The following is a 139,963-nucleotide window of genomic DNA, read 5'->3' on the forward strand; positions in this document are numbered from 1 at the left end:
ACCGCCTTCTGTGTCTGAAGAGGGTTTTATGGATTTGCTACTGATGGTCCCAATGAAATGCCAGAATACTTTGCAGATTAAAAAATACTAGCTACCACCCACCAAGGCAATAAGAGATTGCAGAGACAGAGAGCTAAAACTGTTTCCCTATCACACACAGCTGAATCTTCACCTCTTGAGCACCACGGCGAGATGGTTTTAACAACATAGACTGCTGTGTTTGATATCACAGCTCCAGATGAAAAAGCAACTACTGCTTAGTGAACCAGACCACGTGGCTTTGAAACAAATACTTCAAGTTTTCTTTTTTGAAAAGGTTACTTAGAAAGAGACGGCACCTGCCAAGAACAGAGAAGTAGCTATCACATATGTGCAGTAATGGTAAATGTTTAGTAAGGGAGAGGAAAATGCTGTTCAACCAGAAGACTGCGCTTGTGATACTGGCTGGCTCGTGGCTTGTTTCTTCCGTGCCACAGCTGTGCGCAAGGCCTGAAGAATCATGTTCTCGTTGTTCATGATGTTGTAATTAGTCAGCTTCAGGAGCTTGTTGAAATCTTCTGCTTTCAGCGAGACCTCCCTTGTTGAGTACGGAGAGCAGAAACTGGAGATATCAACCTTGCCCAGTTCCATTTCAGCAGCACTTCGTGACATGCCTGTCAAGGGGAAAAAAGGAGGGTGTTTCTGTAGTCCCAGGGAACTGCAGTACTCTTGGTAGACTATGTCAAGAATAATTTAGAGAGATCACAGGTGCAACTGCTGCGAAGGCAACTGCAGTGTTATGATCTCTGAAAAATCTGCTTCTGAACAAAACCTACTGGAATTAAAAAACAAAAAATAAAAGTGTCGCTAAGCATCATTCCATTGCAACCAGCACCTTCTACTGGCCAGATCATGGCACATCATTTTATGTGGTCACAGGTGCTCAAACCTTACCCTGCAGGTTCTTGAGTAGAATACATACTACAGGTAAAAGGAATAAAGAGATATATAGAACAGGAGGAAGCAGAATATTAGCATCCTCGGAAATCATCATAAAAAAAAAGCCCGCATCTCAAATACTAGCCCAAAAGAACACAGCGACTGTATTGGTATATGTGCTATAGCTTTGATTTTCCAACATATACAACAAACACACTAAACAGCCTGAAGAGAAAGCACAGTGGCCCTCCATAGAACCAGTCTATACTGTACAGGTATTTCTCCCCTAGATCTGACTGTCATAAAAATACATAATCTGAAAAATATGCTTTGTTCTACATGCTAAATACTGCAAGAAGAAATTAGTTCCCGTTCCTCTACTTGAGGAATACGTTTCTTCTTTCCCTGAATTGCACCAAGACTCATACTAAAATTTTGCACAATATTTCACCTGATTTTGCAAACAGTTTGTGTCGTCCCATTTTGCAATATATTCGCTGTAGGAGCAGGCAAACAAAAGATGTTTGTATTGGGATGAGGAAAAAGCACCGAGGGAGTGAGAAAGTTCACTGGGTCAATAAAATTAACCGGGTACTGTTAACTTACCAGGTGCTACATATCTTTGGAAGGTGTCATTCACTAACGGGAAGTAAAGCAACAGAGGAGCTCCCGGGGTGTCTGCACCATCAAACATGTAGCACTCCTTCAGGTTCTTCTCATCATCCTTCAGCCCAATGCTGGGAAATGGAATTCCCTGCTCCGAGAAGTATCTGCAGGCCTGCTCCAGGGGCTGGTCGTGGCCCAACAGCAGCAGTGTAAGGAGTGGAAAAGATACCCGAGATTAGGCTGCTGCTGAAGCCCAGCAATTCATGCCAAGTTGCATAAAATAGCCTGAAAGCACTGGAGAGCCGGCAGTAACGTGAGCAACTGAAGCCCCAGGGACTGTTTTTCTCTTTCCCAAGGAGCATTTGGAACTGGTCTTACAGGAAAACACCTAACATCAAGATGATAAAGAGGCACGTCTCCAAAATAGGAATGTGATTTAGGAACAGAGCAGATTAATCCAAAGCATCTTCTAGTGTGTCATTAATTAAAGGGGAACTAAGTCAGAAAAATACAGTTCTGAGCAAAACTAAATTTGCAGTATAAGACAGTAAGATTCACAGTCACATTATCTGTTTACATAGCAGTATAACTCGTGAGTTGACCTCAGTTGACTTTAGCAGGGTTTTGACACCAACTTACCCATTTCTATACCTTTGAATTTTAGAAATAATATGAGGTTTCAAGCTGACATATTTTAGACTTCAAAATATAGCACTAAAAGCATTTATGAGAGACCTCATTTGTGATGACCAACTGTAATTATCTAACGAAACGCTGAAGAACCACCTCAGTTTGTTTGAATTAAATATTTCCAAAAGACTTCAGAGTACAAGAAAGAAGCATAGTGCAAATTATTACATGGGATCTTTTTCAGCTGCAGTAGAGACAAACATTTTTCATGTGCCATCACAGTGTAAAAGCAGCACTGAAGTATCTTCCACTTGAAAAAATGTCAGAACCTTAACCAGTGAACTTTGTGTTTTCTGTGGTGCCCTTCAGGGACTGGTTTACAATTACAAGTCTATATTTGGAAGTCTAAATCTGTCTTCTTATGTGGTGAATACCACTTTCAAAATCTACATAACCATTTTAACCAAGTCAAATTTCTGCTAACATAGTAAATGCATTTGATATCTTGCTTCAAGCCCACTATTTAAGAAAAAAAATTGTATTTATTAAAAGAGATAAAAATAAAGACAAAGCAATTATTCACTCACTGGGTTGTTCTTGGACAGCTAGAAAACATATTAAAGTAAAAAGACAAATAAAATCTTGCACTTTTAAGGCAAATGCAGATTAAATTCAGCATCTGAACCACAGACAAACTTTTCCCAGCTATATTTATGCTATTAAATCTTACATATAATTGTAATAGAAGTTGCAGCTCAACCATCATAACATCACCGAGCCACTCTGTATTTCGCTGGTGAAGTACTTAGAGCTATTTCAAAATCAGCGTGAGCAAAGTAGAGATATTTTCCCCTCTGGGAATTTCCATTCTTCTTCTAAGGTTTGGAAACATCATGTTACTAAATTCCACTGAGTTCCTTGTTTTAGAGACACCTGTCTGAAAGTTGTGGAAAGTAAAGGAAAAGCTGTTACTAAACAAAGACAGTTTTGAGACTTCTCACCAAGGTCTGTGATCCACCAGTGTAATTTAAGTGTATGATGACGTCCACTTTCCGCTCCGGTCTCATAAGGGGTGGGCAGCTGGTTTCAAAGAAGAAAGCTGCATCCACCAACTCCAGGTGCTCTGAGTTGCCTCTCAGGTCATTAGGAGAGGCGTCTAGCAAAGTGTCTATAGAGTAAAAGATTCAAAGCTATTAGCAAACTGCAGAAAGATACCTGTCACAAGTTAGAAAGCAAAAGGAAGGAGAGATTCCCTCCCATCCAGGATTTTCCCTTTGCTTTAGGATATCATGCAGCAATCCTAAAGCTCCCTTCAGCCTCTCCACTCGTTTTGTTGGTGTTTCCAAACCCATGAACTGCACTGAAACCTAGGCAGGTGTTCCATATGTGCAGAGCCCTACCTCAGCAATTTTCATCCCAGTGAGGACTTTCAGTACCAAAAATTGAACAGTTGTGTTACCAGAAGTGAAAGATGTGAGGGGTTACTTTGTTCTCCCTCCTCTCCTCTCAGCAAGCACTAACAACTAACCACAAAGGCCACTCAGTTCTCTTCAGGACGTACAAACACCCCTCGTCAAATCCCAGCCCCTGTGCCCACCCCGATGACTGTTGAGGCACGTAGGCAGGAGTGTTGCCCACACCTTTCCATTTTGTGAAATGCTCCTGCTGGATGTACTCGTTGTGCATCTGGAAGCCCCTCAGGAAGTTGTGGTACTTGGAGACGGCAGGGCGGTCTGTGAGGATATCCCGGAGAGCCGTGGAGAGACCGCTTGTAGGAGTGAACATGCATGTAGCCATCTCATATGGCTTCTCGGGCAAGTCCGGTTGTTCCTCTAGAGACACATGGCATACCAGACATGCAATTGAATTATAACCACAATTAAGAGGAAGGTAGGCGCAAAGAGGAGAAAGGGTCAGCAACTCTTCTGTACCAATAGTAATCATGTGTTCACAGCCCTCAGCATTGTGTTGTTTTTCCCTATGGTCTGCTATGAGTTCTGGTTAATTTCTTGACAAAAATATAAACTTACTTTTGTTTTCTAAACCCGAGTTGGTTACATCTGACTAAAGGAGCATTTTTCTCATAAAACAACACGTTTCATTGCACATTAAAGTAATTCACTTCTCTGAGCAAACATAAAACAGGGAAAATAGTTTTCTTTATACATTTGAGACAATTACTGCTTTTAGATTCCATGTAGGTTAAATATGAAATTCAGAGCTTATTTTGAAAAGAATAGAAAAATTTGAATATTTTCTTTTTAAACCAATTATTTTTTACTTTAAAAAAAATAGTTTATTCCATTTGGTTTGGGTTTGGGCAGCTGAATTCAGCACAAGCTTGCAAATTATTTATGTAAACCTGAACACATAAGTTTAGGGGGTTTTCCCAAAAATACAGCCCACAGAAATGTGATCCAAGTCTGTTCACTGCAAAAACACTTGTTTTGTTTGAATTTTAGCAGGAAGATGCTCATGAGTATTTTCAAGGAATGGTCTTTCAGTACGGAGCTGCCTCTCTCAGCTGGTGAAACACAGCTCTGGTACATCAACTTCCTTTGACCTGTAATAAACCTTTCAGTTCGGTCAGATTTTGAGGGAAGGACGCGCTGTGCAGGGTGAATGGATATCGGAAAGGAAACACCCAAGCTTCTCTCTGGCTAAAAAATAGTTGACATGAGGCTTTGACAAGAGTTCTTTCCAAACCTTTTAAATACAACACTTCAGGGACCACCTTATGTGTCCATTCCTTTCTCCGTTCCATCAATGTCCGTCTGATGGTGCCTTTCCTTCTAATAATTATCTCGCTACTTAAGCAAAGCACTGGCTAGTCAGTAAAATAAAATCACTTGATTTTCCTGGTGCCTCCCATACCCCAAGGATGAGAGCACCAGAATGACAGAAAAACTGAAAAAATGAGGAACACGAGCGCAGTTACCCTATCAGAGGGGCCTGGAGGAGAGAGGCCATAAGTCAACAGGTACTTGACATTTACCTATTTCGGTCACTTTGTCTTGGGTCCACCTGTGCCAGAAGTCCTCTGAATTGTCAGCTGCGTGCCAGGCGTCCAAGAGGTTTTTAGAGAAGATACTACTCCACATTCCTAGGAAGTGGGAGAGGTATAATAAGTAGTGCTGAGGTAAACACAAGGAACTTCTTTTTAAAACTGCCTTCTGCTCCTTACCCACCTCTTCTCTATCTTTTTTCTATTTCTATACAACTTTTGCATAAGTCCAGACACCTGTTTCAGTGGTAGAGCTGAATAACAAGGTAAACTTATTTCAGAAGAAATTTCAAAGTATTTTCCCTTCTGTCATATTTTACTTGGAACGTTTTTTTTTTTTTTGAGAAGTTTTACATTGTAATTTTCCTACTTTCATTTCCTTTTACCTTTGATAAAGAAATATTTTCAGACAGCTCCTTCCCTGATTCCCCTTTTCTTGCCCTATTTATTTCTTCTCGACATTTCCTTCAGCATCCACAAAGTCTCTTAGATTTCCAGTTTTCAAAATTACAATCTATGGGAAACGGTGATGCTTCAAAAGAACTCACAAAGGTAGATAACAACTTATTTGTCATTTTAGTTTCATTTTAACTTTGTGAGAATGATAAAACCACCTTTGCTAGCAGGGGCAGTTGAGGAAGTCTCAGGAGACATGCTGAATTTCAGCTGACTGACCCAGTACCTCTGCTGCCACGTGCTGAACAACAGGTTTCTGGGGACTAATTTCCAGAATCATTAGTGTGTGTATTAAAATCTTGTCACTCCCCCTGGCTGGCGCGTCACCTTGCATGAAGCAGATCCGGGACTCGGGGAGCTTCTTCATCAGGCGACCCATGAAGAACTCGCTGCCAAAATCCTCCGCGCGAATGAAGGCGCCGTACTTCAGGAAGCCCACCTCGTAGGGCGTGAACTCCACCCACTCTGCCAACACACACGCACCAATGATGTCAGCTCCACTAGTAAAACCAGTCAAGTCACCGGACGTGGAATAAACCTTGCACGTGTCAGCACTCGCAGGCAAGCTGGCTTAGCACGTGCCCCGAGCAAACCCTGCTGACAGCCGCCGCTGAACCGGCTAGCACACTGTCTGCAGGTTTGTGAAAGAACAATGTCAAGGCTCAGGGAAAATTTAAATTCTTCTTTCTTTTTGTCTCGCAAGTGGGAAGTTTTCTCATGGAAGGTGGACTAGAACACGGATTGACCTCTATTGTTTTTACTGCCTTTAGGCAACCATGAAAAACATACATTAAGCAAACTTAAAGCTTCTTTCTTTAAGAATTCATAGCATTTCTGAGACAGTCTCACAGATCTATGTTGTGTTATTAGTCTGAAGTTAATGTCTGAATAAACACATTTACATGCCAGGAGATCTGACAAAATACTGAACAGTTGCTGTCTATCCTTTGGCTGCCCAGTTACTCTTTACACCTCTGAACAGGACTTCTCCTGGCTCGGAGTGAGAATTTAAAACAATTCATCATTATTTACAGTATCCCCATGATGTGTCTCCTCAGGTTAAAACATAGCTCTTTTCCAGAACTGAAACATTACCTCTAAAATCTTTGGTGGCAACTTTGTCCTTCACATTGAGGGCAAGGTAGATGGGCAGCGGGTTCTGACCCTGATTCACGGCCCGACGTTGATCAGAAAGTCTGTGGTGGCATTTCTGGATTAGGAAAAAAGAAACCAAACTGTTAGCTGATAATCAGTTCCTTAAAGACATCAGTTTATAAAGTCTGAATATGGGATATCATTTTCCTGAATTTCCTCCTAAATTTACACCCATGTGCTTGAATAATAGAGGACAAGAAAATAGTGGGAACAGGAATAATTGTTGTTAAGATAACTAGCTATGTTCTACATTCAGTATATAATGGCAGCAATGAGTTGCTTCACATGCTATTCTAACTTTGCATAGCTAAATGTAAGTGAAAAAGTAGGGCAGATATGGGGAATTCAGTTATTATCACATACTTCATCTGTTAAACATGTGAGTTGAAGGCTGCATGTTAATGACCCTTCTAGTCATGATTTTTTTTTTTAAAACCATATTGAAAGTTAACAGCCCCAGAGGAAAAATCCTTGAGCTGTCCAATACTAACAACTTATCTTGGGCATGAAATGGAGATTTTGAGTGTACTTCAGCCAAATTAAATTCTAGCATATTTTGCAATGAGGCCAGAAATGCAATGTGAAATATGATATGAAATGAGAGTATTTCATTTTATCTGTTTCACCTAGACAAAATATAAAGCGTATTTACAGGATTTTAAAATAAAATATCTTTTTCCCAGCTATCATCAGTCTGCTAGTTTACATAGCAAGTTTTGCTTGCGTCATTACAACAAAATTAGGTCCTAAGACATCAAGTCCAAAGTAGCTGAAAGGCACCTCCAAAATCACAGTTTCTGTAGCTAAGATGTCTCAGGATCTATACACTGTCTAGTAGCTATATATAGGGTACATCTGTAGTACAATCAAGGTATGACTGCAGCTTGGGTAAATATTGCAGCAGTGGAGACATAAAAGCATGGTGCCCTAAAAAAAAAAAACACCTAAGAACTTCACAAATTTCTTGGACAGCTACAACATTAATTAGCGTGCTGCTTACTTTAGAGCTAGTCTGAGCTATGTTATGTTCAATCACACTGCAGGCTCCAGTGTAGACATACGCTATGTCTCCAAATTATTAATGTAAACAAGCGGTGTTCTGCCTATATACCAAGTACACTGTTATTGGCCAGGTGTCTCTTCCTAGCGTTTTAATTTCTCGTAATGGTCATAAAGATCAAGTCACCAACTTTATGAGAAGAAACATTACCCCATCATTTAACATGGATTCAATCATGAGCCCCCACAGATCAATAAAAGATGTTTTATGTCCTGCTTGGGTCCTTTGGCTCAGCTCTCTGTAATAATTTCTCAGACTTCTCATGCAAAAAGCCCCCATCTTGCACTTGGCTGCTTGCTTCCGAGCTTCAATAATTATTTCTCCAAGATCCTTACGTGACCAGTCAGCGTCTTCATACAGTTTTGTCATGGTCCTGCAGGCAGGAAACATGATGGAAAGCAGAAAGAAATCAAGAAGGTGTTTTTGAAACTGAGAAGATGTACTCTGCAGACCTTCGGGCACTTACTGTTTTATCCTTATGTTATTTTCCTCTTTGAACTTACTTTGAGCAGAAATGCAAGTCTAAAGGCAATCTGTCGAAAATCACTTGATCTGGGATCAGCAAGGAGCTACACCAGCTGTCTGTGCTCTTTCTGTCCAGTAAATGACCTTAAAGTATCTTTTTGCATAAGATGAAGGATATTTGTAGACAGTAAATTATTCATGGCCCAGCAATGTGCCCTTGTTGCCAAAAAGGCCAATGGAATCCTGGGCTGCATAGGGAAGAGTGGGGCCAGGAGGTCGAGGGAGGTCATTCTCCCCCTCTACTCTGCACTGGTGAGGCCACAACTGGAATACTGTGTCCAGTTTTGGGCTCCCCAGTTCAAGAGGGACAGGGAACTGCTGGAGCAAGTCCAGCGAAGGGCAACTAAGATGATTAAGGGCTTGGAGCATCTGCCTTATGAGGAAAGGCTGAGAGAGCTGGGACTCTTTAGCCTGGAGAAGAGAAGGCTGAGGGGAGACCTTATTATGGCGTACAAGTATATAAAGGGTGGTTGAAGGAGGATGGAGCCAGGCTCTTTTCAATGGTTCCAAGTGACAGGACGAGGGGCAATGGGCACAAGTTAGAACACAGGAAGTTCCGTTCAAATACACGGAAAAACTGCTTTACGGTCAGGGTGACAGAGCACTGGCACAGGCTGCCCAGGGAGGTGGTGGAGTCCCCTTCCCTGGAGATTTTCAAGACCTGCCTGGATGCAGTCCTGAGTAATGTGCTCTAGGCAATCCTGCTTTAGCAGGGGAGTTGGACTAGATGATCTCTAGAGGTCCCTTCCAACTCTGAAAATTCTGTGATTCTGTGATTTGCCGTTCCAATAAAGTCTCCTTTTTTGGTTAGGGATAAGTTACTTCAATGACACCAAATGTATGACGTACAATAGGCCTTTCATGGGTAACCTGAGCACTCATAGACCAAAGATGGAAGCAATAACTCAATAAACCCCTTCTACACTCGCAGAGATCTAAAACCCTAGACAAAGCATGGGTTTTGCTTAACACAACAGGGTACAAACAACAGTATCAAAATACCTCCTCACCATGTTGTGCCAGATGAGCCACTGATATATGAAACACAATCCAAAACACGGAGCTTTTGAAGACCCAAAATACTGCCATACATGGCAGTGAGTGCTCTTATTCCACATCCTGCTGTGGTCACAGCCACTACAGGCACCTGTTCAACACAAAACGGGCAGAAAGCATAGGTGGAAGAGTGGCAGTAAGGCACATCCATGTCAAAAGATGACAGACGTGCAAAAGCAACATCCAGACGCTAGTAAAAGAAAACACGTGGATTAGAGACAAAACAGCATTGCTCTGCGAGTTGTAAATAATACAAGTTGCTGGACATCTCTGTGGGGTATACTAGAAGATCTTGGCACTTCAGGAAGGATTTTTAAGAAACACAGACCAAACTTATTGGTTTGAAGTTCCTTCCAATGATTCACTTGATAACCAAGTGGAAATAGAGGCTTTGCTCATCCAGACTGTTGAGTTCTCCAGCTGAGATCACCCTGGTTGCAAAGTGCCCTGAAGGGGGAGCTGCTGACAGAGGTCCTCAGTCCTCAGTCCTCATCCAGATGGAGGTGAGAAATCACACCTCATCTCCAGGCTTGAGGGAAAGGAGAGTGAAAAATTCCCCAGCAGTGCTTTTCCTGGTTACCTCATGGTCTTGCAGATCCTCCTCCAGATGAAGAACATCCTTCAGTGCAGCAGCAACAACCTTCCTCCGGTTTTGCAGGAAATTCTGTTCGTCAGTGCACAGGTCAAACCCCAGGCGGGCATCTAGGTTTCTTGGCCTGAAACACAGACCCTGGGTCCTGAGACCAGGGCACAAATATTATTATATTATTAATCACTGCAGTCAACTCCAGCTATGCTCGTGTGTGTTTACAGACCAGTTTGTGGACGGTATAACGCAATGAATGAGAAAGAACACCACCACAGACAGGCCTCTGCTAATTGCTGTAGCTGCTAACAGCAATGCAAATGGGAAGGCAGAGCAGAACATGACATACTGTTCTGGCACGGTAACAAGGTTTCTATAACACACTTCAGGTTTTATTTGCTCATATAATTAATTTTTCATGTTTCAGTAGCGCCTGCCGTATGTGCTTGCAACTAGGTAACCGCTGTCAGCAGGCACTGCAGTTGATTAGGGAAACAGCCACCATGCCTTGGTGTCATTCCATTTGTGTAATACAGAAATATGATTTCTTTGTGGAGCTGCTCTCTCCTTCTGTGGGCATAACAGTGCACACGAATTGAGATCTCCTTACCGAGCTGCACTAGCAGCTTGGAAACTTGGAGGAAAGGGGACCCATGATTTAATTCTCCAACGCTGAAAAAGGAGAACCTGGCAAACAAAAACCTGAAACCCAAAGAGGAATACACCTCTGCTTACAACTGAGCCTGTATGGACCCCTGCGGATTTCAAATGCGCTGTGTGTAGTTGCAAATGTCTCCCAGTTACAGGACCAGCTCTTGCTGGAGACTCACTTACCATTCATTTGCCTTTGTGTACAAGTCAATTGTCCTGTCCTGAAAATCGCAATACAAACAGTGTAAGCACGCTCAGGTCATCAATCCTGCGCCTTCCTCCCCCACGCCATCTATGGGCTGAGTTGCACTATCTTTGCAGTCAGCAACGCAGCTGCAGAACCTGGCCAGCAATGGTCGGGGTTGTGAGAGATACAACGAGCTCCAGTATAGTCTGGGTTGAATAGAAGTGGGCCGTTCACCCAAGCCGGGTGGGCTTAGGGCCCCTCAGCTTTTCATAGCTGAACACCTAGTTTAACCTTCGTTTTCTGGGAAGGTCATTGAAAGCTGCGCATCTGAAACACAGGCATATGGATGTTCTCTGTTCTATCTTCTGCTTCAGGCTTTCCCTTTGCAAATATAAATCTTAATTGTCATATCCATTACTGTTAGCTCGCATACTATGTTGATGAATGTATTAGATTAGTCCTGAGGAAATTAGTTTAAACTCAGAACAGGGTTGAACAGCATGCCTGAAACCACACGCAGAACAAAAAAAAAAAAAATATATTTCATAGTTGCAGAATGACTGTCATTCACACCTTACACTGCAGCATGTGTCATTTCTGACAGGAACTGAATCATCCCCCACCAAACTGAATGTGTGTTGGGCTGTTTTTTATCAAGAAAGACTTGTTCTCACCTCTGCTATTGTTATTTTCTCTTGTATAGGAAGCGAGTTCAAAGCTAGAGTCACGGACTCATTCATATCCCTTTCATTTTGGCTTGATATAGACTGGAAAAAAGAGTGAAAAGGAATGACAGTTAACCATTATAGAAAAAGGGGGAAAAAAGAGGTAAAATCCATCTCTCCTGCCTCACTTACATACATGCACTTACCAATTCCCTGCATACACAGACCTGCACACACACTTGGGTCTTAGAGGTCCCCAAAGAAATAGAATCATAGAATGGTTTAGGTTGGAAGGGACCTCAAAAATCATCGAGTTCCAACCCCCCTGCCCTGGGCAGGGACACCTCCCACGAGACAGTAGACAGTAAATTATCCATGGCCCAGCAATGTGCCCTTGTTGCCAAAAAGGCCAATGGAATCCTGGGCTGCATAGGGAAGAGTGGGGCCAGGAGGTCGAGGGAGGTCATTCTCCCCCTCTACTCTGCACTGGTGAGGCCACAACTGGAATACTGTGTCCAGTTTTGGGCTCCCCAGTTCAAGAGGGACAGGGAACTGCTGGAGCAAGTCCAGCGAAGGGCAACTAAGATGATTAAGGGCTTGGAGCATCTGCCTTATGAGGAAAGGCTGAGAGAGCTGGGACTCTTTAGCCTGGAGAAGAGAAGGCTGAGGGGAGACCTTATTATGGCGTACAAGTATATAAAGGGTGGTTGAAGGAGGATGGAGCCAGGCTCTTTTCAATGGTTCCAAGTGACAGGACGAGGGGCAATGGGCACAAGTTAGAACACAGGAAGTTCCGTTCAAATACACGGAAAAACTGCTTTACGGTCAGGGTGACAGAGCACTGGAACAGGCTGCCCAGGGAGGTTGTGGAGTCCCCTTCTCTGGAGATTTTCAAGACCTGCCTGGATGCAGTCCTGAGTGATGTGCTCTAGGCAATCCTGCTTTAGCAGGGGAGTTGGACTAGATGATCTCTAGAGGTCCCTTCCAACTCTGAAAATTCTGTGATTCTGTGAGACCAGGTTGCTCAAAGCTTCATTCAGCCTGGCCGTAAACACTTCCAGGGATGAGGCATCCACAACTTCCCCGGGCAACCCATGCCAGTGCCTCACCACCCTCAAAGTGAAAAATTTCTTCCTGATATCCAATCCAAATCTACCTTCTTCCAGTTTGAAGCTGTTCCCCCTTGTCCTATCGAGGACAATAGATGGCAAAGAGCCAGCTAGGCGTTAGCGGTGATCACGTACCCTGCTGAGCCGCCTCCGCCGAGGTAGAGCCACAGTGAGCGCCGACTGATTATACTTGATGTAGTGGAACCTGGCCGGGGAGGTCGCGCAGAGGCAGGAGCTCAGCGTGTGGGTCTGCGTTCCTTCGTATGACCCATCCACAGTTAGCGCAAACTTTCTCTCTGAAGCAAAGGAGTTTCAAACTTAAGTTTTTCAAAAAATGTGAATAATTTGTTTGTGCAGTAATGTAATACATGTTTTTTCTTAAGTAATGACCTCATTTTGATACCCAAATTATAGGATAAATATACTCACTTGTCTAAGCCTTTGGGTTTCAGCTTCAGAGCTCATGTACAGAACGTGCCATATAGTAATTGTTAGTAGCACTGCATTTGCATGTATACTGTGATTGCTGAGACTACAGCTCTATTCATTAGATAATGATTCACAGCTGATAACAGTTTTGGTGGAAAAAAGCACTCTCTCCTGAAAGTTTGAATTTTTCAAAGTACCTCAGCAATGAGACAGTGTGTGGTAGTAAAATATTATTCTGGTATTATAATAATGTATTTTGAAAATTTCCGACTTTGGGGAGAAACTGTTGTGTTTTTTTTCTAAGAGAGCGCAGTTCTTTTTGGAACCAGTAAAATCTCAATCCCTCTTTCATATTTCCCTTTACTTCAACCTGTAACATTTCTTTTGAAATAATTTCTAACACTTACAAAAATAATGTCTGGTGGGTTTTGGCCTTCATATAATAAGCCTCAGATATGTCTCTTCAAGTAATTGAAAAATGGTCTTTATATAGAGTGGAATCAACCCAGGTTCAAGGTGAAATATACTCTGTAAATCCACATGCTCAAAGGTATATAATCAGCCTTCAAAAGAATTATCCCACTCAAGCATTTTCAGCCACATCTAGCAAACTTCTTCACGATGACAACTGAGCTCAACTGGATCATCCATGTGCATAAGCAGTTTGCTGGATTGGGGCCATCAGGACATGTCAGATTGAGATGTTTTAAAAATTGCATAGGAGATACACAGGTCCGCAAGCATGGACTCGACATGGTAATGATGCACTGCTTAAAATGTGCAACAAATGTCTTTGGTAATATACTGTGTCTTGTGTTTCACCTAGTGGCGTGTTTTATATTGTTTTGCCTAAAGAAATTTAAAAAGCTAAACTGATAGAAGAGGCCCATTCCTCTTTCTGCCTCTTTTCTTTGTCTGAGTCCAGAAACAACAGGAATTAACTCCGGTTTAGGACTCAAAAATATTCATGTCCCTGCACAAATACTTTGGAAAATTATAGGTACCTCACAAGATGTTATTATAGAGGAAAGTATTTTGTGGGGAAAACAGACCACACACTACATTCTGGAATAATCTGTATATTTTTGACCAACTACAGACCGTTCCACAGGCCACTGGCATCAGTGAGATTTTGCTTTGCACCTTAAGTAACTTTAAACCAGGGTGTTCAAGTGTAAAACACTGAGCGATTTTGCCATAAAGTGGCATCCAGATTTACTCCATAAGTCAGCAAAAGGCTCACCCGTACTGTCCTTCCTCAGCCGCCCGCCGTTCACCTGCACCTCCAAACAGGAAACTTCACGGGACTGTAAGAGACAACCGGGGAAAGAGAAAAAGGTGTTCTCTGCCAGCAGAGCTCTGCCTCAGCCGGTCCCTCGCGTATGTGGGGGAGCGGGGGGCTCGGGGCATGCGCCTCAGGGGAGAGATGGTACCAGCCTGTAACCCCCTACCCGGTCTAGGGAGGTGGCATTGGGCTTCCACATGAGAAATAACAGGTTGTGTAGAGATGAGGAAAGAGAAGGGATCTGCTCGCTCCTGCTTGAAGGAGAGGCCCCGCAAGGACCTGAGGGATGACCGGCCGCAGGGGAAGGCTCCCTGGGCAGGGTGCTCGGCCCAGCTCTCCCCAGGCAGATGGAGAGATGTCGTCTGCCTGAGCCCAGCTTGGTTTGGGCAGAGGCGAGTGCTGGTGGCAGCTCACAGCTTTCACAGCTGAAGCCTCTCCCAGTGTGAATCACTAGTGGCGAGCGTGTGGGAAAGCCAATGCTGACACCCACTTTAGGTTGCCTCTCAGCTCATGCCTTCATGCCACCGTATGGAGCAACTCCCCGGTACCTATAATACTAGGTTTGCAATAAGCATTGCTATATGGCAGGGAAAAGATTATGAAATAAAAATTACCACTAAAACTCCATTAGTAACAATGTTTTCAGGAGGATCCGGGCTAAAAGACAAAATGGAAAACAATCAATTCAAAACCAGCACTCTCTTTTTTTTCCTGTTTGTTTGTTGTTTGTTTGTTTTTAAACTCTTCTTTAATGATGATTACACTACCTTTATCTTTAAAAGTCCATCTTTGGACAGGCAGCCTGGGCAAAGAGGATCAGAAATTCTAGCTGGACATTCAATCCAGTTTGCCTCTCACAGGCTTGAGTCTGAACTTCAAACTATTTATGGAGATGTACTGAACGGAGGAGGTCCTCACGGTATCAAACAGGATCATTTTCTGACACACTGAAGCAGATTTACACAAGGGTGGCATAATTGCACTATTGCCCCATATTACTCAGTTCAAACCTGGGGGATCAGACCTGAAAAGCTGGCAAATTCATCCAATGTGCCATAACAAAAAAGGAGAAAAATATTACCATTTACCTTAAAAATCAACAGCAGCACTAGGACTGATTTACATGCCCATTCTCTCCATTAAGTACACAGTCAGCACAGAAACACAGTGAAAAAAGTTTCTAATCTATTCATACAACTAAAACAAATTCTAAGTATCATTTTCCCACATTCTTATGACAAAGCAAACATCTGGAATCCCACAGTAAGGAGCAAGAGGGGTTTGAAACTTAAAACTTCCTCCAGTGCAGAATGTCCCTTGCAGCCTGGTGAGTAGCAGCCATCAGGGACATCTCTATGCTCCCATCAGCATCTGTGCTGACTTCTCCTTGAGTCTGGATGCCTGGTGTAGATGCACACACATCATGCACTGTCATGCATCCCTTCTGCATTAAATGCCCTACACAAGCATTTCCTGACCAGCCAGAGTTCCCCTCTACTTTCTTCACATAGTGACATTATTAGGGGGCTGCAAGTGTAAACTGATGTTTTGTGTCAGTAATGTTTTGCCTCTGGCTTTCATTTCTGTTGATTGCCTATTTGACCTTACGCACCTGCTCTCCATTGTGAATTCAACCTCCAGCTCCTCTTTTCCCTGCAAAAGAGAATGAAGGTAGTCACTGCAGGTTGGTCCTCCTGTGAAGAGAGATAGCCTACAGGAATCTGTGCTCTTCGAAGTTGTCTATAAGCCAGTGTCCACCTTTTGTTACTGCACACGTAGCAAGTTTCATTTTCTTCATGTTGCATCTGTTATACTTCTAATATCACATACTTCTAATGTCATATCCATTGTTTTAGCAGAGTCCTTGCAGGACAAATGGAATACATACTGCAGGGCCTCTTGGTGGTTGCTCCTCCTTCCTGCAGTTACAGGTTCACACCACACACACACACACACAACCCCCCACACACCCCTGTTTCACAAGTCACCTGAGACTCCCCTTTCCCTTCTCTTCCCACAAGCTCTCACAGTCCCCACTGATCCTCAGCATGAGCGAGGCTGGTTTTCTCCAGTGCATCGAAATCATCCTGCTCCTCTCCCGGTCCTGATCAACAGTCTGTTCAGATGGGCCTGGTGGCACATTAACATGGTGGTACACTTGGTCATGTTAAGCCCAGGGTGTTCTGGAGGGTGTATTTTGGTTTGGTGGAGTGTGCACACATAGACTCATTGCATGCTCAAGACGTCATCTTTGTCTTTTGTAATGGCCTCCCCCTGAGATTTCCTTCCTCCTTTGCAAGTTTTGGTGCAACTCCCATTATCTTGCTGCCCTCCTAGTGTGAGCACTAAGGAAAATACAGCATGGAGAGCCAGTCTTTCCAATACAAGTATCAAATGAAATCAACACTCACTCAAGACAAGTATTTCTAGGCCTAAACACTGACCATAAAACTTCAGTATAAAGTTGCCTCAACCATATGAAATCAAGACCTGCTGAAAAACTTGCTTTTTAAAAAAGGGTTCAGCTATGCAAATGTTATATTCATTTTCCAAATAAGCTGAATGTCACATTGGGATTGCAGTTTATGACTGCAGATCACTACTTTTATATTAGCATAACATAATGCACAGCTCAGAACCACCAGCTCCAACCGCAAAGGGACACCCAAAACTACAGGGGTAAACTGTTGATATTTTGGCATCAGGGACAGCAACCAGACAATCAAGTCCAATAACGTTGGCCAACTCTATCAGTAGAAGCAGCACCTAAAATTTGCCGACATTACAGAAGCGACACTGGGCATCAACCCCTGAAACAGATGGACATTCTTAGGTGGCTAAATGGACAGTAAGAAAGGCTTGTACATGGGACACATGAGAGGGGAACTGAGATAAACACATCCCCTTAGCTCTGTCCTCGAATTTTATCCATACCTGTGGATTCAGCTGGAAAGATAGCTGAATGTTTTCTCCAAGCTGGATTTTGGAGACATCAAAGAAAACAGTGAGGAGATGGTCATCTTGAGTTACGTTGTCCTCATCACAAACCTTGAGCTCCAAAATGTTCTGGGATTAAAAAAGAAAAGAAAAAGTTCTATGAAGTTTAACAAACATAACATGCTACAGATATTTCATTTTAGCTATATGAAGGTTTAGCTGTAAGAAGGGCTACGTGGTAGGTTTGATATCTGGTAAGAATACCTGTTGGCAATAGCTGCGTTCCTACCTTAACCTGGCTCTGAATGGTGAAGTGGAAGGTTTCGTTCCATGTTGGGTTCTTGCTGTTCTGGACTGTCTTGGTGCGGAACTGCTGCACTGAAGCTGTCGGCAGGCTCAGGCTCACGTAGCAATCGGACTGAGTTACTGTTGAAGAGAGGGAAAGCGTGAAAGCAATGGACCGAGGAAACATATCGGGTACCCTGTAAGGTGTTGCACTGTATGAATTGTTAAGCTCCGTACACAGGACAGTATGCAGAAGGCAGGCCAGGATGCTAGCCAAAGTACCATCAAGCCAGTGCTAGACAGCCAGTTTGCTTTACACTTATGAAAACTTGGCAGTTTGCTCGTCTTCAGAACTACTCCATTTAGCTGCTGGAAAAACAGTAAACATTCAGAATATACAGTTACATTGCATTCCTTTTCAAAGAGAGACATAGCCAAACTGTCTCTTTATATCAGACTTCAAAGGTTTTAATGCTGCAGAGCCATCCACACACCCGGCAGTCTCACAGGGCTGGGCATCGTGGACGCTTCAGCTGCCTGTTGGGAACACGAAGCAGATGCCATCAGCAGCTGTGACGGGGACTGCCAGACAGACAGAGCCCAGCTCCTGCTTACTAGGCTTCCACAGGTAGGCATGAACATGCCTTACTGTTTCTGGGGCAGCTCTGACTCTAAGTTCCATCTTGTCTACTTTCTGGAGCATCCTTTCTCTTCTCTAGCACACCTGGCTGCCAACACAGCGGAGGCGGTAGCTCATTGCACTGAAGGTTGCCATGAAGCCCCATTGCTGTCACAGAACTGGGGAGTCTTCCACCAAAGCACCTGATCTCACTCTGCTTTCTTCCCTTTTGGAAAATTAAAGAAGTGAACACACACACCCCACACAGAGCTCAACAGCAGAGCTTTTCAAGAAAAAAAAAAAATTAAGGAAAAAATAGTAATTGTCTGTGGAGGTTAACTGCATTTAATCCTCTGTGAAGTGGATTAAAATGAGCACATATAAGAAAAGCATCAAAATGTTGAACAGTTTGATGGTATAACATTTGCTTTGAGAAGCAGCTGCCCTGAGGCAGTTTTCGCCAGCAAAGATGTATAAAAAATATTGCTGAATGTCACTATTTTCACCTGCATCTCTGTGCCTCCGTCAGAGTGGTAAAGGTATTTGCAACACCTGATGTGCAGGTGAAAGCTTGTCTGGGCTTCCCAGCACAGAGCGAGTTGACATTGCTTCTTTGCAGAAGATTGCGTTGCTTTGCTGTTTCAATTAGAGGCGTGCTCAGGTCATAAAGTTCACCTATGAATTTTAATGTTTCCAGATGTAGGGAGGGCAGCTTTAGTGGTTTTATTTTCCTTTCTCAGCTGAAGAGGCCAGTTGTAAAGTTTGATTTCCCACATGAGTTCCATTGTAGGTGAGGGATGTTCATGGCCAAAGCTTCGGTATGATACAGTGGTTAGCAGCAGTCTGCAGTGCTTACATCATCAACAAGCACTTTCATTCTGAGGTCAGAATAATCTGCCTGCAAATACGTTTTGTCATTGTTATTAGGAAATAAAAGGCAAACATGAATCATGAGATTAACAATCCTGTGAACCCAGTCTCAAAAGTCAGGGATGATCACCTTACAGAACACAATCTGTTAGTTAGGGACGACAACCTACACCAGTGCCAAAGATAGCATGGGGGAGTATTGCCCATAAATGCCAATCCCATCATTAGCGTTATACTTCCTCTATTTGTAACACCACCTACTCGAGCATTCCTGCCATTGCATAGCAGGCACACCTTCGTCTGAATAGACTTAAGTCTTGTGCCACTTAGTTTTACCAGTAGACCTGACTTTGGGAAACACACAATAATAGACTTGGCCCTTTATCACACTCCATGTGTGACTGAAGCATTAACAAGGCCAGCTTTTTTTTTCCCCTGACTCCACTGAGACTTAAGTCATCTCTGTTTGAGTACCTCTGAATGAAAAAAAGAGTAACTTTGACTGACGAAGGTAGTTGTGGTATGTACAAAAATTTATAAATTCTAAAAAAATATCAAAACACATAGAAATCACTTGAGCTTCTAACAGTCCAATAGCTCCCCAACTTCTGTGTGCATGAAGGAAATGTCCATATGAAAATCTTTTTTGGCTTTTGGGAAGTCCAGACTGATATTAGCACAGACTGATGTCAGCTCTTGTCCCCAGTAGGAGGAGGATTAGAAAGACCTGAGTCCATAAGTCTGTGAGTGAGCCAAAGTTTATTTCATTGGCTTTTCCCAAATAGCAACACATGCTCTGACTGCGTCTGTTGTGAAGAACAGAGTATTAATTCAAAAGTCCATCAATTATTTTTTTCTGTAGTGGTCACCATCTGCCACTGCACTGTATCATACGCCTTTAAGAAATAACGGCTTGTCAGACAGCAGAGCCCTGACTTCTCCTTTAGATCTCTGACTTTCTCTGGGAGACTTCTGACACAGCCACCAAACAAGCACGCTTTCCTCTTCCCATCTGCAAAATGTGTTTGATGATGCCTTTCTGTACTTCAGAGGGTTCTCTGAAACAAAATTACCTCTTGTTTGGGAAGTATTTTCTGGGTGTTGCGAGGGAGACACTTACAACACCCAGGAACCTTTTGTTATGCACATCTGGAATACCTCAGGCCCATATTCTGCCTGACCAGCTCCAGGCACAAGCGGATGTGAGAAGTGGAACTCCACAGGGTATCCTGTGCCCAAGCCGGCCGGTCATGCCACAATCCCTCATTGCCTTGTATCAAGTGCCTCCACATACATGACTCCCATTGCCAGCCACATGCCAGCAAATCATCATTACCCTGGTACGTAAACCTAACCACCACCTAACTACGGTCATTGCGTTCCCACATGATACACACAGCAGAACTTCATAGCAGCGACCTGTTTTGTCCCTCCCCTTGACCACAACACGTGAGCAGCCGTCAAACGTGCTTGGGGTGGCAGCTGTGGTATCGCTGTGGGGCAATATCCTGCCAAAAGCAGGTGTGGCAGCAGGTGTTTATGACAGCACAGTCTCTTCGTCCAGTTATTACACTAAGTTTCTAATTCTCTTCCAGGATAGCAGCAGGACTGGATCTTGATTGTGTTTTGCCATTAGAAAGCATTACAGCGATACGACCCGTGCTCAGAAACACCATGGCCCCAGCACCACGGTGTATCCCAGACAACAGCAGGGCACAAGCTGTTCTGGTCGGAGCTAAAAATCTCACCTGCCTCACAGACAGCTCAAATTCAAACAGGGCTAACCCAAAAATTTTTAATTTTAATTCTACCTCCATTTTTGATGATATCAGGTGCAACCTCCAGCCCACCTGTAACCTGGGCAGAAATGTGGACATCATCCTCCTCTTGGACTGCCTTTAAGTCCTCACACTGAGGCTATTTCTAGGGGGTAGATTTTTTTCATGACTGTTAGGGTATAGCTTTTCTTATTGTGCTGAAGGGATCGGAACCAAGAATGTGGTCTCACTGTTTGCCCAGATCATCTCTTTGTATCATGTCTCCCCTCACTTGGACCCATCCACGTCACAAAATACAACTGGTCACCACCAGCTGAGAAAAGCATTTTTCTTCTTCCTCCCACACAGTAGAGCTGAGCAGACATCTGGCTGAGGGTGGGTCGACAGGCAAGCATTACTGTTTTCTAGAGTTCAGAATATTAGATAATTTAGATTATTGGAACTTTTTATATTCTTTTGTAAATAAGAATGTGGGTTACTTCTGTGAAAGTAAGCATCTTCCTTCCCAAGGCCCTTCGCAGTCAGACTATCAGAATTCATGCAGTCCTGGGAGATCAGTTCCTGCCTCCAGGGAGCATTCAACATCAATCTCCTAATAGCTAAACTTCACTAAAAAGCTTTCACACTTTCTCCCACCCTGCCCTTCACATTGGGTGGAGCACCCTACAAGCATCCCTAAAACAGCATTACTAGTCTCATTTACGTCCCTCTTTAAAATACCTCTTTGCTGAGGCTTTGCTAAATAACCTAACTTTTTTTTCCCCTGTTTTCTCCCCTGTTGGGCTTTATCAGTCCATGTCCTCTTATTTCATAATGAGATTTCAAGCAGCACCTAGAACAATAGCTGTTGGTAATTGCAACTGCTTAAATGGTGAAGTAAGTAATAAATAACAATGAAACAATAACAACAGTGCAAGAACAAAACACCAGAGGAAGTCTGTGGGTTCCTGCAATAAGTATCACATCAGACCATAGTTCCTCAAACAATAATGTGTTTCACTGGCTATACTTCTTTTCAGGATCAAAAGGGCCTTTCCACGAATTGATCTCATATGTGACAGAATGCCGTAAAATATGTTTTTTGATAGAAATACAAAACATACCTAATAATTTTATAAAACATTGTACCCAAACTAATATAAGCCTTCTATTAAAAAGTCCAAAAAATATCATTTTCTCACTAAAAAATGCTGAAGAATATTTTAAATGCTACACCAGTCAAGGTCAATTCAGCTCAGGGCCCACAGGCCGCGTCCACTGAGGGGTCTTGGATGTTTTCAGGAAGCAGAGAATGATGGCTTAAAATTGCTCAGCTCAGCATCCCCATCCAGTTGCCTACTTTTACCTTTTTGTTTAACCCTTAACACTCTGTTTCCTTTTCTTTTTCATCTGTTAATTCCACTTAATGATTTCGTTTCTCTCCAGTATCTTGTTCTTTAGCCCCTTTGTGATTTGTGGGGAAGGATCTTTGGTCTTGCTAGGGATGGACATCAGTGCCAGAGGAGAATTTAGTGGTGGGTGTCTAAGGAAGAGTATAAGAGGGCAAGCATCATATAATGCTCTATCAGACCTCACAAATTCACTGGATTTTTCTTCTATGAACTTTCCCAGTCTCCACCTGGAACCCACGTAAACTTCTGGCATCCCTGATCTCCTGCCACGGGGAGTTCCGAAACTGAACCACGTGCTGCAAACACATGCCTTTCTGTGTGTTCTGGAGCTATGGTGGTTGTCCAAGGATTCTGAGAGGCTGAGCTTGAAATTTGAAATTTTCTGCAGAGAAAGCCCCAGTTTTAAGGGTGGGTTGGATTGGTGCACATCCAAGTCTCACCCCACTAGGGAGTCAGTATGCAGATGGGACACACACCCAAATCTGGGAACTGGCAAGTGTTCACAAGTCCAGGAATATCAAGAGCCCCAATGAGCCTGACTGGGACGTGGGTGTGCTCAGTGGGAAGGGGGAATGTGGAGAACACAAACAAGGCACTAAATTCACAGGTGGTATCAATTATATCAGCTACGCATCATCACACAAGTGGAAATTAGTGTTATAATTTACACACTGATGGATCAGTGGGAAGAAGAGACCGAATAGCGCTAGGATGCATTAAAAAGATTCAGGGTTTAAAAAGCAGAATGAAACAGCTTAAATTGTCTTAGATAAAATTCTTATGCGTTGAACTTCCGTTAAAGGTCTTGTATTATCTGTTCCATGGGAGATGTTAGTGAGGTTTGGAGGGGCTATTGTTATACACTAATTTTCCCATCTCCGTTGCCTGGAAATTAGAGCAGATAGACCAATAACGAAGTTAACACGTCACACCAGGTTGGGAGACCTTCTAAACAGTAAATGAGTATTAAACAAAGTGATCCAAAAACTCCACAGAAACCTAGTGCAAGAAGGGATCTTGAGAGGAGAAAATAAAATAGGATTCACTTCAGAAACAAAAGGATGGGCACACGTAGCGAGAGATAGAAGGAACTGATTTAAAATGTTAAAAAAATCTATAAGATAATTGAGAAATAGGTGAAACTTGCCAACCTGTTCTATCTACAAAAGTTTGGAGAAAAAGGAAAGTGATAAAAACAGAGCTGGGAAAAGGAAGAATGAGAAAAAAAAATAAATCAGTGTTAGGAAAATGATACTGTAAAGAAGTATACATAGCTGGTGATGGAGGTCCACATGCTTCTGGGTTTCCTAAGGCTGTGTCAAGCTATTCTTTCGGAAACTGTAAAGACGACTGAAATAACTCAACAATATTTCCCCAGTTTTGCACACAAACCAGCAAAATTTTGTACAAGTGCTACATTTTTTATCTTAAGCCTCCCATTTTGCTCCTTCTCAGTGAAAGTCACGTACAGTTACCAACATGCAATTTGCACTAGCTTTTACATTGCCAGGGAGTTTAACCAGAGGTTAAATTAATTTATTAAAACATTTGAAATATAAGTTTCTTTTATATGATAAAGTGTGTGTCAGTGAAATACGTGACTTCGGCAAGTCTGGCCGCATAGAAAACTACATCCTGAAACAATTTGAAAGCAGATCTGTTTGATAAATGCAGCTGACAAGTTTTACTTTCAGCATAATCAAATGTTACTGGAATTAAGCAGCTGTCAATCAAAACCAGATTCAACAATTAAATGTAAGCAAGGCAGTGCCATGACTGGTATGATTTTTCTTTTCCTGCATGACAGAAGTACCTAACAAGCAAAGAATTCACCTTTTGCAAGTATTGTTTTTGGTTTTTTTCATGCAAACTTCCCTCCCCTCAATATTTTGACTGATATTACCCTTTCAAGCAGGTGATAGCTTGGCAGTGTTGGTGGTGAATGTCTGTCGTTCTGTTTTGCAGGCAACATCCAGTATACACTTCACAGTGTAACGCAGAACAGCCTTAGCTTGGAAAGCCCAGGCAGTGGCTTTACTGCTGCTCCAGACCCTGTTCCACACTCTGAAAGCCCCTCTGTCAGTCAAACTGCTCCTTTAAGCAGCTTTACAGACTGGTGGGACATGTCTTGGACTGGAAAGCAGAAATGCCTGAGCATTTCTGTACCTGTCCCTTGTCCTAGAAATTTTCTAGTATTGGGAAGGACAGCACCAAAGCATAGGAAATTCCCTTCAGAATAAAAATAGTTTCGAGACAAAAATATAAAGCATTGATCTAGATGAGAAAAAGGTGGAGAGGAAGTTTGGTAAACTCATTATCATGCAGATGATGCAGATGGTTTAACAGAACATGATTATGTGGGGAGATATCTAAGGGCTGTAGTTTTCCACACCCCGTTCCATCAGTTGAGTGCATGTTTGTACCTTCAGATAGGTTTTAGTGGTAGCACGGGATTTCTCTCCAGCCTATAACTGAGCTTCAAATCTCCTTTCCGCACTTTAGAAGTAGTCCAGTGGGAAGCTTCATACAGACTCCTCTTCCCCATACATTCAGCAACTACAAGGCACCTTATTTCTTTCCAGTAAAAACAGGAGTAGGAATCTTTTCATACACCTTTGGTCTCTCAAGAAACTACAGCAAAACTCAAAGCAAATCACTTTGGAAAGGCCTAAAGAAATGTCTTGTCTTGCATCATTTTAGCTGAATGAATTTAGCTTGATCTGATTCGTATAGAAAGATTCTGGATTCAGATCTTCTTATTTGTATAAATGAATAAGCACAAGACAGTCAGACATCTCCTCAGGTTGGAGGTGATTGTCATTCACGGCTTTTTTTCCTGGTACTTTGCAGTTCAGATATTTATAGAGCATTAATTAACTTTTATGTAACTACCATTCCTGGACATTTTGTAAAAATCAGTAAGAATAGAAAAAGGTAACGGTGTGAGCCCTCAGCTAAGTTTTGAAACATGGTTGTTCCTATGGCTGAATCAAATTTAATAGTCCATGAGTCCAAGCATGCAGCTCAGGGCTCACATAAAACATTCTGTGATAGGCCCAGGGATGCACAGGGTGGACAATATTGTAAGAAGGAATCATAGAAAGAAGTGCCCCATCTAAACTTCTTATTGCAGCCTTAGAATCATAGAATTGCTGAGGTTGGAAGGGACCTTTAAAATCAAGTCCAACCATTAACCTACCCTGACAAAACCACTTCTAAACCATGTCCCTAAGTCCACCACCTCCTTGGGCAGCCTATTCCAATGTTTAATAACCCTTTCAGTGAAAAAATGTTTCCTAATATCCAATCTAAACCTGCCCTGACATAACTTGAACCCATTTCCTCTCATCCTCGGCCTTCCCTGTGAATAAACCTTTCTTCACAGATTCAGATGTAAAACATTTTATGCATTCTGTGCAAACATCTTCTGAACTACAACTGATGGCTAGACTTCAGCATTACATTGGCAAAGACAAAAGAATAAATATCTTCTAACTACGCTGCCTCGTCTTCAGCATACCACACACATCTCTCTTTCTCCTTTTATAAATACGCTGTAGTGTTTGTGACACTTGGTTATATTCCGAGTGGTTTTACAAGCACATAGATGCTCCGAGGGTATAGCGAAGATACTCACACAAGTCTGCTTTCCTGGCATTTTTCATCCGTATGATTTTCACAGTAAGCAAGTTGCATGGAGAGGGTTCTGTCTGTTGAACAGTATACAAAATGTGTGGGATGAGCACGCAGAGAGAAAGAACAGAAGCACAGTCAGAGACAGCATTGGCTTAAGTGTTTCATTTCCAATCATCCAAAACATTTCTGAACTGAGGTTCTTCCTTTTGGATCCAGGTGTGGGCAGAGACCCAAAATGTACATTCAATCACAAACCAAACCTCTGATGTCCTCCATTTTCCATTCTGAAGGAACTTGTGGTAACCCTCAACTTAAAGTGTCTGACGTTTACAACCCAATCACAGAGAAACATACGATAGTGAGCCTCGCTGTGTTATTAATAGAGCTGACACACATCTTGGTCTGTGCAAATTCAAAGGATGTCATATATATCCACTATATTTCACAACAAACAGCAGACAATCTAGAAGGGCAGGAATTAGTAACAATATCATGGTGTAACGATGCTGCTCATCAGCTGGTTTATAGCTATATAACTCCATTGTTATGTTTGACGTAGAGCAGTGCTGGCGCTCAGATAATGAGGACCAGAAAAGTGTCTTCCAGGGACCTATCCCAAACTTCTCAGACGGGGGGGTTGAAAGCAACAACCCTGTAACTATTTCTCTCTGAATAATTCAGCTGATCCAATCTTCCTTTAAGCAAAATTCACAAGAAAGTATCAGTGGAAATCTTATGAAACCACCTAAGTGGTTATCAAAAGACATTTAACAAACCTGCCAGGAAACTGGTTTGATTTTATCATCCTCTCTCATCCTAAGCAAGGATCAAACATGGTACTTAATCAAAAGTATAGGGGCTGAAGGTGAGGTACTTTGTTCCCTAGAAAATTGTCTTTTTTAAAGGAATAATAGGAGGAAAAACTGCACATTCAATGCTCTAAATGACAAAAAACACCAAAAAGCAAACAAAAAAAAAAAGCCAAACCACACAGCAAAACCAATCAAAAAAATCTCAAAACAACCCTTAAAACCACAAACCACAACAACCAAGAGGAGCAAAAAAAGAAAAGAGCAAAACTATGTAGTAATGCAACAAAGACATATAAGAGACAGTTCATGCACACTACCTACAGAGCAGGCAATATCACTGCAATGAATATGTAGATCAATATATAACGATGTGTCACCACTCATTCCCTTATCCTCAAAAACTCCCACAATATTTAAGAGAGCTATATTTAACACCTCACATAGTATTAGTTTCCTGGCTTTCCCCATGCACTCATAGACATTACGAATACCTCCTTATTTTTCCTCAGTGGCTTCTTTTGCCTTGCCCGATTGGATGGAAGCGAAGGTCAACAGCAATGTACAAAAAGATCTCTTTTTGCTTTTTTCTTTCTTTGTGAATTGGGGATTTTCAAAATAGTGAAATTACTGCAGCATTAAAGTCCTTGCACTCCCAAAGGCCAAAACACAAAGTAGGCACAAAACCCCAGCAGAAGCCCCACTTTGCTCACAGCCTTGGTGCTGAAGAAGAAATCTCAGAGCTGAAGATACAGGAGGTGGAACACCACCTCCCACAGCAAGTCCCCTCTTCTACCAAAGGTATCCCCGCACAGCTCATCACAGAGCCTCCTCTTTCCTTTTCTTACCTCGGTCTTACTGTAGAACAGCCCCATCGTGGTCTTTCCTGCCTCTGAGCCAGGTGTGAAACGTGGCAGTGGATGGGTACAGAGGAGTCTCAGCCAGGCAGCTTCTCGTGCTTTAAGCTGCCGGGAGCAGGCAGGCAGGTGTGTTAGTGCCTGACTCAGCGCCGCCTCACCCCGCAACACTACTTAAGCAATCCCCAACTCCTCCTTCTTCTCCTCCTCACTGCCCGGGAGGTGAGTACCTGCTGCACACCTGCACGGAGGCGCAGACACCCAGGCTCCGGCACTGCAGAAGGATGGTCTTTGCAGATGTAGCTAGCGGGACGTCGAGACCTGAAAGGAATTTTGCCGTCACAGCTATGGGTACTAAGCAAATGTTTTATACTTTTAAACATCCCCAACTCTTCTTGAGGAGGCCGCAGTGCTTTTGCGCACTGGAGGGCCGTCAAACTCCAGCTCCTTGTGTGGAGGTGGCTGGTGCCAGCCGGGGTCCACCTGGCTTCCCAGGAATAGGCAACAAGGACTTCTTTGGCCAAGGACATCTGAACAAGTCATTGCGCATAGAAAATACTTTTTGCAGATTTTTATTGCCTATAGGGAATAGGTGGGTCTTTGCTTGAGACACATTGGAAAGAATTTTTTTGTCCCCTTTTCACCTTCCATTTTGCCTGACTCAGGCAGCAAGTTGTCCTTCAGCCAAGCAGTTATTGCAGCACAAATACTGCATGAAACAGTGCCCCAATCACCTGTTGAAATTGTAAAAGTTTCCATTCTAAAGGCAAAGCTTTGAAAGCTCACTCGCTTTCTCAAATTTTTTTACTTTGTGCATCTGAATTAAGGTGCTTAAGTGACTAACCTCAAAGAGGATATATTGGGAGGGTGAAATTAATATTGAATTAATTTTAATTGTTCTTTATATTCTCACCTATTTTTTATGTCCTCACATTTATAAGGCTTCACTCTGCAGGGCACTGCTAGCATCATGTGAGGCTCAGTGAGAGAATACAAAGTGAGTATACAAGCGGTAACAAAAGATGAGATTTTTTAAAAAAACAGCATCCTTGCTATTATGAAATTTAACAGAAAAATCAAACTCAAAATAATCTAATTTCACTTTGCAATGAGTCAAGAACTGATTGATAAAGGTAACTTCACAGACAAGATATAATTTGTATTTCATAAACCGTTTGGCATCGGAAGACACTCTTACTTAAGAAATAGATGCAACAAACGTCATCCAGGTGTTAAACAGATTAAGGACGGACAACTAACAGATCACAAAAAGCAGTAGTCAAAGGAGGGAGTAGTCCCTCAGAAGGAAATATGCCTAAAGAGATTGCAAACAGCTCAGTTTTAAGCCTACTGGGTGTTTTTATCAATGGTCTGGAAATTAAAAAAAAAAAAATTTAAAAGTTGCTTTTGGCTCCCTGTTTCAAACAGAGGATATTGAAATATTGGGAAAGCTGAAGAAAAGAGCCACAGAGTGATCTGAGAGTAGGAGGAATTCCCTCCGAGAGGGAAAGGCAGGTTTCATATCAGCCAGCAGGACACAATGCAGAGATACCCCAGTGCTGACTTGGGCTGCAGCACAGCTATGTCAGTACAGTAATTAGTCATGGTTAGAAGAGGGACTAATTAGCCCTGATGAAAAGCAAGGTTAATCAGGCTCAGGCTGCGTCATGCACCTATCTGGCTTTTTCCCATCCTGTTGTTGAGTAAGTTTCCCCTGTAAAACAGACTGAAACAGCTTCCATCCGTCTCTCATTTTCAGCAAAAAGGTCTAGAAACCATGGGAGTAAACCCAAAGATGTGTCTGGAAAGGACGCAGAGGGATCCCATGAGCTGATATTCTACTGTTCTGGAGCTGAACCACAATTACAGCTGCCTCACACACAGAAAGCTGATAATCTAGGTTTAAATGTGCAATTCTGTACCTGGAAACAGGGTTATACAGTGCCCTTTCCATTGTTTCAGGTGCGTAAACACAATGAACACGCTCACAGGTGAAAAACACTGCCCACTCCTCCTCTTCCACCACCCAAATTGCTCTAGGATGCGTAACCAGCCGTTTATTCCATAGAAGAGAAATCTGTTTCTCCCGTCCATTTCCTAGAACTTTGTTCCATACAAACAAATTTGTCACTTCTGAGCATGATCAAGACCCTGATCTCAACACCAATTCTGCCCTGGCGACTCAGTCTGAAGTTCATTGCAGCAGTAGGAGCCTTTTGTTATCAAAGAGAAGATGATCCCAAGCGTTTGCTGAGCTGCTGTGCCCAACCTCTTGGTGTGTCAGGGCTCCTATTGTGAAAGCCTGTGCTTGCGATCTGCTTGCTGCAGAGCTGCAAGAAGAGAGCCTTTGGCAGCTACCTTTCCCCCCAGAAGACCTCTAGGATTTTTGGTGATGAGAACCACTCTTTCAGGACAACCCCTGCAAAAAGACCGTTTGCAGGAAAGCATTGCGAAAAATATAGCTGGAAGGGAGCTCAGAAGGCCCTCTGGCATTGCCGTACTCCATGCAAACAGCTAGCAGCCACTTCCCATCTTATGAAACGCTGGGAGAAATTGCATGGTAATCTTTCAGGAACAGTCAAGGCAGGTGAAGATGAGTGAGAGAGAACAGTCAGCAGCAACTCCAAGGGAAAACGAAAGGAAAGTTGGGTAACATGGCTACTACTTAGGCTGAATGTAGGTGGTTCTGTGAACAGCAGCTCAGAGGATTTGTTTGACTACATGAAACAAAGGTGACCCAATTCAGGGGTATTTTTTTATTGATAGAACTGTATGGATTTATCCAATAGTGATAGTAACTTCTTATTTTCAAAGACCAGTGAAGAAAGCCAGTTAAAAAACAACCTCATAGCGGACAGGCAAACAAATCAGAGGTGACAGCCTTCAGCGGGTCAATAATTAAGATAAGCAAGACCAACATAATGGATTAGCTATTTACCAGAGAAATTCCAGCTCAAGCGATTGCTCTTCCGCCAAACAGAAAAGAAACATATAAATACTGGTTTGATTCACATTTTAATGTGCTACATATTTCATTATTATCTTACACAACACTATATTAATTTATACAGAATATATATGTCAATTGGTAAAGTAGCAAGGTAACAAAACTAAACACAGATTTGCTGCTTTGAAGTTTGATTTGGATTAAACCACCGGTAAATTCCAAACTGTCTGTCTGAACAGTCACATAAATAGGATGAATCGGAGTCCAGCATGTCCTCAGGATGATGCGTTTTCTACGGCGAGTAACACTGCCAAGTATCAAACATCTCAATCTCACCAGATAACAGACAACTCAAGATTGTTGCATGGTTGCATTGTTGCATGCAAGGTTAAAGATTGTTTAACTCAAGATTGTTGCATGGTTGCATTGTTGCATGCAAGGTTAAAGCCAGCAGGTGGTGACTAATAATTCCGCTGCTTCCTCCGTGCCACTGCCAAGCGCAAGGCCCGAATTATCAATTTCTCGTTGTTCAGGACATTGTAATCAGTCAGATTCACCAATTTGTCAAAATTCTCTTCACTGAAACACACCTCCCTTGTCGTAAATGGGGAGAGGATAGTGGAGACATCAACTTTGCCTTCGGCCATCTCTTCAGGAGTCCTTTCCACACCTGAGGAACAAACCACAAGGAGATGCACCCATCAAGTTTTCTTGCAGTATGTGGCTCATATCAGTCATTTAAGTAATTATAGGTAGAAAAGGGACATTTGGAAGGAAAGATATGATTTGCTGGAGGGATGTAAAAGTAGTCTAGTAGCACCATATTCTTCAGCCTCTGGATCAAGCCTCTGTTCAAAAATGATGTAAAACCAAACAGCTGGGAATGAGAACAACATTGATTAGCAGCAGCAGCAGCACTTGTAGACCACTGATGGGATGACATAAAAGTCTTTGTTACCCAAACTAGAAAAGTGCAAGCAGAAGGAAAACAAAATACTCTGGTATTGGATGAAATAACAACCCTCTCACTCAAAGTCCAGGAGAAATGATGGCACTTGGGCAGAGGACATAGTTCATATTAAAAACATAGAGCTATGTTCACTCAGTCCTCCATCTGGGAGATTTCTTTCAAGTATGTGAACACAACCCAGATGAATGGGCTACTACCAAAACCTCCAGAAGGTTTTGTCTCCATCTCTGTTTGCAAGCAGCAGCGCATAACAAGTGTGTGTTTGTACAGTATAACAGCTTGTGTTGAGGACCTGCCACCCTTGCTGTATGTATTTGGGGAGTTTTAACTTCATACTCTCTCTAGTAAGTCCTTGTGGAGTAAGTGCCTATTTTCATCTCAAAGGTATTAGGAAAGCTTCCAGAGTTCTCACAGTTCAGCCGTACTGACACGGACCAGTTAGTTTTGTCAGTGCTAAGACTGATAATGCCGGCATTGGAAACAAGGTCAGAGAAGATAGTGAGACGTTAGATATGAAATGGAGAGGACACACCAGGCAAGTGACTTTTTATGAAAATTTCTAGCCACAGATGACTCACCAGGAGCTTTATATTTCTTGAAGGTGTCATTTACTAGAGGGAAAAAGAGCACTGTCGGCGCTTGTGGACTGTCAGCATCTTCAAACACATAGCACTCCTTCAAGTTTTCCCTGTCTTCCTCACTTATCTCAATTTTGGGAAATGGGATTCCTTGCCCCGAGATGTACTTTGCAATCTGATCCAGGGGCTGGATGAATGAATAAAATAAATAAAATTAACACAAATAATCAAAACTCAAAAAAATATCCAGAGACCTAGATTTTTTAAACTCCATCAGCTAACATGAATCTTCCTCTGGGAAGATGTTAAGTTTCAGACAGAAACAGCCTTAACCACACCAGGCATTGCAGCTTATCTTATTTTCTGCATTGCTTTAGGCAAAACAAGAGAACAGTCACTATCTTTGAGCTTGTAAATGGAGCCAAAAGCCAGAGCACTGACTTTATAATTCTGATGAAGCAGGTTCAGAACAGGAAGGCAAAGAAACTGAAAGAATAGAGAAGGAACAGATCAGTCCAGATTATTCTGCATCATTGTCTTGACTTCTTCATTATTTACCATTTTCCCAATCTCTCTGTCCTCTGCATGGTTTGTGATTGTTTGATAATGGCTCCCGATTAACAAATACATTTATCAACATACCTCATGACCTCATGAAAAAAAAACTTTAACAGCTATATTTACTACAAGCCTATGTTTATTTTTATATTATTCTCATTATGTATGCAACACTAATTATATTCTTTTTCATTATCAATCAAGTCTGGCATTAGTCAGTACGTTTCCCTAAGACTGATATGAGATAAACAGACCCAGAGACACATAGGCTTTCCTATTTAATCTGTTAAAATATTGTCAGGACTTTCTACTGCCTCTCTAACTTGCTCAGTTCAAGGACAACCAAAATCAGTGTCACAGCTCCAGAGCACTCCTCAGTCAGCTTTTCAAAAGCCTTTAGATCCACTGCAGTGAAGACCTTGATGATTATAAAATGCCTACATCCATCACCGACTTCTAATATCCTTCTTAGTTACCGAGAAATAAATCACCTAATAATCTAAATAATAAATCATATAATAATCATCTAATTCCCATTCCAGTACTGGAAAGTTAGTTGGTTTAACTGATGAGCGCTAGAGACCAAAAGACCACGAAGGAAAAAGATCACAGGTATGACGGCTTTTCTTACCAATGTCTGGGACCCTCCACTGTAATTTAAATGCAGGATGACATCTACTTCCCTCTTCGATCTCAAAAGTGGTGGGTAGCTGGTATTGATGAAAAAACCAGTATCAACCAGGGAGAGCTCATCATCTGCTGTTTCCATCAGTTTATTTGGGAAGGAGTCTATCACTGTGTCTGAAACGCAAACATTTCTCGTTATAACAAATAAAAAACAAGATTGACTGCTCCGCTGCAGAAAGTTAAAGAGGGAAGAATGGAGAATTTTGCCCCCCATTTTCCCTGCCGTCCTTTGACTCACTAGCAGCACTGATTTACAGGGGTAAGTGACAGATGTTTCTTTCCTTCCTTCCTGGACAACTCAAGCAGCTTTGGTGCTAAAGGGGAGATCCCTCCTGCCTCCTCAGGCTGAGCTCACCTTGTCCACTGGAACACAGTTCCCAGACAACCAAATTGAATTTCACTCCTCAACCCCCCTCCCCCCCCCTTCCCCAAATGAAACGCTGTTAAAATCTGGCTTCCACGACTTCCATTTGTGGAAGGGAGAAGTGGAATTTCAGAAGTCAGTCTTGTATCTTCCTCCTCGTTGGAAGTCCTAAATGAATTCCCAAACCTAAACCACCTCAAGATGTTACTGAAAAACGTGCTGCGTTACTGTGCCTTTCCAGGTAGAAAATCCTTCACTCTCCAGGTACTTGTTATGCATCTGGAAACCTCTGATAAAATTGGGATACTGTGCAATGGTTGGGCGTCCTGTTAAGACATCTCGCAGAGCAGAGGAGAGGGCGCTCGAGGGAGTGAACAGACACGTGTCTACCTCATAAGGATTCATGGACAGAAAGGGCTCTTCCGCTGCAAGAAGGAAAGAAGTTGTTCAGAGTTTAGGACAGTTTTCTGAAATTATCAATATTTGTAAAAATGGAGTAACTTATAAGCACATTTGTCACCATCCCCCACTCCGAAGGTAAATCAAACATAGTTATAAGCCTTTAAGGTCTATGCTACCAAACAAAACTCAGCATTACACAGTGAATTAATGACAGCTGCCTGCAGGCAGCAAGCATCACCTCCCGCTCCAGGCTTCCTCAAATGATGCCCACCTCTATTGCTGCATGTGGTGCAGGGGAGAGCCGCGTCCCAAAACAAACAGGGCAACACTGGCCTTTGAACAGGACACCTTCAGAAAGCATGTGAATATCACCCAAGTGCGAACATAAGCTAAGTTAGGAGGCCAGTCGCTCCGGGTTCCCTGTGCAATTAACAGCAAGAGTGAGCTTTCTCCATGGGCAGTTCAGTGGAGAAAACAGCCCTCTGCAAGAGATGTTTTCTCTATTGACAGTATTAGTGGCCAAGGAGGACCGTATCCTAACTTAACAATCTTAAGATATGTCCTTAATACAACGTTATTTTTGCATGTCTGCTGGAGACTGTTTTTGTGACTGTATGTCCTTTAGAAAAAAGCATAGCTTTACCAAAGCTTTGCCAAAGGAGCACAGTTTAGTTCTTCTAAGTCAGGCAGAAAAATTTCTCAGCTGATATCTCTGCTTTGTTTTCCTCATCTCTCTCCCTGAATTTGATAGCATGTCTTTAGGCATCAGACCTCTGCACAGAATATAAGCGATATATACTGATACTGGTGGTAAAAAAAAAAAAAAAACAACACACAAAACATCTCACCAATATCTTTTACTCTGTCTCTGGTCCATCTGCACCAGAAGTCCTCTGAATCAGCAGCCAAATTCCAGACATACATCACATCTATGGAAAATATACTACTCCACATGCCTGTATTGGGAAGAGAGAATAGAAACTGTTTGATGGAGTAGTCTTGGAAGAATTTTAATTGATACATACCTTCAGTCCTTCCCCTTGGATACTTCCTTTCTGTCTGGATGGATATCTTCATGGGCATACTTCCTAAGTATGTCCTTGCTAATGCAAACTCACACCTGTTCGACCTGTTTGCTGGTGTCTTCCCAGGGCTGTCCACCACACACCACATGCTCACTCGCTCCAGTTGCCTCTCGAGTAGGCCACCTTTCCCTCTAGGCAATAATCACCTTGCATGTAGCAGATCCGAGTCTCCGAGAGCCTCTTCACCAGCCTTCCCATAAAGAATTCACTTCCAAAATGTTCTGCGGGAATAGATGCTCCGTATTTCAGGAGACCGACTTCATAGGGAGTGAACTCCAGCCACTCTATGGCGACAGCAGCCAAATCATGAAAAGGCAATAATGTGTTAACTTTTGCTAAACAGAAGAGTACTAGAGAGCAGGAATACATCATGAGAAAGACTCTGGCTAGTTCATAGTATGCTGTTCACCAGCTATAGCAGTACTATTGCCCTGAGAGAATGTACGTCTTTTGATAGAGCAATCTTCAGCAGAAAAGCCCCGGTCCGAATGAAACCATAAGTGTTCTGTGCATTTAATCTTACCCAAAAGCATATATTGCTCAGTTATAACTCGTTCCCTTAAGGGCACCGGTGACAGAGAGCTTAGCGTTCACCTGGTGTCATGTATTCAGCTGCTCATATTAAACAAACACTGTGAAAATTAATACTAGAGAAAATAGTGATTTTCCTGCCACTGGACCCAAAACCTCAAAGTTTTCTCCTTAATTGTTCAAAATAAGACCATGTAAACCATTGTAAGATTTAGGTTTTTTACAAGGTTTTGGGATCAGGATAAATTGTGAGTCTGGCATCTTCTGTGGTATAAATATATTTTTGCTCCTGGCAGCATAGAAAACTCAAATTCTAAAGACTAAACATGTTTGGATTTTCTATTTCTAAGTGTTAGTCACTATTATGTGAAAGGTCTGTTGTATTATTAAAGCCGATTACATGCATTTAGTCTTAGTTCAGATTACATAAATTATAAAAGTGTTAAGAAATCTGGATCATAATCATTACCTCTGAATGCCTGAGCACTATAGGTGGACTTGAGGTTGATGGCCACATAGATGGGCAACGGGTTCTGACCATTATCCACAGCCTGCCGCTGGTCTGACAGTCTATGCTCATCTTTCTGGTTTTGATTAAAAGAGGTTAATGGAATGAAGTGAAAAACAGCTTGCACTTGAAATAGTAAAATGTGAATTATGAGCTTTATCCAGGTTCTCCTTCCCTTTCTCAGCTCACCAGATTGTGCAGAAATATCTGCCATGGGATATTCCAAACTTGGTAAGCATCCCAGAGGCAGCAGCTATACCCTATATGGGTTCTTGGATTTTGAGATATGCAGAGAGGTTGACTGTAGATTCAGCAAGGAAAAAGAAAACATTCCCAGAAAGAAATACGTGGCTAAGTGAAAGGCAAAGTACTTTCCTCGGCTGGATCTCAGGGAACAGAGTTTAGCATATCTAAATATATTTTTCAAGTATATTCATATGCAAGAATGTATTCTTCTGCACATGACAACTTAAAACTTCCTTGTATAAACATAAACTGAAAGGAAATTACTTAAGTTATGCTATTTTTAAAGTACCAAAATTCCTATCACTCTTTCTTAAAACTTGATAACATATTTACAGGATGGTCTTTCCTGCTATTTGAATCGTCTCCATTTGCACTCTGTAATTAAGTCACTTTATAAATGCATATATTCATATATGCTAATGAAGTAAATTATTTCAAATTTTTAAATACCTCCTCTAGTCAGAATATTTCACGCCCAAAGTGTACATTTCAGAACAACTTTTTTCTCAGGATTATTCTTTCTTTAAGAAGAAACAACACCTTTGACTGCAATGCCATGGGTCCTTCAGTTCAATGTCAACCGCACTTTAAAGCAAGAGCAGTGTTTTAATAATGGATCTGAATATACAGAATTTAATCACCCACTAATTATTTGCATTAGTAGTACTGAATGGCATCCCAGGATTTATTTTCTTCTCCTTTATAGCTATAGAAGTTCATCAAGTTTCTGGAAAAGGGGATTAATACCTTATCATGTAGCATGGATTCAATGACAAGCCCCCAAAGGTCTATGAAAGAAGTGTTATGTCCTTCTTTAGTCCTCTCCATCAGGTCATTATAATAGTACTTAAGACAATCCAAAGAAAAGCAGCAGATCTTGGATTTGGTTACGTGCTTGCGAGCTTCCTTGATTGCGTCCTCCAGATATTTTTGTGACCAATTAGCATCTTCGTATAAGTTTGCCATTGTCCTGAAGAAACATTAGAAGAAAATAATGAAAGAGAACTAATGCTGTGGTTTGGCTTCAAAAAACTTTTGTGCAACCTGTTTGCCTGTTTTTCAATTCCTATAGGGTTCATAACTGAAAATTAAACACACCTGAAATACTCTTATTTCAAGAGCAAACAAAACCTCCAAGCTTTCCTGGGTTTGATGATAAAAGTTTATGTGGGCACAAAAATCATCTGAGAAATTCAAGGGGAAAAAATATCTGCCCAAGGCTATTAAATACAAAGACTCCACAAGACCTCAGAAAATTCATTTCTTGGAAGGTGGGAAGTATTCTGGGGAGCTGTCACTACTAGTTTACTCTGGTCTTATACTTCTTGCCAGTACGTGCTACTGGCTCCTACCAGCGAGAGGACTGGACAGCTCTTGGGTCTTGGGCATGTCCTGGTATGACCATTCTTACTTGTCTCCTTGAAATCGTAACACAGACAGGTACACTTGGATCTCCACATACATACAGAGAACTTAAAAGAATTTTGGCAAATACTTAGACAAACCTGCCATTAATGTTTGGACGTATACAAAGGATTGACAGACAATTCAGCGCAAAAAAAAAACCTGTCGCTGTTTCCAACCAGGTATAGAGAAGTGGAGCTACCTGGAACCCACATGATTAAATACTTAAGTTACTTAAAATATGACCTCATCCGTGGTATGGCCAGTGGGAGAAGAGAGAATGCTATAGTGAGCAACCATAGCTGCAGCCTCTCCAAGGTCAGTAACTTGGCATCATTTGTTGGACTGTCTGGGACAGTATTAATTCCACTAGCCCCAAATACACCCTTTACCAGAGGGAGGTGCACTCTAAATCCAAAATGGAAGTGAGAATAACCAGCAAATGGCAGGCATAAATTCTTCTTCCCATCTTTCTTCAATTTCCAGTCTAAAGTCAATTTCGTTGCATTCAGTCTAAGGTATAATTGATAAAATATGAAAAGGTAATAGAGCATTTACATGAAAAAATCAGGCATAGACTGTGTCAGTGCGGTGACAAAGGCAGCTGATGAATGTGACAATCTCTTATTCAGTATGTTTTACTTCTTTGCTCTAGGTGGACACAGAGGAAATTGCGGGGAGAATGGAAATGCTTTTGATTTACTAATGGCGTATAAGCTGATGGTGCTGTACAAATCGTCAATGGGAGTAAGCAAAGAGAGCGCAAACATAAACCTTGTTTGGGTCATTCTCACCATGTGGTACCCGATAAACCACCAATGTAGGAAATGCAGTCTAACAGATTGAGTTTCTGGAGACCCAGCAGGCTGCCATACATCGCTGTCAGTGATCTTGTCCCTCCTCCAGTTGTCGTGATGGCCACCACTGGCACCTGTTCGACACAGCAAGGCAGAAGGAGCGAAAGCCATGCATGTGTTAGAGACAAGCAATCCTCCTTACTGCAGAAATCAGATAAGAGCTTACAGGCATTGATACAAGCAGTGATGTTACTTCCTGCAAAAAGGACGTGATTGTTGCAAGAGGCTTCTGTTGCCACCACCTGACTGATGGGAGAGGGAAGGTTTTTATCTTACCCACTGAGGTCGGGTGGGTGGGAGGCTGTTTACTTAATATATAATTGGAAATCAACCTCATCACCCTGGAATTCTTCTCAAAGTGTATTATTAGAAGCCATCATAGAAAATACAGGATTCACCATGCCGGAACAGATTAGGGATCCATGATTCTGCCTCTAACAATGACCAGTGTCTCAGAAGAACTTACAGCACCCTGTAATCAGCCAAACCGCACAATAGCTGAAGCCTTCCTGGCCTCAGGCCACTAATTACTTTATGTCCTGAAGCACAACCATCAACAGGGCTTCCCCCCCTCCTCTAAGGTCCAAGTGTAATGGAAGAGACAGACTATTCTTCTCTTAATCTTTTCCTGATGAAGTACACCCTTTGCTTCCGTTAGTATCTTGAGTTGTGTGGATGCCTACGTGCCCTATGGAAAATGTACGTTTATACCTTTTAAGTATTAGCTTCAAATTTCATCAAGTGACCTGCTGTTCTAAAGTCAATAAATAGAGCTGGAAGAAAACATTTTGCCCATTCTATGAAATTAAAAAAAAAAAAAAAAAAGGACATGTTCTTTCTACCCTAAACTCGATAAGAACTTAAAATCTAGGAAATTTTATAAAATGATAATGAGGAAAAACTTGATTGTCTTAACTAAAATTAGGATAACTTCAAAATGTTATATTTTGGGGTTTACCTTTTCTAACCTTCTTCATCACGAATTAAAATTCTAATGATACATTTGAACAGAAAAATAAATTGTCACTTAACAAGGGAGAGGGATGTATTTTTTTTCCCACAATTTTGAAGTTAAATACATGAATAGTAGAGCCAGAGTAATTAGACCTTTTCAAAAAACAGCTTTGGTTTTACCATTTTGGTCTTACCACCTCAAATACTTTTCTATGTTTCAGGAAACTTTTAGACAGCTATGTAAAAATGTTCTTTCCAGTTTTCTTGAAAACTTTACTTCCTATATTATTCTCTGCTCTGAAATGCAAAATATGATTTTTTTTTTAAATCTGTATCCTATCCACAGCACTATTTCTTTTAGTAGTCAGCCAAAGAGGATTCTCGTTCTCAGTATGTCTGTACTTTTCTGATTTTTAAAAAGCCAACTAGACATAAGCAGTTCCAAAACTTATGACTGAATTATGGAGGCTCAAGGAGCTTCAGTGATAAAGCTACACTTTTAATCAGCTATTTCATTGATACAGCTCAATGATACTGTAAGATTCACTCATCCCGCTTGATAGTTTTACTCTAGTAGTCAGTTTTCCGAACAATACACTTTTTCTGCTGCAGAAACCACCCAAATTATTTTTATTCAGATGTCTGTGTGAAAATTTTTGCTTCCTCCCCTCCAAATCCTTTACAAATGCCATGATCACCACCTTGCCTCTGTTACTGAGCTAAGGCATACTGTTTCCCAGGCAGCATCTCCCACCTGTTCTGTGTCTGCCCACTATAAATGTTCCTCCTGAGACCCATGAACAATATCAAGAATAAACAGGAATGGGTTGAACTGAGGAGCTGTTGAGAAGTTTTGAGGGCTGTAAAGGCCTTATCCTGCGTTCCCCACCCTGCTGTATCAACCAGCCACTTCTCCTGCTCATCTCTTGCCCTAGGTGGGCAGGCCTGCCTCAGAACAGCAGGACTAATTAAGCTGTTTTTTTATTTGTGGTTTCAATTTGTAATCCAGGCCCCGATCCCCAGAGAGGAGTCACTACCGGGGACTGTATTGGCTTGCCTCGTGCTCTTTCAGATCCTCCTCCAAATGAAGAATCTTTTTCAGAGCAGCAGCAACATATTTCTTCCTTTTCCGCAGGAACTCCTGCTCTTCCGTGCACAGATTAAACCCCAAGCGCACATCCAGGTCTCCTGAGCTGGAACAGATAACAAGACAAATCAATGTACGCGTCATTTATAGCTGATTTCAAGACCTGTAGGGCAGGTAGTCAGAAAACTCCAAAAATCATCTGTAAAACAAGCTGTTTCCAAGTCAGTATATTGATCGAGGAACAGAAGAAAAAGGAGTGTTTCTATTGCCAACAAGGAGTACTAGTGAGGATGAAGAGGAGTTTCCAAGGTGCTTTAGACTTCTTGTGGACACAGGCACAAAGACAAGACACACAAGCCAGGGAAAGATCACCAAAAGGGGTAATTTCAGGAGTAATATTTTCTGTATCCATTCCTTTTTGTCACTGCGGCATCCTGGAAAACTCAAGTGATGCCACCATCACCTGTTCGCAGGTATTTAAGATGAAGGTCCTAATGAGCTGTGTGATGGAGCTTGAACTGCAGAGCAAGTCCTGCAGCATCACGCCCTGCTCAGCCTCTGTCCTGTGAAATCCAACCTTTCACCTGTGAGCTGAACAGATTTCTAGATAAGCATTTACAAGCTTCATCCTGAAAATACATAAGAATGTCCATAATTTTTTCCACGTGGGCAACCACATTTAATTTTCTCCCTTAAGAACTGTGAAGCACAAGCCCAAAAAATTGCAGAAAAAAGGTACAAAACCAGTCAAATGGCAGCTAGTGTTTTGTGCCTTCGACGACACAAATAAACTGAGAACTCAATATTGACCAAATCTTCTGGTTCACATCACCCTCTGGTGGCTGCAAACTCTATCCTGAACATTACTTTCAGCAATATTTCACAAACGTGACTGTTTCAGGGGCTATTGTTAGTAACCTCTGTTCTCCAGCAAATTCAGAAAACAGAATAAGGTCAACTGATTTACCTTATTAAAACAACTTCTTTAGCGGTAGATTAAAAATTCTCTTGCTCTCTCTATAAATATATATCTGTTAGATTTACGTTTCAATCTATTCTGTTATGGGCAGAGATTGAGCAGGTAGCCCTTCTTCATGTGCTCTGAATTTCACCTACACAAACTGCTCCCATGTTTTGAAAATCCACCCGGCTTCCCTTCTGTGTATCACCCAATAGTAAGGATGCTGTGAACCGTACGAAGTCTTCAGCTGTGTCATAAAACCTCGTTGTCTTCAATCTCAGCTACGGTCAGATCTCAGCGCCCATTACGCTCAATGAAGCAGGAGAAGGGGCAGAATGCGGGCTGCCCTATGTTTGTTTCGGTGACTTTGCAAATTTAAAGAGCAATAGGGTTTATTTTAGTCATCACGCGGATCTGACAATTGGTATAAATGGGCAGCAAAGTTAATGTGCGAGTAGCGCAGTTTTACTCATGTCTAGGAATAGTAGTCATAATATAGGCTAATTTACTCTGAAGAAACCCACCAAGGCTCCAACTTTCATCGAGCTACATGATCCTGCGACTGAAGCAGACTTGCGCTTACCTCAGGCACCACGTGAGTACAGGACAAAGCACTCACGCGGCATGCGTTCATCTCTCCACCTACCATAGAAAAAAACCTAGATAACTAGTTTAGTCATCCTGGATGATAGGACAAAAAGAGGTTGTCTTACCATTTTCTTGCTGTCAAGCACAAGTGAAAGGAATGATCCTAGAAATCCAGAAAATAAAGCAAATTACCACCAAATTTTAAAACGTTTCTTTCCTTCAAGCTGAGGCCAGGCTCATTCAGTAAGAGAGGAGGTTCTCAAATAAGAATTTGTATGGCTAAGGACATTCTTTTGGTACAATTAACCGAAGTCTCACTCCCTGCTCTGGAATCAAGAAGTCTGTCTGTTTGGGGCAATTACTTGTGCCACGAGCTTATGTGTTACACCAGCTCACAGTGTGCACACTTAGAAGGAGACACAAGAACGAGACAAGTTACCTTATTTAAAAAATAAAATAAAAAAAAATAAAAAAAAAAAAAAACAGAAAAAATATTACATACAAAAGCACTCAATATCAATATTAGACAAGTTAAGATCTGAATTAAGCTTGTATTCTGGATTGTATTTTTTAAAACTAGCCATTCTGGAATTACCCCAATGTCCAAAAAGAAATTTTGGAACGCATGTGCATATGACGGTCATTTTTGTTCCTCGAAACCGCTTAATTCTAATTTTGGGATGCTGTTTTGCAAAGATTTTCCTATTATTATAATTATTGTTAACACTTGCTTCCTTAAAAATGAATATGACAGTCTTTTTTTTTTTTTTTAACATTTTCAATAAATAGCCGTACAATTTTACGCAGTGATTTTGTTCACTTCGTAATTTCATTTCTAGCAGGACAATAACAAGTCCATTTTGGAAATCTTTCTTTCAAAAGGTTCACAGCACTCACCTCTTCTACTATTATTTCCTTCTGCAAAGGGAGTGAATTCAGAGGGAGAGAAAGGACCCCGGATTCCTTTGTTTCATTTTTCTCTGCCAACTGAAACAAGGTAAAAAGCGGTAGGGATTCACACAGGAAAAGGTTTGTCATCTCTAGAACTTCTCCTGCTGAGAGGGTGAGTCCACTTCACCAGTTACATTAATTTCTTCTTCTAATTTCATTGAGGTTAATAACAACATACAGAAGGGGAACGTACCTCTTCTGGTAATAGGATATCCAGTCTTGACTGCTCATTTATAACGCAGTGAAACACGATGATCCTAAGGCTGGGGTCAGAGTCCAGCAAAATCTTCTGACTTCCTTCATGGGACCCTTTCACTGTAAATGTAATCTCCTGATCTAAACACAGAGGCAGTGAACAAAGAGAATTTTAGCTATTCCAAGCAAACACGCATAACTAATAAATAAAACCTGCTTCTGCTCTGCATGCTTTTTGTCTGATTTTCCTCACACGACAATGATTAACTAGACTTTGGGTGGACAAAACAGATTGAAAACTGATATAAAACATCTTGGTGGATCTGTATAAATCATTAATATACAGAAACCACATATTTTTGCAATACCGTAGCGTGCTATTTGGTAGGATCTTTCCATGAATAAATAAAACCAAGACTTAGATTTAAAGGAGTGTCAGTTTAAAGGCCTTTTGGATTAATCACATTCAATAAGAGAGTCATTTATCTGATGTGGGTCTGTTCTGGTTCATCGTGTACATTTTATCATATGTTGCATCTGCTACAACAGTCAAATGATTCAAACCCAAAAATCAAACAGGCAACTTGACATGAGCCCTCATGTCACCAAAACTGAAACAACCTGTCAACCCAAAGGCTGTGCTCCTTGTATGGAAAAGCCTTTACATTTACAGAGAGATCATATGCTGTTCCCTTGCAAGATCAGGGCCAAGAGGCATAGGATTTTAGGTCCCTAAACTTTCCTCCCCACATTGCATTTCTGTCTGAAACCTCTTGTAATGCAACTCAGCCATCGCTACCATTTTCTTCCTAAAGGTCAATTTTCCATTTGTGAATTTTCTCAAAACAGCCATGATTTTTTTTTTTTTTTTTTTGAGATTTGCCCCACGAGCAGCTTTACACAAGCTACAGGTTTTTTTGAACAAACTTAAAGACAAGTGAGGAGTCCTGCTATATTTATTAGAGCTACATTTTACAGGCAAAGTCCTGGTTTGGTGATGGTTGGCATCTTGTGCAGACCCCTATGATACAATTTTAGATTTAAACTTAAAAGCTTAAGCTCATTATTTCTGTTCAAGCAACAACAGTAAAAAAAAAAAAAAAATCTCTTTCAGAACCCTGAATGTGCAGGAACTTTGTACGTACTCAAACCCAAATTAAACCTACAGGACATTATCGGATAATTTTCAAAGATGAAACTTAGTTAAAAATTTTCATCTTGAACAAGCAGTAAACAAAGAGAAATAATATAATTTTTTAATACTAGCATATATGGCTTTATTTTTGCATCAACTTAAGATTTGCCTCAGAACTAAATACTTGACTAACTTGAATTTTGACAGATATAATCTTTGTGCAGAATGGGGCATGGCGCAACTGGGTATTATGTGAAACAGCTAAAGTAACACGCACAACAGATTATTAATTTTTCAACATCTTTATAATGACTGAATCACAACACAAAAACAATAGGTTAATGAAGCAATAACCTCACTTGTGTATTGCTGCTGCAGCTTTCCCGTATCCACTCTGATCTCCAAACAGGAAACATCGCGTGCCTGTAGCGAGAGAGGATAAATGATGGCTGAGAGAAGTGTAAATGTCATTGCAAGTGATTCATACTGTTCTCCACCAACGCCGCTAGCTGATCAATGAGCAACGCAATTATTATCTATTACTATGTCTTCAGATAACATGAGGGCAGTAGTGTCGTGGTATTTTTTCTGAGTTTGAAAGTAAAGAGGAACAACTCATGAGCTGCTTGAACTTGGAGAGACTTAAGTAAAGATGAAACCTATTCAAAACAATAGGCATATTGAGATATGGGACTCTTCTTACGAGCAGTTTATTTCTTTTTTCATTAACCCCTGATAGTTCTGGGGGTAATGTGGGAATAATGGGTAGGAAAGTCAAGTTTATAGAAGAAAGTAGGTGGCGTATGCACGCTGACAGCAGCCTCACAGCATGCTTTTGCAGAAGGTGGCACTGCACTGCAGTGGTGGGAAAACAGTGATCCTTAGTGCCAACAACAGATCCTTTTTCTCAGTAGGACAGTGGGGCAAACACTACTAGCTTTGGGACACAGCTAGAAGTTTCCAGAGTTAAAAATACGAACACTTGTCATGCAGGCACAGGAAAGATTGTATGAAGTATACATTACCACTAGTACTCCGTTAGTAATGATGCCATCAGGATAGTCCAGACTGAAAAACAAATTGGAAAATATATGTCATGGGTGGGACAATTCAGATAAATATTAAGTCTATGAGTTAACACATTATTCATTTCCCCCCCATCAACTTTGACATTTCTGACTTTAACATTCTCACTCAAAAATACTTTAAAGCTTTTACCAAGCATAGTTCCAGATAAGGAGCTGAGATGCAAGGTTTTCCATCCACTCATGATAGAATATGAAGCTAGATTCTTACTCCTGTTGTTTTTCGTACCTACTTTAGTAAACCATGTAATGAATTCTGATTCATGACATACTGAGTTTGAGGAGAGCTGGAGGCTGTTACATCCATCTTGACTGTTTTGATCATTACACAGTTTGACCCAAGGTTTTGCACTTGAAAAACTAATACACTTGCCTAGATTTCCACAATTTTCCAAAAATTACCATAACGGCGGAAAAAAATCTTACTCTGTAAAGTGATTTGCAAAACAGACATGAGATTTTAATATATCACTATACGGGTAGACTTGTTTCCACTTGTCCATCTAGGGGCACAAGTGGGTTCATATACTGCAGATGCCATTTCTTATACTCTTAAATATTTTTCCCTCAGAATAATCAGGCAACGTCTCATTAAGGATATCTTATAATTTACCATTTTATTAAATTGCAGATGTAAATTCATACAGTATTTCAATAACTCAGATTAGTCCAAAGGGATACATACATATATAAAATTATAAGGATTGAGCACCAACTCCTCAACCTGTTGCAGACGGTATGATCTGTTTATTCAGACTTTACAAGCTATGGATTATACTCTCTGTAGTCTCATATAGTTATGTAGTTGATATATGTATTTCACCTCAGCTGAAGCCAGGCAATACACTTCCTTTAAAATCAGATGAATGACATTGTGATAAACCTTCTCTTAAAATAGATGATAACAACTTTTTGATTTTAGTATAAACACACATGAAAATACCTTTATAAAATTTCCCATGACAAAGAATTCTCTCAAAGATTCAAAGTTTATAAACAGTTTAAATTTTCATTTCCAAATCAGTATTTTCCTCTAAGAGAAAAATACAAATTGGCTAAATACAGTGCAGAACACTCAGGAAAAACTTTCCAGTAAAACAAACACAGAACCCCAACAAGCTCCCTGAAAAATAAAAAACAGTTGCACACTGGAAAAAAGAATTTTACCTAAGAATTTTGTAGGATCTTTTTTTGAAATTTTATTTTATAGAGTTCAAAGAACATTGGTCAGGAATACGAAAAAAATACTGTGTTTCTACCTGCATGCAGGGAAATAGGGTTAAGTACAACTCAAGTTTTGCACTTAATTGCTATTTTGTAGTCAAGTAGTTGTAACATTACAAGGCATATGGGGTCACTATCGTCAAATACTTCATTAAAAAAAAATAAGGAAAGCAGAGAAAGAGCATAGTGGATATTAAAAGATTCTGGTCTGTATAGCCTGGTGAAACTAAGGTGGAAAGACAGGAAAAGATTTCTTTTTATAGAGGTAAATATCCAGTAAAGTGTAGTACGATTTGAGGCATTGGTATCAGCAAAGTATAAAGTTAGACTGACGACTAGAACTTCAAGGCATGACCTTCAAACAGGGTGGAAGAACCTGCCTTGTTGGACAGAACAGCTTGGAAGGCTCCTGGGAAGAACTAGGACAACACAGGTATTAAGCACCAAGAGATGAGATGTCCCTCTTGGAGCATCACCTCTGTGGTCACTCCTGCGAGGAGGCCCAGGTGCTGTCACTTGTTGGTTACTCTCCACACTGCACTTCCAATCCTGAGTTTAACGGCTTCTGCTGGTCACAGCATAGACAGATGTTTTAAATGTTTTGATTTTTTTTTTTTTTAACCTGGTGATCTATACACTTGTTTTAAGAAAAGCAAAGGCACTCACTTTTCTCTGAAGCTTTGAACATCAACTCTGGCTAGAAACACAGCTGAGCTGGGTGTAGAAGAGCTCTTACTATTCAGGTTGGCAGGCGCCTTTGAATATTTTGCCTTGCTTTGGAGCACTGAACAATGTCCACTTCTCAGGACTAGCTGGTGACTTCCCTAACAAGCAACCTGCTATTAGAGAGCCCTCGTTACACATACTAACGCTCCTGTCCTCTCCTGCGCCACAGTGTGTGATTTACTGCCTTTTAGAATGCAGACTTCAGTTTTACTGAGAACAGGGAGCACGTCGTACCCTGCATCAGGAGAAGCCAAGAACAGAGGCCCTGGGCATCCTGCCCCACTAAATATCTATTGAATAAAGATCCATTGTGCCTACCACTGCAATGGACTCTGTGAGCCCACGAATCACTTCCCAACACCTGGTACACACCAAACTGCCTTCTCCTTTTTAGATCATGCCTGGCTTATAATGAAATGGGCAGTACTCTGTGGGAATTTACAGTCACTTAAATTCCCATATAACTGTTTGCATTTAGAGTAGGCAACCGTGCTCTGTTTCACCAGAGAATCTGGATTTTTTTGATCCCTATGTAGAAAATTTTAATTCTTTCACGTCAGATCCAACTTCCCCTTCTTTTAGCAGCTTCCACATAGTCCGGGCTGCTTTTCCAAGCTTTCTGACAACCCAAGAGAAGCACAGGGGATGGTACTTTTTCAATAAAGAAAACAGTATTTGCCTCCAAGATTCTTTGGTTGTGATTTTTTCTGACTTAAAACTTTTGCCTTAAGTGCTCCTTGAGGCCCTGTGACTTACTGCCACAAATACAAATACAGACAAGTACATTTGACCCCTGGTGGATTGGAGACTCGGCCTACTCTGAGAGTTTCCTCAGCAGTGCCCAAACCAAATGGCTAGCATGATCTGCTGGTCCCCCCCTACACGAGGGAAACTTCTCAAAATAACACAGCAGAACTACAGAAAGAAAAAAAAAGACTTTTATTTTCTAAAAATCATGCTTTTGCCATATTTCAATAATTAATGTTTTTATACAACTTTTTGTACACCTATTTACATTCATGTGTGTTATGTGGGCTTTGTTTTAAATATCATCTTTCACATTTGAAAAAAAAAAGACAAGGGTGGGGGAGCTGAGATGAAAGGTTGTGTAAGAGTGGTCCTTCATTCTTCTAAGAAGAGTTGTTTGAGATGCACCTCCTCAACTTGGGACATCTAAAAGATAGAAACATGCCAAGAAGATCAGGAGACCCAGCAAATACCCTGGAACCCTCAGACAACTCCCTGGAAATTCAAAGTACCTTTTAGTTCATCAGAAGTGTCTCTGGGGCCCCTCGGTATCAGGCATGGGCTTCAGAAGTCGGAGGGGAAGGGGATGTTGAGGGAGCGAAGCCACCTAGTCCAGCGGGACCCTGTCCCTGTAGCAACTCGTAGAGGCTCATGCTGATGCTGGACCCTACCAGGGGAAACACAAGGGAGAAAGGCCACGTTACCGTCGATAATCACTGGAAAATAAGACAAAAAAAGCACTAAAGTACGCAAAACAGCAGCCTGTGTACAACGACCTTACCTTTTCTGTCACCGCTGCCCGAGGGCAGCAGCTGTCACGCCAGCTGGGCTCGTGTTATGGGCCCACAAAACACTGGGCAGGCGTTTGCAATCTCTTGGCTCAGTTGCTGGTGAACAGGCACTTGGAGGAAGGAGCATGCCTTCCTCTCTGTGTCCTTAGGGTCAAACATCTGGCTCTCAGTGCCTGCCACAGGCAGTAGCAGCAGAGAGGTGAGCATTTGCAGGTACTGCAGGAGTGGCGCAAGAGTGAGGCAGAACTAGAGATGCCTTTTGTCTTGCAGTTGTGGAAACCAAGCTACCAAAATGAAGGTTTTCTTCCATTTTAAAGAAAAGGTAACAGGAATGAACGCAGGGACCAATTTCGTACAGCCCACCCATGTATTGTGAGGGGATTTTTACAATGTTCTTTGGTAAAAGTAACACAAAACGCAATTTTTGCAGTGAGGTCAATCGGCAAACAAAAATAGGAGCGACAAAGCCACTATTGTAGGTGTGACCCAGGAAACCTTCTTGGCCTGGGCTTACACTTCATGTGTGTATTATTCATCTGAAATGCTGGAAAGAAAGAAGAGGCTAATATAGTAAATCTTGCAATTGGTAAAGTCTGGAATGAAGATGGGGAAGGAGAGAAAAGCTACTTCAGATAAATAGCGTCAGACAAAATGTGCTGGGGGTGAATAATTATTAATTTCAGAGACAAATTGCCATATCTACCCAAAAATATTTACCCAAAAAGAATATCTTCTCATTGTTCCCATCACAATACCAGATTTCTAGAAACTATCTTGCATGGTTAGCTGTACTATGGTTGGCTCTCCCACTCTGAAAATCCTAACTTCTGTCAACAATTCTCCCACCCAGCAATGCCAAAACCTGATGAGCTTGTTTATCACAGGAGAGGATGGAGGTTTGGTCCACAGCTTTCTGGTGACCCATCGCAGCTACTTCCGTCTTTCACACCTTTTCAGGGCTCTTTAGTTTACCACAGGTAATGCGATCCATTGCCTCCAATTTTAGTGCACAAACCCTTTCATTAATTACTCCTGATATCACACTTTTCTACGTTGAGGGGAAAAAAAACTCTCCATATCCTACCAAGATCATGATATTTAATCAATTCAGATGTGCTTACACCTTTATTCCAGACTCAACTGATGGGCAGAACAGCATTGACTGCCATACGTATGCAAGAAATGCAAATGAGGTATAGTAGGGGAAATGTTCATCCACCTTCTGACAAGAAGCCCATTTTCCCAGAAGTGTCTTCCTGTTTCTCTGTCCTGCTAGGACCTCACAGGGACATTCCCTGACTTATGATGCAGCAATTTCTTCCCTTTGCATGTGGAGTTCTTCAGGCCACCACTATTACATTGGTCACCCAGGTACCACTCTAGGAATGAAAAAGTGGATCAGACGTATTCTTGCTGTAGCAACTGAGCCATGACTGTAATTCTTTTTAAAACCTCTTCCTTAGGGCTGCCAAGGGTCCCTTTTATTTGTACTGTCCCAACCATCATCTTCCAATGAGTAGAATTCCTTATCAGACGGCACCTGCAGAAGTTGCTACATTTCTGACTTTAGCTATTGAACATGTCTCCAGGAAAAGGCAATTGGCTGTAAGGTCCAAGAAAAGAGTCTGACACAAAGCCGGCGCGCACATACTTCGAGACGAATTCCAGCCTCCATCCCCATATACAAACCCACTCACGCACAACATCCAAGCCAGACAACCTACCTGGACCTCCCTCATCAAAAGACAGGATTATCAAGAGTATGATTCTATGTGCCAACTCCATAAGCCATTCTCTAACTTGCAAAAGAAGGGACACCCTAGACAGGCCAGTTGGGACATCTACTGGAGCTCCCTTCCCCATTGCCATTACTGATGTCGTGACACTCCTAAGCTGTGTTAAGCACCACTTGTCTTGCTCTTGCTGGGCTTTCTGCCAGCTTTTGTGCACAGTAAACAACAAACAATCCACCCTGGTTAGTTTCCATGAGTTGTAACAGGAGATTCTGGGACTGCTTTGTCTCCAATGGCTTTTTTGCTCGTGAACACTGGGAGATCTTTCCTTCTTCATTCATAACACTGAGCTACTGCCCTTTCCCCAGCAAGTCCCAATTTCCCCTTCTCTCAGAAATAAACACATTATTCAAAGTCTCCACTGACATATTATCCTGCTAGGCCTCCTGAAGTGCCCTGATTGCCTTGAGAAGGTCCCAGCAGTACCATCCCGTCTCTAAGGCTGTTTTAACAACACTTTCAGTCCAATAACATGGATCAAATTGGTAACAGAAATCCTTTCAGGTAACTTCCTCAGAGTCATAAAGCATATAATGGAGACAGACTAGAATACCTGTGATCCTGCACCAGACTTCCTCTCTCCAGTTAGTGACAGATGTGCATTCTCCATGACATGAATTACCTGAAGCCAACACGTCCCCTAAACAGACAAACTTCACCAACAGCTTTCAAGTCTACCAAGTGAAGCTAGTGCTGCTCCTCCAGTTTTGCTCGTTCCTCAGTCCCCAGCCTCCCACAGTGCCCTTTGCTCCTTTCTTTACGCAGAATATTTGTTCCTCTCCCTGCTGGAACATACTCAAGTCTACCACAGGTCCCCACATGTAGCCAGATGAACAGAATAGATCAACTTACAGGAGAGCATTTTCTAATGCTGTGGATTTGAAAAGCCAGATTCCCCAAGAAGGGGGTACATAAGACATATAGGCTTGGCACTCCCTTATTCTAAGGGTCAAAACTTCCTGAATACTGTAATTGTCCTCATACTACTTTGCGTATTGATTCAATGACAAAAAAAAAAAAAAGACAACAGGAGGAAGTTGGTGCCCAGGAGACAGCAGTCAAACAGGGCAAAAATTACATTTTAAGATATTTAAAATCTAAAAATACGTATTCTGAAATTCCAATTTACCAGACTTGAATGAAAACCTAGATACTGCTCTCAGAAACTGTAAGTTTAAGAAGCACATCATGGATGAAACAGCTTTCTAATCTATTTTTATACAGAATACAACAGTTTATATAGAATTTAGGACTCTACTCACGTGTTCTGCAATGTGAACTCCACCTCCAGCTCCTCACGTGCCTGAAGAGAATCAAGAAAAAGAAAGAATGATACATTATTTTTCTTCATAGCTTCCATCACACAAGTTGCATATAGTTTGTAAAATACATGTTTAGAATAGCACTTAGGAAAATTCACAGAACATAAGAACAATTTGCAAAAGAAACTGTGGTGCCAACTGAAGATACTGAATTTTACAATACTGAAAAAGCAGTTGCTAAAACTAGTTTTTTGAAATCTAAATATCATATGAGCATGCAGGCGTAGGAACTGCTATTCTGCTAAAACAGCCATTTTTCAGATTTCAATTCCCAACACAATCAGCTGCTTTAATATTATTAGAGCTTAAAGTAGCTGAAAATTCAGAACTCATACCAAGAGTCAACAAACATGGCAGAAATATTCAGAATGAAGGCACCAGGTAATTCGTTCTAACTGGTTTCATCCTAGACTTTTAGCACAGAGATTTATTCTTAACAAAAACTAGCATGGAGCACTCATACAGGGATTTTGAGCCTTTCTTATAATAGCAGCAAATTTTTTCCTATAATGAAACACTGTAAAAGGATATATTTAGGTAGAATGAAAAAAATTACTTTTGTTCTCACTGATTCCATTACTCACCTGTGGATTCAGCTGAAACTTCACACGAACTGTTCGTCCTACGGTGAGTTTATCTATGTCAAAGAGAACTGTGCAGAGTTCGTCATCCCTGGTGATCGTGTCTTCATCACAGACCTTTAGCTCCAGCACATTCTGCAAAGGAGGTTAAGAGTATCATGGACTTCTTTCTATATCTAATTGCTCCATAAGGCAGGAAAATCTCAAGACTAAGTTTTCCTCCCTACCCCCTCCAGTTTTAGGGAAAGTAGGGAAAAGGAGAAAGAGAAACAGAAAAGGGAAAGAGATTTGGGGGGATTAGACTTCACATTAATAACTGTACATACACAAAGAATCAGGCTGATCTGCCTGAAGAAATGAAACAAAACAGGCAGGTCGTGCAGACCATTCATGAATTTGTGATAAATAATGGTATTAAATGTTTCTACATTTGTTTTATGGCCTTTGGCTCTAAGTGTATAAAACAGGTACGGGTACACAAACAATCTTTGAAGGATTTCCTTTCCACCCTACATAGAACTAACTGGTCTTAGTATTATTGTTTTCTGATCTTTATCTTGGATTTCATTTGTATTTGGTCAAGACCAGGAATAGGACAGTAAGGCCATATTCTGCAGGGCATTTAGTTGCTTCTCGCTGCTTCAGTATAATAGATGTTTAAGTAACAAATACCTGAAACAGAACAATACCAAGGAGATGTAACATTACAGTTTTTCCTGAGGAGTCTTCAACACCTCCAGTGTTCGGAAACTAGCTAAATGCTTACTGGTTTATTGTAGTTTTGTATAATCTACTGACTATCTGCAGACAACAAATGGTAAAAACCATTTATTTTCACTACCTTGACTCGGCGGTCAATCTTATAGCAGAAAGCTTCATTCCAGACGGGGTTTTTGCTGTTCCTGATGGTTCTGGTCCGAACCTTCTCAGTTGAGGCAGTAGGCAACCACAGTGTCACATAGCAATCTGAAAGGGTGACTGTATAACGAGAAGACGAGCGAGTGACAACGTATCCAGAGGAAGAATTAACTGCAGTATGCACATTTAACCCTAATATGACAAAGGTAACACAGTAGGAGATTTCTTCCTAAAATATACAGGGTGAGAAGTAAATAATACAATAAAGCACTTACGGGGAAAACAGAAACACCCTCACACATTTGCCATGCTCATTCCCAATATAAAGCTGTATTTGAAATAACACTGTACAGTGTTATATGTGTGTATATATATATATATATAGTGTTATATGTATATGTGCAGTACAAGCACACCTATCCATGCTGAATTTAGCTTTATTTTCATGACCATTCAAATAACCGGGGCAGGGTAATGTTGCCAAAACATAACATGTACTGGTATATGGCTTCTGCCACACACACTCACATCAGGTCTAGGATGGCTCCTGTGTCGCTCAGGCAACACACCTCACAACCTTCTATCTGGGCTGCAGAGAGACTCGTTTTCTAGCATTTCCTCCACAGCTTTGGTACCTCAACTAGTTGAAAGCCTTTATCAAAGTGCTGGCTTAAATGAAGAATGACAGATTTTTTTTTGCCAAAAAGTAAGGTGTTCCCTCATCAAAGCTGAAAAGTTTGCTTTCCTTATCACAAATCAGAATTTCCCAATTTCATATTTATTCATATATTTGACTACATTTTCAGAAGTTCTTTCTTTCTCAGCAAGTCTTTTGGAAAACAAAATCAGTCTCAGCACCAGGGTTAAGTTACAATTCATCCTATTCCTGCCATCACTCAGTTCTGGGCAAGGAAGCCATAAACGCCAACCAAAGACATCAGCTCCTTTCGTGTTCTGACCCTCCATGTTTGGAGGGAGAACTGCCAGGGAGTAAGACTTTCAGAAACTTGACACATGCACCCATGGCCTTTCTCTCATACCTATAATGCAATACATATTCTCTCTATTTCACATTAGCAACGCTCAACCAGTCACCTGGTTCTTACAGCGACCTTGTGAGTCAGAAGAGGTCAAATGATTCAACCCATAACCAATCCCTGCCTCATGCTCAAAACCCGTAACAGTGTTATTACATCATATTAAGTACAATTTTCTTCATGTATTTCCTCTTTATCTTTCGGTAACAACTACAGATTTTTCTACCAACCACATTTCTCCCAAGCCGTGCTTTTATCGCGTAGTTAACCATGCTATCACTGTCAGCAAAACCTTGACAATGACTGTGGGAAGGAAAGTGTTTCCAGAAAGTTCCCTTAGCCAAACCGGATCAGAAGAGCATGACCGATCAGGCATTCGGCAGAGGCACAAGCGGAGGCAGATGAAAATGAAATGCTAGAGCTTCCATTTTCAAAGAACTTGAGACACACTGATTAATTACTTCACAGTGGCAACGTAAGGATTAAGCAAGTAAGTACACTGAGAAAACTTGAATGACTTGCCCAAGATCCCATAATGCAGTCAGTGTCAGGGTCCAAAAGACAGCCTAGATTTCCAGGCTGTCCATACGCAAATCTATTAAAATTTTCCTGCTCTGGAACAACATAGGGAGAAATACTTTTAAAGTATATTTATTTTTCACTGGTAAACAAGAATGTGAAAATATAAGACGAGGAAGAAAGATTCGCTTTGATAAATTAAGCACAAACACTTCACTAACAAGAAAATATGAAAAAATGCCCTTGAGATGGAAAACACCAAGGATTAATCAGAAAAAGAGGAAAGCTAAAGTGGAAGAAATAAATGCTAACTCAGAAATGTAACAAGAAGCATACTGTTACCATTACAAACAGGTTGAAAAAGGAGACTTTCCTATAGTTGAAAATACCAAGGTTTCCAGGAAAACTAACTGAAATGTTTGGATTCTCAAATGCCTTTTTAATGTCTTAGAAAAGGTAAAGCCTGCCTGACATATCCTTTCCACTACAGAGAAAAAATGACTATTTTTTCTACACCGTAATTTGAGTTTCCTCAGAAAATAAATTTCTGCTGAGAAAATACTCTTGCTGAAAAGTTTTCAAATTTCTCTGCCAAACACATTTTAAACAAAGCTTTTGGAAGTCCCGGTTCTGAATTCGGATCATCTCAAGGGGGTAAGGATACCATATTCATCTGTTCTTGAGTCCAGAACTCAAGCAAAAAAGGCAACATGACGTGGCGGACATGCCAACAGGCTTCACGAGGAAAGACTGTACGATTCACTGTGGTGAGGAGCGACTGTGAGCAATTCGTTCCTGAGAAAGACAGCCACAATGAATTGCAGCATAAGCAGGCGACAAATGCACACACAATTGTGCAGGCAGCTTTGCAGATGTAATTGCAGTGACTGCCTGGCCAGCTCACAGATTTGGTTGATGCAAATCACCTCTTAGGCATTTGAACATCTGGATTTTGTTATGTAAAAAGTCAGTGCATAGAACTATAAGCCCACAAAGTGTGTGCTTCTGCACATTAAAATAGGTTTTTAATCTCTAAAGAACCCAGAACTTTACACCTTATAGGGTGCTCTCACTTTGTCTAATGAAACAAATCCCCTTTTCAAAATGACACAGTAAATGTCACAAAGTAGTTTGATCGTTTGTTATTTGTAGAGTAAAAAATACTAAGACATAAAAAGTAAACAAAGCATTCAGTAAATCATAGCAGATTTTTTTAAAGCTGAAAAATAAAAGGAAAAAGATAAATAAGCACAGTAGCATTACGTTGCAGAAGATGCAGGAGCAACCCAGAAGCGAGTGCAGCAGAGATCTGTTCCCTGATAGTAATCATTCATTCAAAAATACTGTTGTTATGCACAACTTCCACATGTTCCAACCACGTTCTTCCTGCCAGGAACCACCAAATCCAAACTCAGATAAGAAGATAGAGTTTTCTCTCCACTCTTAACCCATTATATTAGTTGAAATCTCAAAATACGTAATAGATTAACTAAAATTTACAGCTGGTTTCTTTAGAAACTATGATACGCTGCATGAAATTCTGAGCATGCCAAAAGAAATTTAATTTTGACTAATGCTCAGGAAGATTTTGGTGAACATATTGTGGACTTTTCTTCTTTGTTTTACATATTTCCACTTTATTCTTGTGGTATTTCAATTTGAATTTTCTTATTCTCTTTGTCTTTATTTTGCCTTCTTTTATGCCTTTCCAACTTGTTTACATGAATGTTTCACCATTCAAATTTCCCCATGAAAATGACTCAGTGGCATAACTGCATTTTGAAAAGCACCTGAACAAGCCCCAGTACACCCAGGACAGCGGGCTATTGAGGAACAGAAGCTGTGAGGAAGCTCCTCTATGAATTGAGAATTTTAAAATTCAGAATTAAAACAGTCCCTCCCCTGGGGTGAGTCAGTGTCACGTCTGGACAGTAAACAAACTGTTCTTTCCACCTCATTCTTCCACTGAGAATTTTTGTTTAATATTTGCTGCCACACTGGTTGAACAAGCTGATGCCCACTACTCTGCAGAGGAAGAGAAGGTGAATCATTACAGGGCTTCCACAGCTGGATACCACCAGACTCTGTAGACTTCCCTATTGCAGAGATTTCTCCTATCTTGGTCTCTTCTCACTGTTAACTCTTGCTCTGTGATCTGGCTGTGGCATTTTTGTTTTGCAGTCTCTGCTCTGGATACCTTTTTCTCACTTCCCCTCACTATCCCTCACTTAAATTCCTTTAAAACACTCACAGTAGCACTCTGCTTAATTTTTTCTGACTTTTAAATTACTCCGTTCTGTAGGTTAAATAAATTCCCAGATACACTGGATTTTATCATCTATTCTTGCATATATATAAATTCTGCAGAAGTAATAGAATTGTTTTGCTTGTACTTCTATTATTTTCATAAGCTTTCCTACTTTTGCTGATTTTACATTTGCATCACCAGTCCTCTCCTTTCTTCTGTCCAAAAATTCTATAGGGAATACTCAGGTTTCTTATTTAAAGGTACAAGAATTTTCATCATTTAAAGAGCAGCCCTCTGACCAGCAGCTAAGTCTGATGTCACAAGGGTGGGAAATATGTCTCATTTAGTGAGGTATGAAAGCAAGAGATCAAATGCATCACCTTACTTGAGGTAGCCCTTTTACACTGAAGAGCATAAAGCAAAACTTCAGTATCATAGTAAAAATAATTCTTGCAAACCTGCAGCAACATATCTTTTTATTCCTACACAATTTAAGAACAGTAACATTGACCAAATACTTTCTTTACTTTAAAGAATTATAAGAAACATCCAACAAGAGTAGAAATACTCACGCACGTCTGCCTTCCGGACATTCCTCACTCTTAGTATTTTTACAGTGAGCAAATTGAAAGGCGATACTGGTGTCTGCACAATTAAAAAAAAAAAAAAACACGAAAAAAGAAAAAAGAAAAAAGACATTGAGATTAATATTATAGTCTATAGTCACAGACTACTGTAACCCTGAATTTCTAAGGATGTAGCTAACACAAGGTTTTTAAGGTTGAGCCAATATCATTTATCAAACCAAATGGAACAGTTGGAAAAACTATACAAATTTTTGGCCGAGAATCATTTTCAGGTCTGAAATAGAAGCAACAGATTTCAAAACCCTATATGAGTTGAGAACGGGTGCCGAGAGTTTGATTTGATAAAGATCACATCTTTCTAACACTGGTCCATTATTATCACAATAAACACCCCTACAGAGCGCACACACATGTGTGTCCTCACCTCTTACACACCACTGTCTGCAATAGAACAGACTGTCTCTGGGACACCAAACACTGTCACAGCAGCTGTGCAAGTAGAGCTAAGCGATCACCATGCCACCAGGCAAAGCTCCTGCACCAGCACAAGCTCCCCCCCCCCAGCCTAAAAGGCCAGAAATGCAGCTGACAGTGACGAAATACTTCTCGTGAAGACACTGACCCATCTCTGATCTTCAGTCCTGATCCCCAGCAAAAAAGTACAAAACTCTGTCCAGAGATGATCTTGGGAATTAGTTCAGAACTCCACTAGACATCAGACACCTTGGGCTCAGAGATGTTAATGCTATAATACCTCATAACTTCCACAGCTCATACTTACATGTCTTCATATTCCTCAGGCTATAAATTAACTCTTTCCCCATTTCACCTTGGAGATAACTACTTAACATCTTTCTCTCCTCTCCCACACTAATATCTCCTCTGTTTCATAGGTACCTTCTTTCCTTTTAAAATGTGTATGTACAGATATCGTTTCTCTGAACACTTGCTTCAAATTGGTATTTAGCTTTGAGTCTACTGATTCTGTTTTAGAACACAAACGGGTGTTTTGTGCCCAGAAACTTGTCTAACCTTTCTATCTATACCGATTTGTAAGAACAGATATGAACTTTACCCATAAAACCCCTCACTCCTGCATTCATAGACTTACTCCACCCTAGTAAAGTTAATACAGTGTCCTAACACAAACACATGGGGTTTATTACTTTGCATCTGAAGTGCCTCTATTAATTATAAACAGCAAAAGTAAAAACGATGTACAGATATTAACTAATAAAATGCACCTTGCTACTATTTCCTTCATACATGCTATACATTTTGCTGGACCATTTGTCTTTCCAGCTGTAGCACAAGGCTTATCCTGAAGTGTTTCACAATGCTTTGACAAAGTGTTAAGCAACTGGGACCGCGACATGACATTGGACGCTAACACAATGTAATGAAGTAGGTCCTTGTCCTCACCAACGAAAACCTCAGCATCTCTGAAAATGCAGCAGAGATGAAAAACAGCCTCCAAGAAATTGCCTGGGTAATCTCCAGCATATCCTCTTGCCCTTCCCTTTGGGTCAGCAAGGGGCCTGAAGATGCAGAGTTGAAGGTGAGCGAGACAGCTGTAGGAGCATTGGAGCAATCACTGATACGGGCACATTTGTTCTACATTGTCTTAACCTGTCCAGACTCTAGCACAGGGCACAGTTTTATGGTGCACAGTTTGCAAGCACTCAAACGGTCAGCTGTGGGACATTTCAGCTGTCTCAGAGAGCGTATCACACTTCTACCTGCTCCACTATCCCAAACATGGCCGCAAAGGAGAACTTGGACAGACACACCTTGAAAGAAAAAAGTACTAGTTCTTTCAGAGGGAAAAAAGAATTAATTACAGTCTCCAATCAAAAGCAACCAAAAGACATCATGCCCAGACCATGCAGTTGAACTGCCAGCACTACTTCTCTATATGCATTAAATAGAATTGGGTAAAAACAGAAGCACTCCTAGGCACAGGGACCAACATCAAAGGCTTGTCTATCCCTGCCAAATCTACTGACGTGTTTGCTACATTTATGCTTGGTCCCTGCTTTCCCATCCAATAAATCTTAAATGCTTTTGTCCTCAGCAGTGCCATTTCAAGCAGAAGAGGTGGAGCATACCTTTACCTGGGAAGGATGGGGCTTGCATCCCTTGAATACAGAAGAACAGACTTGAGCAGAAGTTCCCCATCCCAGGGAAGTGCTATAACCACTAGGCTGGACACCATTTTAAAGGAATAACCTTTGCCATTTCTTTGGAAACAAGCATCTAGACCTCTACTTTGTGCATCTCAAGTGAATACTGGTGCCTCCCTGCAGCCCAAAGTGGCACACAGAGATAGGATCTGAGAAGGGTGTTTATGTGCTCAGCTGTCCCTGTTAGCTGGATGTACCTATTTATGCAGTTCCCTTCTCAGCTGATACAATTCCTATTCTGAGGTTTCTAACCCTTCAAACATATCGAATCAATCCTCAGTGCTTCACTCTGGGCTGTAGAGTCTGTTCCCAAATTAGAGACTTGGAAGTCAGAGCTTACAGGGTCCTAACTTTTAGGTACCTGAATGCTTTGTCAAGTCTAGCTCTCAGCAACTTACTCAAAGTCACACAGAAAAAAAACTGTTGAGAGGCATATCTTAAACTGGTTAATCTGCTAGTAATAGGCAATGACTTCCACATCTTTCCCTTTAACGTGACGATGACCGTGTCGCGGGCTGGGTAAGTTCTGAGGCCAGAAGCGTCCCAGGTCAGTTATTACACACACTTCGACTTTCAGCTTCTGTATTTATTTCGTCTGAGACATGATTGTTACCTCATAAACCGGAAACACAAGCCAGGCACTTTAATAATCACTGTTGAAACTACTTAAATATATGAGATTGCAAACGCAGGACTTGGTCACACTATCCTACGTCAGATAAAAGTTCAATTAAGTCCTGTGGCACGCTTGTGCAATCCTTACATATCTAGTCCCAGGGAAGTCAATAGGAGTGTTCACATACGTGAGTGCTCATCCATATGAATAAGAGTTATATAAATGGGCTCTAAAACTGCTCTATTCCAGTAAAATTCCAAGCTTAAAAGTCTTAAAGAGTTTTTTTTCTTGAGGAGACTATAGTGAAACAACATTCCCAAGTTACATCAAGAGAAAATGCAGTTATCGAAGTAAAACAGCGTGTCAGATCTATTTGGAGCAGAGCACTCTTCCCTTTAGCTTTCTCTTCAAAAAGAAAGAGAAATCTCATTATTACTTGAAAAACTATGAAGACCAACAAAGAAAACACTCAGCCCTGTCAGAAAGAGTGTCAGGACTTTAAAACGCATATCATTGCCTTGCTTCTGACCCGGGTCAGGTATGTGGCACCTTTAAACTTCAAAGAGTTTTGGAGCCTCAAGGGCAGGCAGGATTTCATTATGCTACTATGTCTACCACCTCAGGCAAGGTCAAACGCATAAGAACCACTTTTTCCTTGTACTACGTTTTATATTTATTTCACCCATTTTAAAATGTCCCATAGCTAGGTCTTATTAACTCAGTAGAAGTCACTGGGGTGGTTCCAGAATAAAAATAAACGTAGCAGCAGTGACTCAAGACCTGTTTCTTTCCAAGAGCTGTGTAAAACTTGTGCGGCTTCAGACTGCCGTTTTTCATGTAATTTTTCTTCTGTTCCTGTTTGCAGCTCCACAGCTGGACTTCTATGTTAGAATAAATCCAAAACTTAGAAGGGAAACCAAGTCAAGCATTTCCACAGTTCAACATGACTTTTTCTCAAGACCAAGCTAGCCTGTATTATTTTGATATGATCCAGTAATTTGAGTAATTTAACAAGTATTACTTTTCTGCCTGTCAGCTTAAGTACACTACCAACATTTTCTCACCAAATATTTTACATATTCCCTTTAATTTAAATGGCCATTCAAGTTTAAATCACACACAACATGGGTTGCCCTGAAACTGACTCTGATTATGAAAGTTGATTTCCTTAACTGAGCCCCTGAGTAACAAAACCCACTCAGATATACTATGCTTATATATTTATCATCATCAATACCAACTTTCATGGAGAAAAAAAAAAGCTCAGGTTCTTCCTCATTTTTGCCTCTGTGAGCCTTGAAGAGTTGGGACAGAAAGAAGGGGCTCTGGGACCTACTCTAAATTGTATGTGCTATATTCAGGCCAGATCTGCCACCCTGTGTACCCGAAAGACAAAAGGCATGATCTGAAGCCACTGAACTGTACAGGTCTCACAGCTAGAGAGCTGCTAACGATGTACAAAACACTAAGGATAAAAAAAAAAAAAAAAAAAAAAACAAACACACACCAAACCACCAGCTCTCTGAACGCAGGATAACTATACAGAACTAAAAGTAACAATTTTTATGATACGACCTTACTTCCTTAGGGCTGCAAGACTACACACAGAGGCTTAAACATCATTTTAAAAGCTATTTTTTGAAGAAACTCTGCAAAGTCTTTGCTTTACCACAGCATTTCACTTTGAACAGAGAAGGTAAGTGGCTCTCGGGCACAACCAGGCATCACATACAATCAATAACAGGAAACCATCATGAGGCAGACCAAATTTACCACCATCTGGGAGAATCTCTGTATCACCGCAATGCCCAACGTGCAACAAAAGCCCAGAACAAACCAGGCTGGGAAACTCCCACATCACTGAAGCAGGGGCAAGAGCCCATCTTTCCAACTACAGATCCCCAGAGAGTTGCAACAGATCTTGGCAGCCCCAAACCCATTCAAGTGTCTGAAGACAGCCCCATCCTGTTGCCACTGCCGTTGTTCCCATTCGCTGGCTCATAGCAGCTTATCTGATGTATTTTCCTTTATGCTAATACTTGTTATCATGAACATCTGTTAATCACCCAGGGAGTTTTCATGTGCCTCTGCAAAGAATTCACCCTCAGTTCAGCCTTTACAAAACACCTTCTTGCTCTTTTTTCACATCCAGAGAAGTTTGGGCACTGCTCCCACTCCTACCAGCCTGATGAGACTGGGCTTGTCAGGAGGCTGAACGCAACACATTTACTCCACAGTTTTACCTGTTCTGACGCTGTGTTTTTAAACACCGTGTTACACAGAGAATTGCAAGCTCTACAACAGGTCGTTACAGCGCAAAGAAAGCCTACCATAAACACTAGAGCACCAAGAACAACTTAAAGTCCTGTTTAAATGAAGTCCTCTTATGAGGGTATAACGTGTAAGGGCGTTTTACCCAAAGAAATCAAAACTCAAAAAAGGGAGGAATTAAAAAATTAATATAGGTGAAGTACAAACCAGGCCTCGTACAGCACAAAACCTACTCACAGCATCAGACACCAACAGAGGCCAGACAAAGGGTTTACTGAAAGCCAAGGCAATACTTCATCTACAGAGTTGAAGTCACAGCTGAGCTTTCCAGTGCTCAGTAAATATTGCAGTACAGTTTTCCCCCGAGCCATTGAATTCCTAACATTTTTTCTGGTGATCTACATTCAGCACTGGACAGCATTTAATGAAGGGCCAGCTAATTACTACCTACCGTTCTCGCTGCTGGTGCCGAGGTGCTTGTAAAAGTCTAGGAAAAACAACACAAGGCAAAGTTAAGAAAACTAAGCTACATGTTAAACTCTTACTTCAGGCTGACATTTAAAAACATCTCATATTCAAAGCCATGAAGCTATGCTCATTAACGACACTCAGTAGGTGCTTTACCGACCACCAAACCCATCACAACTCTGTGCCAGCTTATTTCCTTGACGTGAAGGGGTTTTTTTAAGGTATCACAAGAAGTAACTTTTTTAGCCCTAAAACATAGCTTGAAGATGCAGACATGCCACAATGTTCTGTAAGAGGCTAGACTAGGAAAACCATTCTTGCAACCACAAGATCTGAGGAACAGCAAACTCGCTTTCCGTGGACTGCCCATACACCTCACACAGCTTGTTCTCCTCTGTGATCAGTTTAAGAATAGCAAACAATTTTACCCACTTTATGCTTGCTATCGGCTTCTTTTGCTTACCTCATTCGAACTTAAATTTGATCCCATTGCAGCCCCAGTTGCATATAAGTCCAATGTTAAAAGAGTCTGAGTCGTAGAGCTGGCAGGAACTCCTCATGCAGATTAGGGGTGGAGGAATAGGGATTTTATGACGAGGCTCTCCCGCCCCACCCCTTTATTATTTCCAGTCATTAGGCAATCCCCTCCCTGCTTCCGGCAGCCTATTAGAGCACCTCAACTGAGTCAGCAGAACAAAGAGCTCTGTCTTTTTTACCTACTGTGATGTTTGGGGGGACAATGAAGTCCCTTTTGCCCAGGGGTTGCTTTCTTGAAAAATACTACTGCCAATAAAAAGGTTTGCATTTATGCAACAACTCTACCCCCAAGCGAAGTGCTTGTGACTAATTAAATCACAGCTCTCAGAGTATCTCTACACTGCCGCCATCATACTGCAGGGTAGTGGAGAGAGATCTCAACAGCTTCTTTCCAAACCATGAGCTCAAATACCTGTAGCAGTCCTTCCCGTAGCAGCACGCAGTTCAGCAAGCTAAGTGACCCCATTGCAGTGACACAACTAAGGGATTGCAGGACCCATTCTCCTCTGAAGCTGCTTTGGGCATCTCTGTGCTACACTGTCTCCTTGCCACATGCTCAGTAGTCTTTGCCTGGATATTTAGCATATATCCAGGAAAATAAAAGGGAATCCGTGTCCAGAAAACTGGCAGTTTGATTTTAAAAGCAACGAGAGGGAAGGGAGGAGCTCCAAGCAGTAGGTGAAACTTGGGGGTGGAAGGGTGAGGCAGGAGAGAGGGTTGTGCTCTCCTGCGTGGGCCCAGGGACTGCAGCAGTTCGCCCGTCTGCAGAGTTTACTCCAAAGGCATCTTGTGTGTGTTCACTCTCACAGCGGGCCCGGCAGGCGTCCTGCGGGAAACATTGGGGGACAAAACCCTCCCTGATTCCTCTTCACTCTGGTGTGCAGTGACTCACTGCCTGCAAGAGCAGCGCACCAGAGGAGCCCTAAATTAGCATGTATGTGCAGGCTGTTAGATTTTGGAGCGCGCAAGACCAGACTCCAGCTCTGTCACACTCTTTCCAACCTCTCTGCTTGATGCCAGGAGTTGGCTAGTACTTTGCATCACAAGATCCAAGTGATAGTTTCTAAATCAGTCTTACACATATTGATGAATAATTCACTTCACCCAGGTAAAGAACCTTGCAAACTGTAGTGGATGCCACCTAAATGCGCTCCCCTGTGCCATGGAGGCCAGTATCAAAGCAATTCTGCACAGAGGAGAGGAGTTGCTGTCCGAGGAATGTTGCTAGAATAAATTCCTCATTTTACACACAGGTAGCTTCCTTCTGTGTTGATGTCTGTGGGATGCACATGTGACGACTGTTCAGAAGGTCTTGTTCAAAATGTACAGTGGTACTATCTAGTGGTTTCCATCTAAAGCACTTGATATCCTGCTGCTTACTCTGTAGCCACACTTTGCACAGCCTTCTATGATATGGAATCAAAGGAAAATGGCTCATAAATATGACTCTGCAGCATCTGAAATACACCTTGAAAGAATGACCAAAAGATATTTCCAATGGACATGAGCACCTCCACCCCAAAGACAAAACATCTCCCTCAACTTCTGCCCTTATTACTTTATACCTGTGTTAAATATTTAGGAACAAATTTAGGTGGAGTAGTTACAGCTGAGAATCACTGACTTGTGCTCTTGGCAAAACTAGTCTTTCCAGCTTTCGAAAGAAAAATGCATCCCTGGAGAAATTTCAGTATTAAAATTTAAAGTGGGAATCTGCTTTCATTAAAAAGGTCTGTACAACATCCTCTATCAAATGAAAGAGAGTAGGTTATCCACCTCAACTTCCCTGAGATGTCCCAGCAGATATATATATAAAACTATATACATTGATACCATCCCAGCTGTTTCACAGCCAATAAAATACTCCTCGACATTACCTTTGATTACCCACATCCCATTTAAGATCCATAAATGAGATACCACTTCACAATTTAGAACATTATTCCAGAGTCAGTGCATCTTGCCTGCTGAATGGTTTCCTGATGTTCAGATTATGTTTTCCCTTTCTCCAAAAAGTATCACCATTGCCATATCCAAAACATATTCCTAAATAATTCTTCCTCTCTCATGACCACCACCAAGTTTTGTAGCTGACGTTGTCTTCCCTTAACCACCGCTTGTTCAAGCCACCCAAGAAGGCTTTGGAATATAGTAGCTTTAAAAGCTTTGTGCAAGTCAAGAATTATGATCTCAACATTTTTTTCATTCATGCAGTAAGTTCATGATAGAACTAAATGCTGAACGCTCATAACACCTATAACAGTAAGTTGCTGTCATCACCAAGAAAATTTTAACTGTTCATGGCTTATTCACTCTTGTCTATAAGGACTACACAATCTGCTTCAAAATGCATGGTGATTTTGTAGTTTACCCACTAGTGATTTAGAGGTAGAAACACGTCCCTAGGATTATGATTTCAAAAAGATTACCACATCAAAGGTTAAGTATCATGTTGAGGTTTTTGCATTTGTCCTTAGCTCTTCCAAAATTCAGGGAGAATTTCAAAGACAACCATCAAGCAAGCAGTAAGTAAATTCATGGGTGAAGTTACCCAAAGTCTAAAGAGCCATATATTGGCTCTTTTTAGCAACCACATTTCCACAGTAAATAATTTAGAACCAGTAGTGATTTTCATACACATGCTACTTCCACTCTTACTTGGGTTTTTAAAGACTAGAGACACCGTGTTACTGATGAGGGAACACACAGAAGTCTCTTTAAAACTCTGAGCAATAACAAGGAAAGTAAAAATGAAGGTATAATTTTCCTCTGCTCTCTGTCTACTTTGAAGCGTGCATTTACATGTACAGGATTTTGTATCTGTGTCTTAATTAAGGCAAAGCGGAGCAAATATATATATGTTGCTGATCTGAGGCGATCAAAATCCATCTAAACTGCCCTGTTGCAGGCACAAGTTTCCCCAACATGATATTCAGATAATTGTATATCTAAGTGCAATAGGTTGCAGGTAGCAATAACAGCTGCATCCAACATCCCACAATTACCTTATATACCACTTTGTCACCTTCCAATAATCCAGGACTACAGAAATGTGTGACTAATGGGGGATTTCATAGTATTGCAAGAGAAAAGTATCCTTGTGCCACCTTTGGGATGACAGCAGGAGTTGGTCATCACTTAAACACCTTAAACGTAACAAGAAAGGTAAATATCCAAAAACATACTAGAGGTGTTACAAAAGGATAGCCAGACGTAACATTACAAAATAAAAACTCAGAATTAACACATAAAGGAAATTAATAAATAAACAAATATAACATCAGATCTATAGTTGGGGGTTTTCTCTGGCTCTAGCCTTTCTGTTTGTTTTCCTTTTCCTTTTCTTTTCTTTTAAAAAAAAAAAAAAAGCTTCCGTAAGCTACAAAACCTACACGGACCTCATCTTGTCAATCAAACAAGAAAGCAAGCAGTCCAAATCGAATTCCAGTTACACAATGGACCTAAACTCAATAATCTCTGCACACAAGATGATTTACCATGGATTAAAAGTATCATTCCCTTCCCCACAGAATGAGATTTCAGTCTCTGAAAAATTCCGCTGTGGATAGATACTTTTTGGCCTGCCACTAATTTAGAGCAACTGTCTGGCATAGAAGAAAAAGAAAAGATATATATAAAAAAAATAACTTTCACAGTAGTATGTTGCCATTTTATTTTCATGCTTATACATACACCACCTTCAATATACCTGTCCTTCAATACTCTACAATATCCATGAAGTTTTGTATCACATAAGGTCAAAAAAAATAATCACATAGGGTGCAAAAAAAAAAAAAAAAAAAAATCACATAAGGTGCAAAAAAGGACTTCCCAAGAAAGCATTCTTGGAGAAGGTGACAGGGGGCACAGGTTAGAGAAAGAAGTCTGAAAATTTTTGTATCATTCATTTGTAAGCAGGAGAGACCTTCAATCTGAATCTGAATTTAAATTCCTGAGAATGAAAGGTGCAAAATCAGTCACCGGAGAGAGAGATCACACTAGCTGATTGAGGCGGGGGGGAATTATATGTTTACTTAAGGCACTATTCTGATTATGACACACATGAAGGAGGACTTCTGCCTTCAAAAAACTATTGAGAAACTTGATTAAAATGATTCCACATGCCTTTGGTATGTTTTGGAGAGATAAGATCTCACTCCTACTCACTCATCCGAAGCAATTGGGCAGTTTTGCCACCCAAAAATCATCAGTAACGTCTTGGCCCAGCTGTTCCCAATATATGCAATCCTGCCTTCAGTTTTGTTGCAACAGAATTTCAAATCCAATCCTTGTCTCAAAAATCAGTAGGGCACAATCTTTATCTCTGCCTCTCCCTGTGCTCTGTAGACCTGAGCATCCAGCAGCATCTCTCTACCTTTGCAGGAACGATCTGAATCCGCCTGACCTTTCCAGGTTCATTCAACACTTCAGACACTGTTCAAGCAGCTTTTTGTCTTCCCTAATCCCATTAGACCACAGGCGTGAGGCATGCCAGCACCAGCTTGTGTCAGCTAATTAGCCAGTAATTCCTTTGGCATAAACGTGGCAAGACACATAGCCCAGGTCCTTTACAGGGAAATCTAGAGCCTATTTGAATCTGAACCAATTCTCAGAATATCAGGAAGTCTCCTCGTGTCACCAGCTAATTAAGGGAGTAACTTCATCTACAGTCAGCCTGAGAGATGTTTGAGTCCTAACTATAAAGATTCATAGCTAATTGGTTACAGGATCATGCCATTATGTTTAGGAGAGTTTGTGTGATAGGTCGTCCCAAATGGGTGTTTTCAAAAAAAGAAATTGTTACTGAGCCACCTGGATCTTAAATAGAAGAACTGTGTCAATGCTGAATCACTTGAAAAATCCAGCTGATACGTCACTGAGCCTCAGCTCCTTCCTTAAAAAATAGCACCAGTAATACTGAACGTCTGTCGTTTGTTATTTTTGATTAATAGCTAGCAAGGCACTCAAACAAACATCTCTTCCCCTGTCCTTTTACACTGCCTTTCACCATCACATCACTGGCAGGATTCTGAGGTATTGCTGCAACGTGAACAACATGAACAGGTTTTAATAGGACAGAAAAGCAAGCCTTTCCTTCCCCAGACAAGAAACCAAATAAGTCCACTGTGGAGAAAACTCACAAGCCACAAGGTAAGACCACTGAGCTTGGTGAGCTCAGTGAAAGAATTAGACGCATGCAGTATTAGATCCTCAGAGCCAGGTCCCAACTCGAATACCAGTCTGAATTTCCTTCAAGTCAAAATATCAAACTAGACAATTCGGGCTGCCTAAGATTTTTCAGTGGCTTGCTCAACAGGCCCAGATTTCTTAAACTGGACTCTGTTTCCTCAGCTCATTCTAAGCCATCCTAAATTTCTGGATCTGCTGCCAAAAACACACATCATCACCACACCTTGGGTGAGTAAATCTGGAGGCCCAGTGCCAGGTGTTGCAACCACCAAAAACCAGTTAGTGAAATACACCAGGCACAAACTGCGCTGCCTCTGTTGCATCTTCCTGGAGCTGTAAAAATGAATCTTGAAAATCTTTCAAATACTTAAAAGATACTTAGCAAAAAAAGTTTAATCACATTTTTAAAACCCCACTTCATTACATATGGAGGACAGGGAAGTGGTTTGAGACAGCCAACATGGCTTCACCAAGGGCAAATCCTGCCTGACCAACCTAGTGGCCTTCTATGATGGAGTGACTACATCGGTGGACAAGGGAAGAGCTATGGATGTCATCTATCTGGACTTCTGTAAGGACTTTGACATGATCCCCCACAACATCTTTCTCTCTGAATTGGAGAGGTATGGATTTGATGGGTGGACTGTTCAGTGGATGAGTTGCATCCAGACTGTAGTGGTCAGTGTCTCGATGTCCAGATGGAGATTGGTGAAAAGTGGTGTCCCTCAGGGTCCAGCACCTGGGTCAGGGCAACCCTTGGTATCAATACAGGCTGGGACATGAAGGGATCGAGAGCAGCCCTGTGGAGAAGGACTTGAGGGTGTTGGTTGATGAGAAGCTCAACATGAGACAGCAATGTGTGCTTGCAGCCCAGAAAGCCAAACGTATACTGGGCTGCATCAAAAGCATCACGGCCAGCAGGTCAAGGGAGGTGATTCTGCCCCTCGACTCCACTCTTGTGAGACCCTACCTGGAGTACTGCATCCAGCCCTAGAGCACAGGAAAGATATGGACCTGTTGGACCGAGTCCAGAGGAGGGCCACAAAAAGGATTAGAGGGATGGAACACCTCTCCTATGAAGACAGGCTGAGAGAGATGGGGTTGTTCAGTCTGGAGAAGAGGAGGCTCTGGGGACACCTTATTGTGGCCTTTCAATATATGAAGAGGGCCTACAGGAAAAATGAGGAGAAACACTTTAGCAGAGCCCATTGCAATAGGACAAGGGGTAATGGCTTTAAACTAAAAGGGGGAAGATTTAGACTAGATATATGAAAGAAATTTTTTACAATGAGAGTGATGAAACACTGGAACGGGTTGCTCAGAGAGGTGGTAGATGCCCCATCCCTGGAAATATTCAAGGTCAGGCTGGACAGGGATCTGAGCAATCTGATTTTGTTGAAGATGTCCCTGCACATTGCATGGGAGGTTGGACTAGATGACCTTTAAAAGTCCCTTCCAACCTAAACTATCCTATGATCCTATGATTCTATGGTTATTTCTTAAAAATAAATTTATGAACACAACTGAGCCGTCAGAGTGACATCTTCCCTTTCTTCTTTCCTCAAATAAAACTATTGCCATCTTACTGGTGAGACATAACATCAAATTATCCTAATCAAGGGCAAGAAAAAAAGGTGAAAAACTGGCTTTCTGGTTAAGAGGGCAGAGTTGAAAAAGAAAGATTTACCAGTAACTGAGTAACTGGACTTGACCACCTTAAATGTGTGAAAAGGAGATGTAAAGGTTACTGCCAACAGTTTCCTCTTATGAAGGGAGGCTTTATTGGCTTGATTCACATCACAGCAAAGCTTGACAGGAGATGCCTGATAGTGTTAGCTCCTGTTAATTGAACTGATGCACAGCAAAAGGACTGTCTTAGATGTAACAAAGTATGATGTTATCTCCTGCTTAATAAACAGAGATCTGTAAGACTGGATGATAGACGCCATTACTTTCTGACCATGGCACATGAGAGGGAGACACGAGGTGCTGCACTCCCAGGGTAATGTGGGCATACTGCCAGCATACAGATGGAGGCTCTTACTTCTTTTTTTTCTTTTTTTTTTTTTATACTCACACCAGTGTAACGAATGACTGCAATGGGGAATAGAAAAGACTGATGAAAATACAGACACATATACAGTGCTAGCCAAGTGCTGTACTCTGCGTTACTGAATAAATACCTTGGGGTTTGAATATACCAGTATTTGGACTTGTAAACCTTTTATTATCATCCCAGTCATCCACGCTCTTAAAGGCAGAGATTCCTTCCATTTTTTACCTTCCACTGTTGAAGTGGCAGCTTTTCTTTCATCTTTCCTCGAAAGTCATTAGCAATGCTCATGGATGCCTTTGTTCCCTCAATATTTGATCTCTCGCTATCAGAAGAAAGAAACTTTTTTTCCCAGGTCAAATCATTAACTGAACTGAGTCCATAGAACATAACAAAAAAAAAAAAAAAAAAAAACCAAACCCCAAAACATACTTCAGTGATTGCAACTATAAGACTCTTATTTTTAATAAGATTATGCATGGACACTTAGTATTTGAATGGTAGCTATTACATTGTATGCGTATTAATATATACAAGAGAAAATAAGATCTAAGAATGACCAGTTAAATATATTTTCTTAAACAAATGTTTATCTAAAATGAGAATGAAAATCTCATGAACACTGCCCTGACTGTGTTTTGGATGGCAGTGGGAATAAAACTGTAGCAGCAGCTACACACTGACCATCATAACGTTGCAGAAGTCAAAGGAGTTTGTGTTGCAAATTCTGTTGCCATCACAAACATCTGTGAGCTTGCAGCAGATTAATAAATGAATACATGGTTGTGGCCAAAGGCTAGGCTGTTAAAAGTGTTTTTCTAAACCCACTAAATGTAGAATTTCAAACCTTAACTGCGATCCTCAGCTTCAAAATCTACTTGGTAGGCAACAGTTCAGCAAAAATGGACGCAGTCAGAAGATTTCTTTCAGACAGTTGGCAGAAAAAAATCACATTGTTATATGTTGATCGCTCTGGGGTAGTCCATCAACAGTGAAGACTCAGTGCAATGACAGCCAAGCAGGCAAATTCACTGAAGGTTAGACTTCTGCCTAAGACATGGATACTGAGAAAATAGAAGACATCATGTGGAGTTGCATTCTTCAGCTGCCTTCATTCTCCTGGTGCAAACATTTTTGGTATCTGGTTTACTCCTTACTGTCACAAGCCGAGATCTGTGAAAAAGGCAAGGCTTTGCTTGATCTTTGCTTTGGTCTCTGGTTCAAAAGACCACAGAGCACCAAGATTTGCCTCCAAATCTGGAACAGACATTTGTGAGGTTGAAACCTCATTTTTATATGGCTGTATATCCAAATAGGACCCTATAGCTCTACAACTGCCTTTCCATTCCCTAAAGCACTGAAGAGAGTTTTTAAAAGTAATGATGATTTGCCAATGACTTTAATGCCAGAACCAGCATTAGTCCTCACACACAGTACTGAATAAAACACATGATATTTTTTAACAAGCTAGCATGGATGTTCATTCTCTATGGATTCATGTTCCCTGAATATTTATTAGTTCTTTCCCAAAACATTTGTATATTTCCTTCTGATGAGATTCATCAAAGTATGCTTTAAGAGAGTTTCGACGACCGAGGTGACGAACACTTTTTAAATCGCTTCTTTCGTTCCACTGCTGTTTGCAAAGCCTGAAGAATTAAATGCTTATTATTCAGGATGTTGTAGCTGCACAGGTTCAGCAACTTGTTGAAATTCTCCTCGGTATATGTAAGCAGACCAGTGCCATAGGGAGCAATAGAGTTGGACACTTCTACTCTTCCCTGCTCCATCTCTGTGGGACTGCGCTCCACATCTGAAGTAAGAACATAGCAAAGTTCAACACAGAAATGTTACTGAGGCGAAAGGCACCTACCAGGCAATGCGAAAGACACAGTAACAGCCACAAGAAACTGAATTCTCTCAGGAAAAGGGTTCAAGATTTAATTACTGTATAGATACTACATATGCTGCACTACTAAAATCCACAGCAAAATGTTTTCCTCTCTAAATTAATGTTTTCCATCAAAATAGTTCACTTTTGCCGATTTGGAATTTTGTATTTTTAGGTTTTCCATTGGGTACTGAGATGACAGCTCCTCGTCTACCAACTGATAGAAAACGACACCAGGAAGCTCCTGGATCAGGAATTCTCCCTCTCAGGTGGCTGAGATTTTAAGCACATGCACCAGGACAAACAAGATGATGACTAACATGATGTCTTTTCCAGTAAACTGCTACATAGATTTTTGTTCAATTTTTGAGGAAAGTTTCCTCGATCATACTAAATTAGCCACAAGAAAATTGGAGTTGATGCATGCAAAAGAATTTGTAAACTGAAACTTAATTTGACAAGTAGTTTTTCCTGGTGAAACAAACAAATCGCTACTTTTTCTACTGCTGAACTAAAGAAAATAATCTGGCAACTTTTCAAAAATGACAGATATCAAAGCAGCTTGTTACCCTGGCAAATCCTTTGCTTCCTTATATGTTTTCAGCACTTTCAATTCTCAAAGTAACAAGAGGGTTCTACCTTTGTTAACAAAGAAAACATAGAATCTCATTACAAGACTGTTAAGTGACAGTGTTAGCTATCAGTGGATGTAACTTAGAAGCTGCCTTCTGTCCTTTATTATCAAAGGAATGCAAACTGTCCCAGCTGCCAGATAAGGGGTTTGCCTCAAGCTACAGCTACTCATACTTTTAATTTGAAACTCTTCAGTTCAATCCCTGATTAGTTGGCCAACGCTATATCCATCACAACAGGACTGGGAATAGGATAACTTCGCCAACTGAGAAGCTTGCCAATCTCTTGTTTTAGAAGAGGAACAAATTCAATGGTTAAACTGGATGCGACAACCTCAAAAAGCGACTGATTAATGCTGTTAACTTACTCGGTGCCTTGTATTTTCGGAAGGTATCACACACCAGCGGGAAATAGGCCAAGATTGGAGCCTCTAAGCTGTCCTCAAACACATAGCACTCCTTCAGGTGTTCCCGGTCTTCCTGGCTCAGCTCCGTGCCAGGGAACGGGATCCCATGTTCCGAACAGTACTCCGAGAACAGGTCCAGTGGCTGGCTCAACAAAGAGAAGAGTTGCAACACAAAGAGAGGTTGAAATAAGGCTACCAAGCCCCATAACTTATATTTTGCTGCATTAGGCAATCTGGGATTGATTCATATGTTTACAAATAAGGCTAACTATACACTGTAACAAGCATACCCTCTTGATTTTAATATATCCTGGGTAATAGAAATTCGGCTGATTGGCTAAGATGTACATTTTTAAAGCAAGATTACTATTTCCTGAAATTTATACGAAATCCAGATTATTTTTGTGATTTAGTGGGCACAGTAGAGGATTTGGATCAGGAAATTCTGATTACATGTGGTATCTCAGATCATCTAACAGCGCATCTAACAATCAATGTCTTCATGTCCTCCTACAAATAACCTATGTCAATTTCAACCATACACACCCCTCAATGTTTCTTCAAACACAGAAAAACAAAAACCTGACTGAAGCATATGCAAACACCAGGAATCAAAAATAAAAGAAAAACTCCAAATTTTCATTCAAAAAAAGCAAAATTACGTATTAACTAATTACATTGTAAAATTTTGTTTACTAACTTTCATGGAACTTGGTACCACAATGACAAATCTGCACAGATACACAGAATAGGTAATCTGTGTCCCTGTGTGTCCCCCCGAAAGTTACTGTAAATAGCCCCGATAAAGACAGTGACATTATGGTGACAGTGCTGAATAGAATCACCAAAATGATCATTTAACTTAAAAAAAAAAAAAAAAAAACACAGACCATTTTCTGGAAAAAAAAAAAAAAAAAAAAAAAAAGAGAGAGAAATGTGGTAATGCAGCTGCTGGAGACATGCAAATAAAGAATTGCTACTTCAAAACATCACCAGAGTCTGTGATCCTCCACTGTAATTTAAATGCAGAATGACATCCACTTTCCTCTCTGGCCTCAGAATGGGTGGGCAGCTGGTATTGATGAAGAAAGCTGTATCGACCAGTTTGAGGTAGTCACCCATTTCGTTCAGCTGGTTGGGAGATGAATCCAGCACTGTGTCTGAAAGTCAAAAACTTATATTATCAATTAATTACTTCAGGACCAAGTCCACTTTTTTACAAATCAGCATAAGAGAGAGACACACACACAGAGAGAGAGAGACACACACAGAGGACAGCCCACACTTATATTAATCTTTGACATAAAGCCCACAGTTAAATATTTGCCTTTGACACACTTTTAGCATCTACAGCTCAACTCTGAGACCAGTAACAGGCAGCAGTTCTGAGACTCAGCTTCATCCAAAGCGATATATTGAGCTGCTTTTTCAACTGGTGTAAATGTGTGGCTGTTCAGCTTTAGTGGAAGCCGCAAGTCATTCTTTTGTGGCTTTTCCTAGGAAAAATGGAATTCAAGCAGCCTGCTGTGGCTTCTCCAAGACAGAAACAAGGTCAGCAGTAAATCACCTGGGACTCAGCAAAACCAATTCCACAGACATATTAATGAAATAATAGTAATCAAAAATTGCCTTTATGCTAAAACTTATCAAACATTTGTCCTCAGCAAGTATCAGCACTCAAATCACCTTCAAGCTTACATCTAAAACAATTTACTATTACCTTTCCACATGCAAAATCTCTCATTCTCTAAATACTTGTTATGTAGCTGCAAGCCCTTGAGGAAGTTATGGTAAGTTGAAACCACTGGCCGTCCGGTCATCATTTCTCGAAGAGTATTGGAAAGGCAACCTTTGGGAATGGATAAGCAAGTTGCCTGTTCATGAGGCTTCTTGTGCAGAGCAGGGTGTTCCTCTGTAGGAAGAATGAGAAAAGGGTATACATCTGCATTTGTTTAGAGCGTTTCTCTGATACTAATAATAACGAAGAAAGAGGGGCTGGGCAGCCAAACCACCACGTCCGCATCTGTGATGGAGTGCATGCCCCGACATGTAGACTGTTTTGGGCAGAGGTGGGTTTCAGTGTCACAGCATCACCTTGTTGTTCCCCGCCTGGCCTCTCCCTCCCCAAAGGACTCATGGTAACCCTCTCGTGACTAACAAAACTCCCCAGGGATGTTGCACTGTGAGCAGCACAACGTTTTTTCCCGTTTTCCAGCACAACTTTTTCTCTCCTGTTTTTCCTCCGTTCCCAAAGGCTTGGTGTCACCTAACCCAGAAACAGGACACAAAAACAAATTCTTCACCAAACATCAGGTTTCATATTTCAGAGAGACGTGAAGACGATGCAGATGCAAGTGAAAAAGTAATCTAAATAACTAACCAATGTCATGCTCAGTGTCCCGGGTCCATCTGTGCCAAAAGTCCTCTGAATGACCCGAGAGGTAGACAGCATCCATAAAATTCTGGGAAAATATATTACTCCACGTGCCTTGAAAGTTGTTTGGATTTAAAAAGAAAAAAAAAAAAAGCCATGCTTAATATTACTTTGAATTTTTAGAGTGCAGCTATGGCAACCTACTTGGATTCAGTCTTTGTGGTTTTTTAAATTAGCACTGGTTTAGTTACGAAATATTATGAATTTTAGTATGAATATCAAATGCCGTGCTAGTCCATGTAATTTCTGGCTTATGACTAGGCAATTTTGGAAATTTGGCTGTTTGTAAAAGTCAGACTGTGATTTTAAGTACTTCAAAAGATCAGTCCTAATGTGTGTGCTTTGTTTTGGTCTAAGAAGTTCAGCAAATTAATTGCATATGTATCAAGAATTTGCTTCCTCTTCTGTCGCGTTTGGCTGGTTCATTCGAGATTTAATTTGCATCAGACACATCAACTGGTGTACTAGTATTGCTACTTGCAGACCAGTAGTTATTAGATGCCAACTCTGTGTAGCCAACTGTATGATTATAAAGGCGATGTTTTTCTGAATAGTAAATCACCTTCCAAGAAGCAGATGCGGGACTCTGGAATCTTCTTAATCAAGTGACCCATGAAGAACTCACTACCGAAATCCTCTGAACGAACAAAGGCCCCGTATTTCAGGAAACCCACCTCGTAAGGTGTGAACTCCACCCACTCTGCAAATAAGGCATCAAGAAGGACTTATTGCAGCCACCTGAACACATGTAAAAATAACAGCTGAGAGAATCAAAAGCTGGAAGGACAAGGCCCATAGCTTCAGCATGTTGGTGACAGACAGCTCAAACCACCATGTTTTGAAACAAACAGGTTCCCTTCAATGTATTGCATGTTAGATTAGTGAACACAAAAGCTAAACACATTTCCTCCACTAACACTGTGAAAATCCATTCAGCTTGGGGTTCAGGTCCATTTCTGTACCAGGAAGCAAAAATTGGGACTGAAATTCGATCGATTGCTAAGGCCCTGCTCAAGATCTGGTGGTTTTAGTTCTTCTGAGTCAGCAATGATGCTGGCTACCGCTCATTCTTAAGACTCTGATAATCACTGCCTCGTGAAGCTAAAAAGACTGAGCAAAACCCACCCAAACCTTGGCTGAACACACTGGCACTGCAGATTGCGCCTAGAAGCACGTGATCAGCTTCAGTTGCAGGACCTCCTGCTTTGTTTGGGCCAGAAAACACCATGCAAATAGATCAGCAACACTGATGAGGGCACAGAGCACTGCTCTTCCTCAGATCCCTCTCTGGCTGCTGGGAGCTGCCTCCTGCTCTCGCCCCCTCCACATCTTCCCTTCTCCTCCCTTCCTTGCCCTACTGCCCCAGCTCTTCACCGCTCTCTTGGACTACTGCTGCCTGGGCAGGAACCCAAGCAGCTGAAAGAGGCTGTGAGGAGTAGGTGGGGACAAGAGACAGAAAGAGCAGCAGTGGTGGTTTCTCAAGGCTGCTTCCAAAAGGCACCTCCACCTGCCACAGGGCAGTGTCTTTGCCCAGGTATCTCCCTAACGTAGTATTAGGATGAATGTTTTTCATCCAAGTCAGAACCCAGATGTGAAGACAGGGGAAAATAAATTACTGAAAAGACCTCGGACTTACAGTTAAAGTTTTTGGCATTGTCTGAGCATTAAAAGCAAACTCCTTAGATTTATAGAAGCGTATATAATAATCATTACCTTTAAAATCCAGAGTGCTAAAGTCATCCTTGACATTGAGGGACACATATATGGGCAGTGGATTCTGCCCCTGATTTACTGCCAGTTGTTGATCAGAGAGTTTGTGAGGACTTCCCTGTTTATAAAGAACAGGAGTCATTGTAAAAGATGAACATGATGTATGGAATTAATGCAGTATTTAAGCATGGACTATCAATGAAACCTCTCCTAAAACTCAGCAGATTTTGTTCTGTGTACTTCAGTTGTTCAACCACACAAATGCAGTCATGTGTTACCTGTAATCAACCTTCGCCAAAGCATTGTCACTGATGCTTCCAGGGATTTTGGAAGAGTGAAAATGTAAGAAACTTGTCTGCACGGTCACTAGGATATGACTTACTTAAAGTAAAGTTAAATATTTTTAGCTACCTTGGAGGTGCTGCAGATAAAAGTCAACTAGGACCTATTTCATTCAATACAGTTTTGTTTCCTGGTATGACTGTATATTGCTATGCCTGAACTTAGCTCTGTCAGAGCCATCTCTCCTCTGTATCTTACTAGAATGCTCATTTGATCTGAAATTAAAGATGGAAAAACAGTTTCATTAACACCCTGACTTTTTACATGCTCAGACTTTCCCCCTAGATGCTTACATTTCAGGCTTACGGTGTTATTTTTCTTCTAAAAAGCCAAAGAAAGACCCCTCAGAAGTTTTGAGAGCCTTCCCTATAACTGAATCCAGAACTTTAGACATGAAAATGTATAAATCATCTGGAATAAGGGATGGATATATAATACCTGATGATGTAGCATACAGTCAATGAAGAGTCCCCATAAATCTGTAAAGGACAGCTTGTGCCCCTCTTGCTTTCTTTCACAAAGCTCTTTTTCATAATATTTCATATGATCCAATGAGAAACAGTTCAGCTTGCTCTTGATCACATGTTTCCTTATATCACCAACTGGGCCTCTGAGATCCTTCTGTGACCAATTTGTATCTTCGTATAACTTTGCCATGGTCCTGGTAAAAAGAAACATACCATGATTCATCACTAGGTACATGACAATTCATGGGCTTATACCACACATAAGCATTCCGTTTCAGGATATGCAAGGTTCTCGGCCTCCAACTTTTATCTTGGAAGAGCAGTTCGAAGCTCAGGCAGAATTTAGACTGCACAACGATATATTCGCTGCAAGGGATACATTCAAAATCATCCTAGCTTGTTTCTTCTCAGAATTAAAAGACTAGTAAAGCAACACCCATAACTTAACACAGGCTTTGACCAGAATGGCCCTTCGATTGCCCACATTCAAGGTGCAGTTTCTATCTGAGGCCAGTTCCCTGAGCTGTTTCAGACGCTGTGTGAAACGTTCAGCAGGAGTTTAGCAGCAAACATTGCCCTGGAGAAGTGGGAGCACTCCCCTCCACAGGCATGCAGCAGGCAGGTCACCTCAGACTCTTGGCACGCACAGGGCCAGTCTGCTTGAGATTTCAGTTCCCAGAGTTCGGGCAGATTCCAGTCATCCCTTCTCATCCCCACCCCACTTGTTCCAGTTCTGTCTCGTGTCTTTTTAGAGTGGCCCTCCAGAGGCAAAATGTTTTAAAGCCCTAGACCCCTGCGAGTTATGCAAGGCCATCAACGTGTGCATGACACTCCGAGTTTCTCAGGGCTTTTTTTTTAAATTCTCCTTTTCAGAGCCGTGTAAGAGTTGAGCAGGCAAATATTATAAGAGGATTTCTGAAGTGTTACATGCAACTAGATAACCCAAGAGATACACAAAGGAAGGGAAAACAGTATTTCCCTACTTTCATTTCCTCATTGCTCTCGAGCATGCTCAGGGATCAGATCTATGTCCTTTCTGAGATGCAAGTCCCCAGGACTCCAGCTGCATTGCTTCTCTTGCACATCTGCAGCATATTCTCCTAATTTATGATTAACATCTGATTTGTCTGCACTGGCAATCAAAAGGTTTACTTCTCCCTCAGGAAGCAATCCCCATTTCTTACATTCCCAAGAAAATGCCAGGTCTGGGCCTATCGGGCCCTATTCAGCCCCTTGTTGATAGCCATAAACAACCACTGTTCATTCAAAGGGAAACACTGAGACACCTCTACCCCCCCATCATAACATAGGAATCTTTTCTGCCATGTAACTCTGGGAAATGAGAAATTGAGCCGAGTCATACAGAATTTTCATCAAAAAACCACACATTTCCTCCTCCATTCTCTGTGTCAGGCACTGAGTTTATGACCAAAATAACTTCAGCCCCCAGGGGACCTCAAAACATACGACATAGAAAGCCATGTATCCGAGCCACAGGAAAGCTGCAGATACAGGTAAACCATCCTGGCTTGTGCTCTTTTCTTTCAGTTTCTGTGCAATTGTAGAGATACAGTAGTTCTCACACAATTTGTCTCTTGTAGCTAAAGGAGATAAGGGCTACAGCACTGAGGGGTCCCATGAAATGGGTGAGCACTAAAAGGAAGCCAAGCATCAGGACTCCCAGCATCAGGCTGAGTAAAATTCATCAGCAAGGCAATATGCTTCACCAGGTTATCACTCTGCTAACACAAACAGCAAGCACAAACCCCATTCTCCTTACCATGTTGTGGCAGATAAACCACCGATGTACGAGACACAGTCCAAAACACCCAACTCCTGGAGAGCCAGAAGACTGCCAAACATAGATGTCATGGACCGTACTCCCCCTGCTGTGGTCATGACTGCCACCACTGGCACCTGCTCAACAGACAAAGGCACAGAATCGTTCATTACCAGATGAAACAGAGAAGTGGTGGGCATGCAGAAAAGGTAACAGCAACACCCTGATTCAAATAGGTTTGGACTCAATTCACCTTCTTCATGGCAGTGCTTATGCATGTGTTTGAGTTGTGTAAACTCTGGTGGGACTTGGCGTATGCTGAAAGCATCTTCCTGATCAGTGATGCTTTGGTAAGTCAGAAGCTGTAAGCATGGCTCTTGTATAGCATAATCTATTTTCAGATTTGTAAAGAGTCTTCTCTGGATGTATTTAATTTTTCCTCACATCTTTCTCTCAGACCACATTTCAAAATACTGGGTAAAACTGAGGTCAGAGGAACAGAGCAAAAGCTGCCTGCATAATTTTTTCTTCCTCTAAGTTTACATGCAACACTTGCTGTTCTCCAGGCAGATGGTGCCAGGCTTTATAGATTTATTTTAACATCCTCTTTGTTACCCAGATCACCTCTGCCTTCCCTGACATCAATGCTATATGCAGTTTGGTTTTACTCTCCTCAGAGATGCGGCAATTCTGTTAGCCATCTTCCCTTTGCCCCATAGGTATCCCTTAACAAAAATGGAGACAACATATTTATTCAATCTTAGGAATATACCTTGCCATTACCTTTAATCTTGTCTTCATTGTATTTCACCACATACTTTGGGGTGGGGTTTTTTTGTTTGTTTGTTTTTTAATTAATATAACCCTTTATTCTCATTTAATAATAATAATTCCTATTCTACTTGTTATTTAAGTTCATGAGAACTTTGGCTTGGTTGACAAATGGTGTCCTGCACACAGCATCAAGGGTTGGGTGTGCTGGAAGCCGAACAGAGCAGCGGAGGAAATCCCACACAGACACATTCTCCCAGTTGCAGGAGAGTGTCTCCCTGACTCTTGATCCAAGCACCACACAGCCCCGTAATAGATTACTGTCCACCAGTAACAAAGCAGCTACCTCTGAGTCCAGGGATCCCCAGGAGAGGAGAAAGCAAGAGGTAACGCTGAAAACCACACAAGACAGTGCTACAGCACCAGTGTGCTAAGCGAGAGTTGCAGCCTTCCTCTGGGAGCCTTGTGAAGCAGCAGAGAAGAGGAGAGGTGCCAAACTGAAGAGAAACTGTCTCAGTCCAAGCAACCAAATTTCACCAAGCTTAGTTTTACATGTGTTCATCTCAATGAATACGTTCTTCGGATGCCGGCTGAGTGAGGATGGAGGTTGGCAGAGAATAAAGGATCTCTAACTTACCTCCTGACAGCTCCTCTTTCATCCTCTGTGCCAAAAAATCTTGGATATGGTCTTAAGCACAAGTGACAACCTAGCCTATACATTTTAGTCTAGAAGATGTGGAAGAGCTATATGGGTAGTCATGCCAGTACATCACATCCACTGTGTTCAAAGTGGGACAGAATACTTTCAGTTCCCAAGATACTGTCCCACATACCTCATCCTCCTGCAGGTCTTCATCTAGATGAAGAAGATTTTTCAAAGCAGCAGCGACCACCTTCTTCCTTTTACAGATAAAGTCCTGCTCCTCTGCGCACAGATCAAACCCCAACCGCAAATCTAAATTCTTGCAACTAGAGCATAAGAACAGAACAAGACACCTTACCTGTAAGCCATTTCTAGAGCTACTGCTTGAGACATCAAGCAAAACCAGCGACAACAATAAACCAGTTTAAAGAAAGGCTACTTCCGTGCACATGAAGGTTCCCCTATGCAAATGAAAGCAGGTATATGGATATCACGGGCCCTGTGGATATTTTAGACCAGAATCATGCCCTGAACTATTTCACGCACTCATGAGGAAGTTAAATGAATCAAATTCTCTACTGATGAAAACCAAGGAACATAACTGAATTCAAGCCATTTCACATTAAGCTCTGAAATTTGGACACCTCTTCACTTTCTCTTGCTATGTATGTGTTTCCTGAAGACCAGAGGGGGCCAAAGCAGTTATTTACACTTAGCACACTTTAGGCAAAATGACTGTAATACCATGTCAGGCTTATCTCCACTAAGAACTTGTGCTGGAAATACTTGAGTCAGAAAACATCTCTTAAGCGTATCCCTTCGTAACTGGACATGATTCATCATATGTATCATTAATTCTATAACTTCTGTTTCACAGTGCTACCGTTTCAGTGGGTTTTTTTCAGGCAAAAGGTTATTTTGTCTCTTCTGTGACTCATAATTAATATTCAATAAAAACTTCTGATTTATCATCCGTCTGCAATTAGCGCTTGCAATGTAACTAACTAATCAGTAGGGGGTAATGTTGCCCTTTGGAAAATGACTGCAAGACAGTAATTAATTACAGTCCACTTGTTTCACTGAAAAACGATCTGCAAAGGACTTGTAAATGCATAATGGTGTTAGAAACACGTTAGAAATGTATTATACATAAAGGTGTGTGTATTGTAGATGCAGTTTACAAGACAGAGGCATACTTAAGCATTAAAATTAGGAGGCATCAACATTAGGAAAAACGTTGTGACTGGTTATACCCCATGACTACCTACCGTCTATTCTATGCTGAACTCTTTACCAACCAATTTAAAAGTACGTATCATTTTATTAACCCTTCCCCACATTTTAGTCATCTTTAACCGATTACAATGTTTATTCCTGGTTTTGAAATGAGCTAGTTTAAGATGTAGCTTCTTTTCATCTAAAGATGATTTTATGAAAGGATAGGAGATGGCTTAAGTAATCATTCAAAAGAAATAAAATATTTACCCATCTTTCTCATTCACAGACACCTCATAAGATTCACCCTGAGAATCAAGAATGAAAACACTGTAAATTTTAAATAGAATCGAAAATTTGCAAAAGCAAGTTTTACAGTATTAGCAATTATTCAGATATATAGACTAATGATAAATCTTTGGTCTCTTCTCAGGCCTTCTGCACACAATCATCACTAGGATCCTGCTTTTAAATGCTTTCAAAGCAATCAGCAATTCTGAATATGCTACTTTTCCCTGAATAATAGTTATACTTTCAAGCGTATGCAGAGCTGAGCATCCATATAACTCAGCTGGTATAATTTAAATAAAATTAATAACAGACCAGGTATCACATAGATATAGCTTACACTTGTTGAAATAATTCCAGACGCTGTCAAAGGTTACTCACTCTCATCACTGTCACTTTCTTTCCCAAGTCCAGAGAATGAAGAGGCACAGCCTTTTCCCTCCTAGCTGAGCCATGCTGAATTAAAGTGAGGAAAAAAAAAATGTTATAAGGAGAAAGTTATTTACAACCCATAGGTACAAATCTACCAGAGAAGGGCTAATTCATCATGCTTCTCCCAAAAGTTACTTTAGCTGTTACCACCGTCCACCAGCAAAACATACACCACAGAAAACATGCTCCTTTGGCAGCGTCATGTGCAGTCTGGGTTGACTGTGCTTGACGTAGTGGAACGTGGTGGTTTCACTGCTTCTTTCACTGCAGCGAGGACCTATGGAAACGTCCTGGGTTTCTTCATAGGATCCTTTCATTGTGAATGTGAAATCTCTCCCTAGGAACAAGCAGCAAACCACAGAGAAATGTTAACTGCATCTAGCCCTGAAAAATAACAAATAAAAATGCCCCAAGTGAAGTTTCGGCCTTAGTGCAGTCAACATTAATTTGGGCCACAATGTTTTTCCTCCCCCATAATTGGTGTGAACAAGGGCCAGACTGAATAAGCAGCAAAAGGCTGGTGCAGCGCTACAACTTCCCCCCCACCAAGTGATAAGAGCATATGTTAGACCAGTGGATGCCTCTAGCAGCGTTCACACCCCCTGAGTTTCCACCATAGTCTTTCCACTCCTGACAGTTGTGTCTCCCCTCTTTTTCTTGCTGTTCTCATCACAGATATTTCAGTTCCGTCACACTGCAGGGATGTTTCTGAGTCTCCCAGTCACCTCCATAGTTTCCGTCAGGCTACACATGTCACACCATCTCCAGAGGTTTCTCACTGTTATCAAGTAAGTAATTCAGGAAACACCTCAATCCCTGAGCAGCCCCAATACAAACAAAGATGAAAACATATTAAATATTTATCAAAGAGGGAAGATTTATATTAGATATTAGGAAGAATTTTTTCACTGTGAGGGTGCCGAGGTACTGGAACAGGTTGCCCAGAGAAGTGGTGGAAGCTCCATCCCTAGAGGTGTTCAAGGCCAGGCTGGATGGGGCTTTGAGCAACCTATTCTAGTGGGAGGTGTGCCTGGCCATGGCAGGGGGGTTGGAACTTGATGGTCTTCAAGGTCATCTTCAAGGTCATGATCTTCAAGTTTAGGCTTTTCCAACCTAAACCATTCTATGATTCAGCAGCATCTCCCATAGCACAAAAAGCAGTGACAAACCATTTAAATCAATAACCTCACTTGTGTAAGGGCTCTTCATTTTTGTTTCATTCACATGTACTTCCAAACAGGAAACTTCACGAGACTGGAAGAGATAAGCAAATAAAATCACCAGTCACAGAAACGATTCAGAATCCTCACTTAGGATCTAGGGGTCCTGTGGAGACACCAGGCTTGGCCATGATGTCCTGTGAACACGAAGAAATTGCAGAGGCTTCTCTTGTATGAATCATGCAAGCAATACTGTGGTCAAAGGAGCTAAGAAAGCTGGGGACCTGTCCCATTACATTTAAATACCATTCAATCCTCAACAGTTAACACAAGAAATTTTCATCTAGGCCACACTTTAACTTTTGTACACAGAAGAGTGAGCTGAAAGATACCTAAAACTCTGCAGAACAACTGGATAGATGGCTCTGTATTTTCATATCTTTGGGATGAAGCTGAAACTCCCCAAGAGAGCGCTGCATAGGAGGAAGGAGCAGCACAGGAGCATCACACAGTACTTTGGACCTGGTGTGAAAAGAGCCTTTGGCTCCAAGGTAAACATTCAGTAATAAACTCTGCAGTGACACTGCATTCACTGCCTTCCCAAATTTTCTTGTTTATCACCATCTCATTCACGAGCAGCTGGCTGGCACTGTGGCAGAGTGCTGGTCCAAGCCTCTCCCAACACAGAATGCACTACTAGCATGACCAAACCCAAAACTTTACAACCACACCTGTGTCTCATCTGAAAAAGAGCAAAGGCTATGCCTAACGGCATAGTTCTTCCAACTACATTCTTCAGGTCTGTCCTACCATAAGAACATAAGCATAAAAAAAATAAACCAATTACCACTAGTACGCCATTAGTAATGATGTTCTCAGATACACCTGGACTGAAAAACAAAAAGGAAAAAGTTTATTTAAGAATGGGTATATGAGCAATAACCTTTTAAACGCAAACAGTTCTCTAAGCTCAGTTTTTCTGGTTGCCGAGTTCCATCAGCACTTCTATATTTCACCTCCGTCTCATGCTCACTGCCAAGTCACGGTCGCATAGCTCCTAGGGATACTCCCTTTCTTACCTCCCCTGATCAGCATCATCTCTCCTTAGGCTGAATTGCAAAATAAACACCCACCCTCAGCTATAAATAGTAAGTGAGACTGTAACTCAAGGAGGGATTTCATGAGATTCAGGAGAGAAAAGCAACCATGGGAAGGATGCTGAGATGGGACGTCTGAGCACATGTACATGGAGCCACTTCCCAAAGCATTACCACTTTCTCTAAAATGCAAAGTTTTCTGATGACAAATTCTGTAACATTTAGCCTTTACTCACATTTCTTCCAGTAGGAATTCCACTTCTAGTTCTTCATTATTCTGAAATTAAGATATATTTTTTCATTTAAGGAAAATGAACAAATAAAGTTTTTCCTTTGATTGAGCTCTGATAATTTTGTATACCCCTCTCTTGCAAGATTTTGCTATTCCCACACCCCCTCCATCATAATATAAATGGATGGAGCCTTCTTTGGCCACCCTTTCATTTCATGTCTCTCCACTGTTCTACTGTTTACAAGTCAACTGTCCCCCCAAAGGGAAGAGGAGAGCAAGTATCATGGAATAGGGGGTGAAGGTCCTGTTTTTCACTTATTAGTAGGATGACACATGGGTCAATGAATGCTGAGGAAGGGAGGTGTAACAGGAGAATGACGTAGGACAACATTCTTGAGAATAAATGGACCTAAGTGATGAGTATGTCTGGGTTAAAAGTAAAGAATTTGCAGAGTATAATGACTAAACAAAACAAAAGGTGGAAGAGACCAACTTGGAAAATGAAATTTGCCAGGGTGAAGGGAAGAAGAGAAGAGGGAAGACTGAATCTGTGAAGGGGAATGAGGGAAAGTGCTCACAAGGTAAAATCAAGATGAAAAAGGGGGAAGAGTATAAGAGCATGGAACAGCAGCAGAAGAAAAGAGTAACACATCAACAGCATAGAAGGGATTGAATAACTGTATTACTTTACTGCAGCCATTTGCTGGATCAGTCTGTATGGGACACAGCCAATCCAGGAAATACCACACAAAAACGCGTATCAGGGAGATCTTCCATTTCACCCACAGTGAGGAAAACACTAATTAGTGGAAGATCTAAATCTCTTTCTGACAAGTGATGGTAAAATTTTTCATTCATATTCAGAAGTAATCTTTACTGCCAAATATCCCTTCTGCCTGGCTGCACAACATACTTTAACTTTGTGAAGAGACTGTGAAAACCATGTCAAGTTTGAGAAGGTAGCTGCCAAGGTAAAATCACCACTACAGTAAAGGTGAAAAGTGAGTATTTTTGTATTTACTACTCCATGTCAGTAAAATGAGACATCTCAGGTGGCTTCTCTGAGAGCTGTATCTGTGACATGTAACTCAGCAGCAGGTATTTCTCCCAAAAGTCTCCAATTTCATGAGAATTAGGGTGGTTGCAACAGTTTGTAACAGAAGGCTGAGGGATGGCTTTTAGAAAGCAGCCACCTTACAGAGATGCAAGACAGACTTTATCAAGCATCAGGTTGTGACCAGTCTGTACTATCCAAACTCACTGATGGTCTGTTCCAACTTCGTCCAAAGAACAGAAGAAACAGTGTTCAGAAGACCCTGGCTCATAACATCTGCCTAATTGTGCCTGCCTTATGTTCCCATCCTTCTTATGCTGTTGTACACACACTCACACAAATTATATTTCTATTAAGTCTCATTCCCATTTTTGTGGGTGAAAAAACTTGGAGCAAATCAATGGAAAGACTTGTTAGACCACACGGTGAGCAAGAACCACAGCAGGAAGCAACCCTGATGCTCTGACGTTACCCATCCAGACTTCTCTGCCCTCCTTTTGAGATACCTTGGTAGATTAAAGAAATCATTATAGGCACAAGTGGAAGTACTGTCTATTATTATGGTTGCCCAGCATCTTCCATTACTAAGTAACTCTTTTAAAAAAAATTAACACCAAGTGTTCTAAAAATCCATGTACAGACCATAATCTGCGATGCCTCATGGGCACCTGAGTAGGAGCTGGGATCTGAATAAGGACAGCTTGACCAAGACGTTCCTGAGACACAGCTCACCTCGTCTTATCTCCCCAGTTTCCACCTTGCTAAGCCAATGGGTTAAGTCAAGTCTGCACATGCCTCAGACCAAACTCATGGCTTGAATCACACCTCAAATCATCTCAGTCACATGAGGCTTTTCCTAAGGAAGGCCATAGCCAGCTGGAACAGGTATATTGAAATCCTTAGAAAGGATTGGCTTTCTAAAAAAGAGTAGTAAATAAACACTCTGCAAAGCAACAATAACATAAAAAACAGGCAAGAGTGTTTTCCGGACAGCCTGTCTGACACAGTGGTTTAGAAATAAACAGAGTACACACAATTCCTAGGAACTGTAAACTCAAGCCCTTGTCAGAAGTATGAAAAAGCCCCGAAGTCTTGTTACTACACAGCCTCCCAGCAGAGAAGGTGTTACATTTTGTGGAAAGTAAGCCGAGTACATATTTTGCTCTCTTAAAAGGTGGGTGTGATTTCTCCACCTGTCCTCTTAGCAACTTCGCCCAACATTTCGTAAGAAAAATCTTTATCCCCTCTTTAATACGACCAAACACAATATTCTTTGAGACACATGTAACAGATAAAACTGCCAGGTCACGCACTGACCTAGAAGAAAAGAATAAAATACTGAGGAGATTCTCATCCATCAAGCACTACCCACTCTGTGCTGGCTCAGACCCTCCAAAAGAAATTTGTAACTCTGTAACAAAAGATCATAAACAGGCTTGCTGAGAATTTTTTTTTTTTTTTTAAAGTTGTGTTATATCAGAAGGAGGAAAAAAACCTGAGAGGTTTTAATGAGAATATGCAATCATTTACAAAGCATATTGCCTGAAAGTACTGGACAAAACCCCTGGTGAAGCTGAGAGGAGGTACCCCTATTGACCTACTGGCCAAAGGGTCAGTGCAGCTGCCCGGAAAAGGGGCCAGGTTTGTTCCCATCCCTGCTCTGTCAGTCTCCTACAACAGCGACAAGATCTCTAACCATCAGCTTCTTCATTTTTGACTCTCGCACTCTCTGTTTTTTCCAAAAAGACATTTTTGAAATCTCAAAAACAGTCAGAGTAGGAAAGCCATTTTGCATCCAATTTCAATCACAACAGAGGGGTAGCTGTTTCTGACCCCTCCTAAACCTCAGCATTTAACTTTGTGCTTTAATAAGGTGCTTCTAACAAAGTCTCTGTGAGAACAACTCTAACATTTCAAATAGGTAGTAACTTGGGAGAAAAATTCTGCTCAAGAGTATTATTTTATCTATCCACTTAATTTCACTCATCTTTTCATTTCCTACCTCTGGATTCAACTCAAAATCCAGGAGAACTTTTTCTCCAGGTTGGATTTTAGCTACATCAAAGCGAACAGTCAAAAGCTGGTCATCCGGTGTAAAAGTATCCTCATCATAGACTGTCAGCTCCAGGATGTTCTGAGGAGAGAGGCAGAGAAGGATGTAAATGGCATATTCTGGGGCTACTGAGCCCAAAAGAAAGGTCTTGCAAGAAGTCAGCACGCAGCCCTCGCTTTGTTCAATGCGGACAGACTCCTGCGACAGCGCAGAACTTCGTTTGCAGCCCCAGTGGCTCAGATTGCAAAGTCAGGGATTACACCTAGAAGAGGTAAATCATCAGATTTGGCAACGAACAAGACCTCATAAGAAAGGCAGCATAAGAGACATGCACGGTGGTAGCAGGCACTGGACAGAGCAGAGGCTATTTGTGCCCTTCATCACGATCCTTTGTGGATTCAAAATTACGATCTTGAGAAATGTTGGTGTATCAGCAGAAAGTAATAACAGAGAGGAAACTCTTAACCCTTTACAAATAGAAGGTAAAGCACATTAACAAACTCTTTTAACAAAATTTTAATTGTAGTGATTCCCCTTCCAATTCCTCAGGACGTAGATTGCCCCTGGCAGCGCGAGAAGATGCAGAACTATTAAGCCATAGGAAGCTGACCCCATGTCTAGACCTTGTGTCACTTGCATTCTGACTGCTAATCTACTTCTGCTAACTCTACAAACATCTTGACAGATTTTTACAACTGCTCTGGAACAGAAAGAAGCATTCAACCTTATTTCAGATGATCAATAACCCTCTGATCTTACGCTCATTCAAAGTATGGGATTAGCATGATTCTATTATAAGTCTGTAAGTCAAACATACAGTTTGGTTTCTTAGGGCCTATTAGGCTTTTAGAAATACGCGTGTTTAATGATAGAATGGTTAGTGTTAACAGATATTTTTACATTTTTGAAAAACAGCATTAAGTTATGGTACCTCTTATAATTTACAAATGGCATCCCTGTTACTGTATAAAGCAGGTATTACAAGCTCATGGCAACATACAGCAGAAATGCTTTCACAGTTGCATATAAGAAAACATAACTAATCCTCTGAAGTGTTTGTAAAACCTCCCATCCAATTCACGTGGTTCTAGTGCTTAGAAGATGACAGAGACCAGTCAGGGCACCAGAGAATCCATACCAAGGCTTGCCTGTTTACTTGCTGGAAGGAAATAGCATCTCTTGTGCTGTCTCTGGTGCTCTCTATCTTTCCATTACCATCCCGTTCCTCAGCACAACTGAGTTCAAACTTCTGTGTGAGCCTCAAGGCTCTCATAAAGAGTCTGCACAGAGCAGGTGAAGATGTCCCCTTTAGAAAACATCTGCTCGCTGTCACAAGTGCGGATCCTACCTTTACTTCCCTTTGTATCATGAAGTGGAAAGTCTCATTCCAGACAGGGTTTCTGCAGTTGCGTATAGTTCTTGTCCGGGCTTCCCGACACGAAGCCGTTGGCAGCCACAGTTTGACGTAGCAATCAGTTTGGCTCACTGTATTCACAAGAAGATGCATAATTAGTACTGCAGTGCTTTTTATTATTTCTTTTGCCCAGTCGGGGGGAAAAAAAAAAAAAAAAAAAAAGATTAATCTCCGAGGAGTCCGAAGTATTTCATTAGACCCAAAGGAAAACATTCTGGGTTTAGAGTTATTTAACTTTTCTATCTACATTTATGTCAATTCCAAACAAAAGTCAATATTAAACCACTAATTCTATTTGATAACAAAAGCCAAAATATTCAATTTAAACAGTACTGAACTGAAGTATTACAGTTCTCCTGTTTTTTTACTTCGTTTTCAAATATTTTCCAGGCTCCAAGCGAATTCATATATGACTTCACTTCCTGAAACTTCCCTTTTTCAAAAAAAAAAAGAAGATTTTAGTTTTGGGGATTTTTTGACCTGGTTCTAATTGTAATGCACAAGTCATCCACAGTGATACAGCAATGCAGACACAAAACACGGCAGCACCCAACACAACTACTGACTTTTCCTGTATCTTCCACAAAAGTGCCCCTTTCAGAAGGGAAATGGGCAACCTGTGCATAAAGGGGAACTGAAGAGTTAGGGGAAAGGGAAATATCATGGAGCAGCCAGTGAAGGGAAAGATAACTTCTTTCCCAACATAGGATTTCTATTCTTTTTCATTCCTATGGTTAACTTTTCTAAATTATTTTAATTGAGTCTAAACAAAAATGAAAACAGATAAAAAATTTTCAGCCTAAATACCCGAGACATCACTGTAATCCAAGCAGCAGGTGTACAAGAGCATTAAATTCAGGTGACAATGATTTTCTTTCTAAGCTATAAACATACTAGTAGTGATACTTACACAGGTCTGCTTTGCGGAGATTTCTCATGCTTATGATTTTTACTGTCAGCCAGCACAACCGAGGCACTTCTGGCTGCAGAACAATAAGAAAAGTACATTAAATAGTAGCAAATAACTCAGACATAACTAACACAGCCTATCCTATAGCATAGCAAAGGCCATTATCTCATTAATGCAGTGAATAGATGTTCATTTTAATTATTTGAGACAATTTCTGAGAAGAAATTATTTCTTGTGATTTGATACCATATAATGTCAGATTCCAGCCATGTTTACTAACCAATTGTGGTTTATGTTTTCTAAAGATTCAGGTTTTGGAGGTTAAGTTGTAATGCCGGGAGTAGTGAGAAGCGTCACAAGATAGTTTTCACAAAACAAGTCAATACATCATTGCCTCCATAAAATCCAGCTACCCTTAAACTACAGGGTTTGCTCCTCAAATTTCAGGCTATGTGCAACAGCTTACAGCACAGCACTTCCCAGTGTGCTGGCTGGGGGACCATGGGATGCCCCCCTTCCTCCAACAGGGACGGCTGCCCGTCTGCCACGTAACATTACTGCAGAACAGGACAGACATACCCTCCATTTTATAATGTCCCGGTCTAGATATCCCCGCTACTGGCCAGTCTGGCTGTGGGATACGTAACACCATAACATCCTTCACCGTAGCAAGATATCTGACTCTTAAAAGGAAATAAATGACTAAATGAGGGAGAGAACGGTTCTAGAAGTCAACAGCCCAGTATGGAATTCCAGAGCTCTTCACCAGTGGGAGGAAGGCTGAAATTAGAGGTTCGGGATAAGAATTCTGCCATTTCACGCATAGGTCCAGCTCCCCATAAGGCAGCTCTGGCATTTCAGTGCAAATTTGACATAAGGCAGAAGAAGCTGCATTTTTTTAATTTTTTTTTTTTTTCCTCTGCGTGACACTGAGTAAAGATAACCTGTCATCCATCGATAAGGTCTACATTAGTCAAAATGAAACCATGTTACCCCAAAATGCAGAATGGATATGCGTACATAAACCAGGAACTGGAGGAAAATCAGAACTGAAGAAAGCATGAATCATAAAATCTCTAAATAATGTAAGTCAATTGAAAGTTGCAAAGAAAATTACAGATTTGATAGGAGGATAGTAAAATTGCCAGTGTGTTAGATTATGCAATTAAACACAAAGAAGCAAGAATAAAAGTTGTAATTGCATATAAATACACATACGCACCAAAAAAAAAAAAAAAGCACAAATAGGTGATTCAGAATGCCCTGGCTTATTCAGGATTTTTGAATAATAAATTCTGTTTAAAATATGTTCACATGGAAAAACACTAGGCTGACCTGATTGATTTACCAAGGAGAAGCACTGAGGTATAGCAATAAATTGACATCCCATAATGCAGGGCTCTACAGGGGGATAGCTTGAAGGTTCCACAACCTTCTCCCTTTTTTGTTTTCTCCCTCCATTCCCCACCACAGCTACACACAACCCTAAATTTGGTTACAGGAAAAACAAGACAATCTTGAACATCAGCAGTAAAACACTGCACACAGAAGCAGTAGCTCCATTAATTAAATTGAAAGGATCAATTAAATCTTCAAAGCATTGTGATTTCTGAGAAACTGTCTTCTTAGGACATCTTCTTTTGATATGCCAGTGTCCCGACAGGAGCAGATTAACCACCTAAAAAGCAGTAAGTCACCAGGCTAGATGCTATCTACAGCTCACTGGAAAAATTCTCAACCCAACAGTTTTCTCTCAGAAAGCGCCATTTGAACAAAACCATCAGGTTTGGAATAAACCCATCAACCTCAGCAGAATTTTTGGCAGTAATGTTTCTGGTGATAGAGATAATGGCATGAGTAGATGATCTGAACTGCTGAAAGCTCAACTTTTCATCCCAAATACAGAGGATTCATTTCTCATCCTCAGCGTTAGTACCATCCATATTCAGGACATGGAGAAAACTTATTAATGAGATGGCTGAAGTACTAAGAAAATATGCAGACACAAAACCAATTATTATTGCATAGTGCTAGCAGGTGGTGAGTTCGCTGCTCTGCCAGATCTAGCAAAGAGTTAGCCTCATACTTCTGTAGGGAGCTGGAAACTCAGGGGGAAAAACCTGCATCATACAATGTTTTAATTTTTTTTTTAAGTTATCATTTAGTATCATTTCAACAAGCCGTTACTCAGAAAAGGGAATAATTTGTTACATATCCGGTATGTACCACATTCAGTACCTTCCAAAACCTTTTACCAGTTCAGTTTCATAAAAATTAGCATTCAGAACTATTTTAAGCGGCAGACGCTGAATAACCCATTTAATCTGCTGCTCTGCCTCCATAAAGCAAAGGAAAAAGACTTTGAAGATTGAGCCTTGGGTGTTATGAGGTAAGACTACCATCATATAGTGATGTCACAGTAAAATCAAGACTAAAATCCAGCTCTCCCGGTTCCTTACCCAGTATCTAAACCACAAGTGCATCGCCTTCCTCACCTTCCCAACCCCTAAGTCATAGTGAATGTTTTCCACTCTAGAGAGCACACTCACAGAAGAACCAAATATTCCCTTAACTAACCATTAAAAAATATCACCTCTTATAATAACAGTTAAGCTTAGGGAGAGATAGGAGAGGCTGATGGAACACGGTCATTGTTCATACCCTGCAGCCCTCTCCCTGCAACCCAGCAGCTGCCCTCTGTACAGTACCTCGTCTTCAGCGCTGTGCGGTCTTTCATGATTCCTCCTCCCGACTCCAATCTTCCTGAGTGGGTTTGCTCGGATGAACCGATCCTGGGGACCAGGAGCCAAAAGAGAGGCCTGTGATGAAACACAGGAGGCAACAATTCCCAGTTTTCAGTTTCTACTCAGATTCGCCATGGCCATAGCAGGGGGCCCTACCGTTTCTCTTCCTCATGATGAGGTACATCTCCGTCTCACCAAGACTATCTGCTGCTCTTGCTAATAAATCTGCCCAATGCAGACCCATTTGACATTTAAGGAACAAAACTCCCCAAGCATTTGCTTTCAACGAATCTCAACCAAGACAAGCAAACAGATCCTCCTGCCCCACCGCTGATTTTCTCTTACCAAAAGTGAATAGGCTGAGGATCCCATTAGTACCTCTGTTTCATAAAAGGCAACACTATAATGGTCCAGTCTGTATGTCTCACAGCTGGCAGGTGCTCCTGGACCATGCTATTTTCCAACCAGCTGAGGCAGGGAAGAAGAGCTGTATAGATTGACTCATAGCTCCTCCTCCCACTGATTTCAAAAGCCCAAATTATGCACTTGTTCTGTGCCACATGAAGATTTTATTTTTTTTTTTTTTTTAAACACCACAGTGATTTAGGGGAAAGGAGGAGATGGGTCAAACATTTTATCATAAGCTAATCCCAAAATAAAATAGTTATCCACCACTGTAAGGTTTGAATAACCACATATGGAGGAATATCCTAGGGCAGTTGCAACCCTCACAAAGTAGAGAGGACCTAACAGAATATTGTGACTAATGATACCTACTGTTACTTTCTATAGTCCCAAAATCCATTCCTGCGCTTTGGCAGCACCAAGTGGAGTGTTCTGAACACCCAAACAGCAGCATTCCAGCTCCCACCGGCTCCCCCAGCCTGATGCGCAACAGCAAGGGTTTTCACCAAGTTCACTACAAATTACAGCCAAAACATGGAAGCTGGTTTTCATGGGCAGTAGCAAAAAGTTAAAGAAAACAGCCTGTAGCTTTTCTTCTCTATTATTTATGTTACACAATGGATGGTACGGGGTAAGCAGAGCCAGCAGGAACTTTTGTTACTGAAACATTTTTTAAGGGAAGTGCTACTTTCAAATAAATTATGTTAGAAACCCATATGAGCTTTAACACAAATAACTACATATATTTTTTTCCAAAATATTTAAACATTCATGTTAAAATTCCCAAGTCTGATTTCTTTTTCATTTTAGAGTAATTTCACCTTATTTTTCTGTAATAGCACTTAATACATAACAGAAATACCTACTACCATTACTAAAATATGACAGAAGTCAGCTATTGCATTAAACATTTTTTAAAATCAATGAAACTAGCTGTTATTCAATAGTGAGAAATTGCAGTATAAAAAGTTTTTTAAAACTCTTTATTTTATTTTTTAGAAATCCCAAGTTTCTAAGTCAGACAGAAACCCCCTTTTTGAAGCAGCAGGAATTCTTATTAAAAAAAAAAAAAACAAACATAAATCTGACTTTCAACCATTTCTAATGAAAGTATCTGACTATTAAAACTGTCCTGTAAAGGAGAGCTGCCTTAGATAAACTTTCAAATGATCATTATAATTTTTCTGGTCTTTCATATACTCAGGCATTGAATATCTAAAAGTTCCTGCTTTAGGTTGTTCTATTATTTATGCAAAAAAGTGCGATGAATTCTGAGCTACAGGGTTTTGTCGCATTTTTTAGTTTGTGGAGCAGTCTTATTACAGTAGAGATCTATTTCACCTTGATTATACAGTAATGCTTTTGAAACAAGAGATTCAGCTCACGTTGTTACAAGAGGTTGAACACGACAGCTGTTGCATCACTTAGCTCAGGCTCGGAAGTCATTTTATGGCTCAGTTTGATGACAGTGGATTCTCTCCAGCTTTGAGAATAAAAGTTACCCACCCAGTTAGATAACGTGCCATGCTCCCCACTCAACTCCCACCTTTTCCACAATCTCCACATCTGGGCCTTTTGTGGATTTCATAAATTAAAGCGAGCAATATTAACTGCTCAAGCAGCTATGTCGCTGTACTATACGTGCTTGACCCGTACATCACGAGAAAGAAGAAATCCAGCTAAACAGCTCTCCCGTGCAAAAGCAGACGTATCCCAGAAGTGGTAGGAAGTTGAGTGATAGCACGACATTGTGCATCATGAACAGTGGTGCGCGTGAGTCAGAAGTCAGGAAGCCACAGGCCAGAAGACAAGATAGCATTTCACCAATGCCACTACAACAACAGAAGCCTTCAGCAGTACAAGTTGCACGGTGATGTGAGGTCTGGAGACACACAGGCACTTAAACAGGGCCACATAACCTGCAGCACGGGTGCCTGGGGTGGGAAAGGAGCAGACCGCTCACAAGAGCGCCAGCACAGGCTCTGCCACCTCTCGAGAGGCGGCTGCAATAACCGGAGACCCCCAGTTGCCACCAAGATCCCAGACCAATTTTGACACAGAATCTCACAGAAATTTGAGACTGATAATCAGCGACATCTCCAAATTCTTGCAGGGTTTCCTACAGATATTTAACATCTAATATACGGCAAAGGGGGAAAAGCCCTGAGAGTCTGGCTCACAAGCCTTGCAAGACTGCTAACTTCTGATAGAAAGGTGCTGTAATAAAGAGCCAAAGAGACCTCTTGATCTGAGCTCTTATACACCAATGCAGCCACAGGCTCCAACTCTATTTCTAAAAATACTGAGTTTGTCCTTCATAATCCCCTAAACAAAAGCTGTCGGGCACTATCTCTGAATATCAGACTTCATTTACATCACCCAAATAAAACATCCCAAACCAGAATCACTTATTAACCCTTTTTGACCTAGATTCTGACAAAATCTGAAGTGACAGTGTTTGAAATCCATAAGAAATTGAGTCTTCATGCAATTTTCAGAGCATCTGTTTAAAGAGTTTGGGAAAGATGAAGAAAAAGAAACATTAAGCTGCATTTCCTTCTTTGATAACACAGAGAAGACCACAGGAAACATCTTTCTTGTCTAACAAAAACAAATAAACCGACTTGATATTGTCTGTTGCACATAAATTGCACAATTGTATTCATATCCTGTTAGAATTAAAGTTTTGTTCTAATACAAGATTCAGTATGATCAAAAAAAAATATTCACACTCAACATTGCCAATTTAGGCCTTATTTACAAATCAGTCACACCAATTTTCTCAGGTCATTTCATAAGTACTTCAACTTAATCTGAGGTGAGTAGACACAAGTGACAATGACAACAAACACACAAGTTGCTTTGTGTTATTACCGAGGAGACAGCTCCCAAGGACTGAATTACTCAAGAGCACCTTCCTCTCAAACAGCACTACTACAGTCACCCCCTTCACCGCTGAGGGAACGCTAAGTCACAGCACCCAGGATCCTCCTGCATCTTCAGCACAGACCAGAAGATATTGCCTATTTATCACTGAAGTATGGGAGACAGGGTGATCCCACACTAGAGCCTCTAAAGTGGGATCTACACCAGCAGCCAAGCATGCGATTGTGCGTGGGGGCTAACAGCCTCCCTGCGATGGAATTTATCGTGCTCCTAAAGCAAAAGAAGAAAAGGCCTCAGGACATCTTCAGCCCTTGTTCTTTATTGACAGTCATATTACTTTTTTGATTACAGCTGTGGGCTCTTCCTACAAAGACATGGGAGGACAGAGGTAAGTATTGAGTAGGAGTTTGTAATTGCAGCCAAGTCACCATCACTCATTAATGAAAAGAAACAGGCTAAAACATTCTCTGTCAGTGCCTGAGGGATGAACTGCTCTTTGGAAGTGCCCAACTCTCTCCAGTGACTATGGTTATCATCCTACACCACTCTGACACTTTAGTTATTTACCTAAAGCTATAAGCTTGCTTCCCTCCCCCATTTTTATTTTGGAAAGCATTTGTACACAGTACAGCAAAGGAGGGCAGCCAGTAGGTGTGGAGCAGCAACATCTATGAAGTATTTAAAAAAAGACCATTAACAACGACCTAACTATTCATGTATTTTATCTGGACACCTATTTATGCACAGCTGGCAGTATGCCCAGGTGGCCAAGAAGGCCAACAACATCCTGGCTTGTATCAGAAGTGTGCATCAGTATAGTGTGGCCAGCAGGACTGGGGAAGTGGTTGTCCCCCTGAATGTGGCACTGATAAGGCTGCACCTTGAATACTGTGTTCAGTTTTGGGCCCCGTCACTACAGGAAAGACATGGAGGTGCTGGAGCATGTCAAAAGAAGGGCAATGAAGCTGGTGAAGGGTCTAGAGCACAAGTCTTATGAGGAGCAGCTAAGAGAACTGGGATTTTTTAGTCTGGAGAAAAAGGAGGCTGAGGGGAGTCCTTATCACGCTCTACAACTACCTGAAAGGAAGTTGTAGAGAGGTGGGTGTTGGTCTTTTCTCCCAGGTAACAAGTGATAGGAAGAAAGGAAACAGCCTCAAGTTGCACCATGGGAGGTTTAGATTAGATATTAGAAAAAAGTTCTTCACTTAAAGTGTTATCAAGCATTGGAACAGACTGCCCAGGGAACTGGCCGATCACCAACCCTGAAGGTATTTTAAAGATGCGTAGATGTGGCACTTGGGGACATGATTTAGTGGTGGACTTGGCAGTGATAGGTCTGTGGTTGGACTCGATGGTCTTAAGGGTCTCTTCCAACCTAAGTGATTCTGTGGATGTAAGACTGGTTTGAGTCTTCTGTCAGCTGACCTTGCGAGCAAAACTATGAATCAAACAGCAATACTCAGGCAGACCTGATACTTGAACTTTACCATGGATATAAAGGAAGTGTCATAGTGTCTCAAGCAGAGGGAATTAGGGCATTAGAACATTTAGAATGCTATAGATAAATCCCAAAGAAGATTAAGCATAAGGCAAAGCTTAGCTTGCAGTCTGTGGATTTGTTGCTTTTATCTGACTTACAAATAAACGAAGTAAAGGGATACCTCAACATAACTATAATAAACTGGTGGGTTGACTCCAGCCAGGAGTTAAGCACCCACACAACTGCTCGCTCACTCACTCTCCCCCCGCCAGAAGTAGTACAGGTGAGAGAATACAAAGAGGAAAATCAGGAGAATTCTCGGCTTGAAATAAAAACAATTTAATAAGTGAAGGAAAGAAAAAGAAACAACTGATGCAAAGGCAATCACTCACCATCTCTCACAAGCAGTGACGCCTAGCCAGTCTCAGAGCAAAAGCTCCCTTGGAATACTCCACTCTCAAGCAAAGACAGACCTCAAGACCAGAGAGTTTCTTAACTTCACACACATGAAGAGTCAGCTTACCCACTTGACTTGAGAACAGATGCTCCCTAGCACTGAAGATTTCTCCAGGTGACAACCGTTAGAGTAATCCAGATAATATCTACATAAGATATCTCACGAAAAGACAACTGCTCTGAAATAACAAGCATCAATAATGTTTCAGCTTGACATCCAACCTTAGATATCCAATGTAAAATAGAGAAAAATAGTTTTAAATTGGGGAAGTGTTTTATTCACATCTGGAGTGAAATGCTGTATCACATCCCCCCTCCCCCAAAACCCTTCTGCTTTAGGGTCAGAATAAAGAAAATACATCACTCAGTAAGATTCAAGTCTTTCAGTACTGATTTTAGTTATTGCCACATTTCCTCCATTCAACGGCCACGCAAAGTGCCTGGCATAATCTGGTTTGTTATTCTGGATATTGTAGTTACTTATAAGAAGCAATTTGTCAAAAATCATCCTTACAGTGCATCGTGTTCATCTAGTTACACAAAGAGCAGCAGCCAGAGATAGGTACCGCTTCTTCTGCCCACACCTGGAGAACTGTGCTCGACTCCGACAAAAGGGTGAAGAAAACAGTCATATTAGAAAAGTTCCAGACTTCAAAGCGGTTGCATAGCTGGCATCAGTCTTGACAGCACCTCTGTTTGTGACCGTTACAGACAGTCCTTCATAAGATGGCTATTTAGTGGAAAGATATTTTAAAAAGAATAACCTCAAAAGCTGTGCTCAAGGAGCCATCAAAAGGACAAGACGATACTCATCCTCCTTCAGGAGCAGTGAGTGGCGGATCTTGATGAAATATACAGCATCAGCAAGGCAGAGTTTGTTTTCTGGGGGTGTCAGTTGATCAGGGAGGAAGACCAGCAGCCAGTCAGAAAAGCAGCCAGTCCCTAGCACAGTACTCGGAGAGCTGGTCTGTACCTACCTTCACCGGGCAAGGGAATCAAGATATTTCAGCCCTCCAGATATGAGGAGCCATGGATGGCTGTCTCCATCACTGTCCCTTTACCCCATCCTAGAATAGTTCATTAGAGCAAAAGAGAAGCTTTGATTTTTTTTTTAGAGCAATTTAAGTTTTACCACAATGGAACAGGTGCCATAAAAGGAGGACTTGAGGAAAAAAAAAAAAAAAAAAAAATCAGATATTCAGATAAACTCAGGTGGTCCCACAATTCTCACTTGCAAAAAAAAAAAAAAAAAAAAAAAGACAAAAAGAAAAAAAAGAAGAAAAAGCCATGGAGAATTTCCAAAATGCCACAGAGTTTTTCCTGTGATTCCACTAAGCAATAATTAGTATTTAGTATATTCATAAATTCCTATGGGATCATAACAGATAATGACATTTTGCCCTTTGTATGTAATTTATAGTGGTACTTTAGACTAATGAGCTGATCTAATTTCAAAAGTGCCCGTTTTCTTCATTTGTTAAAGGGTTATTACACTTCAGCCCCAGCTCAACCAGAATTTGTTTAATGAAGTCGTAGCATGACATGTCATTAATTTATTATTTTTTTTTAATGAATTCTTGGGAGACGCAAACCTCCACTCCTTGGTACCCAAACATTTCAGCTGTACAGAACTGAAGGAGAATACAAACAGCGTTTGTCATAGGAGGAGCACCTGGATTAGATGCTCTGAACAAGCAGAAGTGTCAGACCGCCAAACAGAAAGCAGCACCTCTGGGATGGCGTTGAGGGTGAAGATGAGGTGCAGAGACACAACTGCTGCATTCTGCTCTGAAAGAGTGCCACCCAAGGGCTGATTGTAGGAAGTGAAAGAGCACATGGAAACAACAAGCATTTACATGGGCCTCAGAAATTCCACTTAATTACTTGTATCATGAAGTAATTTTCACCATCATTGGGCTGAAAAAAAATAAAAATCAACGGATTCACCAGTATTTCAGAACATTGCAATGACATACTGTAGTGTTCTCCTTGGGGGTGGGTCATTATCAGCAAGGGACATTAATAAAAAACTCAATCCTCTATATCCAGCTATCTATTTCCACAGGACTTCTAGGGATTTGTCTTTGATAAATAAGTCAAATTCTGCTGGGATCAGCCATAGGTTAAAAAAAAAAATATTAGAATAGAATGCATATGCACAGGGAACATGATCTCATAAATCTTAATGCTTTAAAAAAAAAAAAAAAAAAAAAACCAAAACAGGAAAAAAAGAGAGAGAAGAAACATTATCATTTCTTGAGAATTTCTTTCAAATTAATCCCACCAGTATTCCTAAGGGAAGCAGGTTCCACATAATAAGGCTTCTTGGGATACTGGCACAACACAGCTTTGTTATTTCATGTTGACCCCTGACTCCGGGTCAACAGTATAAAGCAAGGGGCAAAAATCAGATATTAAGGTTAAAGGCAGGGGGTAAGTGTACAGCTGACTGATAAATGCATTAAACATATGTACTTTTGTGCCACGCAGAACAGAGCTGAATCCATAAATACTTTTGACTTCCTATGCTGCTTGTGCATATTTCCAGAAACACCATAATGCAGGAAAGAAAAAGATCACGGAATCACAGAATGGTTTAGGTTGGAAGGGACCTTAAAGATTATCTCGTTCCAACCCCCCTGCCATGGGCAGGGACACCTCCCACTAGACCAGCTTGTTCAAAGCCCCATCCAGCCTGGCCTTGAACACCTCCAGGGATGGAGCGTCCACAACTTCTCTGGGCAACCTGTTCCAGTGCCTCACCACCCTCACAGTGAAAAATTTTGTCCCAATATGTAATCTAAATCTACCCTCTTCCAGTTTGAAGCCATTACCCCTCGTCCTATCATAGCTGGTTATCGTTATTTCTATTGAAAGCCCAATACTCATTTCCCCCAGCATTTCCACATCTTTCCAGAACCATGAGATATACTTTAAAAACTGCAGCATTTGCTGAAGAACGCACCTTTTAAAGGGTAATTGAACTTCCCAGTGCTTCTGCTAAGTATGAGTACTGACTCGAGAGGATACAAATATAAAAATACCAAAGGGGTCCTCCTGCCATGGAAAACACACACCCTTTGAATTCAACACATCTACAAAAGCAAAACACAATTATGCCTCTAGAATAATTACATTTCAATCAGCAGCAGACACCTGGTTCTCTGACGGTTAAGTAGAGAGGTAGGGGCCTTTGCCCCCAACAGGTGACCAAAGAATAAACATCGCACAACAGCTGGATAGAAATGGACAGCAAATCGCGAGAGAAAATCTGAATTAGCTGCTAATTGAATGGAGCTGACTTTCATTTCCTGATGTGTACCGTGAATTCTACAGGACAGGGACCTCTGCGTGTAACCCAGCTATGTGCTATCCAGCATCAGTTCAACCAGAATACATGGGTTTTTTTCTGATTTTTCCCCCTCATTTCTTCCTGACACATCGCTTCAATGCTATTGACACATTTTAAATGAACTTATGATGTAATATTTTCCTTAAAGCATCCTATGCATCATCATGCAGATTTCAGTAATGGATCCACAGTAAAGGTGAAATTTGCAGATAAAACATGATTAAACTTGCTGTGTTTCACAATGGAGTAATGACTGCAGCTGTCTGCATGTCATTTGCTAGAACACCTTATTACAAAACACAAGCTGACTTCTGCAGACAAAGCAGTCGCAAAGCGCTTGTCAAATACCGTCACATCCACTCTGAAGCTGCTCCCCTGCCAAGCATCTCGCTTCCAGCTCTGCTCTTCCAACTTCCCTGACATGCTAGCAGGAGAAAAAAAAAAAAAAAACCAAAACAAAAAAAACACCCACACACTGAAATGAGCCCCTGATGAGTTGAGAAATTATCTTAAGAGCAGGGGAACTCCACTGATCTACAGTGTTATTGGCTGGCCACATGGTGGAAAGCTAAAGGAGAAGTATCCCCATGCCCTATGTTTAAAACACGGACATGCCTTCAATGAGTCTACTAACGCTGACGAGGGCATAACAATGCTATGGTTGTGCAACGGCTGCATTAGAGTTTAGGTTTAGGTGTTTCCCATTGCTGTTTTGCAACGGGAACTTTTAACACTGGAGATGGAAAAGAATGTATCGCAAAGTTGCAGAGACTGATTAACCTCACAACAGTGTTGTAGAAACCTAATTTAATTTCCATTTGTTACAAAGCAGAAGGAAATGTTTGTAGTGGTCAGGTTTGGCAGGGCCAGTAACCATGATTAGCCTTTTATAAAGAATTCCCCCCCTCCCATTGGGGTTATATAATGATATTTTGTTTGTTTTAAAGCTAAATGTTGCATGTAAAATTTAATTATCCATGATATTGCAAGATTTTTTTTTTCTTTTAAGAGAAAAGGATTTCAAGTTTCGTCCATCATTTTCTGACCAGTTTTCATTCTCCTCTGAGTTATCGCACCTAGTTAATCGAGCTTTGCAGCTCCACATGTTTACCCTTAAGGTAAACTCAGCCTGATATTTACATCAACACCCTTGGCTGAAACTATGAGAGGCATGAATCACAGTCTCTATGGAATTCTCATCACAGCCTCTGGTTTGTAGGACATTATACAACTCTTAGCAGACTTGAGTTGACTTAACTGGTCAGCAACCCAATAACCAGTTCACAACAAAAAAACCCAACCAACCATCCCAAAATCCCAAACCACCAAAAAAACCCCCCACACACACCCCAACAGCATTACCAAGCTTAACTGCAATTGCGGATAGCAGGGATAAAAGTGCAAGAGTCAAAATCATAAGCATGATTAACACGCCCACAAAACTACAGCGGGGAAGATGGGGTACACGACAAAGCTTGTAGTTAGTAATTTACAAAGCTTATGTTTAGTAACAGAAGGCTTCCCAGGTCTCTTCTGTATTACTAACCCCAGTTCTAACTGACATACTTTGCCCTGAAATTGAAAGAGCCTTCTGTCACATACAGTTCATTTCAGAGAGGTTTGCTCACACATTTGCAGGAAATAGGATAGTAATAAATATCATTTTATGGCATGCCCACTAAATAGAGCAGCTTACTCTCACAACGGACTAATGAAGTTACTGTTCCCGTAGCTCAAGGTCTTTTCTTATGATATTTTAAGACTACAAACACAGCAGGTGATGCCTTGTTGAGGAGCAGGTGGAGTCATTGCAGCGTCGCGTAAGAGGGCACTGCCTCCCTTTAATGCATTTGAAAATCGTGATGGGTACAAAAGAGCATACAATGTACAATCCAGTCACTTTCAGGACAAAGTTTCATTCTTCGTCACCAAAACACCAGTGGTGGTGGCCTTAGTGAGGGGGATCAGTGCTGTGAAAATGAAGGGTCAATGGAAGAGAGGTTTGATACCATAGCTGTGATCTTCCCCTTCCTCCCAGTTTGCTATTTAGAAACTCCACAGTCAGAAGTTATAATCTCACAGAGAAGAGAGTTATCAATATACCTTCATGTAATCAAGAATGTTTTCATGGCTCAGTAAAGTGGCACAAAAGCGTAAGTTGGCTCCTCTGAGCTCTGCTACTGTTTCACCAGGAGAGTCAGAAGTGGAGAAAGAATTATTAGACATATCCTACATAAATATTTGTCATGGTTTAGGCCAAACTGGCTACTGGGGACCTGTGGAGTAAGGTAAGGAGATATTTACAAGTGCACTAATCTCCTTAGACCACAAGAACCACAATTCCTCACAGCAGTATTTTAATTATATCTTTATGCTAAGGAGGGAGCCGCACAGGGATACGCATGATCACATTCCTTTGGCTAGCAAGCAAGCTTAGTAGTACCATCATGAATTGCAAAAATTAGGTCATACATAAATTTATATTCAACAGCATTTGGCAGGCTCCTCACCTTCTTCCCAAGCAAAATTCCACATCCAGTTCTTACATTTCTTCTCCTTTCCCTTCAGAGACATACATGGGTTGCCCAAATACATAGTTCATAATCTCAGGGACCATCAGGAATTGTATTTTCCAGACAGTGTGGAATAATTACTGGAAGTGACTTAAAAATTAAACTTATATTCATGTTTTAAGGAAAGTTCCTGCAGTAGTTTGTTTTTTTTTTTTTTTAAGGAGAAAACAATACAGGCTCCCTTTGCTTATATAGAGTATAGGAAGATACCAGCTTTTCTCTTCCCACCAGTTGTTGAACTTTGAACACAAAACCAGAAGATACACAACAATGGACCACAGCTTAATAAAACTGACATACCTTTATTTCATTTGTTGTATCAATTTATAAAGCTTCTACTTTAGATGTCCACCAATAAGTTAGCCTAACCATTGTCAAGTCTTTCATAGATGCCACAAAACTCTGAAACATTCCTTTCACGCTCAACCTAAGTTTATTCCTTAATGTATTTGTTCTCACACCGGCGTTGCCCTTCTAGCTTTATCTCCCTCCTCCCTTGCTTTTATAAAGAGCAGACAGGTCCATTCTCAGTTGCTGCCGTGACAAGCACATTAACCTACAGTTGTCTGGTGTCCTCTCAAACAGCAGGTTTTCCCTTTCCCATACTTCCTCATCCCTGCATCTGTTATGAGTTCATTTTCCTCAAACACAGGTGACAAGTCAACATGCGCTGTTCTACACGAGACCTTACCAGAACTCTGTTCAACGGTATTAATATTTCCCTCTTTCTGCTGGAAGTGATTCGACCTCCAACACCTCCACATTTCATTGCCTTTTTCAAAGCCATGTCACACCAATACACATTTTGATTATACATTGTTTCCTGTATTAGTCTTTTTCCCTTTTAAGACATTGGGTAAAGCGTCTCACCTGGTAACTGCGCACAAATGTGTGATTAAAAGTGCGGTCTGGTGTAATATTTGCCACATCAAAAGCAATATAAGTAGCATCACTTCTGCCTCAGTTTAAGATTTTTTGGTGTGATTCCAGATGCATTCTTCACCTACTAGAGTTAATAGTACTGTAAAGATTTTGCACAGGACTATAAAGACAAAGCTCAACATAAATAACATTGTTTGGCTCGCAAATAAATTCCTTGGAAAAAATGCAAAAACTTCTCCAGCCATCCTCCTCCAAAACACAGCACCCTTAATAGAACACCACCTTCCCTTTCCTGCTCCAGCATTTTCCCTGGCAATGCTTTTCCTGGGACACCGAGCCCTTTACCAGCACTTCTGCTCCACAGATCTGGCTTAAACACGCACAACAGCCGGCCACCAGAGGTCTGCCCTCTGAGCTACCCCTTATCACAAGATGCTGCTCTCTCCTTTGGCTCGTCTCTGCTGCTTATCCGGTGCTGCCCCGAGAGGCATAAATGTTACCTTCACAGCATTGTGGAGCTGGCATTTTAAGTTTCATTCCACTTTGGACCACTGCAATTATCCTGCAGACCCGTGTTCGGGAAGTGACTGGAGATGCCGTTAGAGGATCTGCTGCCCCAAAGCAGTTTGCCTTTGACAGCGGAAGGGGAGACAAACAAGCAGTTGTTTTCATATGAAGCCACTGTTTTCTTAATAGGTATTATATCCCATTAGCCACTTTATATTGTTTCTTCACCACTTCAGGCTTCAAATATCCACAACGGAAATTTTATTACAAAATATTCCAAAGTATTTTATTTAAATCACATAAGAATTCATTGTTTACTTATACAGTAGCACCAACACCGAGTCCAAGGAATTACTAAATCTTAGTTGCTGAGCACTACAGCTGAAAAGAAGCTCCAGCTAGAGAACCTTCTTAGCTACTTAGAACGTAACTCCATCTACGGAGGAAAAGAAACCCATATTTTTGAGAATGCAAAGAGGTCCTCATGCACGGCGATCTAGCAACCCCACAAAAGGAAGCCAACCTTATCCGTAATACCGGTTTATATGAATAGGTGGTTTTGCAGGTGCAGGCAGTATGCTCTTGTTCAAGGGTGGTCATAGTTGAAAGATCAGGTTGTTTGTTAGAGTCTGAAGCACCGGGTTAATTCGCTCAGTTCAAATCAAACCAAAAGTTTTTTTAAAACTGTTTTTAAAGTGATCCTGCTGTAGGGATAGCAAAGCGAGGCGATTGCGGTTTAAGTGAGAGTCAGTTTAATTCACTGGCACAACTTCCAATTCTTATTAACATAACCAAAACCACAGTTCTTTACCTTGACAGGTTTGTCACTTTCATTTTCTTAGTGAAAGTGGGTTTTCAACATTTTTAAGGGTCTTCGGGAAATAACTCTGGTTATTTTGCTCATCCTCCCCTTGATCAGGTGGTTCTGTAGTAAACACCAACCACGATGTTTCCTTTCTTGGCTCCACCTCTAATTTTCACCCACAAGCTCTCAGTCTGTTCATCACTATTTTTCAAAGACAGCTGTGCGCAATCAAGCCATTTTTTACATGTCTAACAACTCTATGAAGAAATTCCAGGAACTACGTATACTAACCCATGATATTTCCAACTGGATCATTCGTTTGTTCTTCCAACACCCTTTGGAAACTCATTACCCCAGGAATGGCTGCTAAGCCTTATTTTTCTGCAAATTATCACATGCGGTTTACTGCAGATTAAGCAGTAGTTTAGTACTTCACCCTTCTTTAAGTACTAACTTCCTGCCATACTTTTATGTATATATATAGCCATGATAAACCTCGCAAACTTTCTTTCCATGCTTTCGAAATTAATTATTTTATGGAAGGTTATAAAAATGTCTTACCTGGAACAGAGGAAAAAGCAATCCTGAAGAGCAGTTACTTCCCACACATAAATTAAGCTACTTTGGTGTGTAAAACCAGGTTCATTTAAATGCTTATCACCTTATACAGATCATTCACTCTGAACTTTTATGAAGAACTAGAATAACCCAAGTTATCCTGCCACAGGGTAAATACAATAGTGCTGTAAAAAAAAAAAAAAAAAAAAAAAAAAAAGTTGCTGTTACTTAGGACCCAGTTTCTCCACTTTCTTTGACATCTTCAGTTGATTCCTAGAGCGCAGCCAGTCCACCTTTGACAACTGTATGGTAGTGCAAATCTCATCTCTACTTGCTGCTCCCACAACCGACTCTGTCCCACTCACAGATACCTTTTGTCTGCAAACATAAGCCGTGCACAGCTCAGACCTTTTCTGAACTAGAGCCTGCCCAGCTGGACCTCAAGCCCACAGCATGAATAACAGCAAGTGTAGTAACCCAGCCAGGTTTTAGAGCACTGAATTCGTTTGGCTTTCTGTTAGGAGTCCCTGGATCTCCCAGAGGTATGCCAGTAGCTTCTGGGAGCCCAAAGCCCACAACCAGAATCATCAGTCAGAGCCAGGACTATCCACAGTGCCTCAGGGCAAAGACAACTCACCTTGCACCCGGTCCCAAGGTGTACCAGGAGCTAGATGCAATGACCCAGACTCACTGAAAGTTTTAGGACTTGGATTTTTCCTCCAGCGTGGTTTAGACAGATATTTTGAGCAACATATTTGAAAGAAAGGAAAGAAAAGGCAGAAAAGGCAGCGAAGTGAATAGCTGATCATAGAAAGACAAAACAATCAGTATTAGGATCCTGTGCCCATTTCTACAATAGTATTCCATATGAATTAAAATAAATCCATTTAAGAGCCCAGGTCACACTCTTGGGATAACAGTGGGTAACAGCAGTTCCAAGCCTCTGCAGACTCTCTCTAGAGTAGAATATGAAATATTTTTAATAATCACACAGGATTACTCTGAAGATAAGGTTGCTTAAGTGGTCCAACTTCCCTTCATCAAGAACACTGAGCCATTAAAATATTTGTTGTGGGCTTTTTCCTCCATTACCCAGCAAACTTCCAGTGTACGTATATAAACACATTTATTGTGGAACACAGAAATTCTTCTATGATAGGCTTTTCATGAAAGACAATTCACAAAAAGTGTTTCAATGGACACTGCATTATATATAAAAAGATTAAGGAATGCATGAGTTATCAAATCCAATAGATGCAGACAGCGACAGACAAACCAAGAAAGGTTACATGAACTTCTCTTTCCCTAAACCACCACAAAGTAGGGCCACAAAACGTTTCTCAGAACCTCATGATAAACTTTGCCTAAACCAAAAGCCAAAATTAGAACATGGCAAAGACTACATCAAGGACACCACTTCATGCTCTACATCCTGGCAAGAAAAAGGAATTTGGCAAGTAAAATTCCATGGTGCTCCTAAGTAGTTCATGTCCTGAAAGACACGATAGGATGGTGACCAAAATAACCTTGTGTGTTGAGAAATTCCCTTTTGAATACTAATACGATGAGCTGTTAAGCATTCTTGGCAAATAAGCAAGCGGTTTATATCAGGAAAAACACTACGTGGCTAGTCTGGATTGTGAAAGTGTGTGAATCATGAGAAGCACGTGATTAGCTGAGTACACTCTGTCTCACAATAATCAATTTTTACCAACCAGGCCTTCCTTGGAATAAAGCTAAGGTATTAGAAAGACAGGTTGGCCTGCAGGCTATTTTTGTATACATCCCGTTTTCAGACTAACATGCAGCCTGCACGCACACCTACTCCTGTAAATATATAGCAGGAGCAAGACTCAGGCATCCGTGCGAGATCTTCCTAGGGCATTCCTCCCATTTTCAGGGCTCCTTTCCCCATTGGCATTCCTTGGTGAGAGCTCCTACCCTGGGACTCAGGACAAAAAAAAAAAAAAAAAACAACCACCAAAACACAACACACCAAAAAAACCCCACCACACACACCAACCAAAAACCAAACCCAAACTTACCTACTTCCCATTTCTCATGAATGTTCCTGTGACTTGGGATGCCAGGCTGATTTCTCCTTAATAACTAGGCTTGAATATAAATGCCAGGACAAAAATCACATTCCTCCTACAAGACAAGAAGCATTTTAACAAGACAGAAGAACATATGCTGTATAGTGAGCGCATGGACTTGTTTGTGGACAACTATCCTGCCATATCACGGAGTTTCAAATGAGGTGACTACTTCCCAGTTTAGGAAATTAAAATCAACTAATAGGGACCCATATCTTGTTCCTACAAAGAAACAGCGCCACTGTGGAAGAACTTACAGAGAAGCTGTGCCTTAAAAGACTTCACTGTAATGCCTAGCAAATTTGAGAAGATATAGTTTTTGGAGAAAAACATTTTCCCTTCCCATCTATATGCTGGTATCTAAATGCCCATATCTCCACAGCGTCCATCAGAAAAAAAGGAACAACTCAAGAGGAACAAAGGAAACTCCCATCCTACTACAAACATTCAAAGGTGTGGTGGCAGGCTGAAAGGCTGCTAAGACTGAAAGATAAGATACCTGAAAATCTTATGTGAAAAAGTATATAGAAGTCACTCAGCAAATATAACAGATGTCCAAAAGCAGGTAACTGTATGGTACCAACTATAAAGAAAAATGATAACATTTAAGTTGCTACTTTTCTTATTTCAGCTTAAGGAAACAAGCGCTAAGGACATAAAGGATAAGTCCTTCCAGATATCAAGGAAAATTAATCACCCACTGTTTGAAATACATCTAAAAAAGTCAGTTTTGAGCCATGCTTCCTCAAAGAGAAGCGTCACAATGAAGAGGTTACTTTCTACCGCTGTGTGGCACAAGTCCAAGCCGGGCTTGGTAAGTCACTTTCCCACTGTCAGGTATCCTGATGTAATAAAAGAAACTATGCAACATAGTATTACATTGACTTTTTTTTGCTTGCCTTTTATTAGAATAAGGAAAAACATATCAACACAAGTGTTCATAAGAAAAACTGTGAAAAGCACATTAGCAAAACTAGTATTTATTAGAAGAGAAAAACATTTAAAAAATATACCAAGAATCATAGTCATTTACAAGCCTTTACATCATTTCAGAAAAGACAGATTTCCTGTCTCCAGCTTTCAAATTCAAGATCAGTACATTCAGCAAAATTTAAAAGCCACAAAAGTAAACAGTGCTCGTTTACCAGCCTTTTGTATTAGATATTTTCAAATTGTGTAATTCAGTACTTTTCCCTGAGCACTTTGCAAATTGAGGTGAATTCCACCCACAGCACAGCAGCATCTAACATTCTTTTATTCATTCACATTTTTAAGGTGTGCCTACCCTGAATATCAGTGTTTCTAAAATATATAGACACACAGAAATTCTTGAACAAAGGTCTGGCTCAATTGCAAGCCCAAATGTAAGGAAAAAACATCTAATTCAGACTCTTCAAAGGAGCCTTTCTTCCTCTTACACAGAAAGAGAAAGATGAGACTTGTAGCATCTTTAAAGTTTCATCAGCTTGTGATGATCAACGTGTAGGAAGAAGCAGCACAATCCCTTGATGTGTCTTTAATTATTAAATATAAAAAAATAAGGGAACTATTATTTCCTTAAAAAAAAAAAAAAAAGGGTTACCAAAGTAAGGTACTCTATAGTAAACTTTTGGGAGACTAAAGGCCATTATAATCCTTGAGAAGGGCAGGAAGGAAACATCACAGAGGTCTTTGAAACCATGAATAGCAAAAATGGAAAACAGATTAATGACTGAACAGTCAGGGGCATCAGCCAGTAGCAAGTTGAAAGCAAAAGGACACATTTCCCCTCTCAGTGCATAGTTAAAATCTGTGGAGTTCCTTGCCAGATGATGTAAACGGTAAAAGTTCACAGAGGGACGTTCAAAAAGCAAGAAAGATAAAGGTATAGAAGCAATCAGTGTTTCCTTGAACACAGCTGCACCTTTGACAAAAAGAGGCACTTCATCCACAAATCAGTGGAGTTTGGAAGATTATCTCCAGATGCTTGAACTGTTTGAACAGGTCTCCCTAGTCACCTGGTATCAGTCACTGTAAGATGAGATACTGGGCTAGATAATTCCCTACTCTTCCCCACACAACAAAGCAACATCCATGTTGTACTGTACATCCCTTGGGTTTTCATAAGAGCATCTGTCATACAGAATGAATTTTCAGTGTCACATGTGCTACACCCTTCCCAAGAAGACAGTTTCCAGCTATTAGTTTTCAGTATTCTGTCTTGAACCACATGGCTTTCGTACACAGCATCCTGTCTGTATCCTCAGCTACGGAAGCTGCTCATGTATTGGACGTATTGATGACTTTCTTCAACTTTCTCCTTTGCAGAGCCAAATTTAGGGTTTTGAAGAGAGTGTCCTTGCTGTTCAGAACATTGTAGCGATTCACTTCCACTAACCTGCTGAAATCGTATGGCTCAAAGGTGAAGTTTAGTGTACGGTAAGGAGAATCTTTGGCCTCAATGACGAAGTCACCAAAGGACTTCTCTTCTTCTGACTCCCGTTTAACTCCTGCAGCAAGAAAATAAAAAAAAACAAACCACACACACAAAAACCTCAACTGTGATACCCATTTTAGTTGGATCCTGCAAGGAGGTTATCACAGATAATTAACTCTGTTGAACCTTAACTTTTTCCCCAAAGAACCTCCTCAGGCTCCAAAATGCTTGGAAGCTGAAGGTAAAAATATTATTACCCTTTTTACTTCCACCAGACTCCAAAATACAGGACTAAAATACATTTTTATTGTGATAAATTGCTTAGTGCATCCATGATTATAATGCTCAAAATAGGAAATACAAAGCTCAATTCTTCCTGGAAGTGCTGTTCTACACTAAAATAAGAGATATTAACACCTTGAGTTCAACTGACCTTAGGAGGTGAGTATATACTCTTTCAAATATGGTAACTTGTGTTTTGAGCACCCTGCCACTTTAAATTTAAATACCACTCTTGAAAGATGAACATTAAAGTAATTTGCTAAACCACTTGGTTGTTGCTATTATAGAAATAGCAGTCTTGAGCCATATTGAAGCCCAACACTTTGAAACTTCATCACTGATGAGGAAACATAGCCAGGGCCTGACAATCGTTACAGTATTAATACAGATATCATTAACAGTGTGTTTTCACGGAATCACAGAGTTTCAGAGTTGGAAGGGACCTCTAGAGATCATCTAGTCCAACTCCCCTGCTAAAGCAGGATTGCCTAGAGCACATCACTCAGGACTGCATCCAGGCGGGTCTTGAAAATCTCCAGAGAAGGGGACTCCACAACCTCCCTGGGCAGCCTGTTCCAGCGCTCTGTCACCCTCACCGTAAAGAAGTGTTTCCGTGTATTTGAACGGAACATCCTATGTTCTAACTTGTGCCCATTACCCCTTGTCCTGTCACTGGGAACCATTGAAAAGAGCCTGGCTCCATCCTCCTTCAACCCACCCTTTAGATCCTTGTAAGCATTAATAAGGTCTCCCCTCAGCCTTCTCTTCTCCAGGCTAAAGAGTCCCAGCTCTCTCAGCCTTTCCTCATAAGAGAGATGCTCCAATCCTTTAATCATCTTAGTTGCCCTTCGCTGGACTTGCTCCAGCAGTTCCCTGTCCCTCTTGAACTGGGGAGCCCAAAACTCGACACAGTATTCCAGTTGTGGCCTCACCAGTGCAGAGTAGAAGGGGAGAATGACCTCCCTCGACCTACTGGCCACTATTCCCTATGCAGCCCAGGATTCCATTGGCCTTTTTGGCAACAAGGGCACATTGCTGGGTCATGGATAATTTACTGTCTACTAGGACCCCAGATCCTTCTCCTCAGAACTACACCTCCCTTGCCTGACTTAGTCCTGCATATTCTTTTCTAGATGATCTTTAAGGTCCCTTCCAACTCTAACCATTCTATGATTCTATGTATTCCAAAAGTTTTCTTCAGGACCCTGTTTCCTCCCAGCATGGGAGAAATACAACACTGAATTTTGTCTGTCTCTTCTTAAAGGTATAGCTCTGTGTTTCATCCCAGTGCTCTTGCTTGATAGACTGAGGTGGGCCTTACAGTCTATATTAATCACATTAAATGAAGCAAGGATCGTTTATCACTTGACCTTACACTACAACGGCACAAGCCGCTTGTTACATGATCTGACACACAGATTGGTCCACAACACTTTGCTGCTTAGTAGTTTATTAATATCCAATAAAAAAATGAAATTATTTAAACTAATTTATAGTGCTTTCCTATATATTTAGTTAGAAGCAAGAAAATCAGTTATCAGGGCAGAAAGAATAAGAAAGAAGCAAAAATATAGCCTAATTTTGATTCTTTCAGCCCTTAGATTATCTTTTTTTTAATTGTCAGCCTCATATCCAACTCTCTTTTCCAAAAAAAATAGTGGAAGCTGACAGTGTCTTAAGTTAAAGTAACAATTTAATAATTACAGGGTAATACTAAGAAGAATGAAAGGAGGGACACTGACCCCACTGAATTTCCCCATCAAGGCACCCAAAAGATTCTAAAAATAGCTCTTTAAGGTACAGCTCCCTTACCTGGAGCTTTGTATTTCTGGAAGGTGTCATTCACCAATGGGAAATGGAGCACAATTGGAGCCTTTGGATTATCATCATCCACAAACACGTAACACTCTCTTGGCTTCTTTTCATCTTCCGCACTCCATTTGATTTTTGGAAAAGGAATTTCCCGCTCCTCACAGTATTTCTGAGTCAGCTCTAAAACCTATTGTCAAAGAACAAAAGGAATTTTGATAGAATACCAGCAACACCTCTAAGATCACTTAACTACAATCCTTGAACAGAGAGACTTCCACAAAAAAAGTGACAGAAATGCAATTCCAAATTGGAAAAAACAATTTCCCTAGCTGGTGACACAGAAGAACAATGAAGACTAGAACAAAGAACTGCTACCAAACATCAACAGTTTGCAGCTGAAACTCTTTTTATGTTTTGTTACTCTAAATATATTCACTCTGACTTCTCTGCACTTAAAAGTAAACACTTGTATATAGAGGAAATAACTTGTTTGCATGAAGAAACTCATCAATAGCCACTATTCCATTAGAAGTGTACAGCCACGTAACAAGGATCTTATGAACTAAGCAAATACTCTTATTTTAGGAACGATCTATTTAGGCTTCTGAAAAGTTTTGAATCCTATTACCGATGTCACTTTCTATCTCCTCACGACAGTCACAGTAAAAAGCATAGTAAAATAATGTTTGAAAGAGGTAAGGATTTATTTTCATGCACTCTTTCATTAGTGTTTGTATTCAACATCTGCTGTCATTGTAATATGATTCTGTGCTTTTATTTTCATGTAATAATGCTCAGCTATATCTCACCTCAAACGGAGCTTCCCAGGAAAAATTGAATGACAAGATAACATCCACGTCCCTCTCCGGCTGAAGTACCAAAGGAAAGGGAGAGTTGATAGAAAAGCCACCATCCACTAAATACAGGCTCTCTTCCATAGGGGTCAGCTGGTTGGGAAACGCATCCAGGTGAGTACCTGGAAGACACTCCAAGTAACACAAGTGACTATTATGATTCATTACACACCTCTCAGTAAAAGCAACAAACAAAGCTTATGCTGGGGCTGTAAGAAGCAAAAAAGACATTCCAACATACACATTCATCTGAGACCGGCCTGTAAAGTCTGATGACAAGTTTGCCTTAGATGACAGAACATACATAGTGGATCCAATTTTTTGCTATGGTGTAAAAAGGGGTAAATTCCCTGTCTTCAGTGGAACAAAGTCAAGCTTATTTATGTTCTGCAACCGACTGTTACAGAATATTAACGCACGGTTTTATATCACAGGTACAGACAGACTCATTTACCTCTCCAAGCCACAAATTTATTGATGTTAACATAATCTTTATGAAGATACAATCCCTGCATGAAGTTGAAGGTTTCTCCACACGTGACCCGGGACTTGAAGAAATCCTGGAAAATTTGTAACAAGGGGCCCCCAGGTATAACCAAGCGAGTCTTCAGTCGTGTTGGATCTCGGAAATGGAATCTGCGGCAGTCATCTGCAGAAGCCACAGAAGGATGCAGAACACAGCAGCAAATGTTTGTCCAGCTTCAAACTTTTCAATCAGACTTTTTTTCTACAATATTTAATCAGTTGTCCTAAGGCTGAATTTTTCCCCTTATAAAAAGGTATCGTAAAGAAATTTAAGCGAGCTACATATTCTGCGGTTGGGTAGTTTACCTCCCCTATTTAAAGGGAATAGCATTACTCATAGATCCTTGTCCATATTAATTTCAAACCCACACAAAAAAACCCTTGTTACTGAGTGGCGACCACTTCTGTCTCATAAGACAAAAATCATCCCCACACAGCAGCATTTAAAGTTACAACAACAAAAGTGGGGGTTGGGGGGGGTGGGAACTAGGGCTGCAAAAGTAGAGAAGAAAAATATATCTCCTCGCACTACTACGAGGCTATATAACTACACATCTGAGCAACTCTCAGCCTTTAATACACTTCCTTTTCACTGCTAGGGAGGCATCGTACTCCCTACATGGAGAACAATGCATAAACATACGACACCACTTATCCAAGTTTATCCAAATCGGTCCAGGAGGGAACTGAAAAACTATTTTCTACTTTCTGCTTAGCAGTCCAGCTTCTATTCTTCCTCTCTTTGTGATTAGGATGCCTGTGCTGCAATATGTGTTTAAAATAGCTCCCAGACGTAGATCAAATTTACAGTCAAGATTAGAAAAAAAAAAAATTAAAAAAGGAACAAAAATTGTACTGAAAGTTATAATTGCTCTCTTCACTATATGTGTGATGGAAGGGTATAATACGTACTACGAGAAGGATCTGTTCAAATCCATCCTTTATGCTAGTCTTGAAAACTATACACAGCACATTTTTGAGTCAAATTATTTGTATAGATATTCCAAAACCAGGAATCTTTTGAAAGATCCGACTGTTTTAATGTTCTTACCTACAACTTTGATAACATCTTTGAAAGAATCTAGAAAGCTCAGTCCTAGACCAACCACCTTCAGGCAGATATCATCCAAGCTTGCAGCAAAAGCACTGCCCCACATTCCTGCAGGAGAAATACGGAAGAGTTTAATACTCAAAAGGCTTTTCACAGTGTAACAAAAAGGCCTATAATTCAGCTGATATTTGTCATGGGAGAATGCTGCCACTTGACCCCTACTATTATAACAGGTGATGTTTGAGTTTAGAACTTTGAGTTAATTGTGTGACAAATCTAATGTAATAACTTAATGCAGAAACTTCTCCGAGAAAAAAGACAGAGAATGAGAAGACCTAAACCAGAAGTTTTTGACAGGGCAGTCCATAATACAGTCTGCTTGCAGACTCAAGAACATCCAACTGCAATACTATGAAACGACACCTAAACCTTTGGAGAAAGAGCTGACATGGTTCCCTTTTCAAATTCCTTAGAAAGGCACAAAAAGGCATAGGTTTAAGTTAATGACTCCCAAAAGCAACTCTGGCCTCCTTGCTATCTCCCCCTTTTATTCATTACTGTAAGATCATACCTTGTAGAAAACAAATCCTAGGCTCTGGACGTTTCTGGATGAGCCGTCCCATGAAGAACTCACTGTCAAAGTCCTCTGTTCGGATGAAAGCTCCATATTTCCGAAACCCAACTTCATAGGGAGTGAACTCACACCATTCTAAGAACAAGTCAACAGAATATTTACTTATCTCAGAGTAAATATAGGTGAAAATACCCAATTGAGTTCAGCTTATGCCAGGGAGACAGAAGGAAGTCTCCCTCCATTTCTTGTACCATCAGTATGGTTTTCCCTGTCACTCTTCTCAGTGACCCTCTATCTTACACATGATTAATAAAATCTCTTGTACAGGTTCTCATTGACTCAATATAACCTCCTTTCAACTCAATACAATCTCCTTCCCGACTTTTTTGGAAAAAATCCCATCTCTCTCCATCTTGACTTTGTTACTGCAGAAATAACCTGCCTATTTTACTTTCACTTTAAACCATTTTGATGGCTCCCTTTTCCATCACAAATGGAAGCTACTTCACTTTTCTCAGCCTTTCTTCGCACTACTTACCATCTCTCAACAACTATTATAGTACTGACTTCAAATCTCAATTGGCCTACTGTCTCAGACTTCATTGTCTGCTTATCAAGGTGTCCCCTCATGCTTGAAAGCTTCCCACAAATATTTACAAATCGAATTCATTGTCATATGCGCACACTCCTCCAGAAAGAAAAAAAAAGTCCCATAGTGGTACACAGATGGACACAAGCATTTGTATTCCTGTCTCACTGCATATATCCTCACTTGTTTCATCATATTTAAAGTTTCAAGTGACCTGGAGTAGGCCTGGCCTTCATTTTGTACTGTAATTGCATAACCAGCAAGAACCCAGGCTGCTAAATACCACAGTCTGGATGATGCAGGCTACGAGGTTACCAATCCATCGTTTTACATGAATCCTACACAAACTGATTATCTGAGACTATAAAAGAAAATGTCACCTAATTACTTACAAAGGACTTCAGTTCTCCGATTCAGACACAGACTCATGTATTCTAAGAAAATTCCCTCTCACCTCCTGAAAATTTCAGGCACTTTCTAGCAAAACTTGTGGAGTCGCCAGCAGAGCTGAATTTCATTTCTCTGTTATAGCCATGATGAAGACATTTGCGATCAGGATGATAACACTCTGCCAATCGGTATCCTACTGCCTCTTGCTCTACCAACTGCTGCTTGAGCCAAGTTTCCTGTTGTCAGCCACTCACTGCCCAAGGAACTGGATAGGTGAAAGGAATGTATTGCTAATGTTTAAGCAAACAAAAATAAGTTTGCCATGTTCATACCTGCAAAATCACCACTGCTAATATTGGGTCTCACGTTGACAGCTGCATAGATAGGATAGGGGTTCTGGGCCCATTTCACTGCTTCTTGCTGATCAGACAGCTTTGATGGATCTTCCTGGTTACAAGCAAGGACGGAGAAGGACACTTTAGTCAGATAAGTTCTGTACCCATACTTTGATAATTTGAAGCTGTTGCTTAGCATTTCTGACTAATACTACTACTAAGTCAAAGTCCCTTTTCCTCCCTCTGTCCATGCATATGGTTAGATTTTGCCAGAATATTTCTGCAGTTGCATATTTAGAATGTCTGGTGTTATTAGTAAACTAGTTACCCCTCTGATTTCTGATTTCAACTACCATAACAAATACTGCACAGTAATGCCATTTTGCAAAACCAACATCATTCTCTCAGGCTTAACCTGTCCAATGCAAAAACTATTTAATAACAGTCATTCCAAATAAACACTCCACTGTTCTATAGCACTGATCTATAGGACTTCAATATTCTTTAGTAAAGAAGGGTGCCAGGAAACACACGGCAGAAAGACATGACAACTTCCTGTGTTTATTCCACACCACCATCTCTAACTTCGTGAGCTGTTCTGGAACAGAGTAATTGGTTTCTTGACACACAACACGTGGGTGGGCAGAGCTCCCACCTGGAAGACAAACGGCAGTGCACATCCAAACATGAACTCTTTTACCTTCTGTTGTAGGAAATATTCCACAATAAGGCCCCACAGATCTGTAAAGGAAACATTCCGTCCGCTAATCTCCATTGCATTCAGCTCCTGGAAATAGTACTTCAGTCGTTCTGGGGAAAACGCCCCTGCTTTGCTGCTGGACACAGTACCCTGAGCTCTTCTGATTGCATCTTGAAGGTCCTTCTGTGACCAGTCAGGGTCTTGATACAATGTAGATAAACACCTGAAAATGCTTATATTAATGCCATCAGTAACAATGACCCGTGTGTAAACAAGGATTTTAGCTAGTTAGAATCAGCGCTGCAGTTCTGAACTGAAAGCTTGAGAAGTCTCGCTAGACGATAAAAGATCGTGAAGAGAAAAGAGGCCACAATAATGGATTTCTGAACTCTAAAACATGCTGAAAACCCTGACACCTACAGGACAGCTTCATCCTGATTGCTAACCTAGCTTTCAAGGACATTCCAAGCATCACATGCTACCGCACACAAACCAGTTCATAAAGATGAGTTAACTCCAGGCTATAATAACCAAGAGACTGTCAGACAACAACCGTGTTGCTGCATACAGCAATAGAGACCATAGGTCTCGTTAAACAAGAAACTAGTTTGGACTATTGGCTATCCATATAAACATATGTCTACATTTGTTTGAAAGTCTGTTCCCGAATCAAAAGGGGCAGGCCAGATCACAAGGCTAGTGGAAGAATACTAGGTACATATGAGTTAACTTAACACACGAAGCTCTGGAAGGGAGGATTATACTGTCAGGTTGCACAACTCCTCAGTGAAATCATTTCACAAAAACAACATATACTTATGAGGGATGATTTCACCACAGACTCCAAGAACTGAGCTACTGAAACATTCTAGCCCTGTCTAACATTTCAGCACATTACTCCAGTCCACCAAAGGGCAAGCTGGTGCTATTCCTCTATTCAGACGCATACGCCATTTTAGAAGGTGGTGACATAGTGGTCATACAGTTTCCAGTGACTTGCACCACCTCAATTATCTTCTTGGCAAGAGCAAGGAAATGGGCAAAGTTTTGAAGTCAGGGCTCAGAGGGAACACAGCAGTTTTAGTCATGTAATACATTTTAATATTCAACTACCAGGCTTGCAAAAGTGGCAGATTCATAAATTTAGCCAGTAGCTGTATGGGTTAGAAACGATAATGAATCTCTTGGACTCTTTAGGATCCTCATCAGAACTCACAGGTGAGAACCGATAAAATACTTCACTTCATTGTCTGTCTACAGATGGCACAAATGAAGTTTTGGCCTTATTTTGCATCAACACTACCGTATTCACCTATAAGTTTCTGGAATCAACTCTGCATGTAACTTACCAAGTAGAGCCGGAAATCCCACAGAGGTATATTGCAGCATCCAAAAGGCCCAGCTGCTGAAGCCCAGCAAGACTGCCATAGAACGATGTCAGTGCTCTCATCCCACCTCCAGACCCCAGTACCGCTACGATTGGAACCTGCAGACAGCAAACTCAGGAGTCACAATCATAGACTTTTGAATTGCCAATAGATTAATCCCATTTAAGTCTCATTCTTATAAAAATAAGACATTAAAAATCTCCATTTCTATGTACATTTCAAGTAATTTCAGATTTGATTTCAACCAGAACTCCTTTCTCTACTTTGTAATTGAAATATGTTGTTTACTCTAAAACGTAGCAGTGTCATCTTAGGGACAGTCACTTACTGAAATTATGTGTATTATCACACATTTACTTGCATGCCACACAACATACACGTAAGACCAAAAAAAGGCAACCATTCTTATAACAGCATCCGAAGATCACAGAGCAAGGTATCAGACTATCTAGATATAACAGTGTCCTCAAATCAGCAAATAGGAAGCTGTTCCTGTGGTCTGAGCTTCAATTTAACCATTCTGAAACAGACTTTCCTATCACAATTCAGAGCTCAAAGCCCAAGATACAAGACTTGAACTAAAGAAAGTACATACATTCTGAAATTACAATTTTTTTGTGTTCCAAAACACACACACACACCCTCAAAATTTCAGAAATACAAAAAACATTTGAGGCTTCAGAACTGAAATGTTACAGGGATCTATCTCACTCCATAGTGAATGCGAACCATGTTTTCTGTTGGTTACAGGCAAAGAATCCTACAATAGCTAATTATCAACCAAACACAAAGGATTTTAGGAATCTCACTACAGCACTTTGCTCAATACCTCATCTTTTGAAGGAGATTCTTTTAAGTGAAGAGTCTTGCTCAGTGCCTCAGAAACTATTTTCTTCCTTTTGTCCAAAAAGTCTCTCTCCTCTTTACAGAGGTCAAAACCCAGACGTATATCAAGATCCCAAGTGCTGAAATAGAAATTAAAACAAAACACCCCCAAATTTTGGAGGATTTTTAGTTACCAGGGAAAAGCAATTTCTGTGAACACACAATCTAAGTGCTGATCTGAATCACTAGATCAAACTCTTAAACGAAGCTTTAGTGTACGTCTATACAGTAGCTATTGTGTAACAACAGCTTGTGAAGTTAAAAATGAAACTTTTCCCTATCGTATTTCTCCCTTAATGTCTAAATACAAGGCTTGCGTCAAGCAGTATTCAGATTAAGCTTCAGGAATTTCACAAAGGAAGAAAAGATTCTCAGTAGGTGAAGATGACTGTATGAGGAGCAACTGAGATCACTGTATTGACATGGATGGAGAAATGAGGGGAAGAGCAGTTTTAAAATGGAAGTTCCTGAACTTAATAGGCAGAAGAGGACAACTGAATACCAATAAACTTGATATGCGTTTGTAAAAGGGAAGCAGGATCTTCAGTTCACAACTATATACCAAACGACCCTATCAACTTACCAGCCAACTGCTTGGCTTTGCATGTTATTCTTTCCTTATCACTTCTTTCTTTCACCCTTTCTCTATTTTATAGTTCAAAGATGCCCTTTCTGATTTGTCAGTACAGAACTGCACATATTCTGGGAACTATCTGTACCTAACAAAGATAATTCATATTTAGACCAACAGCTATTTTACATTTAAGTGTTAGGAACACAAAATTTGTTCAGATTTCAGCAGAATTGAAACCAATCCAATAGATAGTATCTGCAAAGTGAAGAGTCACAGCCTTCAGAGGAAAAACAAAGATATTTTTCTTTAATCTATCCCAAGAGGTCAGTGGAGACAATAGACCTTCCCAGAACAGCGAGGAGAGTCACACCGTTCCTTTGCTATGAGAATAAAGGCCTTTCCTGATTTTTAGAGGTCTTTGAGGTTCCCACTCACCTCTCTTCAGTTTTCAAACTCATATCCAAACTTTGTCCCTGTGAAACAAGAGAATACATCTTGAAATTGATAGCAACTACACAGGTGGAACTACTAACTAGAGGTTATGACATCGATGGGGTCACTAGATACTAACCAGAACAGCACTCTCACCCACGAAACTACATCTCTGGAACACCTTTTCCTTGCACCTACATTAGATATTTTCAATAGCCTCCACAGAAAGTAAAAGCATGCACTAGGAGAGCAGGGTGGGGAAAAAAAAAATAATATTTCTTCTGCAAGCTTCTTGCTTTTCTCCTCCTCTGATATTTTTCTTTCATGCTCTAACAGACTTTTTGCTTTGGAAAGAGATGAACTTTATACCTATTTTGCAAGATCCAACCATGAAAACATTTTAGAATTGCATTGAGCAATGTCAGTATTTCATTCTAGATATCCAACAAAACAGCACTCCTAAGAATCATGTACAGCTTAACTTTCCCAATGCCTATAGGCAATGGGGAAAAAAGTTATCCCAAGCGTGTTAAAACAAGTGCAAAATGTTGATGTTACCTCTCCCAGAGAAACGATTCTATCAACTTTTTGTCCGATAGGAAGCGAATTAACTGGTACAGTCCCCAATCCCAGAAGTGTAGTATGCTTTTCAATGTCAGGGTTCATACCGTCCTAAGAAAAGAACCAAAATGTTATTTGAGCTTTCCAGAAAAAAAACTGAAGACATGACTTTCATATGTCAAAACTGTAAACAGTCTTTAAGATCATTATAACTAAATGTTTCCCAGTCCAAGGCTTTTCAAGGTGATCCTGCTCTCTGACAGATCTTTGCTGAGACTATTCCTGTCACTCAAAGAGCTTTTTCTTTTTTTTTTTTTTTTAATATAGCTGTCTGCCACAAGCAAAAACAAAAATAAAAATCTTCATCTCCAAATATAAAATTTCCCCAAAAAACAGTTGTGTTCTAATACACGTCAGAAAGCTTACAAGCAAACTTTCATTCCGTCTTCAGAGCAGGATTTGGAAAAGATACCAACACGGCAACAGTGTTAGACATGCAGAAAAAATACCACAAAATAGGAAATAAGATAATAGCCTTAGGGACAAATGGCAGCATGTAATTAAAAAACATAATCATCTTTACAAGCAGACCAAATTAAAGTTTGGCAGAAGACCTTTGAGTTTTCTTCCATGTTGTATTAGCAAGTAGCTAGCTCTCTTATTAGAGAGCTGTGTCCAGATTCCTAAATTTAAAAGAGGCATATTAAAAAAAAACTTGTATCACAGGGCCACACTCAAACATACACAGCCTACCAGGTGGGCTGGAACCTTTACACCCACCACAGGCCTGAACCCTTGGGAGGAGGCAGCACCTTGAAGAAACAACACATTGTCACCCTCCTCACAAGAACTGAAGACAGACAAGGAACTACCCATAGATTTCACAGATGTCTTCTGACCAGAAACAGCTGTCTCAAGCCAAATGTCCCTCTAAGCCCACTGTCCTCCTCCTAACAGAGGCAGACAACACGCATTTAGGTACAGGGCAAGCAACATTACTACATTCCTGGCACTCTCCTACCCATCATAAGAGGAAAGGTCAGACCGGATAGCTTTGTGCTCTATGCCAGATCTTGAAGGAGTATGTTCTGCTAGCTACCAGGGTGTGGTTTGGTTCAGGTTTACCAGCTGGGCCAATCTCCATGGTTGACTTCTACCCTCTTTTTGCTTGCCTGGCTCTGACGTTTTTACTATTTACATCCATGTCTCTCTCTTCAGCTCATGTTTGCTATCCAACCAAGCCCATTGCAAAGATATTCGTCCATATTCCTTTTAGTGTCCTCTTCTCTAGAGCAGTCAAGATCACCATCTGCATTCATGCTGCCCAACTGTTCGTGAGGATTAATAACATCACAGAATAAATAGTTTCCTTGCTGTCATTGTTGGTGTCTAGCCACACTGGAGCAGTCATCACAATGAATATTCAGTCACTCTTATGGGCTACCCACAGTGCATGTGTACCTGTAGAAACTGAAGTAACGAAGCTAAATAAACCTTTGCAAATGGCACATGCTCTACAAGTTTCTAATAGAAAAGACTTGCTACAAAGTATCTCAACAGCTGAAAGTAAAGATGTTTTCATGTAGCAAGCATATGCAGATTCAGATTTTATTAATCCCCAAGTTTGAACAGATTTTAAAGTGTTGGGGAAGGCATAATTTTAAGACAAGGGGGGTTGGAACTCAATGATCTTCAAGGTCCCTTCCAACCTAAACCATTCTATGATTCTATTTACTGAATGTCAAAGATCCAATGAAAAAATCTGATGTTTTTATTCAATTTTTAAAATAAATAAATAGTAGTGTGTAAAAAGCAACGATAGAGGAAAAACTTATCTTCTGCCCATAAATTCCTAATATGTAACCAGAAAAATAATATACCCATTCAAGACAGGCTTCTAGCCTGGAAAATTTTGATTTGAACAGGTACAACGTTACAGAGTTAAGTTTGATCAAAAAGGTATATCTGGAAGCGATGAGTAAACTTCACAATAGATGGTTCCTAGCACCACATACATAGAGTACTCCACAAGAAAATTGCTTCCAATGCAAGCTTTTGACATCCACATATACCTGAATAATATACCCAAAACTGACATCCCTGAACACCTGAAGTCCCTGGCCTTCTTATGATCAAATTAAGGCCATTCAATTTAAGGTTAAGGACATTTCCTTGGACCAAAGGCACTGGTCTCAGAGTGGATTTATTCAAAAGTGGGCTGTAAACTTTGCAGTAGTCAGTGTGGATGCTTACCTGTAGGACAGATACGGTTTGCTCCAGCTCCACTTGCAGTTCTGGACACATTTCTTTATCCACATGAAAGACAAACGAGGTTCCATAATCCTCCTCATTGTCTGGTCTCCAAGGAATACACAATTGCTTCTGATATGCCCCTGGAACAGACAGCTTGACCTCACAGCTCCCTGTGCATTAGAATAAGTAGTTTAAACCACAGGAGCCATTTAAATAAACGTTGGAAATCAGATACTTGTCAAGTGTAGCTGGGAATATGAAAACACAAGCAAAAACTCGTATGGCACCCAGTGGAAGTGACTCAATATTATTTAGTATTAAAAATAAAAGCAAGATTAACTGCAAAATTCAATTTTGTAATCAGTAAATAAAAATGCACTGTATAGACAGAGAATCAAGTCTCCTCTCTCTTGCAAGGAATAAGCATGCTGAAAAGCAGATCTCACCTAAACTCTGCAGGCAGCCCTACCTTGCTGTTTCTCTTTTGTGTTTTCCTCTTTGTTGACAGTGCCTTGCAGAGACAAGCAAGGATGAACCTACGAAAAGAAGAAACCAGCTCTGGTTATGAGATTTTAGTTCACTACTTTGTTGAAAATTAATCCACCTACTATATTAGATGTACATTTACAGCTGCAAGCTGTCAAAAACACACTAAGGAATATTTTGATCCAAACAAACAAAAAAAAACAACAACAAAACAAACAAACAAAAAAATCACTCCAGTCCTTTTCCTCTGTAAGGAGCAAAGAGGTAGTAACACCTGTATTTTTAATGCATAATGCATCAGTTTTCTTAGACTGACTGCCCAAAGAGAATAGACGAATCCCTCAAGGTGAAGCCTCCCACTCTCAGACTGAAGAGTTATCACCTACTTACTAATGGCACTGATAAAAGCTTAGAAATAATAGGTGTTAAGATAAGAAGGGGGACTATAGCTGGCAAGCATCTAGGCTAGAAAACTCAGTACAATCCGCAAGACTCACTAGTCTCCTAAAGACATTTTTTGTTTACATCTTTTAAAACAGCTCCTCTGGAAAAAACCCAACCAACCACCCTTTCTGTGAAAAAAATGGAGAACCACCTAGAGTAGGTGAAGATCAAGTACAAGACCACCTGAGGAACCTGAAGGTGCACAAGTCCATGGGACCTGATGAGATACATCCGCGGGTCCTGAGGGAGCTAGCAGATGAGGTCGCTACGCCACTATCCATCATATTTGAGAAGTTGTGGTGGTCTGGAGAGGTTCCTGCCGACTGGAAAAGGGGAAATATAACCCCTATTTTCAAAAAGGGAAACAAGGAAGACCCAGGGAACTACAGGCCAGTCAGTCTCACCTCTGTGCCTGGCAAGATCATGGAGCAGATCCTCCTGGAAACTCTGCTGAGGCACGTAGAAAACAAGGAGGTGATTGGTGACAGCCAACATGGCTTCATCAAGGGCAAGTCATGCCTGACAAATTTGGTGGCCTTCTATGAAGGGGTTACAGTGGCAGTGGACAAGGGAAGACCAACTGATGTTATCTACTTGGATTCATGCAAAGCATTTGACACTGTCCCACACGATATCCTGGTCTCTAAATTGAAGAGACATGGATTCAACAAATGGACCACTCGATGGAAAAAGAACTGGCTGTATGGTCGCACTCAAAGAGTTGCGGTCAACAGCTCAATGTCCAGGTCCAGTGACGAGTGGCGTTCCTCAGGGGTTGGTACTGGGGCCTGTACTGTTCAACATCTTTGTCAGCGACATGGACAGTGGGGTCGAGTGCACACTCAGCAAGTTTGCTGATGATACCAAACTGTTTGGCGAGGTACACATGCTGGAGGGGAGGGATGCCATCCAGAGGGACCTGAACAGACTGCAGCGGTGGGCCCAAGCCAACCTCATGCAGTTCAACAAGGCCAAGTGCAAGGTACTACATCTGGGTCGGGGCAATCCCAAGCACAAATACAGGATCGGCGGGGAATGGCTGGAGAGCAGCCCTGAGGAGAAGGACCTGGGGGTGCTGATTGATGAAAAGCTCAACATGAGCCAGCAGTGTGCAATCGCAGCCCAGGAGGCCAACCGTATCCTGGGCTGCATCAAAAGAAGTGTGGCCAGCAGGTCAAAGGAGGTGATTCTGCCCCTCCACTCCACTCTCGTGAGACCCCACCTGGAGTACTGCATCCAGCTCTGGAGTCCCCAACATAAGGAGGACATGGACCTGCTGGAGCATGTCCAGAGGAGAGCCACAAGGATGATCTGAGGGCTAGAGCACCTCTCCTACGAGTTGGGGCTGTTCAGCCTGGAGAAGAGAAGGCTCCGGGGAGATCTTATTGCGGCCTTCCAGTACCTAAAGGGGGCCTACAGGAGAGCTGGGGAAGGACTTTTTACTAGAGCATGTAGTGATAGGACGAGGGGGAATGGCTTTAAACTGGAAGAGGGCAGGTTTAGATTGAACATTAGGAAGAAGTTGTTCACTTTGAGGGTGGTAAGGCACTGGAACAGGTTACCCAGAGAGGTTATTGAGACCCCATCCCTGGAGGTGTTCAAGGCCAGGCTGGATGTAGCCTTGGGCAACCTGGTCCAGTGGGAGGTGTCCCTGCCTATGGCAGGAGGGTTGGAACTCAACAATCTTCAAGGTCCTTTCCAACCTAAACCATTCTATGATTGGTATCAAATTTTAAAAATTGAGGAAGCTTTTTAAAGCAGTGAATTAAAAGAGAGAGGCAGATGCTGGAAAACTAGGAGCTATTTGGATGCAGGAGTTGAATTCTCAACAATTCTTGTCCTCTCACTACTAAAAACCTACCTTCAGGAGTAAATCCCAACATACATGTAATTGACTTCCATGTACTCACCACAAGGACTCCATTGGTCAATACCTCTATAGGGGTATCTGAGCTGTGAAATGAAGAAATTTAATACAAATGAGTTTTGGTTTTAATTTGCTTCATCCTACTTTACAACTAACTGCCGGAATAAGAGGTGGGGGAGAAAGATCCTCAAGATCTACGCAAATCAGACTGGCACCAAGTGTATTTCCCTTCACAGAACAACACGGGGGAAAATATCGAAGAAAAAACTCCTCTGCAACTATAAGCACGTGCTATAAGGTCTTCCCATCTCAATTATGCTGATAACCTAGAGAAAAGCTGAGCTTAGATAGATATTCAGTTGTTTATATTGCAAGGTTAACTGTGTAAGCTTTCCACAAAGTGTTTGTCTCCTTTGCAGCGCCGCCATTCCCATGAAGTCCAGCAAAATTTTATTTCTTTTTTGTACCCCAAAAATTTTGGTGACTGGAGTTTTAAGGATATTTGTGATCAACCATTAGTGAGCCAACTCAAACACCAGAGAACTGTAAAGCATTGGCCTTTTTATGGGCAAGACTGTCCCTGCACAGAAAAAGCAACCAAGATATATCTGCAGAGCACAAGTTCTTTCAGCTCTTCAGGTAAGACTCACCATTTCTCCAAGTAAAATTCTACATCGAGCTCTTCGTTAGCCTTTAAAGAGAAAAGTTGGACACAGGTGACCCTTGATCTTGAATAATTATGAGAAGTTTTTCCAAGAGATTAAGCTTTCTTCCTGTTACAAACAACAGTAACTATTTTCATTGCTTTTACAAAAGCTCCAGTTAAATTTTGGAAGGTTTAAATTTATGCCTTTTTTGTTCTTTAAACATTCCTGTCTTCCCAGGCATATCCTATACGACCAGACACATCCATGTTTGATGAGACAAGCCCACACAAGTAAGAGTTGGCTCTCACATGTACTACTCTGCTAACGAGAAAAACCACACCTACTTCTGGCTCAAGTACCGCTGCAACGCCACCTCTGCAAGCAGTTTCTACATAAGGCTTTGTGCTTCCTCCCAGTAGTTCAGCAGATTGCACTCTTAGCTCATTGCTGTCTTTGTCTCATACAGGCTTTGATCCAGCCATCTTTTCACCTACCATACATAGAATACAGTAAATGCTTGATACAAGACCTAGCACAGCTTTTAAAATAACCACGTAGAGGCCAATTTGGGTAATTCTCTTTACTGAAGTTGAAGTTTCCAATTCCATAATTACTGATCAAGATGACTTCAGCATTCGGCAAAGAGGATAGTTAGTGGGAACAAGGGAGTTACTAACCCTCTTCCCATGATCACAAATCGTTTTGTAACGCTGACCAACACCTCCCTGCTAAATTCATACCAGTCAGTCTGCTTCTGAGCACACCAACAGCACTGAAGCCCAATTTCTCGAGAAAACTCATCATTAGCTCACCTTTAATCCAGCCTTATTGTAGCAATGTGTTTGAGGCAGTTACAAAAAAGATCAGACTGGTGATATGGCTGTGGCTATGTAAAACAAGCTGTCTTGTTGCAAGGCCACAAACAGGTGCCCAGGGACTGAGAGCAGCTGGTATGCACCTATGTCACCCACATCAAGCAGAGGTTAAATGTAACTGAACATAACTCAAGGAAAACAAGCTTTTCTTAGGCTTTTGGCTTATTAAATACAGAGGTAACCTTTGCAGCAATAAACTTCTTCACTGCCAACTGATGATGATCAATTAAATAACACAGTCTGCAGTCCCCCGCATGACTGCTGACTGCAAATGCATTTTGTTTTAAGCCCAGTTTATGCCCCTCTAGTCTCCTGAAAAATCAATGCCCTTTAAAGGTGTTTCAACATCTTCTGAAAGACAGCAGTCATCCCAAGTTTCATTTAGTTGGGCATCCCAAAGACTGTGGAACGCACACATACAAAAAAAATAAATCACTGGTGATTTCAGAAACATCTCAGACGGCAGTAAAACCGTATATGCTGTCAAACACCTGCCGATGCATTTTCCTCATCTGACTTCTACAACACAGATAAATCAACCATCATGTACTGCCAGATTTCTGTAATGATGAACTGCAGCTGTTCCCAGTTGACCTGGGAAGAAGCCAGGGACTAACCTCAGGGTTCAACCTGAAAGTGCGCAGCAGGGGCTGACCCGGCTTCATGCCTCCTACATCAAAGACAATAGACGTGAGCTCATCGCTGACGAGGACATCCTTATCATAGAGTGTCAACTCCAGAATGTTCTAAAACCAAGCAGAAACAAACAGCCACAGATGAAGAGACAGAAACACTTCCACAAACCTGAGTAGCTATATACAATGCACTTTATGCATTACTCAGTACCGTTCCCCCTCTCCTGAAGAGAATTCACTACTTCCAGCAGGACTTAGGGTATAGTTAAGACAAAAGCTCCTAGTTGACACTGTTTAGCTAAAAGATTTTCTGAGCTTCCCAACTAGAGAGAGGCACCAGCTGAATGCACGTGTCGGTACTCTCCACCAGCTTCAGGCACAGATTTGCCTGAGGAAGCCATAGCAATTTCAACTCTTTCAGCATGATTCAGTCCAGGATGTTATAGGAACCAATCACTTCCAGCTCAGTAGTGTCTCAGAGCAGATAAGTCCAGCAGAAACTAATTGAAATAGACACAGTGAGTACATATGGCACCCAAAAAAATTGTCTTGCAGCAACTAGTTCTCAAGGAGACAAGGCTGAACTTAGAACTGTGCTGGCACAGCCTCACAGCAGTAACCAGACTGAGGCCTCATGAGCCTGCAGGGGAAGAAAAAGTTCACACGCTCTAAAGCTTAGTTTACAATTTTCTTACCATTTAAGTCAATTTCCGTTCCACCTTTGTCACCAACCATTATGGAAAAATACTCTAGTGATGGGGATAGTTTCTTGTTAATAAGCACCCTATTCCAAAGCCTAGGATGTTATTCAAAGCAATAGCGCCATCCTAAAACTAATCTTTTAAAGTACAGTTTCCTCCCCTCTACCATTAGGGTCATCTTTGAGAACAAATGCTGACAATCTGAAGACTCTGTTCAATACTCTATTACGTCCTGCTCAGACCGCAGACAGATGTACTGTCTGTATCTAAGAGTTTGAGTTTTGCTTTTCTCAAACATAGGAAGTGATAGCAAAACTTGACTGAATGAACTAAGTGGTAGTGACTTGAAATTTAGTTCCCATTATCTGCAACCAGCCACTTGGGCTGTGTAAGGCAAGTAGAGCTACAAGAAGGTAACAGCTATTCTGTGAAAGTAGAAGCAATCCTCAAACTTGCTTTATCAAGGAACTTCCTTGAACTCTACCAGGTAGTGCCATAACTTTTCTTTCCTGAGTTGCATCAAAAGGATGTTTACGGAAAATTCTAGCTGCAGTTTACATGAGAGTGCAGTTACAAACTGATGCGGTTATCACTGGACATGCATAGTACAGATTTTTGTACCAGTGAAAGAGACTGACACTTTACAAGCAACACTGCTGTTGAGGGTAATAAAGATCCCTTGGTTTTGAACGAAGAATCAAAAGTAAGCCAGTACACAGGTGTGTAGTAATGCAGGTAGCCCAACCGGCTCCACAAAGTTGACTCCTTACCTTGACAGCACTATGGATTCGATACCGGAAAGTTTCATTCCATTCTGGGTTATCAGAGTTGTCAACAACCTGAGTTCGGGAGACTACAGGAGACGCAGTGGGCAGCTTTAGTTCCACATAGCAGTCTGCCTTGGACACTAGAGCAGAGAGTGTAGAGACAGACATCAGAACAATTTTAATCAAACATACTCTTTTTCATGAGCTCCTAATTTCCTAGATCTCATTGCATCATAGAAACATGTAAAATTTAAGGCTGGACTTTAATCAAGCCTTTAATGGAGTACGTCTTTAAACAACAGCAAATTAAACATTAGGTACCTATATTTCTTTTTTCTGGTTCATCCAAACCATAAAGCCCTTCATAAAAGAGATTACTATTCAAAATGAGGAAGATCAACTTTTCAAAAAAGATTACTGCTGATATCGGGTTCATTGCCTCTTATCCTGTCACTGGGCACCATGAAAGAGTTTGGTTCCATCTTCTCAACGCCCTCCTTTCAGATACTTGCAGACATCAGTAAGATCCCCCTGAGCCTTTTGTTCTGCAGGCTCAGCAGTCCCAGATCTCTCAGCCTTTCCTCATATGAGAGATGCTGCAGTCAGTTTACAGTCCAAGTGGCCCTTCACTAGACTCTCTTCAGTAGCTCCGATATCTCTTGTAGTGGAGAACTCAGAACTAGACAGAGTACTCCAGATGCAGCCTCACCAGTGCTGAGTAGAGGGGAAGGATCACTCTGCTTGTCCAGTTGGCAATAATGCTCCTCCTAATGCAGCCCAGGACACTGTTAGCCTTCCTTGCAAGACCACGTTGCAGGCTTATGGTCAGGTTGCTGCCCACCAAGACCCCCAGGTCCTTTCCTGCAAAGCTGTTTTCCAGCCGATCGGCCCCCAGCATACACTGATGCACAGGGTTGCTCCTCCCCAGATGCAGGACTTCACTTCTTTTCGTTGAACTGCATGAAGCTCCTGTCACCCCACTTTTCCAGCCTGCCAAGATCCCTCTGGACTGCAGCGTGACCCTTTGGTGCACCAGTCACTCCTCCCAATTTTGTAACATCAGAAAACTTGCCGAGAGTACACTTTGTTCCATCACCCAGATCATTAATGAAGACATTGAACAGTATGGGATCCAGAATTGACCCCTAGATTACACCGCTAGTTACTGGCTTCCAACTAGACTTAGTACCACTGATCACCACCCTCTGAGCTCTGCTGTTCACAGTTTTCAATCCAATTCCCTGTCTGCTCATCCAGCCCATACTTCATCAGCCTCTCTATGAGAATCTTATAGGAGATTGTGTCAAAAGCCTTACTGAAGTCCAAGTAGATAATATCCACCACTGCTATGCGCTCATCTAGTCTGGCCAGGAGCTGAGCTTTCTGTTTCCATGCCCTGATAATGACCAAATGTCTCAGAGTCCTTCCTTCTTCCAGTTAAGGCCCCTTTAATAACACAAAATGGGAATCATTCTTCACTCCAGTTGAACAGAAAGGCTTCTGTTCAAAAAGAACTTCTCTTCACAGTGTGATTCTAGCCCTCGGCCTTTCAGGAGGGTTTTCCATTCTCTGGACAGTCATTTAGCATTCCAGTAGTTTAATGTTGGATGTCAGATATAAACTTAAGGCAGGCAGACTACATTACTATATTGTCTGAAGGAATTAAATATCAAATGAGTTTTAAAGAACCAAAGGCCCCAAACAGCCCTGAGGGCTTTACTCAACACAGATGCGTAAGAGGAAGGGAATGTATACCATGCTATCAAAAACAGGAACAGGTAAAAAGTAGTTTGTCTTGGAAACAGTCAACCACCTACCTCCTTAAAAAGCTTCAACGACATAAACAAAATATCAGGCACATGAAAGAAAGCACTACTCCAACTGAGAAAATAAACATTTGAAAGCTAGAATTGAAGATTGCTACTTTGAGGTGCAAGAAAACTCTTCAGCCGGAGCAAGGGTGAAATTTGCCATGACCAGAGGGCTGAATCCAGACAAAGGAACAGAGAATGGGCCACTGTAGGACATGAAAAGGAGCAGGGAAGCTAAGCATTACCCGGACTTACCTGATCTTGTTCTGCAAAGCAGCAGGGTTAATCTGCAGCTTGGCCTCATATCAAGCTTTTAAAATATATATAATGCTTTACAAGAGAAACCTTTGTTCAGACATAAAGGCATTACACTATGTGTAGGCAAGAAGTTCCCATAACAATGCTACCTGTGTTAGGGGTGCGCACTGAATAAACCATCTGTTTTCATAATACCTTGACTAAATACTTACACAGATCTGTACCCTTGATGTTTCTGGCTCGGAGGACTTTTACTGTTAGGTTGTAGTAAGGGTGCTTCTCCCACTGAAAAGAGAGGAACAAGCTCAGCATGTAACTCAAATGCAATGCCTGTTCTATAACCACACTAATATCAGTCCAGAGAAATGGATCAGACCAGCCAGCCCAAAATAAACTATTGATGGGTCAGTTTGGGAACATACGCAGCACTTTCAGTGTCCTGGAGGGAAACGAAAGGAGTCTAGAAGGAAACTCAATTCCCTTTCAGCACAGCAATGACTGATGTCTCAGGGTAACTAACTCCTCACAGGCTTCAGAAAATAAGTCCCTTATTTAGGGTTTCCCCTAATTATGGATCAATTTTGAATTGCTTCATTAGTTCATTCCTGCTGAAGGATAAACAGATGCTGAAGCTGCTCAAATAATTTTAATCATGACTTGGCTAGTTTAAGACTACTTACCATGGGCACATGCATGCTTGAGTAATAGCACACATGGCAAGAATCTTAACAGCATGGTCTAAAGACAGAGAAAGCATACACTGTTTATAATGAGGAAAAAAACTACTTTCTTGTAGGAACACATACTTCATGGCAGTTTGAGCAAGAAAAGATGAACCTTAAGTTCCATTTCATTCCGGACTGTTATTGGTATCAGCGTTCTAAACGTGCACACCACTTTACCAGCATAGATAAAAATGTAATCCTTGGTCTTGAAAGCTTCTAGGAGGCTATTTTTAGAAAGTAATATTAGTATCTAAATGCCCGGATGCGAAGATGAAAAAAAAGCCTGACTGAATCCAAGAAGATCATGAAGGAGAAGTGGGGGGAGGGCAGAGGAAGACAAGAGAAAACAGCTTGAAGGGATTGCATGCAGAAATTGCACAGAAGCAATTGTGTAAGGCTCATGAACAGAATGGGATCCTGCCTCATTTCCATCAATTACGACACAATCCTGGCCAGCTAAGAATCTTTTCCATTCTTAAATCCCATTTCAAAATGCTTCTCACAAGTGGACATTACTTCACGTTTGTAATTTTCTACGCAGTTGGTGTGAGACCAGACTTAAATTTCAGATACACTAAGTATTCATCTACAACTGAAATCAATAAAATCTTCACTTACAACAATATGCTGCAGAATGCCAAATAGTATATAAAAACATAGGCCCTACATATCATTAACTAGGATCTCAAGGAAATCAATGAACCCTGAACTGTCAAACTCTTCTCGAATATTCCTCATCTGATAAATGGAACTGTACTGTTGTTAAGCGGTCACATACTTGTGGAGTTTTCCTTATTTCTTATCTGTTTAAGATACTTGCCAGCTTTTGCAAAACAGGGGTTTGAACAGCACAATAAAACTAAGACAAACATAGCATACTGAACATCCTTGTATTAAGTAAATACCATCCACCCTGCCCAACAACTGAAGGGTAGAAGTTACATGCATCATCTAAGATATCTCACATGCAGGTGCCAAATTAAATTCGTGCAAATAAACTCCAGTTGTACTATTATTACTCTTAAAGGGCTCTTATTTGCAGCATCAACATGTTGAAGATACTCCTTCCCTCATTTGTTTCTGGGAACAAGACATGCTTTGACACCAAATTCCACCATGAGCTCTACCCTTTAGATGTTAGTTTTTCTTCCTTTTTAAATCTTTCCTAATCAGCTCCATGTTGTTCAATTGCTGACACTAATTTCTCAGGGAAAGCCGGACCTCCTTTCTACCTCTACAGAGGACTACAGAAAGAAATTCAAGATTGCATATGTTTTTCTCACCGACCTCCTAGCAGTGCTGCAACTCTTCAGGTTGTTGAGAAATGAAACTACGCAGTCACACCCCCCAACTGCTGTCAAAGCAATCTTCACTCACGTAGCCTGACTATAGCCTGGAACTCGGACGCTATCATCAGAGGAAGCACAGAACACCCTGAAGATGGCATATCTTTCTTTTACCACACACCATCTGTCAACATACAGTTACATGTTCAAAAGAAAGTTCTTTCCAAAGGTCTCTAACAACCTTTGATTAGCAGTCGTTACACAGCTGAGGATACATTTTCCACACCCAGATCATAATTTAAGGGCATATAAGGCAACAGATATCTCACTGTGCTCCCAAGTCTGTGCTATCAATTATGCCAGAACCTCCCCGTGTGCCTTTTCTACTTATCTTTTAGCCAAGGCACAGCAAGGTCATAACATGTTGCAAGGTGAGCTTGCAGAGTGATGAAGCATTAGAGTATCAGACATGCTTTATCTGATCACGTCAGGGAAAAGGCGGGCAAGAACTCTGGGAAACGAACAGCAAATAATGACAGTTCTGCCTATACCAGTGTACATGACAACATACCAATCTATGCAATGGATGCAAGCAGACAATTTCCACTTCGCAGTTTCATGATTTTTCAGAATCACATCTTTTCCAAAGCTCAGGAGAGTGCATCTGAAGCAAAAACACCTTGAAATCCTTAAATGAGGGTACAAGAATGAATTTTCACACACTCAGCCCCGCTAACAACTGCCTGTATTTTTCATCTAAACCGAAGGAGCTGATGCAGCAGCAAGCGACCGCAAAACAGGTTAACCCAGCTACAGGACCCAGTAGTCTTTACTCATATAGCCCAGAATACCCGCTTTTATGCAGGGGGATGTAAGTGCTGGGATCCACTCCACGTCCCTCATTGGATGCAGAGGACTCGCCATACGCATGCCAGTTCCACTACAAAAATGTTGTCAATAGCAAATAAAAATGTAACTTCTAAGCCATGTTTTCTTTTGTGTTCACAGCTACAAGGCAAATCAGGTAGCTCAAAGAAATGTCCAGTTTACCAAGGGAGCACTTTCTCCCCATCTTGTTCCTGCTCCCAAGCAAACAATGCTGCCAATAATTCCCTTCCTTGTGGCCAAAGTGTCACAAGTTTGCTTTTCAACCCAAAAGCAAACTCCTGGCTTTCCTAGGCACCCCTTGCACTTAACCTCCTCCCCCAGAAGTGTGCACCCACAGTCATGAAAGGAGACTTCAGACCCAGCCCTAAGAACCATGGTCTCCTGGAGGACAACTTTGGAAAATTAAGAGATCTGATCATGTTGAATTCACCTACAAAGCCAAAAGGTTAATCTGATACCCCCCGCCCCCCCCTTGCTGAACTGCTATTAACTAGTCAATACAAAATCTCTTCCTACCAGCCAGCACAGCTTCACTAAGTAGCATCAAACTTTTTTATTAATTTACATAGTGAGCATCTGAGGGGAAACATCACATCCAGCAGTTTACAGGGCAATGGAAATCACAGCAGGCTAACACTAGTCTCTTCTACCCTGACTTCCCAAGTACTAAACAATGGCATAAACAAAAGTCACCAAGATATTTTTTATCACAGAGCAAGCAGAAGTGCCAAGAGGCATACAGGCAGCAAGCCATCTTGTGACATTTAAGGGTCACCTCAATTTTAAGCTGTAGATTTTGGGGGGGTGGGGGGGAGACAGAGTGGGGGAAGACAACACAGACACAAGACAGGTAATCAGATGACAGATCAGACCTCCTAGGCAAAGGCTCCTTCACCAACATCTAGTGCAATTAAAGATCAAGGTTATTGGCCAGGCCACCTTATACAGTGGAACAAGCATACACCAGTTAAAGGACAAACGCATTGAAACCACTTTATCTAATGTGGTTGCGCCGCATTAGGAACGGGGGTGAAGTCATCATTAATCTTTGTCTGCTTTAGATTATCAAGCCCTGCGGGATAAGGTAGAAAGTAGAAAGGAAGGGAATGGTAATCAAGGATATTTTGCAAGAAAACACATAAGTACTATTCTGTCTCTACTGATAAGAAGCGTGCCATTCTGGACTCTCCCCCCCTAAAAAAAAAAAAAAAAAAAGAGTGCTTGGCAGAGTGCTTGGCATCAGCTCAATCCTGTTCCCCAAAAACCTAAGGAAACAGAGACCTGCTTTGCGTTGCCTCACACAGACCTGAATTTAATAAAAACCTGGAATCTCCGTTAGCATTACTGCTATTCACAATTTTCCCCTAATTTTCCCCTAATGCTAAACTTTTTGATTAATTCCTGCAGAAGTGCAGGACTGGTTTCCCACGTGTGCACTAACAGGAAATCACTGTTTAACACATCAGCCAAGGAACGCTGTCTCAAAGACAGCGCTTCAATTTGTCTTACCCGCCAGTGATAAAATCCAGTCTCTTTCCTCTCCTTCCTTTGAAAAAGCACGGCTGCCAGAAAAGGCAGCACTCTGGGTGGAAACGGGCTCCGCAGCACTTCGTGGAACATGGGAAAAAACGTCCCGTCGTCTCCGCAGAAAACCTGACAGGGAAACAGAGAAAATAAAGAGAGTCTCCAGCCGCCCGGCTGCGAAGGGCTGCTTGCTACAGGCTCGGTCCGAATCGTTGCGCAGGACTGGGCTGCGCTCCAGCTGCGAGAAGCGGAGGTGTGGCCTGCGCTTGCCAAACAACCCAGTTCAAAGCCTTGCTGGCAGGTTTTTCAAATACTGGTAAAAGATAAGGGCAGCCAAGCAGCACCGACCAGGGAAGCCCTGGGTGGGTGGAAGCACCACTCCGTGGTTAAGTCACACCCTCAAA

General features: G+C 41.2%; 4 protein-coding genes across 4 annotated transcripts; all 4 read right to left on the bottom strand.

Moving 5' to 3' along the window:
* Window positions 1-414: 414 nt before the first annotated feature.
* Window positions 415-27,522, bottom strand: LOC309673848 (cytosolic phospholipase A2 epsilon-like; the record flags this gene model as incomplete). The annotated part of the gene is made up of 20 exons (XM_082485729.1): window positions 415-653; window positions 1,525-1,708; window positions 3,156-3,322; window positions 3,795-3,986; window positions 5,150-5,257; window positions 5,942-6,079; window positions 6,710-6,824; window positions 7,980-8,202; window positions 9,365-9,501; window positions 9,991-10,147; window positions 10,831-10,868; window positions 11,509-11,601; window positions 12,744-12,904; window positions 14,281-14,344; window positions 14,937-14,979; window positions 15,935-15,975; window positions 17,257-17,388; window positions 17,549-17,685; window positions 25,840-25,912; window positions 27,496-27,522. 20 exons carry the CDS (start codon window positions 27,520-27,522, stop codon window positions 415-417), a joined length of 2,469 nt encoding a protein of 822 aa, XP_082341855.1.
* A 3,346-nt stretch (window positions 27,523-30,868) lies between these two features.
* LOC309673369 (cytosolic phospholipase A2 epsilon-like) lies at window positions 30,869-64,058 on the bottom strand (the record flags this gene model as incomplete). The annotated part of the gene is made up of 21 exons (XM_082485129.1): window positions 30,869-31,121; window positions 32,000-32,186; window positions 33,189-33,358; window positions 33,842-34,033; window positions 34,859-34,966; window positions 35,242-35,379; window positions 36,096-36,210; window positions 37,128-37,350; window positions 38,579-38,715; window positions 40,653-40,788; window positions 42,357-42,394; window positions 43,129-43,218; window positions 43,376-43,518; window positions 44,872-44,935; window positions 45,538-45,580; window positions 52,141-52,181; window positions 52,785-52,916; window positions 53,623-53,759; window positions 58,016-58,088; window positions 63,552-63,587; window positions 64,032-64,058. 21 exons carry the CDS (start codon window positions 64,056-64,058, stop codon window positions 30,913-30,915), a joined length of 2,439 nt encoding a protein of 812 aa, XP_082341255.1. The 3' UTR covers window positions 30,869-30,912.
* Window positions 64,059-72,664: 8,606 nt separating this feature from the next.
* LOC309673368 (cytosolic phospholipase A2 epsilon-like) lies at window positions 72,665-95,396 on the bottom strand (the record flags this gene model as incomplete). The annotated part of the gene is made up of 21 exons (XM_082485128.1): window positions 72,665-73,161; window positions 74,240-74,420; window positions 75,272-75,438; window positions 75,999-76,190; window positions 76,659-76,766; window positions 77,275-77,412; window positions 78,426-78,540; window positions 79,203-79,425; window positions 81,012-81,151; window positions 82,616-82,751; window positions 83,911-83,948; window positions 84,310-84,384; window positions 84,531-84,697; window positions 85,551-85,614; window positions 86,368-86,410; window positions 86,854-86,894; window positions 89,906-90,037; window positions 91,305-91,441; window positions 92,281-92,353; window positions 94,989-95,072; window positions 95,370-95,396. The coding sequence occupies 21 exons, from the start codon at window positions 95,394-95,396 to the stop codon at window positions 72,923-72,925; spliced, it is 2,520 nt and encodes an 839-aa protein (XP_082341254.1). The 3' UTR covers window positions 72,665-72,922.
* Window positions 95,397-111,975: 16,579 nt separating this feature from the next.
* Window positions 111,976-139,655, bottom strand: PLA2G4F (phospholipase A2 group IVF; the record flags this gene model as incomplete). The annotated part of the gene is made up of 20 exons (XM_082484916.1): window positions 111,976-113,513; window positions 115,535-115,721; window positions 116,344-116,510; window positions 116,843-117,037; window positions 117,965-118,072; window positions 118,536-118,673; window positions 119,850-119,964; window positions 120,553-120,775; window positions 121,902-122,038; window positions 122,770-122,905; window positions 123,835-123,872; window positions 124,390-124,503; window positions 126,646-126,815; window positions 127,115-127,181; window positions 129,486-129,528; window positions 130,093-130,133; window positions 131,582-131,710; window positions 133,071-133,207; window positions 135,349-135,421; window positions 139,545-139,655. 20 exons carry the CDS (start codon window positions 139,653-139,655, stop codon window positions 113,284-113,286), a joined length of 2,559 nt encoding a protein of 852 aa, XP_082341042.1. The 3' UTR covers window positions 111,976-113,283.
* Between the last annotated feature and the right edge of the window lie 308 nt (window positions 139,656-139,963).

The sequence above is a fragment of the Vanellus vanellus genome, assembly GCF_965231255.1.
Source record: "Vanellus vanellus genome assembly, chromosome: 6".
NCBI classification, from domain to species: domain Eukaryota; kingdom Metazoa; phylum Chordata; class Aves; order Charadriiformes; family Charadriidae; genus Vanellus; species Vanellus vanellus.